Here is a 121,896-nt window from a genome sequence, read left to right as displayed (position 1 = left end):
TGGGATGAGCGCTGGGTGTTATACATAGGGAATCAATCACTGGAATCTACTCCTGAAATCATTCTTGCACTATATGATAACTAACTTGGATGTAATTTTTTTTTTAATTTTTTTTTCAACGTTTTTTATTTATTTTTGGGACAGAGAGAGACAGAGCATGAACGGGGGAGGGGCAGAGAGAGAGGGAGACACAGAATCGGAAATAGGCTCCAGGCTCCGAGCCATCAGCCCAGAGCCTGACGCGGGGCTCGAACTCACGGACCGCGAGATCGTGACCTGGCTGAAGTCGGACGCTTAACCGACTGCGCCACCCAGGCGCCCCAGATGTAAATTTAAAAATAAAAAATAAATTTAAAAAAGAAAGATATTAATACAGGCAAAAAAAAAAGAAAATACAGTCATCAATTCACTAAGTGCTACTTAAAGAAGACAGTTGCATTAATTCATGTAGATCACACACTGGGATATCGCTAATAAGGTATTCGAATGAATAATGGCCCTCTATCGGAAACCCAACACCCCTAGATTTGACTTGGCCTTTTTTTTCCTTTGCCCTCACTCCCGGGCTTTCGTCTGAACTGCAGAACTGAGATACGTGAGTAGGGAGATGAAAAAAATTAAACTTATTTTCTTCACATTTCACACCAGATTATGGAGAGGTAAAAGGCTTAATTCTTTTAGTATAGATTTTGAAAATATGTTTCATCATCATCCAAGGGGTCTTTGGGCCCGGACTCATCACTTCAAGTTGGAGAAAGTGATTTGATCGACAAGGGCAGAGAAGGCCCTGCACAGCCGCTCAGCTCCACAATACAGGTCCATGTTTACCGAAGATTGCGGGCCTGAAATCAACAAACAGGAGAGTCCTTCAGAGAAAGCACTTACAGGTTCCTAAGCTGATCGTGCCAAAGTTCTAGCACGGAGAAGAAATAGAAACCATCGCTCCCCCGTCCCTGTTGACAATGCCCTTTCTCTAGGCTATCTGGAAAATAAGATGGCTGTTATTTGCCATGATCGATTACTAATACAACTTGGTCTTGGGTTCTTAAAGGACATTCCCATGACTCTGAGCAATAATCTGAGGAGCCAGAAATCCCACTGTAGAGCAAAGGTTTTCAAACTCTGGTGTATATCAGAATCACCTGGACAGTGTAAAAACAGGTTTCTAGGTCCTCCCCTAAGAGTTCTGATTTGGTACATGTGATGGTTAATTTTATGCCTCAACTTGACTGGCTACTGGTGCTCAGATATTTGGTCAAACATTGTTCTGGGTGTGCTGTAGGAGTGTTTCTGGATGACATTAACATTTGAATCTGCAGACTAACCGCAGCAGATTGCCTTCCCTAATGTGGATGGACCTCATTCAATCAATTGAAGGCCTGAATTAAGCAAAAAGGCTAAGTAGGAGAAGTCTTTCGGCCTGCCTCGCAGCTGGAACATGAGTTTTCTTCTGCCTTCGGGTTCCAGTTGAAAGATCACCGTTTCCTAAGTCTCCAGCCTGCCAGCTTTTGCACTAGAACCACACCCGCTGGTTCTTCTAGGTCTCCAATTTGCTGACAGTCGATCTTGGGACTTGCCAGCCTCCATAATCACATGAGCCAATTTCTTAAAAATAAGTCTCTTTCTATATTACACCCTTTTGGTTCTGTTTCTCTGGAGCTCCCTGGCTAATAGAGTATATCAGGGATGGGGCCCAAGAATTTGCATTGCTAACATGGTCATAGGTGAGTCTGATGCCGTTGGTCTAGGGACCATGCTGTGAGAACCTCTGCTGTTTGGCTACTGATGAATAGTTTGAGCAGTGCCCTATGAAAAAAAAAAGCAAAAGCAAGAACAATATAACTTAAGTTGAGAAAGGAAAGACATACAACCATACAGAGAAAAATTTCCTGTTCCTGCACTGTAAGGTAAATTCCTTTGCTGCAAGCTTGAGCAAATCGTTTGCTACTGATTTTCAACCCAGCATTTGGAATTTAAGGAGGTTTCGGGAACCTCTTCTACATGCTTTCTATTAAACTCTCATAGTCTCTTGAAATTCTGTTATCCTATCGTGATAATGAATGACTCTATTCAGTTAATGTGCACAACTGCCTAATTGACCATTAGGCTTATTGCGTTAGTCTTATCTTTTAAGTAATTTAAAGTTCATCTTAATTTCCAAACTGTGTTGACCCCTTAGCGCAGCTCCCATCTAAAAGAATAGTCAGCGACAGTGAGGCAGGGAAACGGAAGAGACCCTGTGAAAGAAAAAGCTGTGTTTTTCTTTTCCCCCTTCACTTCTTTTCCCGCTTCTATTCTTGCTAGGACCTGCACCCCCCACCCTACACATGCCTTAATGTGTGTCCTCCTTGTAAGGGACAAAGAGATAATGATGTCTTTGGGGTCTTCCAGCATAATAGATGGTATCTAAGGAATGACAGGACAGAGCCATCATGTGCCTTTTCCAGACCACTGGCGCTAGATTATCTATCTTGATGCCAAGACTCCCTGGCTTCAGGGAATAAGTGCCTTACAATGGACACCTGCACTCTGTCCTTGTTCTGACCAGTTCCTGTGTGCCCGAGAGGACACGTGCACTGACTACAATTGCCAATAAAACCCCAGACCGAACCAAAGATGAGACTCCCTCTCTTCCTTTCCAAGTCTCTCAGACTCTCCATCTGTACCTCGTTCTTTATATCTTCAATAAATTCTGCTTTCACCTCCTGCTGGCTTGCATTTGATTTCCATCCTGTGTGAAGCCACGGACTCTCTTGGCAGGTCCTCAGGACCCGCTCTGGGTCCTCGGACCCAGCCTGCCTACATCACTAGGATGATCACAACACTGGGTAAATACGTTGGTTGACACTGAGTAAACCTTAGCTTGTTACAAACAATGGGACTTCCTAATTTTCCAGAGAATTCTCAAATTAAAAAAAAAAACTGGGACAGTAAGATGATCAAAAACTTCCTGCTGTTATTTGATGCATCTGTGACAGAGAAATAAAACAAAGGTAGCCAACACCCTAATTTAGTTTGTTGGCCTTTCCACACCTTCATCAGTGTGGTTATCACACCTCTGGCCCTGTTATGCCCTTTTGGTGTAATTTTGGCAAGCATGCAGAGATTATGCATAAATGACGGAGTGTACTTTTATAACCCATATCACCAATGGCTAAGAAGAATTTGCAAACAAGATCATATTCAAAACCAGATTGAATAAAGATATAAACTTAGAAATATTTGAGTGAGGAGTGACAAGGTTTAGGAAATGCAAATAGCCGTGAAGATTAACATAGATCCTCTGTTTGAAAGCATTAAGGAAACAGAGCTGCTCGAAAAGAAATAAGACTGTAAATTTAAATCTTGTCAATTAGCATTTGTGGGATCATCCTGAAGTATACACTACCATAATAACAAAAAGGGAAAATGCGTGCTCTCTTGCTAACATCCTAAGCACTTTTGTATACCTCCAGTAGAAACATCCTAATGATTCTCCTTAAATTAATTTTTTGAGACATACTTTTTTTTTTTGGTATATTCTACAAGATTGGACAATGCTAACTGCACCTCTACACATTATTGCATCATCTAAATGTAGAAATAAGCTTTACCCTTTCATGATTTTCCTTTTAATGATATAATCATGTGTGTATACGTATGTATGTATGATTTTTATATATAGACTTTGATAAAGGAAATTAAAATATGCACGCATCTTTTAGTTTTAGGTATCAAACTGCACACGTGTTGGGATAATGTCTTCCCAATGTGTGTACTAGACCTAGCTTATTAGTGATCTGGAACGTGCAACACAGCCTGCTCCATTTGCAAGGGCTATGAGGAATCAACAGCCCTAATAAGTTCAGTTGGAGAAACAAAACAAAAAATAAAAATGAGATGAAGATATCAAAGACTGGAAGATTTTTCTAGAATAAAAGCCAAATTTTTACATGAAATTTTCCTGAAACCTTCAAGTGGATGTTGACTTTGCTTTGAGTACTCGTCATGACCCCAATGAAGTTAAAGTGGAAACACAGTGGGTGGAATCTTGTGCCGGCCTCAGAATCAAGCACAAGGAGTTCTCATCCTGTCTTTATCTCAGGCAGTCTGAGCATGCTTTGGGCATCTTGGTAATCGTGTTCTCTAATGCAAGGATTATAACTCCAACTCTTCTCACACTGGAGATTTTCAGAATCACCAAATAATTACTTTATTGACTTGTTTCTACCAACTTCAGTATACGACCGACATTATGATGTACTGATTTTCCAGCTCACCGACTGTTACGGGTTAGATTGTGTCTCTTCCCAAATTCATATGTGGGTGTCCTAACCCCAGGACCTCAGGGTGTGAATATATTGGGAAACAGCTTCTTTAAAGAGTTAATTAAATTAAAATGAAGTTATACGGGCAGATCCTAATCCAATAGGAGTAGTGTCTTTATAGAAAGAGCAAATTTGGGTAGGGATGCCCACAGAGGGATACCTTGATCTCAGACTTCAGCCTTCAGGCCTGTGAGAAAATTAATTTGTGATGTTTGAGCTACCCACTCTGTGGTAGGTGCTTTGTTATGGCAGCTCTAAAAAACTCACACGCCAATTCGGAAATATTTTGAGAAGCCCTCCTCACACATCTCTAGATGGTCACTCAAGCACAAAAGATTTTAGGCTTTCAAAAAGGACATGGATATAGATATAGGGATAATATTAAGGCAACAAAACACTATAAATAAGATGCTACCAGGCCAAAACAGAAGAAATAACTATAGTAAAGAGCCTTTTAAATTTTAAAATTAAAATTTTAAGCTAAATTTTAACTTAATTTTCAAAAAGATTTTTATTTTTTCTCATTTTTTTCAAGATTTTTTAAAAAGAGCCTTCAGAATTTAGCAAGGAGTCATAGCTTATGAAGAAGATGATGATGATAATGATGATAAATTCTACTACTTACATTGTAGAAACTTAAATCAATTGTCTTCTGGAAGAACATCATTATTATCCCCACTTATTTATGTATTTATTTAATTTTTTTCCAATATATGTAGTTTATTGTCAAATTGGTTTCCATACAACACCCAGTGCTCATCCCAAAAGGTGCCCTCCTCAATACCCATCACCCACCCTCTCCTCCCTCCCACCCCCCATCAACCCTCAGTTTGTTCTCAGTTTTTAAGAGTCTCTTATGCTTCATTATTACCCCCATTTTTAAACGGTAATGTCAGGCTGCCCAATTATATTTGTGGCAGTACTATTGATAATAATAAGAGCAATAACAAAATTATCTATTTTTTGTTATTTACTTCTCTTCTATAATTTAATACTTTATAATGGAAATGCTTTCTAATTTAAATTTCACGTAAAAACTTGGCTTCTCTTCTAGGAGAGTCTTTTGGTCTTTGACATCTTCATATCGTTTTTATTTTTTGCTTTTGTTTCTCTAGTTTAGCTATGAAAGCTGCTTATTTCTAAAATGTTTGTAGCTATTTACTATTATGGAATGCTAGGATTGTGCCAGACGCTATAGTAAAATCTCTTACGGTCTATCACCTTTAGTGCTCACAAAAACCTTGTAAATTGGGCAACTCTAGACCTCAAGTTCAGAGATGCTACTGATGTCCAAACGATTCACAACTCTCACTCTTACTCACTAGATGAATTGTAGCTGTTGGGATAATGTTATAAAACAAAAGGCAGCCTGAGGGCGCCTGGGTGGCTCAGTCGGTTAAGTGTCCTACTTCGGCTCAGGTCATGATCTCACGGTTCGTGGGCTCAAGCCCCATGTCGGGTTCTGGGCTGACAGCTCGGAGCCTGGAGCCTGCTTCGGATTCTGTGTCTCCCTCTCTCTGACCCTCCCCTGTTCATGCTCTATCTCCCTCTGTCTCAAAAATAAATAAACATTACAAGAATTTTTTTTAAAAAAAGGCAGCCTGAATCCTTGGCCGTTAACTTTTTCCAATGATTGTGAAAATCTTACCTGCTGGCACTTCTAGAGTGAAGGCATCTGTAAGTTTTGACAACAGTTCTTGCAGTTCCTTTTCCTCTAGCTCATCCTTTCCCTCCTGGATGTTAGGCATCTCTTTTCTGTCTGCAGTTGCCAGAGCATGACTGCTCATTTCAGGAACCATATGGGGGGTGTCCTGCAGCGATCCTTCCTGAGAACCGGGTAAGGAGCTAAAGATTTCCTTTGAGGTCTTTGGTGCTTGGCTTTGTGCCTTGCTGTTTTGTGTTGACTTCAGCGGCAAAAGGGCCTCTGGGGATTCTGAATTTGGTACAGCACGCTCTGCATTTGCTTGACTTTGGTGACTTTTGTCAGTCATGGTTGGGTAACCGAGAGGTTCCCATTCTGAACAGGCTTCAGTGGCATTTGTGACCTGGGAAGAATCTCCTCCCCTCCAAAACCTTCCATCCTTTCCGTGGTCACCCTTGGAAATCGTATTTTGACGGGAAGAAGATGAAGGGTGGAGTGGCTGCAACATTGCCTGGGTAAAGAAAACTTCATGAAGAAATCAACCTTTATCGTACCCTTTTCATAAATACATTACGTTTTAATAATCTAATCGGAAATTTTAATGCAAGATTTTTTTTTCTCCTTTGTAAATCATTTATTATTGATTTTATTTTATGCTGTTAATTCAATGTCCCTCTAAAACCAGCTACAAAAAGGACAGCAGTTCAGATACTAAAATATCACAAGAACTTGGGAAAATTCTAGGTCCTAAATGTTCAGGTTCTAAAACTATCATAAGGAATTTCTGAGAACATCAGGATACCTTGAATTGTAGCTAAAATGTATTACAATAAAACACGTTCATAATGATCCATCTAGCTAGGTATGTTGGGGGGCTTATAATAAGCCATGGGTATAGAATCTAGGGGGTGTGCACCCTATAAAGCACAATTCCCAAAGTGTGGTCCACAGATTCTCGGAAATCCCTAAGACCTTCTTAGAGGTCTGTGAGGTCAAAATTATTTGCCCGATGATTCTTAGATATTATTTGCCTGTTCACTGTGTTGACATTTGCCCCGAGGGTACAGAGTCAAAAGTAAGGCTAAAGTAAGTAAGGCTAACACCGTCGGTGCCTTGGTACAAATCAAGGCAGCATCAAAGAGTGCTACTAGTCAGTAGCGTTCTTCACAATTATGCTCTCGCAGCTAAAATAAATAAATAAATAAATAAATAGAAAATAAAAATATCCTTGGTGGTATAACAAACATTTTCAGTTTTCTTAGTTATGACATGTATTTTTTAGGATGAAAAATGTACATGATGACATGTATTTTGTAGAATACATGTATGACATGTATTGTGTAGGATGAAATGGGAAGTGTCCAAAATACTTCTAATGTTACTGAAACACAAAAGTTGCCTCTTGGGTGAAAGGATGGACTTGCAGACTGTTATGCAGACTTGGAAGTCTGGCAAACGTTTTCCAAAAATAGGTGAAGTGAGATTGTCACAGTAAGGAAGCAATTCACAGTATGTGTTGTCAATTTTAACAGGTGAGGCTTGTAGCAGAAACCAGATTTTAGAAAACTCGGATCTACCACCACGTGCATGATACCTTTCCAACCCGGAAAGACTTTCCTGATGAGCTTAATGGTGGTATTAATGAATGTGATTTGGCGGGGGGGAGGGAGGGGGGGGAGGCGGGGGCGGAGGAGGAAGGGTGGGTATTGTCTAATGGGAGGCAAGAAGTTTGGCTTAGCTCAGCGAACTTCCAAATTACCAGTGTATCGTGCTCCAATATCATGCATGGGTAGAAGCTTCATTCGAAGAGCACAACACAACATTGTATTTTAATGAAACAAGAGTGTGAGAGAGCGATGGCTTCAGATTCAAGGTTGCAACTCTCCTTTAAGAAACAATCACTTGTGTTTCGGTGCACTTCCAACGAAAAAGATCTCTAATGATTTGAAAAGACTTTATTCAAACATTTTTCTCTTTTTCAACTGCAAATCTCTATAAGACCAGATTTCTTCATATACTTCAATAAAACATCTTGAATGAAGCAGTGAAGTCATGTCTTCTATTTATTTATTAACTTACTTATTTAATTAAAAAAATTTAATGTTTATTTACATTTTTTAATGTTTACTTTTGACACAGAGAGAGAGAGAGAGTGAGAGAGAGAGAACGAGAGAAACAGAGTGTGAGACGGTGAGGGGCAGAGAGAGAGACAGAGGGAGACACAGAATAGAATCTGAAGCAGGCTCCTGGCTCTGCAGTATCAGCACAGAGCCCGACACAGGGCTTGAACCCGTGAACCATGAGATCATGCCCTGAGCTGATGTCAGACGCTTAACGACCTGACCCACCCAGATGCCCCATGTCATGTCTTTTATTAAGCCAGATATTAAAGAAATTTGTTTAAAAATGTGAAACAATGCCACTATTCTAAGGTTTTTTTTTAAATATATAGTTACTATTTAAAATTGTTCCCTATGTAATGGGTTTACTACATTTTTAAATTCAGTAATAAACTTTTAAGCCACCTCTCGCTTTTATTTTTGATCATGGTAAAGAGCAATAGATATAACCCACAAAAGCTCCTTGAGATCCTCAAATTTTTTTTAAGAATGTAAAAAGGATGCAGAGACCAAAAGGCTAATCAGTGCTGTAAAGGACCACTTTTCTCTAGATCTATAGTTTCTAAATGGCACTGATAACCACACCAGCCACCAATTCTCCTAATGGCATTGCCTTCAGGAAGCGGAAGGACACAGTCTGGAGAGGATAAGAGTGGGAGGAGTGAGGGAATGGAAAGAGGAGTCAGGGAAGAGAAGAGGCCGATCAGAGTGAGGTGAGAAGCTTCAGGCAGAAGTCCCTCCACTGGCCAGAGGATTTGAGGTCAGATTTCTGGACGGTCCAGATGGCATCTCCCACACTGCCTACCTGTAGATGCTGCCCCATCTGCTGTAGCTGGGTCCACAGACTATCCTGGTTGGCCGTGAGTTGGTGAATCTTTGTTTCAAATCGGCAACTTTTTTCTTTCTGGGCGGCATATATGGCTTGCAACTTGTCTTTGTATCGGTTTAACTGTTTTTTAAGGACTCTGCAAAGAGGACAGGTTTGCATGAGTAGGAAGGGCTAGAGGCCAGCACGCTCACCAGAGCCCTAGCAAGATGTACCGTGAGTCCTCTCTGTGGGAAGATACTGGAGGAGCCTGTGCCTTGACTATTACTTAACCTTGATCAATGCTGTTTTATACTGTTTGACAATATGGTCACCATATACCACTGCCTTTTACGTCTCTTATATATACACACAATTCTATTAAGAATTTCATTGGCATTAGAGGTGTTTTAGAAAACTCATCATGGGGGCGCCTGGGTGGCGCAGTCGGTTAAGCGTCTGACTTCAGCCAGGTCACGATCTCGCGGTCCGTGAGTTCGAGCCCCGCGTCAGGCTCTGGGCTGATGGCTCGGAGCCTGGAGCCTGTTTCCGATTCTGTGTCTCCCTCTCTCTCTGCCCCTCCCCCGTTCATGCTCTGTCTCTCTCTGTCCCAAAAATAAATAAAAAACGTTGAAAAAAAATTAAAAAAAAAAAAGAAAACTCATCATGCATGTTATGGGTTGCTTTTGACAGCATACCTTCACTAGCTAGTTGCATTTGAAATTTGACCTTATTCATTATCATTTTGTCTGGAATCACTCCATTTAGAAAGACAGTATACATGTCATGGCTAAACACGTAGCAGGGCAGGGAGGGACCAGGACAGGGAGGGAACAACGAGGCAGGCAATTCATGAATTGTGGGTCTGTTTTGGTTCCTCTTCCTAAATGCAGTTGTTTATGGGTTTAAGAAAGAACCAGGCAGTCAGGGCAATTCTTTTAAAACACAGACTAGATCATGTCAGTCCTCTGCTCAAAATCCTCCAAGGGTCCCCTTCCCTGTTTAGAATAAGCCAAAGTCCTTCAGAGGCAGACAAGGCCCAGCAGTTGGCCAAGAGCCCCCTTTCCTCTTTGGCCTCCCTCTGCTTCCCCTCTGGCTCACTCACTGCCAGCCACACAGAGCTCTTGGCTACTCTCAACACACCAGTCTGCCCTTTTGGTCCTTCTGCCTGGAACCCTCCTTCCTCTCCTCACCCTCTCACAGTCATTGCTCAACATTGCATTTTCAGTGAGGTGATCCCTGACTGCCTTACTTGATGAAATGTTCTGAATCTCTCTGTTAAGTCCATCAGGTCCAGTGTGTCATTCAAAGCTATTGTTTCTTTGTTGATTTTCTGCTTAGATGATGTATCCATTAGTGTAAGAGGAGCGTTAAAGTCCCCTATCAATGAGTTTCTTTATGTTTGTGATTAATTGATTTAGATATTTGGGTTCATTAAGTTGGGGGCATAAACATTTACAATTGTTAGATCTTCTTGGTGGACCTCTAAATTATGATATAATGCCCTTCTTCATCTCTTGTTACAGGGTTTGTTTTAAAATCTAGTTTGATATAAGCATTGCTACTTTGGCTTTCTTTTGATGTCCATTAGCGTGATAGATGGTTCTCTATCCCCTTACTTTCAGTCTGCAGGTGTCTTTACTGAAATGAGTCTCTCGTAGGCAGCATATAGATGAATCTTATTTTTTAATCCATTCTGATATCCTATGTCTTTTGACTGGAGCCTTTAGTCCATTTACATTCATGGTGATTATTGAAACATGAATTTAGTGTCTTTGTGTTATGTGTTGATGTTTCTGGTGATGATCTCTGGTCCTTTCTAGTCTTTGTTGCTTTTGGTCTTTTTTTTTCTCCACTCAAAGAGTGCCCCTTAAAATTTCTTGTAGGACTGGTTTAGTGGTCACAAACGCCTTTCATTTTTATTTGTCTGGGAAACTCTCTATTTCTCCTTCTATTTTGAATGACAGCCTTGCTGGATAAAGAATTCTTGGCTGCACATTTTTTCTGATTCAGCATGTTTAATATATCTTGCTACTCTTTTCTGGTCTGCCGAGTTTCTGTGGACAGATCTGCTGTGAACTGACCTGATCTGTCTTCCCTTGTAGGTTAGGGACTTTTTTTTCCCCTGCTGCTTTCTTTCCTTGTCTGTGTATTTTGTGAATTTGACTATGATATATCTTGGTGATGGCTGGCTTTTTTTGAGTTTAATGGGAGTTCTCTGTGCTTCTTGGATTTTAATGTCTGTGGCTTTCCCCAGATTAGGGAAGTTTTCAGTTATAACTTGCTCACATAAATCTTCTGCCCCTTTTTTCTCTCTTCATCTTCTGGGACACCTGTGATTTGAATGTTAGTACATTTTAATAAATTGCTGAGTTCCTTAAGGCTGCCTTCATGATCCCTGACCTTTGTTTTCCCCTTCTTTTCAGCTTCATTATTTCCCATAATTTTACTTCTATACCACAAATTCACTCCTCTGCTTCATCCATCCTCATTTTTATGGCCTCTGTGTGGGTTTGCATCTCAGTTATAGAATTTTTAATTTTGGCCTGACTAGATTTTAGTTCTTTTATCTCTGCAGAAAGGGATTCTCTGGTGATTTCTATGCTTTTTTCAATCACAGGTGGTATCCTTATAACTGTTGTTTTAAACTCTAGTTCGATATCTTACTTATGTCTGCATTGATTAAATCCTTGGCTGTCATTTCTTCCTGTTCTTTCTTTAGAAGTAAATTCCTCCATCTTGTCATTTTGGGGGGGGAAACATAATAATAATAATAATAATAATAGAATAAAATAAAATAAAATAAAAATTGAAAACCTGAAAACATAAAATAAGGGAAGCTAGCTCCTAGGTGTGTTTTGGTCTGCTTGTTAAGAGAAGCTTGATAGAAAAAAGAGAACAGAAGAGAGAAAAAAAATTAAAAAATAAAAAATAAAACAATTTTGCTCTTTCTGTATCCAAGAAATAAAAGAAAAACAATAGAAAAAACGAAACAAAACAGAAGCAGCGGCAACAACAAAAAACAAACAAAACACCCAAATGAAGCTAGATCCAGTTTCCCCTAGAGCTGAAACTTTGCAGGAGTCTATGGTCAGTAGACTGAACTCGTGGAAGGGATCTAGGCTGGTCTTCTAAGGGAGGGGCCTGCCTCTACGGTTCTCAGTTCTCAAGCCCACTTGCTTAGCCGAGAGGAGCCTGGAGGTCACAGCCGGGCAGGGCTTGGTGTAATGGCTCCATTCTCCACTTGGTGGCGCTGTATAGCCCACTGGGGTCAATCACTGTTGGTGGGCTAATAGCGAAAACGCCTTCACCATTCTCTCTAGTCTCCAGAGCAGGAAGTTCACACTCTCACAGGTGTGCGATCAGTCACCCCTCCTGTGTCCCCACTTCCGCCAGCTCCCCATCTGCCCCCTGTCTATGTCCAAGCTGTTTGCCTACCAGGCAGTGCCTCTCTCCAAAATTTTTATCTCAGGCCTGGCTGTGTTTCAAAATCCCACCATTTAGAGACTCCAGCTGGTCAGACCTGCAGTGATCTTCTGGGGGAGGATCTCCTCACGTTGTGGCTGGTGCCGCTTGTCCCAAGAAATAGTCACGTTACTGTACGGTGGCAACAGATCAGATTTATGGTAAATCACAACACCTGGCCGGGGCTAGGGTTTGCTGCCCTCAGCCGGCGTCTTTGTTCCTATACTGGTGACCTTGGCTAGATCGGAGGGAAGATGGCGGCATAGGAGGACGCTGGGCTCACTGTGTCCTGCTGATCACTTAGATTCCACCTACACCTGCCTAAATAACCCAGAAAACTGCCAGAAGACAAGCAGAACGGAGTCTCCAGAGCCAAGCGCAGACGAGAGGCCCATGGAAGAGGGTAGGAAGGGCGGCGAGGTGGTGTGCCTACACGGACTGGTAGGAGGGAGCCGGGGTGGAGGGGCGGCCCACTGGCCAAGCAGAGCCCACGAGTCTGGCTTGCAAAAGTGGAGGGGCCAGGCGGAGTGTGTTCTGACAGCAAGTGGGACTTAACATCTGGAAGGTTATAAGTTAACAGCTCTGCTCAGAGAGTGGGAAGGCTGGAGGACAATGGGAGGGAGAGTTGCTGAGCCCTGGACGACAGAGTGCAGCTTGGCAGGGAACAAAGGCGTTCGCCAGTGCCAATTCCCTCACCCATCCCCCAGCCAAAATCCCAAAGGGAACCAGTTCCTGCCAGGGAACTTGCTTGCACCGTGCAAACACCCAACTCTGTGCTTCTGCGGACCCACACCTCCGGCGGCAGGCCTGACTCCCTCCAGGTGCCAAAGGGCCCCTCCCGAAGCTGATCTCTGAAGGATAAGTGAGCTGAGCTTGCCCCTCCCGCCCCTGTGCACCTTGCCCATCCACCCCAGCTAATATGCCAGATCCCCAGCACCACAGCCTGGCAGTGTGCAAGTAGCCCAGACGGGCCACACCACCCCACAGTGAATCCCGCCCCTAGGAGAGGGGAAGAGAAGGTACACACCAGTCTGATGGTGGCCCCAGCGGTAGGCTGGAGGCAGACATCAGGTCTGACTGCGGCCCCGCCCACCAACACGAGTTATTCAAGACAGCACAGGGGAAGTGCCCCGCAGTCCCGCACCACTCCAGGGACTATGCAAAATGACGAAACGGAAGAATTCCCCTCAAAAGAATCTCCAGGAAATAACAACAGCTAACGAACTGATCAAAAAGGATTTAAACAATATAACAGAAAGTGAATTTAGAATAATAGTCATAAAATTAATCGCTGGGCTTGAAAACAGTATAGAGGAGAGCAGAGAATCTATTGCTACAGAGATCATGGGACTAAGGAACAGTCAGGAGGAGCTAAAAAATGCTATAAACGAGCTGCAAAATAAAATGGAAACGACCACAGCTTGGATTGAAGAGGCAGAGGAGAGAATAGGTGAACTAGAAGATAAAGTTATGGAAAAAGAGGAAGCTGAGAAAAAGAGAGTTAAAAAAATCCAGGAGTATGAGGGGAAAATTAGAGAACTAAGTGATGCACTAAAGAGAAATAATCTACACATAATTGGTATTCCAGAGGAGGAAGAGAGAGGGAAAGGTGCTGAAGGTGTACTTGAAGAAATAGCTGAGAACTTCCCTGATCTGGGGAAGGAAAAAGGCATTGAAATCCAAGAGGCACAGAGAACTCCCTTCAGACGTAACTTGAATTGATCTTCTGCACAACATATCATAGTGAAATTGGCAAAATACAAGGATAAAGAGAAAATTCTGAAACCAACTAGGGATAAACACGCTCTAACATATAAAGGGAGACCTATAAGACTCGTGACCGATCTCTCTACTGAAACTTGGCAGGCCAGAAAGGAATGGCAGGAGATCTTCAATGTGATGAACAGAAAAAAAATATGCAGCCGAGAATCCTTTATCCAGCAAGTCTGTCATTTAGAATAGAAGGAGAGATAAAGGTCTTCCCAAACTAACAAAAACTGAAGGAATTCGTCACCACTAAGCCAGCCCTACAAGAGATCCTAAGGGGGATCCTGTGAGACAAAGTACCAGAGACATCGCTACAAGCATGAAACCTACAGACATCACAATGACTCTAAACCCATATCTTTCTATAATAACATTGAATGTAAATAGATTAAATGTGCCAACCAAAAGACATAGGGTATCAGAATGGATAAAAAAACAAGACCCATCTATTTGCTGTCTACAAGAGACTCATTTTAGACCTGAGGACACCTTCAGATTGAGAGCGAGGGGATGGAGAACTATTTATCATGCTACTGGAAGTCAAAAGAAAGCTGGAGTAGCCATACTTATATAATACAAACTAGACTTTAAATTAAAGGTTGTAACAAGAGATGAAGAAGGGCATTATATAATAATTACAGGGTCTATCCATCAGGAAGAGCTAACAATTATAAATGTCTATGCGCCGAATACGGGAGCCCCAAATATATAAAACAATTACTCACAAACACAAGCAACCTTATTGGTAAGAATGTGGTAATTGCAGGGGACTTTAACATGCCACTTACAGAAATAGATAGATCATCTAGACACATGGTCAATAAAGAAACAAGGGCCCTGAATGATACATTGGATCAGATGGACTTGACAGATATATTTAGAACTCTGCATACCAAAGCAACAGAATATACTTTCTTCTCGAGTGCACATGGAACATTCTCCAAGATAGATCACATACTGGGTCACAAAACAGTCCTTCATAAGTATACAAGAACTGAGATCATACCATGCATACTTTCAGACCACAATGCTATGAAGCTTGAAATCAACCACAGGAAAAAGTCTGGAAAACCTCCAAAAGCATGGAGGTTAAAGAACACCCTACTAACGAATGAGTGGGTCAACCAGGCAATTAGAGAAGAAATTAAAAAATATATGGAAACAAACGAAAATGAAAATACAACAATCCAAACGCTTTGGGACGCAGCGAAGGCAGTCCTGAGAGGAAAATACATTGCAATCCGGGCCTATCTCAAGAAACAAGAAAAATCCCAAATACAAAATCTAACAGCACACCTAAAGGAAATAGAAGCAGAACAGCAAAGACAGCCTAAACCCAGCAGAAGAAGAGAAATCATAAAGATCAGAGCAGAAATAAACAATATAGAATCTAAAAAAACTGTAGAGCAGATTGACGAAACCAAGAGCTGGTTTTTTGAAAACATAAACAAAATTGACAAAACTCTAGCCAGGCTTCTCAAAAAGAAAAGGGAGATGACCCAGATAGATAAAATCATGAATGAAAATGGAATTATTACAACCTATACTGGTGACCTTGGTGGCTCGATGGCACCTGTGGGATCTTTTGCCCACAGAGAGGCTGTAGCACCTCTACCAAATGCACGGGGAACCGCTGCTACCTGTGCGACCCAGGGGATCCTCAGACCGCACTACAGCTGACCTCTGAAGTTTCAAACTCTGTACTCTGCCGTTTATAAAAAACTGACGGTACTGAATCCGTCTCCTTCCTCCCCACTCCCGTCAGTGGTTTGGGCGAACAGGTTTCTTGCGCAGTCCTCTGTGCCTGTTTTCACTTTCTCTCTAGCCGCTTTCCGGGGCTTGGGGGTGGAGTGCTTTCCTGTGCAAACCCGAAGCACTGCTCTCTTTCCCTCTTTCTCCTTTCTTGGAAAATGGCTTCCACTGCTTTTCTCCCCTAGGTCGCCTCTCCGCACCACTACCTGCCCGTGTTCTCTCCCTCAAATTATGCGGATTGTTCTGTTTATCATCGGATCTCTTTCCTATGTGTTCAAAATGGTTTGATGTTGATCTAGCTGTGATTGAGGGATGACACAAACCCAGGGTGCCTTTACTACTCTGCCACCTTAACTTCTCCTAGTGGCTCCTGGACTGCCCTACTTGAAATTGCAAAAACCCGACCTCCAGCACCTCACATCCCCTTCCCTACTTATTTGTCTTCTTAGCTTTCTGCATGTCTCATTGCTACGGAGCTTGATAAAGCCTTAGATTTTAGACTTAGTCTCCAGCCTTCAAACCTCCAGACACTCACATTATATGACATACGATATATTTTACTTGTTATTTTACGTATACCTTACTTATTCTATTACTTAATAATGTCTTACTGTCTCTTTATTCTGGCAAATTTTTTTTCTTCTGGTTTGCTTGTTGCCATATTCCCAGGCCCCGGCCTAAAATAGTCCCGGTGACGGAGTATGTGTACAATTAAAACTGGCAGAATGAAGTATAATCTTCTTCTTTAATCAGCACGGTTGGCATATGGGTGGAATTTGTAGGAATCAAATTGTCAGTGGCAAACGCAACAAGATTTCTCAGTGTTAGAACCTCTGAAATTCCTAATTACCATAGGTCTTGGAGAGGCCTTGGGGTCTGGTTTGGGCTCCCGCCTAAAGTGGGCATCTCTGAAGGAGAGCCCTCACACGTATCGGCAATCACACTCAGATGAAAAGGGAGTCTGACTCTAATATCCTTGATTATAATTGGAGTTTCAAATGTATCTTTATGATGGGTTTTTCAGAAAGGAGTCAGTCCAGGGACTTGAAGCACACAACAAAGATATATCCTCAGAAGTCACTCTGGACAGTTTTCTAGACACTATTGTGCTTATTACAGCCATTAGTGGCATCAGTTTCTCTTTTTTTTCCTATGCTGGTCACTGTCCCCATCTCCCAAGCTTAATGGAACCAGCCCGATGATTTCTGTTCTGCTTAACTCAAATAGAACCAAAGTCTCCTTTTACCTTCGTATTGGGCTTAGTATTTTTCTGTTTAAGGGATTTCTTCTTAATAATAATTAAAAAAAACATGGCGATATATTTGTAGAAATTTTTCCACTCCCTGTGGAGTGCATTAACGGATTCGTGAGTTCTCCACAGTTCATTCCTGATGCTGACCACAGTCTAGAGGAGCAAGAAATACAGAATGTGAGTGTTTGTCTTTTGGTTTGAATTTAACCCACATTCCTTGCAATTCATCATAGGAACATGATAATGAGATATGTACGTATTCTAATGTATGTAATGTATATCATACATATATGAAATACAGTCTATTTCAAGAAGTGAGTGGTGTTTGGGTTTAGGTTCATATACAAGGATGCAGATGTTCATATGCTCACAGGGCAACTTCACCATCTCATTTTTACATGATGCTTTTCTTTAAAAGGATTTCACCATGAACAAGATTTTTAGGTTTTAAAAATAAGTTACAACAGTCCTTTGCCTGAGCTAGGCTGCTGCCCAGAAAACCTCCTTCCCCAAAGGCATCTATGAAAAGCAGTTGGGCCACTGACTTCCCCTTGGGAAGGAATCTTGGCTCAAGGAATCTTTCCCCTCGGTCTGTCACTTTCTACTTAAACTTTCCTACCTTTCCACCCCTTTCCACATGGATGTGTACTGAGAGTCGTCGCTTCTCTTTGGATTCACCGAGGCTCTTTGAATTAATAGTGATCAGCTCAGCTCTCATTTAGGATTTTCCCACCAAACTTTGCCTCTCATATCACATTCTGCTCCCTGAACGGCACCCAGGTATAAGTCCTGACTTGACCCAGACTGGCCCAGCCTCCTGGGGCACCGTGTACCAGCCCTTGGCTCCTGCACGTCTGGATGGGAGATTGGATTTTATTACTCTACACTTATAAGCAGCTGTGGCAATACTCTGTGGCCTTATCTCCTTCCTGCAAACCCGCTGAAGAGGAGCTGGCCACCTTGGGAACATTTGTCTACAGGAACAGCCTGAAAGAGGAAGAGGGAAGGGCAGGAAGAAGGAACTGAACTACAGACTTAGAGTCACGCTCTCTGGTTGGTGTGTACTCTGTGGCCCCTCCGAGTGACCTGGGCCTGTCTGTCTCTTCACTCAAATGTTCAAACAGCTTCCGCATGCCTCGCATAGATAGCCTTTGAATCCGCGAACGTTATATTATTAACATCAATGTTATCACGTGGTACATGTTGTTCTGCAGTTGAGAAGCGTTTCGGGTTGGCACATATGGGCTTACCACGGTTCAGCCATAGAGAAGGTACTACGGTTTATTTAGTCATTCTCACTTGGAGGGCATCAAGCTGTTTCCAGTTTTTCGAAAGTGTAAGCAATGTTGCAGTGCACAAAGCTGTAATGTCTCCTTGAGCATATATGTGTGCAGGGTTCTCAGGTTTTACGTTTAATAGATAGTAGCCATTTGCCCACTTTGGGCACACACGTGCACACATACGCACGCACACGTGAACACGCATGTATGCATATTTGGAAATGCATAGATATACCGCAAATAAATGCGAAGATCTAGCCTAAACAGATTACCTCTGGGGAACTGGGAACCTGACCTGGGATGGGAATTATGGTTGAAAAAGACCTTGCCTTTCTCTGCAATATTTTAACTTTTTCTAAGGCAAACAGATTCATCTTATTTGTATAATTAAAAATGTTTTTTTTTTCATCTAAGAAAGAAATGTACTACATGAGTAAGATAGGCTGTAGCAACTATAAAAATGAAAAAGAGGTGAGGTGGAATAAAAGGAGAGTGAAGTAAAGGATAGAAAACCCGAACAGCAAAACCTCTTTGAAATTTCCTCCTTTGGAACAAAGAAATGTCAAAGTGGAAGAAAGGCTCAGTTGTGGAAATGGCTTTTCTTCCTCTTTTATTCGAAGCAGGAGACGGCGAGGCTGCTTAATGTGTCCCCACACGGGTAACTGCAGCCTTCTGCATTGCTACGCCTGCAGGGCGGGGTCTATGGGGGCTGATGGTTACCATGCACACGGGCTGCCTGTCACTGGGCGGTCGCAGGACCCAGCCTCCGCTCACACTTCTTCCCAGCACCGCTGCAGAATGGGAACTTTAATTTTTCCTGGGTGATTGAAAAACATTACAGATAATGTTCTGAAGACCTTCCTTAGGATCAGACTGTACTGATTACACTGATTGAGGTGAACACCTACCAGTGGAGTCACACTTGGGAGAGCAAATAAACAACTGATTGAAAACAGGAGAAAGTACTTGCAGACCGTACGCGCGCGCGCGCGCGCGCGCGCGCACACACACACACACACACACACACAACCAAGGTGGCATTTCTAATTCCTTTGATGAAGAATTACGTTGGATTTTTTTTTGTTTACGTTTCTCTTTCATTTTATTTCTTTTACCTCTCTTTGCCTCTCATCTCTTCCCTTCTAAATTTCCTGGCATTTTCCTTATGCCTGGATGTACTGGTTTTCCTTCCCCTCCCCCCTGCTTTTGAATAGCATCACATTGTGTGATACTGAGTTGCCATGTTGAGGCCCCTATGGGCAGAAGAAATCTTTATCTGTAAGTTATACCAGCAAGTTTGGGGGCAGAAACTTCATATCTGTGGACACTGGACATCAAAATTTAAAGACATCAAAGTTGAATGCAGCTTACTTTTAGGATGTAGACTTAGCAACAGTCCCTTCAAAGCTGAACTTTGTCCACTAAGTGGCCAGTCCAGTTCCCTGGCTGCATATGCTGTTGTGGTGAGCGTTGCCCTCTTTTGGGGGAGCAAAAGGTAAGAGAAAATTCATGTTGCTCAGCTACATGTAAATGAGGATAGGTTTGTTGTCTTCTTAAGGATACTAATACCGAATCTTCTAACACATGCCACAAAGAACAATGTAGACTATATTATAATTAATTGTGTGTACCACTGTAGCCAGTGTGTAGCCATTCATTCATAGTTTTTAGCTGGGAAGAATGTTTCAAATAAACAGCACACTTGGAAACATCAGATTAACCTGATACATTTCTACTCTTCGGGAAAGACTACGCAATTGATCATATTAAAGAGGCCAAAGACTGACCAGTAGTTATCTAATTTGGGAATATATGTTTAAAATTTTGTTTTAAATGTTTATTTATTTTTGAGAGAGAGAGAGAGAGAAAGATAGAGAGAGCATGAGAGGGGAAGGGACAGAGAGAGAGAGGGAGACACAGAATCAGAAGCAGGCTCCAGGCTCTGAGCCATCAGCACAGAGCCTGACGTGAGGCTCAAACTCACTAAACGCGAGATCATGATCTGGACTGAAGTCAGATATTTAACCGACCGAGCCAACCAGCTGCCCCATAAATGTTGCAATTCTAAATAAAAAATAGGCAAATCAAATTTAAGTTAAATCAAAGAACAATTCACCACAAACAGATATAGCTTTTAGTTTCAGTGATGCCAGGAATGTTTACTCTCAGAGACTATTAATGCAGTTCTCCCAATAAAGGAAAACATGAGATAATGTCAAATGAGGCTTTAAAAGAGATTTAAAATAAATAGATTCAAAATCATTTCTGATTGCATCTCCTCTCCCCGCCCCGCCAAAAACGTAAAAGGAATAAGAAAAGAAAATTACTTCCTTCACATTAAAAGGAATTTCAATCCAACAACGAACACCATCAGAGTTAATGGAGAAGCATGAGAGAAATGCCCCATTAAATCTCATTCCATTTTTAGTGAGATAAGCTGTCCCACCACCTCTTGCATTATTCAGTCCTGTTCTGGAAGATTTGGCTTCTCTCAGGAAGACATGCAGAGAAATGAGAGGTTTAAATATTGTAAAGAGAGACCAAAATATCCTTTTTTCCCCAAACTGTATGATTGTTTACTTAAAAGCAAAAGATTCACACTAAACCAGTATTTGAAATTATTAGGAGAGTTCAGAAAGCTTTCTCTTTATAAGAGAACTCTTCAAAAATCCATAACTTTCCAATATGCCATCATCAATAATTAAGAAAAAAGGTACAATGGGAAAGGCCTTTATTCAAAACAAGTACAACAAACGTAAAAGACCCAGGGTGTTCTCAGTGGGAAACGGAGAATGGTAAGAAGTAAGCTACATACAACCCTTACTGACAGATATGTGCACCTCAGAATAGAGGTTTAATGCAAATCGAACCAAAATATGAACGACTAATTTTAAACTAATTTTAAAACGAATGGTTTTAAAGTTTTTCTAGAAGAATAATTGTTTAATAACAGCTAACATTTTAAAAAATAAAAATAACAATGATGTCAGCAAGACAGCAGAGGAGGCGCTGGACCCTCCTATCTACCACCTGGCCCCAGACGCTGATTACACATCATGACAGTTCCGCCTCTGCTGGGGGGAGTTAGGAAAGGGGCGGGTCTTATATCCACGTTCTGATTTTACTGGCAGTTGCTGGGAGAATTGCCTATTTAAGTAAAAAAGTAAGAATAGGAGAATACCCTCACCTTCTAACATGCATCGAAATAAAACCCAGGTAGACTTAAACCTTACTTAACTGCCGAAAAAAAGCCAAGCCATATTATGCCAAAAAAAAAAACAAAAAACAAAAAACAAAAAACAAAAAGAAAACAACCCAAAAAACAAAAAATCAAGCCCCGTTAAAGCAAATACAGCTGAAGGGTCATTTGATTTTTTAACGCAGTAAATCTTCCAAGCATAAAACCGTGTAGGAAGTCAGAAAAGGAACGATTAACAATGTTTCCATAGAACTTAAAACTGTCTATATAGCAAGTCACATTACAAATAAGACTAAAAGGAAATAACTATGAAGAAGGGTTGCCCATGGCTAAAATCTTAAAAGTTCAAATACATTAATGAAACAAACTGATGCATCAGGAAAACTGGTCAGAAGACACCGACAGAAGAGAAAATACAATTGCCTTCTACGTTAAGAAGAGATGGACATTAAAGCAAATAAAAAAAAATATTCTGCTCATAACATTAACAAAATTTAAAATTAAGTAACAGTACTAGCAAGGATCAAGCCAGATGGCTACCTGAATTCGCTAGGAGTATAGTTTGGTGCATAGCTTCTAAATAGTAATTTCATAGCGAGTATGAAGAGTCTTGACGACATTCCCACCTCTCATTCTAGTGATTTCACCTGAAGAACATACCCCCCTGAAACATTTAGGGAACCACGTACAAAGAATAAAGTACCAGGATTTCAATAGTAAACTATTAAAGTATGCAAAAATTGGAAATAACTCAAATATCCAATGACAGAAGAAGGGTTAAATAAATAATGCCACACCCACTTGAATAAACATTGCACGACAATGTGTCTGAAGTGTTGTAATGGCAATGGGAAATGCTCACAACATAACCTACACTGATATGGAACTATATAATCAATATGCTTTGCAGTATGATGTAAACTGTATTACAAGTATTTGCAGGGAAAGCAGTGCACCAAAATATTAACACATTACTATTAAAATAATATTAGGAAAGGGTACACTTATCACGAGGAGCACTGAGTCATGTATAGAATTGTTGAATCACTGTATTGTACACCTGAAACTAATATAACTCCGTATCTCACTATACTGGAATTAAAATAAAAAAACTTAATAAAAAAATTAAAATATTACAATAGTGGCTCCATTGTGATTTGACTGCAGTTACAATTTTGTTCGTTGCTGGCTGTTCCAGGTTTTCTATAGTAAATACGTAGCACTTTGTGATTGGGGATAAAAAGTGATTTCAAAAAATATTTTCTTTATCACATTCACATCTGAATAGAAATCCTGCTCTAAAGCAGAGATTTATAAGAGGTGTTAATAATATTTAATTATCAGCTACGGCATCGAGGAGAGCCTTTTTAGAAAATGCGTAATCAGATATTAAATTTAATATTCAAAAGAGCATTAAAGTAGCGTCACTTTTTTTTTTCCTGGTGCTTTTCTTTCCCCCAAGCAACTACCTAGGTGATGGAGAGGAATTAGCCAATCATGGAAGTGGGGATTTTATTTCCCACCCTCCTTCTTGACAATCTAGAAAGGAGAATGCAAGGAAATTTAGCGATGGCTGCATCGAACCCCCAGGTCATCCTGTGCAGGTCAGATACTAGGGGTTCTAAGCACCGGTGTGTTTACCGTGTCTATCAGAAAGAACATAAAATAGAGCCAATTAGTTTAAGGTCAGGCATATTCCATTTTATACAGTTCCACTTAGTTTAATTCTTTTATTCAAAAGTTATTTGTAAAGCGTCTCACCATCTCGAGTTATTGCAGATAAGACAATTAAAAATAAAAGCAGGGAACTCCCTGCTCACAGATACTTCACATTTAATGAACAGATGAATATACAATCATTATTGACATTAACGCGATTATTTCTACAGGATGTGATGAGAGCACAGGGAATGAAGTGATTATTCTGTGCTACGCTTGATTATGTCTTTAAGCAATGGGAGATTTGGGGAGAACCCGTAACTTCTTTGTCACATATGCTTGAGTAACGCACTCTCTTCCTACCCCGTCTGAGATAATTTTGATACCTTTGGGTTGCTCCACACCATTTTCAGTTCTCATACAAACATCAAATATATATTGGATTTATTTTGGGAAGAAAAATGACATCATTTTATACACATTATTCTGCCACTTGCCCTTTGGCTAATGTAGGATGATGAATGCCCTCTAGTATAATAGACATGTGCTTAAATTTGTTCATTTAAGAGGATTTATTATGTTCTGTTGGATGTCTGTTTCATGTGTGTTCCACCGGTTTTCTACTGGTGGACCCTTGGGTTGTTTCCGGTTTACTGCCCCACCCTCCAGTGCTACAATGTGTGTCCTTATTTACTAGGTAGTGGTACTTTTATTCCCATAAGATCATTCCCTTCAGTACTCAAACATGCTGTTATTTTTTCCATCATAACAAAACATTCTCTGCACTTCAGGCACACAGACTCTTTGCTCCCTCTACTGTCAGAGATCCTGGAAAGAATTTTCTTTGGTATCTTCAATTCCTCAGGCCCCATTCTCTCCTAAACTGCCTCTAGTCTGATTTTTGCTACTACCACTGTCCTACACTGCTCTTTTTGAGGTCAGTGATTCTCTCATTGCAAAATCTAAAGGCCAATTCTTGCTTGCCCTAGCAGCAGCATTGGACAGAGGAGACCACGCCTTCCTCCTTGAAACACTTTACCTACCTTCCAGGATGCCTCATTTTCTTCGTTTTCCTCCTAGATCATTCATCTTTCTCGTCTCCCCTGCTGGCTTTTCTTCTGCTCTCCAACTTTGTAATGTGGACTGCCGCAGGGCTCAATCCGCTATCCACCTTTTTTCTGTCTATACTCTCCTCGGCGATCTCATAGAATGTCATGGCTTGAAGAGCCATCTGTGTTGGCAACTCCTAAATCTGCACCTCCAGGAGGCTTGCCCCCAAATTCCAGACCATGAATGGGCAACTGCCTAGTCGACATCTCCGCATGGGTGTCTGAGATATCTCAGTCTTAACCTATCCCAAACTGAACTCCTGACCATCCTCCCCCAAAACCTGCTCCAAAAACAGCCTCCCTATTTCAGATGATAGCTACTTTCTCCTGTTACTTACTACAGCATCACCATGACCATACAGTTTAGTATGACCCATAAGATCTGAGGATGAGAATATAAATTCTCTTAACTGATCCAAGCATATAAGGAAATTGAATATGTAGCAAAGTTGGCAATGTAATTAAGTGGGGGGAAAGAGAGCAAAATTGGCACGCATCTGAAAGAAAGCAAAGTCAGACCCTTGCTAAAAGAAATTCCAAATGGACTCAAATGTAAACTCAAAGTTGAAAAGAGGAACACCGGAAGAACATTTAGGAAATTATGATACGACCTTGCTTCTGCTTTTGCCCCAACCCTTGCATCCCCTTGGTCTATTTTCAGCGTGTCCTCCTTTGCCGAGTTCTGCCAAACTGGCCTCTTTGCTGTTCTTTGGACCTGCCAAGCACACTTCCACTTCTGGCTGCTTGTCTGTTCAATTTGCAGGGCTTTTCTTAGATGCCTGTAGGATTCACTCCCTCACCTCCTTCAAGGCATTGTTCAAATGTGACTTTTCACAGACGTCCACTATAACCGCCCTATTTAAATGTGCTACCAATTCCTCCTCTAAGTCTTGGCATCTCTCACCTGCTTCTTTTTTTTCTTTTATTTTAGTATTTATAACTTCTCATATACTATACAATTCACCTATATGCCTATTTTTCATTGTCTAGTCTCCCCACTAGAATGAAAGCTCTCTGAAAGCAGAGACAGCTCTTTGTCCCTCTTGTTCACTGATGTATCCTAAGTGCCTAGAAGAGTGTTAGCTACAGGTTAATGGAATGAACAAACAAATGGAGATTTTTCAGCTTATTTTCTGAAAAGTCTGCAGCTACTTGTGTTCCTACTAAATTTCAGAGCGCCTATTCTCTTCCATATTCGCCAGCACTGGGTGTGGTTATTCACTCACGCTTTGCTGTTCTGTTAGATACGATGATGGTAGCTAGTTGTTCCTTTAATTTGTAATTTAGCCACTAGTGACATTGAGAATATTTTGGGGTGTTTAATAGCCATTTGCAATACGTCTTCTGTGGTTGCCTATTTATATATTTGGTGTATTTTTCTCCTCATTCTCTTCCTCTTCCTCATTTTCTTCTTCCTCATTTCCCCTTCTCCTTCCTTCTCCTTCTTTTGGGTTTTTCTTATTAATTTGCAAGGGCTTTTCTGTCATATGGTTTGTCTTATTAGTGAAAATATTTTTCTAAGTTTATCTTTTGATTTTCTTTATATCATCCACCACAGGATAATATTTAAGTGTGCATGTTATCATGGATATCTGTGTATTATTATTTTTTAAGTTTATTCGTTTATTTTGAGGGAGAAAGAGAGTGAGCAGGGGTGGGGGGAGAGAGAGAATCCAAGCAGCCTCCACACTCAGCACAGAGCCCAATGTGGGGCTTGATCTCATGACTGTGAGATCATGACCTGAGCTGAAATCAAGAGTCGGATGCTTAACCAACTGAGTCACCCAGGTGCCCCTATATCTGCGTATTATTACTTCACAATGCTTTGTTTTTCTGTCTTTCTTAGGATGATCTCTTCCAACGCTAGGTTTAGTATTTTTATTTTAAGTTAAAATTGTTTTTACATTTATATATTAAAAAAATTTGAATATTAATTTATTTTTGAGAGGGAGAGAGAGACAGAGTGCGAGCAAGGGAGGGGCACAGAGAGAGGGCAACACAGAATCTGAAGCAGGCTCTGGACTCTGAGCTGTCAATACAGAGCCCAATGCGGGTTTCCGACCCATGAGATCATGACCTTAATCGACTGAGCCACCAGGTGCCCTTTTTTTATTACACATTTTTTTAATGTTTATTGATTTTTGAGAGACAGAGAGAGACAGAGCGTAAGAGGGGGAGGGGCAGAGAGTGGGAGACACAGAGAGTTGTTTTTACATTTAAATTTTAAACAATTTAGAATTTATTTTAGTTTATAGGATGAAATAAGGGCCAGTTTGCTTTCTTTCAGATGGATAGCCAACTACGCATCCTTTTTGGGGGAATCAAAACATCATCTTTATCATATATTAGGTTCCCATTTATGCTTGAATCAATAATTAAATTGTATATCTTATCCTCATATCTACATGTTCATTCTTTTTTTATACATAGTGGTTCTATAGTAAGTTTTAATATCTGTTGAAAAACATCCCTTCCCACTATTCTTCAATTTTATAATTTAAAATATTCTGGTACAATTTATTATTTCAAAATGCCTTCAAAATCATTTTATCGTATTTTAAAAAACATTGTGATTCTACTTGGAAATGGATTTAATTTAAATACAGTCAGGTCTCATTAATGATGGCCATTCTGTTTTACACAGTCACTGTGAACCTGACTTAATGCAGACTGACCCATTGCTCCAAGGGGAAATACAGGGTTAGAGGTTCTTGCTGGTCTCTGGGCAGATCATTTCCGTCATTCACTCAATATATAACTTTGTTTTATGTGTGTCTCTGTTTTTTTTTTATTTTTTTTGTAATGTTTATTTATTTTAGAGACGGAGAGACAGAGCACCAACGGGAGAGGGGCACAGAGCCGGAGACAGAATCTGAAGCAAGCTCCAGGCTCTGAGCTGTCAGCACAGAGCCCGACGCAGGGCTCAAACTCACGGACCGTGAGATTGTGACCTGAGCCGAAGTCGGACACCCAACCGACTGAGCCACCCGGGTGCCCCTGTGTGTCTCTGTTTATGGACACCTTATTCAATACATGTTGTTGATTTGTTTACATTGAACTTATGGTCAATAGCACTATAATGTATGCCCGCACAAAGGTTAAAGCACATTTTCTTGTTAAGGCACATATGTCATAGCCTTCTTGCCCTTAGGAACAGCAGACAACATTGCAGCACAATGCCGGCACTTTGCAACAGGGAAACCACCAAAAAAAAAACGCACAAAAAATGTGAAAAGGATGTGTTTACGGTATAAAAACTGAAACAAAAAGGCAGAGTGACTCTCAGTTTGACCTCAGCCGTGCATTAGGCAACTCAAATTTTTTGCCACTCTGTGCATGTCTGCAAATGACCAGGAAAACGTTGCAAGTATTGATTTTAGGGTTATAAATAAATTTTCATGAGTGCATTCAAAAATTTCATAACTACAAATAATGAGGATCAACTATATTAATTTTCAGAGCATGTACAATTCTCATGCTAGAGTCTTCTCCTTCATGAATTTGGTATGTTTCCCCCCTTTTCAGGTCTTATTTTCTGCACTCTGAAATATTATAGGTTTTTTAACGTGGCTTTTGTATCTTTTTTGCTAAGCTTTTCCCCCCTAGTTTCTCTTTAAAATAATTTTTACAGGTACTGTAAATGGGATTTTAACAAAATTTCTAGCTGGCTATTGTTATCATAGTACAGAGCTATTAATTTGTGCATATATATTTTATTTCCCACCACTCAAAGCCTATTAATTCTAATAGTTTTTGCTAGAGTTACTTAAGATTTCTTGGAGATTTACAATCATATTCGCTGCAAATTTTTGTCTGTTTCACTGTTTTAATTTTTTTATTATATAAGTAAGAACTTCCCAAAATATTTAATAACAGTGGTGATATTTGGCACCTGGCTTTCGGTTATGTTTTTTGTAAGTGAAAATAATCTCAATGTAAACCATTATATTTAAAGTGAGTGAATTCACATTAAAAGGGAAGAGGCTCATTACCTTGCAGAATATTTGCTGAACCAATGAATGAATTTTTAGTACTATCACTTGGCAAAATCATTAATCTCTTAGATAATGATCAGTACTAATATGTCAACAGGTATCAACGATGTGTTTCTGTCTATTGTCACATTGTTAAATAATAATATTCCTCATCATTTCTCCTAGATCAGCCACTGATCAGAACTTCTGAACTCATTAATATCTAAGCTAAACTGAAAATTATTACACAAGATTTTTACTTTGGGGAACACTTCACTGTACTCGGGTAGACAGAGTAGAACACATTGACATTTAAAAAACTTTTAGCTTTGCATAGCGCTTGCAATTTCTGTCCCTCCTTTTATCTCCACTGATACTACTCGGAGTAGGAAGGACAGGTTATTTTTATTATAGGACAGGTTATTTTTATTATCAAGTGAAGAAACTGAGTCATAGAAACATGAAGTGATTTCCCCAAAGCCACACAGTTGACTGAGGACAAAGCTCAATCACTTCACTACCTTCTCCCAACACTGTGTAATTACTCTTGTGAGACTTTCTCAAGCTCCATTCTTTTTTTTTTTTTATGTTTATTTATTTTTGAGAGAGAGAAAGACAGAGCACTAGCAGGGAAGGAGCATAGGAAGGGGGAGACATAGAATCCAAAACAGCTCCAGGCTCTGAGCTGTCAGCACAGAGCCCGATACAGGACTTGAACCCACAAACCACGAGATTATGACCTGAGCCGATGTTGGACACTCAACTGACTGAGCCACCCAGGTGCTCCTCTCATGCTCCCTTCTAAAAGAGTTCATGACCTATCTTATTACCCCCATCAATTCCTTCATCAAACATCCATCGTTGTATTATTCAGTCCATCAGCCAATCATTCAACAGACATTTATTGAGCATTTATCAAATGCAGACACTGTTCCAAATTCTGGAAATACAGCTGGAAACAATAAAAGGTTCTCCACCCCCACCCCTGAGCTCACATTATAGCAAACAAACAAAAAATAAAAGCAAAATATATAGGAAGTCAGGTGCTGATGAAATGCTCTGAAATAAAATAAAGCAAGAGAGGCAGATTGGAATGACAGTGACAGGGACGACGGGGTTGAAATGGTAAGTGATCAAGAATGGCCTCATGGTTGAGATGACATATGAGCAAAGACTTCTATGGGTCTTTAGGAGTGAGGGGTACCAACTCCTTAAGGCAAAGGTTTAAGTCTTCAGAGGGTGGGTACCTGGCTTAGTCTTGTGGGGAACATGAAGATATGAGACAATGTAGGGCAGGGGGAAGATGAAGCTGGAGAGGTGCTCAGGGGGCCCAAAATATGCAGAAATTTTCCAAATCATTACAGTTTTTAAGGGTAATACTTTTTTTTAAATGTTCATTTATTTTTGAGACAGAGAGAGAGTGTGAGCAGGGGAGGGACAGAGAAAGGGAGACCCAGAAACCAAAGCAGGCTCCAGGCTCTGAGCTGCCAGCACAGAGCCTGACGCGGAGCTCGAACTTGAGAACTGCGAGAACACGACCTGAGCTGATACTTAACCGAGTGAGCCACCCAGGTGGTTATTACAACTTTTAGTTTTTAGCTTAAAATCAATGGGAGGATACTGGAGGGATGTCAGACGTGGGAGTTTAGGGGATACGGGCACATGAAGAATGCCGTCAAATTTGTGCTTTTAAAACATCAGTCTGGCTTTAGCAGCCAAAAGAAATAGAATTAAGAGTATGGATCTTTGTGTTCTAACTACGAGAACGTAGGAATTTAGACAAGATCTCAAGTGTATAATAAATCCAGATGACTAACCAACACATTGTATTGTTTCTTTGCCTGGGAAAAGTGAAATCTGTCTTGAAGAAGACAGATGAATTGGCACCTGATATCTTTGTGCTTATTTTAAAATTCTTTGTACTATATTAAAGATATACATCCAGATACTCAAATTCTCTAACTTTAAAGATATATTGATGCAGCCTGTTAGGTAAGTGTGACACAGGCATAATAAATGGCATCCAATTGCACTGTCAACATGTCGTTTTTCCTTTAAAGGAAAGAACTATAAAACATATTTAGATTGGAAAGTGACAAAATGACCCTAGAAATAGGGTCTGGCATTGAGATAGAAATATGCTGGTGGGTGTCTGAGAAAACATTTGAAGATTACAAAAAAAAGTTAATAAATGAATACCAGTCTGATTTAAGTTGATCTCCTCTACTCTCTGTAGGTAAAATTAATAATTCTGGGTTTTTTTCTCCCAAAATTTTGACGATCATAAGCCCATGGAAACAGTATCTCTTTTGCTTTCTACAATTTTACATTTTGAGATGGTTACTTCCAAAATTAACATCACGACTTTTAAAAAAATTTTGTTGTTTTTTTTTTTTTTTTTTTAATTTTTTTTTCAACGTTTTTTATTTATTTTTGGGACAGAGAGAGACAGAGCATGAACGGGGGAGGGGCAGAGAGAGAGGGAGACACAGAATCAGAAACAGGCTCCAGGCTCCGAGCCATCAGCCCAGAGCCCGACGCGGGGCTCGAACTCACGGACCGCGAGATCGTGACCTGGCTGAAGTCAGACGCTTAACCGACTGCGCCACCCAGGCGCCCCTAAAAATTTTGTTTTTAACAATATATCCAACATGGGGCTCAAATTCACATCCTCCAAGATCAAGAGTTACATGCTCCACCAGCCGAGCCAGCCAAGTGCCCCCATCACAAAGACTTTAAAAAAAAATTTTTTTTAATGTTTATTTATTTTTGAGAGACAGAGACAGAGCATGAGTGGGGGAGGGGCAGAGAGAGAGGGAGACAGAATCCGAAGCAGGCTCCAGGCTCTGAGCTGTCAGCACAGAGCCCTGCATGGGGCTCGAACCCATTAACCGTGAGATCATGACCTGAGCCCGGGTTGAACGCTTAACCGACTGAGTCACACACGTGCCCCCACAAAGACTTTTTAAAGTCATCTTTAAGCTGGTGACCTTTAGGTAAGTGATAGGTGACCTCATATATTAGTAGTGCTGGGCAAGCTTTGAGATAACTCTCTGGAGCACAATTTGGTACTCTGAATTTTAAGGGTTAACAAAATTCAGAACTTTTGATCCAATGATTTTATTTGAGCAAATTTATCGTAATAGAATATTTAAACTATAGGCAGATGCATGTATAAGGATGTTGACTACAGAATTTTGATGGGGCAAATTTTGAAAATAACCAAAATGTTTAATGATAATCAGGTTGTTTATGAATTATGATACTTCCTTATAAGGAGGAAAGTGAGGCCATTAAAAATAATATTTTGGAAACTAATGACAGGGGAAATACTCTCCATTTAATGTAGATGAAAAGAAGAATCAAAAATCGTATCTACAGGGACACCCAGATAGCTCAGTTGGTTCAGTGTCCAACTCTTGATTTCAGCTCAGGTCATGATTTCACAGTTCATGGGATCGAGCCGAGCATCGGGCTCTGCGATGACAGCATGGAGCCTGCTTGGGATTCTCTCTTTCCCTCTCTCTGCTTCTTCCCTACATGCTCTCTCTTAATTAATTAAACTTAAAAAAGTCGTATCCACAGCATAATTCCTGTTTTGGTAATACTAAAATGTGACTGGTACTCATCTGTGCGAGATGGGATTCTGAGTGTTTTTCTTTCCCTTTTTTAATAAAAATAAAGTATTAATTCTAAATTAGGCTTTTGAAAGCAAACCAACAAAACTAGGGTTAAAAAAGCAAAGTTGTTAAAAGGCTCCTGGGTTTGATGCCTTTAAAATGTCAGGATGGGCCATTTAGAAGTACTTTTGCCTCTTGTTCTTCTTCAAAATTAAAGATCATTTTTGGAGGGGAAACACATCTTAAGCACACTCTCACCCCCAGGTCGTGCCTTCTTTACAGCCAGCATTATGAAAGCAGCTGTGTGTGTGTGTGTGTGTGTGTGTGTGTGTGTGCTGTGCTATGCTGTGTCGGCTGCATAACTCAGTCCCCAGGCTCCTGGGGGGGCTGCCCTACAGGACCATCACTCATGGACACTCACCTGGCCTCTGCGTGGTCAGCCATGTTCTTTGGGGTCACCTGGTCCAGGAGCCACCGCCTTCTTAAAGCTTCTTTTCTCCCACAGCGCCCTTGGAGCAGGTTGTTTCTGAGGGTCCTGAGGAGGAATTTTGTATTCTCCTTTGCTGACATCTGCTGGAATAGCCAACATTAAAAAGGGGTCCTGTCAGTCTAAATGTGGTCTTTTTTCCTTACTTGAGTGGACTGGCCACCATGAAAGTTTTTGGAATTATTTCATTCACTTTTATGTCCTTAGAAAAATCATGTTACTTCCTTACTACATGAATTTCTTTGCGTTCTGTCTACTTGTCCACGCAGTGTAAGTTTCTAAATTAAAGATCAATCAACTTACACAAATAGCCTCTCTTCCTTAGAGCAATCCAGTAACCTGGAAGGCAGAATCTAGAAGGTGTATGAAACAGGGCTAGGTCCAGGGCTGCTAACATTTGGGGTGTGGATTCCTTTACACACTGGATGGTCACTCGTGGATTTATCTACAGAAAAGTGGCTCATACAATTAATTCTATACAAAATATCAGTGGATTCCACCTGAAGTCCACCCATCAACCCCACGTTAAGAATTTCTGCCAAAAGGAACAAAGGAATGAGGGATTTTATTCAAAGATTTTCAGCTCTTGAAATCTGAAGTGTAATAACAAAGTGACCACATGGTGTCAGTCTAACATCAAGAAGCCCTGTATCTCCCCAGGCCAACAAGTAACCCAGCATCTGGGTTATTTAAGTTTCATAAAACAATACCCACTGGAATTCTTTGGCAAGATCCAAACACTTGACTTTTGTGGACCATTCATGTTAAAGAGAGAACAAGAGAAAGCTGTCCTCCGTAAGGCTAGCTAATCAACATCTCTCACCATTGCCGTGTGACAAAATCTATATGGTGAAATGGATTTGTAGGAACTTAGCGATGAGAAGAAAGTGTTCTTTCTGGGAAAATGAAAATGCTCCTTGCTTAAAATTAACTATCCTCTTTCTCTCATCTCTTCAAAAGACCTGAATTCTCTTGCTGAGTAGATTTTCTTAAAAAACAAAACAAAACAAAACATTTGAAAGGCAGCTGTGAAGTCTCAGTTTAATATTCTTTCAGTCAAAACCGAGATGGCAATTTTTCTCTTTCATTTTTCCTACAGCAAAAATACTGGAAGTTTAGGGCTCAGGATAAGACATGCTAAAAGGAGTTTTCCCCAGAGGCACTAGTAACTAGAAGCCTAGTTTTGTCATTTTTACCGAATCAAAGCCTTTTCTTTGAGTCCACTCCCAATGCTGTTCCCCTCTTATTCCTCAGATATTGTCTGCAATATAGTGTGTTATCAGTGGCTTCGTACTGAGTGTTGTTTGGCCTTTTCTTGTCCCTAATAGGTTTTAATAAAATCTATGATGTAAAAAAAACTTTGTAGATTTATATTGAGAGATATTTAAGGTTGAGTTTGCCATTTCCCTAGACTTTTGTTTTTTCAGTTTATTTATTTATTTTGAGAAAGAAACAGCGCAAGTGGGGGAGGGGGCAGAGAGACAGAGAGAGAGGAGAGAGAATCCTAAGCAGGCTCTGCACCGTCAACACAGAGCCGGATGGGGGGGCTCGAACTCACCAAAAACCGAAAGATCATGATCTGAGCCGAAATTAAGAATCTGACACTTAACTGACTGACCCACCCAGGCATCCCACCCCTTCCTTACTCTTAAACATTATCGTGAACGAAAGGAGCAGAATCTGTGGTTTTACTGGAGGCAAAGTTTGTGAACTGCTGTCGCCGGTACCGATTCATGAATGGTTGGTATCTTGCACTAGATGTTACCTGGACACAATGCTCAAACACAGGAGGGGCCTTCTGGTGGGACCTGCTGTGAAGACCAGATAAGAAACACGCCTGGCAGATGTCAAAGTCGAGACACTTCAGACAGCGGTATCTGTCAATTAAAATGGAAGTAAGGCTAACGTGGCAACTCGCTCATGAGCTCAGAAAATAACGTTCAGGTGGAGAATGGGTACCCCAGAACATACAGGAGATATCACGGCTATCAAGTAAGCGTAAAATTTCTCCCAAACTTTGTAGGGACGTTAAGTGACTCTGACATGTTATTTTTAATCGAAGAAATCTTCTTTTGATAGGATTTTTTTATAATACAGCATTACACTAACATCGTTTTATCCAACAAACTATAGTAGAGAAGTCTGATTCATGCCCCCGCAGATATACCGAACACTTTCTACAGGCAGGCTACTGTGTACTACGACCCTTAAGACAGAGCCCTAAGTCTGAAGCCACATTTTGTATGGTGGCATTCAAATCTTTTGAATTTAGTCGCCAAGTTACAAAAAACAAAACAAAACAAAACAAAACAAAACCAAAAACCAAACACCGGGAGATTTCAGTACATTCTGACTTTTGACTTCTCTTGAGGAATTTCAAGACAGGATAATACTGGACCTGTGTTCCTGCATGGTATTGGGGAAAATAAAGCCGTAGATAAAGAATTGAAAAGCAACTTTTGTGATTTTTCTAGAACTCTGTCTGTAGGAAAGAAACACAGTGGACGAGGGTCATTCCTTCAGCTGGAGTGTGGGGGAGCGACCACCACACCCAAGCTTCTTAACACATCAACACTGCAGTCCTTCTTTTATGAACAGTGACACCCTTAAATCTCCCATGGTCAGCAGGAGAGGAGGGTATCTTGAGACCCATGGGACGGAGGGGTGTTTCATAATATGGTGATATCAGGGAGGGCTGGTAAGGCCTCATAGTTACGATTTAGTGACATTTGATGATATGTGAGTGGAATCATACTGTTTGTCAAAGATTGGGGATCTACACTTTTTTTTTTCTGATATTTTAATTCTCTTCTCCAAACACAGTGTAGGTGGCACAAAAGCTCTGTCTTCTTCATCAGTGACAATAATAGGTAAGGGCAAAGTGACAGCTACTCCTTCTAGACTGGAGATAACACCCTCCAGCTCACCACAGTCCCTACCTGGCCAACTTCTCACATGTAGACTACGTGCCTAGCTCCTGTAAACATTTGAGTTTTCAACCCCTCCCTTGCAAGTTACAGAAAAAGAAATATGACCAGACCCCTGTGCTCTTCAAATTTCATGTCTTGCTGCAGAGAGATGATAGGGAAGCTTGTGGTCCTAACTGGAAAAGTTAAGCAATATGTGATTATGCACCAAATGTGAGGCATAGAAGGCAAGTGCTGTAGGAGGGAGAGAGGGGGAGACCCCTGTGGGCTGCGAGGTCAGAAAAGTTTTCACGGAGGAAGTGTGCCATTGGGCTCCAGATCAACGAGGATGAAGTTCCAGATAGAAAGGAGTGGGGTAAGGAGGCCGGAGCCAAGAAGGAGGGCTTAGAGCACATCGAATCTATCAGACCCGCTGGTTATTCTGAAGAACAGAGGAATCAAAACTTGGAGTGCCCCTGAGGCCAGATGGCAGAAGGTCTTCTGACCACAGTCCTTGGAAGGCAGAGCAGAAGAATGTAAGCTGGGTGAGACCGACCGTCAGCTGCCCTTGTTCACTGCCTAACCCTGACACCTCGTTCCATGATACAGGATTCATAAACAGCATCGAATGGCTAGAATAGTAGCCAAGGTAGCCAAAATAGTTCCAATGTTTTGGAACACTTACTAAGGGCAGGCACGTATACATGTGCATATGTGTATGCAATACATTTACATGTATTGACAGTTAATCCCCATGAAAGTTCTTTGAGGTAAGGCATTCTTATTATTCTCATTTTTTCAGATAAAGAAACTGAAGCAATCAGAATTTAAGCAACTTGCACACAGTTACACCACATCTTGGTCAGAGGGGGAACTAGGCTTTGAGCCCAGGGATACCGCCTGAATGGACAGCCAGCTGTTTTTACCCCTGGAACAGACCGCTGGTACAGGAGGCTTGAATTTGGACACACACCCCACCATTACCAGTGACCTTGAAGTGGGAACTTAAGGTCAGATGCTTTGGAGGATACCTGGTGCACTGAACGTTTTCAGTGAACATGAGACGAAAGAAGTTAAGTGAATGACTTAGTTTCTTCACGAGAAGAATGGGACTGGTAAGCCCTGCCTTCTTGGCCTGGCAAGGTTTTTACAAAGCTTTGAAAATGATTCAACATGCAGAATTGGGAAGATAACTGCTGTTTGCGTGAAACGTATAACATGATATTTTATGTAAAGATTATTTGATGAGCCACCTGTACTGGCTACTTTATCAGCATTACATATGGCTGCAGTCGACTCATCGAGGACAATACACTGACCCTAACCTTGCATTAGTCCCTTTATGCTCAGAAGCTACCTACAGGTACATGAGAAAAGGCGTAGTTTTCTACACCTTTGTAGAAGGTGTAGATCCATCCATCCCTGATGAGATGGATCTGTTGGTGCCTTTACCAAGAGAGAACCAAGTCTGCGTTTTCCCCCAATCTCATCCCAACCTTACATGGCTATTACAGAGCATAAATACGATACATCCTGCTAAAATGTAACACTGGCTTATGAACAATCTCTGATCTTTTTACCTCCTCTTGATAAGGTTGAGCTTTTGCCTCTCCCTGTTACCTCCAGATCTGCCAACACTTCTGCTTTAAAATGACCTTCCTCATCTCACTAAAACTTAAAGCCGTGAGGCTGTTGCTGGAGTTTATGAGAGCCAAAAACACAAGCTGAAGGCTGGGACTGTAATACATGCAATTTCTAATAGACTCAGAAGGTTATAGATAAAGTGAGTCTAGTACTCCGTTGGCTCCAGCTTTCCTTCTTGTACTTCTAAAGAAACCGAGGTCCAGAGGGGTTAATGGCCTTGGGCAAGTTGCTCGGCCATCCCCATATATGAGAACTGTACATTGCCTCGGATGTCTAGAAAGAAAGATGGGTTGCACGGAGGCATTTCTAAGAGGAAGCTTAATTTCATTCTCAGTAGAAAGTGACGCAGTCTCAACTTTAGCGTATGGCCCTTTTTGCTTTCCGCCTTCGTATGACCTGAGCCACTCAAACTCTTTGAGACTCCTTTGTAAAACAGGATTAATAATATCTGCATTGTGTTACACACAATAATTTAAAAAACATTTCTGTGTAAAAGTTGTGTTTTATATAACTGCAAAGTGAATTCTGCCCCTGGGGGGAGTGCAGGACATGTGTTAACCACTTAATCAATACTTATTTATTGGTTGCATATCACATGGTACATCATATTCATGTTCCTCCACTGTCCAATATAAAAGGAGTTTGTTTTTCACTGCAATGTGGAGATTTCTTTGGTTTGGTTTCCAACAGTCCTTCCCATTTATAGGTTTTATTGTTTAAAGTACAGTTAATCATGAATGAAATTTCACCATGTACTCGGAATTCTCTGCAAACCCAATTCATTTCGTTGGCAAAACTAAAACCTGATTTCCAGATTGGCCGGAGACCCAGCAGATGTAATTTATACCCACAGGGAGCATGCTTACTGTCTGGGCTAGTAAAGATCTGCAAGTATAGGATGAGAAGAGGAACAGAGTCCCCAAGTCCTCACTCCTGCCCCTCTGGACACCCCTTTCTTTGACTTGTTTTTAGCAACTGGGTTTTCTCAGCAATTCAGTCCTACCCCCGCCCCTTCAGCACCTACCTGTGTTCATTCACCACGATAATGGCATCCCTGTGCTTGGCCTAGACCTGCTGCTTTCCTTCTTTCCTCCCCAAGTTTTCAACCACTTTAACTTCACTTCTTCATTGTTTTATTTACGGGAGACCAACAGCACCCTTTGCCCTAAGGTGGGGTTCTGACTTTCATCCTCAAAGCTTTGGAAAGATCTGAATGTCCAAACCTAGCTTCCAAATCTGCCCTTTCCTCCAGGCAGAGTGAAGACTTGGTGTGAGCTGCCGCCACAAAACCTGATTTTATTCCTTTGGATCCTGAGCCCTTGTTCCCAGCTTTCTGCACTGGGAGGCAGTATAGCATCATAGTCGCAAGGCAGAGACTCTGGCTTCAGTCCGCCAGCATCTGCTACTTGCTAAGCATGTGCAAGTAAGTCATTTATCTTCTCTGCGAATTGGGGATAATAATGCCACCTTGGATAGAGGTTCTAACAAGTCCTTAAACGAAATGGTCCACGTGAACCACTCAGCCTAACACTCAACAGTTCATAAACTATTATTATTGCTGTAATTCTTATAAATAGCTCCCAAATACTTAAATATTTAAGCTAAATATTTAAATTAAATTTAAATATCTCTTTTGTAACAAAAGAAAACACATTTTCCCCCTAAAGAAATACAAATGTCTATTGATCAGACTGTGTTAGTGGAAGAATTTAATACTCCATTAATTACAGAAGATAAAATATAATTTATTGTCAACCAAGATCCCTCATGCAGAAAATTACTGACTAATTTTCAAAATATTAACTGAGTTCCAGATCTGTGAGAAGGACCTCAAAAGGAATCTGGAGAGACACAGCTCTACTCCGAGACCCATTTGGAGAATGACCGTCTGCGAAACACTGATGAGTACCTCAGTCCAGTGATTGGGAAGTTCCTGCAGATTCTACACCGAACAGGGTGAGTGACCATTTCAGTGGCAGATAACCGATAGCAGGTTGGGAGCCACAGGAGGATGGGAGGCTCAGACTGTAACCAAGAGAGGAATTTTTCTTCTTTGATTGTTGGGCTTAACACCTGAAAAACAATGGCTCACTTAGATGTGTTTCCAGCTTGACTTTGGTCTCTAGTATAGATGCAAATGTATTTTCATTTTCTTTTCTGGCTGTTTCTGTCAGCTCTGCCCAAGACGTTTATCACATGAAAAGTCAGAGGCAAGTTTATACCTTTTTTTTTTTAATGTTTATTTTACTTATGTTGAGAAAGAGAGAGAGGCGGAGAGAGAGGGGGAGAGAGAGAGAATCCCAAGCAGGTTCCTCACTGTCAGCACAGAGTCTGAGGTGGGGCTTAATCTCCCAAACCGTGAGATCAGGACCTGAGCCGAGATCAAGAGTCCGCCGCTTAACGAACTGAGCCCCCCAGACGCTCCGAGGCAAGGTTATATCTTGAATTAGGTTGTCTCGGATGCTGTGTGGAGTAGCAATTCTGTAATTTGAACTGGGCAGCAAACTTGTCTGCCCCCAACTCCCGGGGATCTGCCCCCAAGTCCCAGGGACAGTTGCATCATACTCACCCCTTGGAAACAGCTGTGGGTGGCACTTTCCACAGAGCACAGAGCACGACTCTCCCCTACAACAGTTGGGATCTACAAGAGGCAAGAAATCCCCATGTCACTTGTGAGAAAATAGAGAAGTAGGTGACCACTGGAATCAGCACTTCTGAGTAGAGGTGCTTACAGCCACGGGGTCACAAGTATTTAGGGTCTGAGACTGGATGAACTGCCTCAGTCCAAGCAGATGAGAAATCTGTGGGTTTTGTGCAATGTCTGAATGAGGACAGCAAATGAACAAGTGGGAAAAAGTGGGGCTGAGAGGAAGGAGGAGGGCGAGAAGACAGTCTAGCAATTGGGGCAATCCAAGCACGGCTGTCGCTGTTTCACTTCTTATGATCCCAATCCAATTATTTTCACCTTTCTTTGCCCTCATTTACTTGTGAATCGCATATAACAATGATACTGTATTAATATTCAGAGCGGTTTTAAGGAAAACCTTTTAAAACACTTTCATGGCATTTCAACAAACACCAGTTTCTGGGGTAGAGCAGTAATCATCATTCTTGTTTAAAGCAAGGGGCGATTGAGATTTACTGTTTTGCTCAGGGTGAAAAAAAAGGTGATTTAGCTGCAGAACTGAGATCTCGCTTCAAGACTCCTTACTCTGTTGAGGGGTGCTCACAAAGCTTTGTCCTTCTGACTTCTGTTGTAGGTGTTCCAAGGGCTCTGTCTGCACTGCCTCACTCAATGGTTTCCACCTTTCAATCATGATCACCAAGGGAGTTTAACTAAGGGACTAAGAACCCCTTGTGACTGCCAAGATGGCCAGGGACTTGGTTCTGACATTATCTATATGCACAAATACATGTACCTGTCACCTCCATTTATGCCCATTTGGTCACAAGTCCTAATTTCGCATCTGATGTCTTATACAGCACTGGCTGTCAGGAGGCATCGCCTGCAAGCTCAAAAGTAATTTCAAAGACCCCCCTGCTGAGTCCATCAACTCGAATAAACATTCTTCTAATCAGGAAAGTGGCACTTAGAACCTCTTTGCTGACAATTAGCCAGGCAGGAGTCAACAAACATTTTCGTAACAGCGACAAGATGGCTGTACTTTAAATTGATAATAACCCCGTCACCAGCTGAACATAAGTAACTGCTCCCTACGTCATTTGGCCTTTGTCTGAAAAACTGACTCATTGGCCATACTTTGGCCTATAAGTGCTGATGAACTAACTGGAAAATTAGTTGGAGGGTGTTCTTGAGCCCTGAGAAAGGGGGTCGACCTCATGTAAATCAAGGGAAGGAGATCAGATGGAGCCGGCTTGCCAGCTCTGTGATTCTGCCATCGGCCAAAAGAAAACTCACTTCGGTAGGAGGCTTTCACCTCCACATTTTGGCTTTAAGTGTGTGTGTGAAAATTGTCTGGATTCATTGTCCGTTTGACTAATTTCTTGCAGGTGTGCTATGGAAGATTCCATGTGGCTAGATGGAACACTAGCAGAGGCAGAATGCCACTTGAAATGATAATTAGGATCCTTAGGGGAGGGGTTTGAATCACACAACAGGGCCTGGAATTTTCCATGGGAATCCATCTCTGAGTTCTTAATGGAAGTCAATGGGATGATAATTTGCTATGCAAATTTCCATCTTCCAAAGACTTCTCTCAGGAGCCTACTAAGGCACCGGTGGCAGACAGAGCATTGCTCGAGCTGCCATTTCAGCAGTTCATTGACCTCAGTTGAGCCTGGAACAAGGACAGAGCTTTAGGGTTTGTTGGATACGGTGCTAGCCTGGGGCAAGCTACAGTAGCTAGAAAGTGAACACAAGGATTTCTACGGGAGAAGGAAAATGCCCCTCAGTCCACCTACTTTCGTGACATCCACCTAAGCCCTCCAGTCTTACAAGTCTGCCTGCAGAAATGGATGGACAGACTCTTCCAATCTCCCCGGCTCCCGTTAGCTCGAGCCCTGAGATGTGAGGGGTGTTGGGCTAGGTGCCTCTGCTATGGCAGATATGCCTAAGGGTCAGTGGGATCCGTGTGCCACAATCACCAATAGCTCTGCCTGAAGTTTAACCTTCTAAATTAAAAACAAAATCATTACTCCATTTAAAAAATATGAACCTATTGACTATTACTTGGAATTTCCAGAATAAACTAAATATTATCATGATCAATATGAACCTAAGATATTAAGGCCAAATCAAATCACAGGTAATTTTGGATAGGTTGTTCTGAACCATACTCCCTGTCCTAGAGTTCTAATAATCTTCCTCTTTACCCACCCCCTTCATGACCTTCCCCAGTTCAGAATTCTTGGTCCTGAAGAGTACCAGAATATGCCACCCCAAAATGTGCCTCTTTGGCATATGGATTATTTTGAGCTAAAGGCCATTGAAAACCAGCAGATGCAGGAAAAGCTCTAAAAGCAGGGCACAAGTTTTCCTTTTGTAAAGAAAATGTACATTTATTTATAAAGGAAATTTTCGTCTGCCAAGGGTGTCTCTCTTTCCTTACCAGAAAGAGGAGGGGTCTTAACAACTCTGATCAATGGACAAGGTACTGACTTAAATCCGCACAACAAACCTTACTAAACAATCAGAGTTTTCCTGGTCACCTTCTCATAACTTTCCTTCTCCACCAGGAAGCCCCAAACCCTTTCCCTTTGTTTAGCTTGAGATTATATGTAAGCCTGAATTCTAGTCCTCCCTTTGAGTTACTCAGCACTGGGTACTCCCATGTGTGTGCACCGTATACATGTCAATACATTTCTGTCTGTTCTCCTCTTGTTAATCTGTCTTTTGTCAGTCTAATTTACAGGGCCCCAGCCAGAGAACCTTACAATGGGGAGAAGAAAAGATTATTTTTTTTCCTCCCTTACAGGGAGGAAGGGGACCCAGGAGGGAGACCCAGGAGAAAAATGATAGAAAGCCATTTAATGGCATCGTAGCGCAGAAAGCCTAGTGTGGGGATTTTACAGGGGCTGGAAAAAAAGTAGAGACATTCTCGAAATGGGTAAAAGTTACGCTGGGAGAGCAACCACTTCCACAGAAGACAATCTGGAGTCTGCTTAATCCATTCGTAGAAGTTCTTGCTCAGACACATCATTTATTATCAGTTTAACATTTAAGTAACATACTTACTTTAAGGAGGTTCAATTCCCTTACCTGGCAAGGCTAAAAACAGCAGTACATTCGTACATTCTTTAAGCACAGGAAATGATGCAAATTTTAACTATTTGAGTATTCAGGACTGAATTTCATTTATACTTTCATTAAACATTTGTCGAAGGCCTTACTACCAGGCACTTTTTAAGCCATCAGAGACGTGAACACGAATGCAATAGAATCCTTCCCCTGGAGAAGCAGCCTAGTGTGGAAGCCACATATCTGGCAATAAATGCAACAAAATTTGACAGCAAAGTTATGCACAGGGAGTTAAAGAGCTTTTAGTGAGGAGGTGACTAATAATCTAAATGACTTGAGACATGAACAGTATTCGCCAAGGGAAAAGAGACGCAGGCTGTTGGAGATAGAAGGAACCACACCAGTCAGGAACCAAGTCAGGCATGGAGAACTTGGTACATGTTGGGCAGGGTAAGGATTTTGATACAAAGGAGTGAAATCAGTGCACAAAAGGTAAGAAAAAAATTAAACACTATGGAACAAACAGAAGAAACCACTGGATATCTTTTCAATGGTGATTCTGGAACCTACAGAGACATGCATCATTACATATCATGTGACTAGGTTATTTTACAACTCTGTAGAAAATTAAAGTTAACTTGTAGTAGAAACCAGATTGAAATACAAATAATTCTCATCTATAGACATGCAAATAAATTCCATCCTGATTGATGACCAACCTCCCCCTCGTCCCCCAAAAGTCAATCTTTCATCCACTTGCAAATTCATTTTAATATTCCTTATCTATCATTTTGTTTGTTCTTGGGCTATTTCTTTTAACTACTTGTAACATCTTGCTGATGCTTTCTTTCAATTAACAAGTTAAATACATTTTTTGGACACATGTTCATTTTGTATTCCTATAAAAATCATGATTTTATCTCTTTTTGAAAAGAGAAGGATTGGGTCAAATCATGAAAGCTTTTCTTTTTCTATTTCATTTCATTTCATTTCGTTTTGTTTTATTTTATTTTAAGAGAAAGAGAGGGGAAAGGGGCAGACGGTGGCGGGGGGTGGGGGGAGAGGGAGAGAAAGAGAAAATCTCAAGCAGACTCCATACTCAGCAAGGAGCCTGACATCAAGAGTCGAAATCAAGAGTCAGACACTCAACCAACTGAGCCACCAAGTTGCCCCAGGAAAGCTGTTCATATGATGCTAAGGAATTTAGGCTTTGTTCAATAGACATGAATGGCCAAGGAGGAATTTTAGGCACGCGGGTGACATTTGCATTTTGGAAAGTCACTGACAGCAGGGTGGAGGCAGAGTTGGAGGGAGGAGAAGCTTGAGTTGGGGAAACTAGTTAGGAAGTGATTGTAAAAGATGAGGCCTATGCTCAGATAAGAGCAGTGGCTATAGAGGGGAGGGATTGCATGGAGAACTACATTAACATAGAATTGACACAGTAGAAAACCATATTCCTTAATAACAAAGGTGGCTAATATAACTGGAACACATTTAGAATTCTTAAGTATTGGAGATTTACCTGCTGTAGATCTGTTAGTAGGTTTCTCAAAACCCTTCGAGTCATGCGTGCCCCAGAATCATAACCTCCCCTGTTATTTTCTGCATAGAGCTGAAAAAGAGCTAGACATACAAGGAGAGAAAGAAATCTTTAAATTGAATACTTGCGATACATCTTCGAAGAATATGTGCCTTGAATTCTAAACAGTTTATTTGTAGGTGTGAAGGGAAACGGAAAGGAAAGGTATATTTCTTGATTATTTGCTTGCTGTTTTGAAGGTTTCCCAAATTAGATAATACGATGACTAATGAGAAGCAATTCACATTTCAACCTCTTGATAATTCAGCACATCAGTGATGAAGACCAGGAGGCTGGAAAATGGCCATGCGAGGAGAATCCCAGTCTTTAAACGAATAATAACCACTTGTGTCTGGATAATTCCCACACGAATAAGGAGCAAGAATAACAAAGTTATGAATAATGAGAACATACAGATGGACATTTTGAAAACTTGCACCGCGCTGAGGACGTATCAAACAAGAGCCACATGGCAGAGAATAGGAATGAGTGAAGGAGACAGTGTGTTGGAGATTCGGAGGTCACTGCACTCCATACACGCAAATTCTTATGTATGTTACCTCTGTATTTCGTAAGAGGGCTATCCCCGCAGAGAGCAATCAGGGCAGCAGCCACAGGTGCCAGCTTGAGCAAGCCCGTTCCCGTGCTGCAGGGCAACAAAACACAGAGCCCAAGATGGGAAAGGCAGGGTGTTTCTGGGTGACGTGGGTTATAAAAACAATCACTATGAACGGACGCTTCTGACCTTGTGTTCCAAGTTCACATTTTTCATGGTCTGTTTTCCGCTATCTAGATTTTTGACAGAGTAAAACTTGACTTAAAATATTTCATTATTCGTTCATTCATTCATTCATTCATTCATGTGCCCAACAATTATTTATTGGGTGCTTCCTCTGTGCTAAGCACTGTACTAGGCACCAGGGAAACAGGGATACCCCCTGTCTTCACAGAGCGGGCCGGGTCAAGTCCTTAGGATACACATGTCTGGAAACTAAAGATACAAGCACAAAAGGAAGACAAAAGGAGCAAGCATTTATATACAAAATCCACCAGTTCATGGGCCCTCACGTAGAGCCTAACTGTTCTTGGCTCACTGGCTTCACAGTTTCAAACCCGCAGAACAATGTCTCACGGGTAGGAGGATTTCTAGAGGCAGGCGTTGATATTAGAAACGATAGTCGAAAGCATAATGTTTAAGGAATCTGAAATAATGAAAAAAATAGCTTGAAAACATGTTGCTATATTATTTATGCAATAAAAAAATAAATAACAAACTGGAAAAGGAAACACTGTTTCCTTTTGTTTAACCATTTTCCAGATGGTTAAACTGTGGTTGCCTCAGAAGGCGGGATTCAGGGTGACTTTTCTTCTTCTGTACTCTTTTCTGTACTTTCCAAATGTTTAATATTTACTATGATTTTTAGAAGTCCATTCTACAGGATGAGGTCAAGACCAAATAAGGTAAACAAAATGAAGTGGGACAGAAGAACGGTGGACCCCAGAGCCAGGGAAGCACACACATACCTACACACACACACACAGACATACACACAGACACACACCATTTACTTGATGGCATGAGCAATAAAGCCTTTGACATGGTCTAAATTGGCTTACAGGTGCAATGGACTGAATGTTTGGGTCCCCCCAAAACCTGTATTTCAAAATTCTCACTTCCAATGTGATGAAATTTGGAGGTGGGACTTTGGGGGGTGATTAGTTCATGAGAGTAGAGCTCTCATGAACTGGATTAGTGCTCTTACAAAAGAGAATTCAGAGAACTCCCTCACTCTTTTCACCACATAAGGACACAGTGAGCAGGTAGTCCTCTGTGAATTAGGAAGCTAGTCCTCACTAAACACTGAACTGGCCGGCGCCTTGGCTTTGGACTTCCCAGCTTCCAGAACCATGAGAAACGTTTGTTGTTTAAGCCACCGGTCTACAGTACGTTTGTGTAGCATCCCAAACAGACTAAGACAATAGGTTAGCCACCCACACACAGGTTATTCAACCTTAATGCACCTGAGAAACAAAACAAAACAAAAACTGATCATTGCTTACAAGGAAATGAGCAAACAAATAAGCTACCAGGAACTCAAGACAAAAGTGTGATTTTTTTTCCATGTATAGGCATACAATCACCCTGGCAAAAGGTGTGTGTGTGTCTAGAGTGGAAACGAGTTTGTGTGAAGCAAAAGTAATGTGGATTTGTTTTTTTTCCCTTTTTGCTACCCCTGGGTCTTTTGTATTAGTGAAACTGATAAACGTGTGCTTCTTCGTTCCTCTGCTGAATGAATAATACATTTGCCGACAACAAAGAAGCCTTCTCATGTATCAAACCTTAAGCAAACCTTAGACAACACCAAATGGTCACTGACCAGTGGTGACTAAACACTGCCCTTGAGGTCACAGTGTGACCTTCACATGCTCACCTGTCATACATCGCTGTGAGAAGGCTCAGAGTGAGTTCTGAAGCTCTGGGATGCACCTGTCCTGGATTTTCCGCCCTGACTCTCTGAAACAGCTCCTGAAGAGCCTTAAAGAGTTGCTGCACAGAGAGGGGGCTCTCTCTTGCTTCCCAGAAACTGTGACGTAGGAGGATGTGCTGAATCAGAGAGCTGTCCATCAAGTCCACTGTAGGAAGCAAACGAAAAGTTGTCTTATTTTCCAATGGGAACAAAACCTTCATATAAAGACTTCAAATAAAGCAAATGTCATCTAGCATTTAATTAAGACTTTTTTAATCGCAGCTCTTTTCTTTTTTTTTTTTTAACTTTTATTTATTTTTGAGGCAGAGAGAGACAGAGCATGAACGGGGGAGGGTCAGAGAGAGGGAGACACAGAATCTGAAACAGGCTCCAGGCTCTGAGCTGTCAGCACAGAGCCCGACGCCGGGCTCGAACTCACAGACCCCGAGATCATGACCTGAGCTGAAGTCGGCCGCTTAACCAACGGAGCCACCCAGGTGCCCTGGCAGCTCTTTTCTTTAAAAGGAATTAGAGGGGCGCCTGGGTGGCGCAGTCGGTTAAGCGTCCGACTTCAGCCAGGTCACGATCTCGCGGTCCGTGAGTTCGAGCCCCGCGTCGGGCTCTGGGCTGACGGCTCGGAGCCTGGAGCCTGTTTCCGATTCTGTGTCTCCCTCTCTCTGCCCCTCCCCCGTTCATGCTATGTCTCTCTCTGTCCCAAAAAAAAAAAAATAAAAATAAAAAAAAATAAAAATAAAAGGAATTAGATACGACCACTATTTGGATGCATATCTCTTGTGTAGAATTCAGGCCCTATTCTTCTGATAGTAGATTTGATTTTGGAAAAGCGTATCTGTTAGTACAGCATTGTTACCAGATTGTTGCCAGCATAACCTCTAGGATGTTGCTTTAAAAATTTTTTTTTCAACGTTTTTTATTTATTTTTGGGACAGAGAAAGACAGAGCATGAACGGGGGAGGGGCAGAGAGAGAGGGAGACACAGAATCGGAAACAGGCTCCAGGCTCCGAGCCATCAGCCCAGAGCCTGACGCGGGGCTCGAACTCACGGACCGCGAGATGGTGACCTGGCTGAAGTCGAACGCTCAACCGACTGCGCCACCCAGGCGCCCCTAGGATGTTGCTTTATAGAATGAAGTTGAAAGGGGAAAATGTGAGAAATTTGAAAAACAGCCTTCCAAGAAAGTTAGGGCACTGTGCTGAAAAGTGGCAAAAACATTTTTATACTCTTTATTAAATGAATTGAGTAAATTTACCTTTTGTGTTCAAATATAGTTTTCCATGTCTGCACCTTTGCTGCAGAAGGAATATTGTGTTAAAATGCAATTGCCTAAGGTAAAAAAAAACAAACAAACAAACCCGTGATCTTTATAATAAAGAGCAGTTGCTGAATTATGAGACTCTTTAAGTCGCTTCCTTGCCTCAGTAATATTTCTTTTTGTTGATCTCCCTTCCATCGGTATTATTATCTAGGGAAGGCACTTAATAAAGTTGCTTACAAAAAATAATGGTTTATTTCTTATGTTTTTTTTTTTTTTTACCACCTCCTAAAAATTTTACAAGGCAATGAATTCAAGGAAGAATGGAATAGAGCTAACCCTACGGTTTCTTGCCGACAGAGGATAACAGACAAAATTAATAAACACCCACTTGCACCATCTGACAGATGATGTCAGTGGCACCCAGAGCTGCTGGCATTGAAAATGCTCCAGTGTGTGAAATAAGACCCTGCGCTTTTCTCTACCTCGTAAATCAGCCTCGCAGATAAGGAATCTAGCAAGTATAATAAAAGTTTTTATTTGTTCTCTGATACTGCTTTCAAAGAGAGTCTGCAGAAGGGAGGAGTAGGTTTTAGGATGTGGCTTTAATAAAACCCTGGCTGCAGGTGGTGGAGGACGCAAACCGTTTTATCGTTGCTCAATCGCAAGACGCATCCCCTTGGCCTGGCATGCGGTAAGCAAGGCGTTCTTGTCCCCTGCCACGAGTTCGGTATCACAGCAAAACAGATAACGGTGGAGCGCGTTTGTTCGTCTCAGCACAAGATTTATGCGCGATGCTCTGGGATCCCGCCGTCTGCAGCTCACCGTGTGCTTTATCTCTGGTTTGGGGACTTTTTTGTTTCAGATTATTGTTTGGATATCGCTTCTAGGCAGAACTTTGAAATACTGGTTTTGTGTATTGTTCATATTCCCAGGAGTATTATTTATTCTTGGTTTCTAACGCCAGGGGTAATAAAAAGTTCAAAAAGGTACATCCTCAAATTGTGCCGTTTGTACGTACTCAGGCGTTGATGATGGGGGCTTACACAGACATTCCCTGCTAACTTTCTTTAATGGAGAAGTTCCCCAAGAAAATAGCATAATTGAGCATAAACCTTCAGTGAGCATATTTTGCCTTTTGTTGATTCCTGGAAGAGTCAATAATACTTACAAGTGAGTTTGTCTGCCTTGCTAAGTAAAAAAAAAATAATAATAATAATAAATCTTTTTAAAAAGCCGAGAATCTTTCTTCAAAGGACCCTTTTACAGAATGTAGTAGAGAAAATAGAGAAAACGAGTTGTATCGGTTGAAGAGATGATCTTTTACATTTCCCTCACTTGCCTGTACTTTCCTTTCCCACGTCCTTTCCTGCTGTGTTCAATAGCATCCATGTGCACTTTGTGAAAGCATAATTTGAAAACCACTGGTCTCTAGAACTTGTAAGGCAGAAGGTAAACTATGAAAAAGTTTCTTTTTTTACTTATTAAATTAAAAAAAAAACATTTATTTGTTTCTGAGACACAGAAAGAGACAGAGTGTGAGCAGGGGAGGGGCAGAGAGAGAGAGGGAGACACAGAATCCGAAGCAGGCTCCGGGCTCTGAGCTGTCAGCACAGAGCCCGGCGTGGGGCTCGAACTCACGGACCGCGAGATCGTGACCCGAGCCGATGTCAGTTGCTTAACCCACTGAGCCACCCAGGCAACCCCTAAAAAAATTTCAGCCTTCAGGAGAAATGTCATATGTGTAACACAACTTCATTTAGTATGAGGAGATTTTATAATGCAAAATACAGAACTTATTAGAGATGTTGAATCCCTGTTATTTTTCACAGCGAGAGCCCAGTCTATTTCATTTTGGAGAATTTTTAATAAATAAACATCTTTACCACATTTTACCTTAGTTTGCCTATGATGACAGTATAAGAAAAGAAAATCATAGCAATTAAGCAGATACAAATTTAATGCAGAAAAAAAAAGCAGTTCTCAGAGAACTCTTGAGATAGTTTTAAAATTTGTGGCCCAAGGATTATTCATCTGAATATACTTTTGCACGTTCAGGGAGAGAGGTACAATTTCAAATGCAAATCTTATGTGGTAGAAGGAATTTAAAATTGTCATGCTTATATCTACAAGCGGAGATTCCAAACTAACTTATTTTGTAATTTTATTTTGTGTCACTATTGTTATCCTGAAAAGGAAACAAGCAAAAACATGTCCAGAAACCAAGTTAAAAAAATTAAGATAAAATCCTCATCCACGAATTATCGTCTCCTGTCGGTGAAGCTACGCGCGTGTGGAACACGCAAGGTGTGTCCCCCCCCCCGACCCCTCCCCACTCCACCTTCTCTGTTACTAATGTGGTGAATGCACAGATCACACCTTCCGGACCCAGCAGTCGCTCACATGGGGGAGTACTTGTTTTCTCTTGGAATTTCACATCACACATCAGGATCAGATGATTTCGAGTTTTTAACGAGAGCCTGTACTTACATTGGCACAGAGTTTGCACTGATCGTAATTTGAAGGCTGTTCTGTAAATGGAATTCTCAATACTGTTAAGAGCATCTGTAAAGAAAGGATGAAATATCATAAATAAAAAGACCATCTCGTTAGATAAGCCCCACATCCAAGAGGGGGATCTGAGAGATCACGTAGCTCACTGTTGCAGGTGAGGAAACAGTCTTAGAGCTCTTTTTCCTACCTGCGAACAACAACAACAACAACAAAAATGTCCTAGGCTGCAAGTGACCTTAGAGGGTACCCTCTGAGTCCACTAAACATTTTATTTTTTTTCAACGTTTTTTTATTTATTTTATTTATTTTTGGGACAGAGAGAGACAGAGCATGAACGGGGGAGGGGCAGAGAGAGAGGGAGACACAGAATCGGAAACAGGCTCCAGGCTCCGAGCCATCAGCCCAGAGCCTGACGCGGGGCTCGAACTCACGGACCGCGAGATCGTGACCTGGCTGAAGTCAGACGCTTAACCGACTGCGCCACCCAGGCGCCCCTAAGTAAATGAAACATTTTAAATAAAAAGGAAACAGCTTGTGAAACAAATAGGATAAAAGACTCTGTGTAGAATATAAACTCAACTTTGTTAATATATTGTAGTCAGATGTACACACATATATTTATAAATGAAGACAGCACAGAACTCTCCATCCATTCATTTGTTCAGCAAATGTTTATTGCACTCTTACTGTATGGCCCCAGCACGATTCCAGGCCTCTGAACTATGGCAATTAACAAAACAGATACAAATCCTTGTCCCGTGGAGCTTAATTTCTAGGAGCGTTTGCCAAATTGTTCATAGAGGATATCTCTGGTTTCTTGAATTCTTAGTACTTACGGTTCTCTTTTTCCCGAAGGGGGCGAGAGGCTCATTCCTGTACAAGAAATTCTGAATACTTTGGATGGGATGTTCAGCATAAGAAGCTTAGAAGTTTTTGTCTGTCTTTAAGGCATGGCTCCTTCCCAAACTTAACTGGATCTGAACTACCTACCAAGCCACAATGCCCTGGTTTTGGTTGAGAAGATAATGTTTCGTGCCCTGGAGGGTTGTGGGGGGAAAGTTCTAGCTGTTGCACATATGGATACGGAGTGCCAGCCACTATGCTAAACCACTGAGGGGCTTATGGTGCTGAACGAGGTCAGATCCACCCTTTGGGGGTTAGAGCCACCAAAAGCCTCTCCTGGAACGTACACGAATTCAGTGATCGATACACGATCATGAGCGGAAGCCATTTACCTCAGGTAAATGTGCCTTAAAACGTCATTACACAAGCAATCCTATGAACTCGCCACATCTCCCTCCGCCCGCCCCTTTTTTGAACAGATGCAACGATATCAAAGAAGCTACAATTTGTGCTAAATCTTTTGTTATTTAATATTTCCCTATGTTTGGAAAATGTTTTCCAGTTTTCAGATGAGTCCAGTGTTGGAGTATGGAGAAGTCAGAAACCCCTCTGCCCTATAATCTGGAGAAGGAAAACAAATTGAGAGCAGCCATCACGGTGTGGAAATAGTTTTACAAAAATGTAATGCCCAACATTGTCTTTCCTTCTGGAAACTGGCCAGTTTTTGTGCCCTGGCTCCACTCCGATGCAACAAGGGAATATCGAAAATCAGCAAACTAGGGGCTCTGCGGGTTCCCAGATGCTGTCATGGGTGCAAGAGCGATTCTATAGCTGCCCTACCATCTGGCCCAGTGCACTCCTGTCAGATTGCGTTTTGCAGCGTCCTCTGATGAAGTTATGCAGCATAGCGCGGCAAGCTGTGACAGAGTACAGCCTGGCAAATGAATGAGTATCCCAGGTGATTCACTACCAGCTCTGCTTCCTAAAGGCTTTTTTTTTTTTTTTTTTTTGCTTTCCTGCTGGTGGGAGAAAACTCAAGAAAGGAAGAAATCGCTTGACGTCTCAGGCTCAAAGCTATGAAGAGAGTAGTTTCAGATGCTTAAAGAAATAATAATACAAGCTACATATGGTCTTGTTCATGGAAGCAATTTGGGAAACACGTGTTGCTTTAAACGATTCTTATTTTTGCTTAGCCAGATCAATACGTGTCAGCACATCAATATGTCTACTGAGACAGAATGCAATAACCTATCTTTCAGCTGTGTATCATCTCTAGTGCGATGATCCAGAAAGAGAGATTTTTGGCCGGTGGTCCTCAGGGCTTCCAGCAAGCAGCTTCCGCCTGGGAGCCTGTTAGACACGAGTGTTCTCAGACCCCAGCCCAGACCTACTGAGTCACAAACTCTGGGGGTGGGGCGTGGCACTTTAACAAAGGCTCCAGGTGATTCTGGTGACACTAAACTCGGGAGGCATCCCTTTAGGGAGAGAACGTCGGGCTTTGAACGGGTTATCTACCTCTTCGTATGAAGCTTATTACAATGAGGGCTTCAATTTGGGAAGCCCAAAGATGATTTGACTCATCCATATGTCGTTTCAGATAAATCACTTGAGATATGACCGAAGTTTACGTAAAGCAAGTGAACACTCTAGATTTCAGGTAGCAGAATAGGGCTGAAACTCGATTCAGCAATAAAAATGTCACGAGCCAGTCCTGGGCCTACCTTGGCATTCAGAAATATTGGTAGAAAGGGGCACTGGTGTCCCCATACCCATTTATCAAATATTTATATAGTGACAGCTGTGAGACCTTTCCCCCAACTTTGGGCCCCCATAATACTGTGAACTTACCCTTGACATTAAAATAGGTACAAGGATGTCATTTTAACAGTAAACAAGAAAATATACAAAAATAAGACAAGCTATATGTGAATAGCAATTTAAAGTGTAATTATATTGAGAACAAATCTTTTGTTAAATTACTCTTGGTGCTTTGGGGACAATAGACTAAACTCTCTTCCATACGTTATGAATTTCTGTTTAAAAAAAAAAAAAAGAAAGAATATCTTTTCAATCACCCACTGGTTTCTTTTTCAGCCAGATGCCAAACGTCTACTGTTCTGTAACTCAGAGGTATGAAAATACAGCATCTGTGCCTAATTTTTTTTGTTTACAGACTGTGCTCAGAAACTTGACAGTAGTACTCACCTTGTTTATCTGGATCCATTTCAGGAATTTCTTAGAATGGCAGTTGGTAAGAGGGCCCCTGGAACTGGAAATAAATCCATATTTTAAGCAGAAAGGTTTTGCAGTGGAAGGGGAAAGGGGGGAAAACAAAAAGACCGCTAAGCAAAGCCATTTCCCCTGTGAAGCAATGAGGAAAAGGTGTTCAGAGAGCCTGTGTACTCTCCTTGGAGAATAAAAATAAGGACTATAGGGGTAGAGGCTTCTTATACTGGCCATGCCTGTAGGGATTCGGAGCTGTACCTCAGAAATTGAGAACAGCTTCTGAGACTAATATGTGAATACTTAGAACTTTTGAGGCATTATAATTTTAGCAGGAGATTAGATTCTCATTTCAAGAAAATGCAAATTTACTTGAATTTTTAAGGGCAAAATTTGAAGCTCTCAACGTTTAAGCTTCTAGCAGTACTATACTAAATAATCGATGTATTAAATTCCTGACAAATACTATCCATTTGAACACCTTATCACAAATATGCATATATGAGTATTGAACACAGAATTCAATTGATGTTTTATTTTAAAGAGAGTAGTCAATTAGCTACCTGCTGTTTCATGTTGCAACTATTGTTCAGACTACATATAAATATAAATAAATAAATACATATATATATCTTTGAACTTATATCAAAAAGAATAAGTTAATGGATTATGCTATAAGAAACCTTACACAGTTCTAAGAAAAAAACCCCATTTTTTAACATAAGCAGTTGAGAACTGTTTTTTAAAGTTACATGACAATTGGGGTGCCTGGGTGGCTCAGTTGGTTGAGCATCCCACTTTGGCTCAGGTCATGATCTCCTGGTTCGTGGGTTTGAGCCCCGCGTTGGGTCTGTGCTGATGGCTCAGAGCCTGGACCCTGGAGCCTGCTTTGGATTCTGTGTCTCCCTCTCTCTCTCTGCCCCTCCCCCACTTACATACGCTCTGTCTCTGTGTCAAAAATAAATAAACATAAAAAAGAATTTAAAGTTGCATGACAATTAAATTTAAATAGCACTTTCCTCCTCTTCTAATGAATGAACTATTTAATGGCACAGTTTTGCAAACAAAAATTGATTACATAAGTTATTTAAAAATGAGAGCGATAGTGATCATCCCTGACTTGCCCCAAACTAGGAAAGTTCCAAATATATTCAATAAGATTTGTTTTGAAAAGTTCTAGCAAGGGCAATCAGATTAGAACTCCTTGGGGGCATACAACTGCTCCCTTGAGCTCTTCCTAAAGCCCCCAGGTAGGTGAGAGGGGTTCAGCCTCCTGTACCATCAACAGTACAGCTGGAGATGAAATTGATCCACCTTCCCGTCAACTCCTTACCTTTCGGACTTTATGGAAGAAGCAGTTTAGCAAACAGTCCGTATAGGTTACTCGGCAGTTTTGAAAGAGGGAAAAGCTGAGTCATAACAGATTTCCAGACGTGGCATTCCTATGGAGAGCTGATGTCTTGTTCTGACTGCGCAGCAATTGCCTGTAAAACAATGACATTGAAGTTGCACCCTTTTTAAGGCCTCACAAAAGTGCATTCATTAGTAATAAAGATCTTGAATAATTTAAGGCTACTCCTACATCTCTGTTTCAATGGCTATTTCTGCATTACTTTCATGTGTAGGAGAGGCAAGTAAAGCGTCTTCTGGGTGCTATGGAGAGCAGGGGTTGCCGTAGAGATTATGACCGGTAAAAAAGCCTCCACATCCCAGCTAATGGCCACCTTACTGGCCATCCCAGATAAGAGTGACCTGGGAATGAAATCTAATTCATTTGATTAACTCTTTTATAAATTCAGAGGTATCGCTACACAGTTTAAAAGTCACCAAATATAAAGCAGGTCTTCAAAATGGGAATGATTTGTCACAAGTACACATTTCCTCTGAAGTTTTGAGTAGCACCTGAAAATGTCTTTACTTTTTAAGAAATTCAGATGAAGAATAAACCTGTTGGAATCCTAATACGGTTTTATAAATTTTTAAAAAGTGACGTCTCAGGAACCAAATATATTAGAACTTTACTAATGTTTTCAGACTGCCGGGGAAGTAAAGAGCTGATTTTAACATGCCTTTCAAAAGGGTTAGAACCCAAAGCGTGGGTATATTATTTAATGAGTATATTACTTCTCTGCCCTGAAGAGCCAGAATGTCTGGGAGTCCATGGTCCCAACTGAGGCACTTAAAACAATTATGACAAGTGGTCATGAATCCACTCCAGAATATCTCATCGTAAAAATCAGTTTTCAAAAGTGTGATATCCAAGGATAGTCAATGTATTCCTGTCTTTTTGAGAAGTATTAGTGTCACACTATTGGTTTCTTAAACTCAAACTTGGGACTTTTTAAAGAATGAAAAATGGGGGTACCTGGGTGGCTCAGTTGGTTAAGCCTCCAACTTTGGCTCAGGTCATGATCTCACGATTTGGTTCAGGAGTATGAGCCCCGCCTCGGGCTCTGCACTGTCAGAGATTCTCTGTCTCCCTCTCTCTCTACCCCTCCCTCACTCATGCTCTCTCCCTCCCTCTCTCTCTCTCTCCCTCAAAAATAAATGAACATTAAAAAAAAGAATAAAATTGACTCTGTGTTTAAAAAATAAAGAATGAAAAACTGATTAACAATGGGGCTCACGTGGATCAAGAGGAGGGGAAAAAACAACCCGCCATTTGCCTTTTCATAGATAAATTACATTGATTTTTCTGGGAACAGATAAGACAATGTGGGAAGAGAGTAAGTTTCTCTCATGTGAAATCTCTGTCTTTTGCGTGTTGTAGACTCAAAGCTGAAATCGTACTTATGAGGTTCATGTTCCACCATATCTGGATCGAGGAATATAGTATCAGAGGCATTGGTGATAGAGGGATGTTTTACTAAACGCTGCACTGTTGAGATCTGAGCAGCCCTCTGGTGTTGATTAATTATGTAGCTCAAGAATCGTAGCGCCACCAACAAAAACAAATGTCCAAAGTTCCAGTCAAAATGACATCATTGAACAGACAAGTATTTAAGTACATACAAATGAACCATGGTTTGTCGGAAAGTAACGTAAGCACAGGAGCATGAACAACTGATAGTCTGAGCTGCAAGTCTGGCTGGTTTGGGAGAGGCTGAGGGCTCCCAGGACTGTTTTGGTTTCACTTACTTCTGGAAAGGTTTAGTTAACTGTTGCACCTCCCGGTTCAGGCTCAGGTAGGCTTGGTCACAGTAAGATTTTTTTTCTTTTTCATAGGATGATTTGGGTTATAAATCAAAGCCAGTTACTGCGATTGTACTACACCATAGATCCTCAGTGAGGGGGCATTTTTCGCTGGCATATGACAGTAGGTCCCGTAAGTCGTAATGTATAATTGATATTCTTTGCCTCCTGAAACAGAGCAGCCCCACCTTGAGGAAGCAGGGAGGCAGAGGGTTCAAACTTCCCACACAATCCCAGCATGCCCTGGTTTGGACATAGGAGGCTGCACACCAACCAGAGACTCGGTGACCATTGCTTATTGCGCACGGGGACTGATTTTTGAGGCAGCCAGTGTTCTGTTCACCCTCTATCTGACAGCTTTTTGCACATACATGCGAAGACTCTAACTCCCAAGAGAGAAAGAAGGGGTTTGACACTTTGCACCCTAACATGTGTACGTAGTCCCTTATGTAAATCACAGGATGGCTTTGTACACATATTTACATACGCATGAACAACTTCAAGGAAAAATTGTTACGAAAATCGACTCAGGTTAGAATGGAGAAAAGGGAACACTTTGTGTGCCGTTGGTAGGAACGTAAATTGGTATTGCCATTACGGAAAACAATACGGAGATCTCTCAAAAACATTAAAAATAGATCTGCCATATGATCCGGCAATCCTACTTCTGGGTATATACCCAGAGGAAATAAAATCAGTATCTCAAAGAGATATCTGCACTCATATGTTCATTGCAGCATTACTCACAGTCACCAAGATACAGAAACAACCTAAGTGTTGATTAGCGGATGAATGAGTAAAGACTTTGTGGTATGCATATACAATAGAGTTTTATTTAGCCTTCAAAAAGAAGGAAATCTTGCCCTTTGCTACGAGAAGGATGAACTTGGAGGATATTATGCTAAGTGAGGTAAGCCAGGCACAAAGACAAATACCACCCAATCTCACTTACATGTGGGCTTTTTTGAAAAACAAGAAGTTGACCTCATAGTTACAGAGAGTAGAATGGTGTTTTCCAGAGATGGGTGGGGGTGGGTAGAAGGGGAGACACTGATCACAGGCTGCAAACTCATCCTTTAGGCTTCGCTGAGGTCTTTCACGACCCCCCCCCCCCCATCTCAACTGGCTTCAATACATCACTCTACTTGATTCATAGCTTATAAGCAAGCACAAACTGTGGTCTTCTTGGTTTTTTATATTAACTGGTTGACTGGCTTATTATTTTTCTTCTCTAATAGAAAGCAAGCTCCTCAAAGGCGGGAACAAGAGCCCTTTTCTCTTGTCTGTCCCTGTGTGACATTATGATTTATAATAAGTAATATGTATGTGGTCTTTGTCTTTCTGGCATATAGAGCTGTTAAAACCCTTGAGATTTCCTAAGGGATGAGAGGGTTAACATACCTTTTGTTATGCAAATAAGGCAATTATTGGCCCCTTCTAAAAGAGGGGACTGGTTGCCAGGGGAACCAAATTTTAACTCTTTACCCCTGGTTTGGCTGGGGGGGGGGGGAGGGGGAGGAGCTAGAGATGGAATTATTCACCAATGGCCAGTGATTTAATCACTCATTCCTATGCAACGAAGCCTCCAGAAAATCCCAACATGGTGAGGTTCGGAGAGCTCATGGATTGGTGAACACGTGGAGATCTGGGATGAGTGGTGCACTGGACAGAGTGCAGAAGCTTGGTGCCCTTTCCCCATACCCTGCCCTATGTACCCCTTCCATCTGTCTCCTGAGTTACATATCCTTTTGTAATAAACTGGTAATCTGGTAGGTAAAATGTTTCTCTGAATTCTGTGAGCCCCTCTAGCAAATTAATTGAACCCAGGGACAGGGTTGTTGTGACCTCTGATCTGTAAGCTGGTTGATCAGAAGCACAGGTGACAACTTGATTGGTACCTAAGTGGGGTGGTGGGGGGGGGGCAGTCTTGTAAGACAGCTCTTTACCTGTGAGATCTGATCTTATCTCCAGGTAGATAGTGTCAGAATTGAGCTAAATTGTAGAACACCCAGCTGGAGTAGGAGTCTTGCTTTGTGCTGAGGAAACCCTGCAGCTCAGAACTGGGAGCAGAATTATGCTTTGTGTCCTCAGTGCTTGCTTCCTGCACTGAATGACCTATCATAAGCACTCAAGAAAAAATAAATCAAGAGAGACTGGCACCAAGCAGAAAGAGGGCACCCTGCCCATCTCAACCAGTCTGTATCGTATATGGCTTTCTTATGGAGATGAAAGTTAGAGTTTCAGGCCATCCGATTTCCAAAACATCTGAATCCTTTTCCTTGTTCTGACTAAGCCTTCGGATTGTTACCTTGCCTCCATCTAGCTTGCACAGGAAGCGAACTCACTGTCAGAGCTACGGACATCTGGTATCCTTGGTAGTTCTATTTTGACTCTAAGATTTATAAAGTGGCATTCTTGTCCCATCATCAGTCTTGTTCTCGCTTATGTGAAGGTCACTACTGGTGACTGCAAACTATACCTCTAACCCTGCAAAGATGAAGCATAGGCTTTGGTGGTGGATTCTACCGAGGCAATGTCACCCTTGTAGTAAGTAACCTTCCCACCTCCTTGGACACTCACTGGTTTTCCTTTTCTTTCATACTTCAAAAATTAATAACGAATATTGTCAGAATTTAGAAGACAGGGTTCAAAAAAATTCTGGGGGGCGGGGAGGGAAGGGAAAAAAACCATCCAAAAGGTATCCTCCAACAACACAGCATCAGCAGGTAAGACTACAGGGGTTTCTCCATAGATCATGCATTCAATATGACAATATCCACTTCACAGTGTAAACAGGTGCTAAAATTGTATTCAATTTACAATTCCAGTAGGAAAGGCACAATGTGGCAAAAAAAATTTGGGGGGGGGATCGTAAGAAAGTGCAATAACGAAGACAAACTTTTGATAACAGTCTTGATCTACTTTTCCACATAGGAGACTTCTCCATTCAGAAATTAAGGTCTTTCTTTCTTCTCTCTTGTTCATCCACTAGAGCAATGTGTCCTCATTTGATGCATATTACATATACGCAAAGGGGGGAGTTTAAAACAAAGACCCGTAAAGATATCTTAAATGTCCAGTCACTCCCACTGCACCAACTCAGGTTGAAGACAAGGCGTCAGAACACTTGAGCGGTCATAAAATAGGAAAATAGAAATGATGGCTACAAAAATAAAAATAAATGAGGCAGACCAATGAAAGCTTTCACACCCATGACTTACCTGTTCCAACTTCGTAGCCTTCATGAAATACTCAAAACCATCTTCATAATTACTTGGCTTAAGTCGTACCAAGGACATTTTCGTACAAATTAGTCTGTGGACCTATGAGAAACATGCCTTCCCATGAGTTTCTTCAAGAATGAAAACCCAGTTTTTCATCAGGGTAGGCACATGTGAACCAAATTAAGTCAGCTGAGGGTCCTCTCCTGGTGGCTCAGGAAGGAGGCATCTGGAAAGCATAGGAAGTATGTTTGGGGCTCCAACTGAACTGTATTTCGATAAAGCAGCAACACACACTGACTCCCTAAGGACTAAAATCAGTCCAGGGGCATTTGAGTGGCTCAGTCGGTGAAGCATCTGACTCTTGGTTTCAGCTCAGGTCATGATCTCATGGTTTGTGAGTTCAAGCCCCACATCGGGCTCCATGCTGACAGTGCAGAGCCTGCTTGGGATTCTCTCTCTCTCCCTCTCTCTCTGCCCACTCACTCTCTCTATCTCTCTCTCAAAAATAAATAAACTTAGAAAAATTTTAAATCAGTCCATTTGAGGGCATCCTATTTAAGGTTCCAAGGTTGAAGGAATTTTGAAATTCTACCACCTTAGTTAAAAAAGAAAAAAAGATGGGTGCAGCGTTGGGGGTTATACAAAAAAAAGACTCTAAAGATGACTGATCTTGTCCATGGATGCACATATAGTCAGTTACCAGGGAAGTATATAGTACCCACCCCCATCCCCAGCCCCCAATTAGGCTAACAGTTGTCTTTTCCGTTGCAGGTCAGTAAGTTCCAACTTGAAATAAGGGACCAGTCTTTGGAAACAGTTACTCCAAGTTGTACAAAGGTTTTTATGCATACAGTTTGTTAAAAGTAACAAAGCTACTTTGCAAGACCTGCTTCTTTCCAAAAAAAAAAAAAAAAAATCTAGTCTGTTTTTGTTGTGGTTTGTATTTTTCATTTTGGGGTGTAATTTTTTTGTATGTTTTTCAATATTTTTCCAATTTTTTTTATTTTTTCAATTTTTTCAATTTTATTTTATTTTATTTTTATTTTTTTGCCAAGCAACATAACATTTGATTTTAAGCCTTGCCTGAGGCTGTGATCGCAACTGTAAAAACATCATTTGCACATCAGTAAGAAAACACACAGGAAGGGATGGGTTCTTTTAAAAAGGAAATATAAAAAGGGAAAGGAAGTACAGTTCTAGCCGGGTCATTCTCCTGGCCCTTCTGCTTCACAAGGGTTCTTCTAGAGCATAGAGGCCTGCAATCCTGTTTTCTTCCGAAAGTGAGGGAACTGGGGTTTGGGAAGGCTGTCCGCAGCGTCCGGGCTTTCCACTTGGTCGCTGATAGCCGACTGGGAGCCACCCATCGTGGAGACAGCGGTGTTGTCCCCAAGGCAGCAAGCCCCATTGTGGGCCAGGATGCCACCACTCCGGATTACAGAGATTTCATTGGTCGTCACGGCCAGACCTCCCCCGAGCACGGTGCTGTACTGGCTCCAGACGACAGGGCCCACGTTCCATGCAGGGGCCAGGGTTTCCTTGGGAAACCTCTCGGGGACTCTCTTCTCATCAGTTCCTAACAGAGGCCGGGTGTCCTGGATGGCCAGCCTCCTTCCCCCCCCGGGCGTGCCGAGCTGCTGTTGGCCCCATGCGTCCTATGTGCACCTTCAGGTTGCCTTTGATGGTACAAGATCGCCCGCGAATGTTCCACACGAAAGGCTTCTCCCCGGTGTGCGTCCGCTCGTGAACCTGAAGAGCGCTCGCAGAGAAGGTCTTCCCGCGCTGTGCGCGGCCTGTCACCAGGGCCTGCCCGGCTAACGAAGGTGTGATGCATGGGGACGCGGTCGCGGGTCCAACACGGGCACCAGGAACTTCAACTGTGACCGAGTTGGCTGGGCTCGGGTAAACGTGGAGGCGGACTGCCCCGACACTTGTGCCTGCAGAGGACGGGCCAGTCTTTGGGTTGGACCTCCGCCGGGGACACGTTCGGTGGCTTCCCCTTCCCTTTCTTGGACGGGGCCCACACCACAGTGGAGAAAGGGCTCTGGAAGAGCGCAGAGCCCGGGGCCCCGCCCCAACATATTTGGGACTTGATAGTTTCTTTGCCGATTAGCCGTTTGACTGGAAATATTAAGCAGCATAGATGAACCTGAGGTTTGGAAGCAATGACACCCTGCTGATACAGTCTTGGGAATTACTTACATATAGATGGCTTGTAAAGTCATGGGACTGGTTAGGATCACTAATAGATGAGTGTAGGTAGAGAAGACAACCGAGGGCAGGTCCTCAGAGTCTCTCCAACCTTGTGAAGGGATAAGAGGAAGAGTCAGCAAAGGATACTGAGGAAAAAGTGAGGCGCTTCATGGAGATTACATAGGAAGAAAGCCAAGAGAGAGTCATGCCCTGAAGGCAAGTGAAAGGTACCAGAGAGAGGTAAATTATGGGTAGTTGTAGGGCACCGAGGATGAAAACTTGCCTGGTAGCATTACTTGAGTGTGACCATTGCATGTTGTTATTGAGCAAGACACATTCCAGTTTGTGGCCACTGTCCCGGGGATAGGTAGCACACCTGTGAGAAGGGAGGAGACTGCGTGCATTCTGCAAAAACCTTGCTTATGGACCCTTTGTATAGAAATCACTCTTCTTTGTACCAGTGAAGAGAGAAAGTGGTGGTCAGATGTGTCCATGGGCTCATAGTTTCTGCCCGGAGGAAATTAATGTGAAGGATGCAGCAAGCACTTACTCCTGGGAGGGTTACTGGTTTAGCTTCCAGTAGCTCAGCCATAAGCCTGAATAACGTTTCTGTGTCCTCTGCAGAATAAGTGAACGTTCGGCTCTGGGCCAAGGCAATTTTAGAGTTAAAAATGTTTGTGTTAAGGCCAGCAAAGGAGCAAATGACAGTTACATGGGATGTTATCCCCCGCTTGTACCTGGTAGGGAGTACAGAGGGAGGAAAAAGGCTCTTTAACCTCTTTCTAGGTGTTGAAGTCCCACAATTTTTTTCTCTCTGAGATAAAAAGAAACAAAGAAGGATTTGGTCAAGAGAGGGAAGGCCACCCACTGTGTGAGACCCAAAGAGGCTTCAATGAGGTCAGGTTTGGGGACACTCCAGGCAGGGCAAATGGTATAAGTAAAAGCAGGCAGGGCACAAACCTAAGGCTCACAGGATTGTGGCGGACCAGTTTGGATAGCATCAAGGAGACCTAAAACAATTTACTGGTGAGTATGGAGAGGAATCCTGTGGTTAGAAAATGAAATTCAGACTCAACTGTCTGGGGTGTAGGTGTGAGTGGAGGGAACTGGGGATATGGCTGACTTAGGATGTGACTGCCTGTAGGCTAGGCAGTATCCGTCCAAGTGTGCTTCCCCAGATCAGCAGCCTCACCTGAGAATTTGCCAAAAATGCAAATTCTTAGGCTCTACCTGAGACCTACTGAATCAGAGACTCTGGAGGTAAAGCCCAGCAATCTGTTTAAAAAGATGATTATGATACATGCTAATGTTGGAAAACACAGGTCTAGGACCAAACGAGGCATTTACTAACTGGAATTAGGAAGAATATTACAAATACAGGAGTCAATAAAGGTTTTGAGCTTGGCTGAGTGAAAGAAGTCAGTTGTTGAAATTATATAAATCCATTTCTTATTTGTTCCTCTGAGACAAATAGTAAATTGAAAGATATTTCTCTATCAGGTTACATAGCTGTTGGCTGTAAGTGTATATGGTCATATATATATGTATATATTCATTGGCTAACAACTAACAGAGGCCTAAGCCATAAAGTTGTTCATTGTTCATTTGACAGAAATTCTGAAGTTGGCCCAGAGTTGGTTCAGAGGCTCTTTTAATTCATCAAGGTCTCAGTCCCAGGTGCCAGGCTTTTTCTCTTTCCACACAACGACCTTCCTGGTGGCACCATACTGGTGATGTGTCTCCTCATGGCCACAAAATGGCTGCCCTAGCTGCAAGCATTCTATCCTGGTAGAAGAGCAAATTTTTAAGCAGGAAGGAAGTAGGTGGAAGCCTAAGTGCTTTCTTTCCATATGCCATTTATTCATCTCGAACCCTGTCTGCCTCCCACACACCTCCAGAAGACTTCTTATGTGTCAATGCACAAAACTGGATCCCATGCCTGCCCCCGGACCAATCACCAGGACGTGAGAGTAGATGACATCTAGCAAGATGCATCCCTAGGGTTGGGCCTTTGTACATCCCAATTAAATTGGAGTTCTGTCAGTCAAGGTAATGGGGACAGGGCTGTACGGGGAGCAAGTAACAGTGCTTGCTGTAGTTATAAGAACATATACACTTAACCTATATTTCTGGGACCAATAATTACTTTATTCACATGATGCCTCTGTTCGAGTAATATTCTAAATTTTCTACTGAATATTTCTCCCGCATGACTTTATCATGACAGTTGTAATAACATAGAGAAATCATTTTTATAACCTCCTATTCAAGTTACTTCTAATGGGAAAACCAGACTTGAGATTTCCCAAGTTGGTCGACCATACCTATCAGGCTACTGTGACAGCTAGTGCCTTAGCTGAAACAAAACAAAACTCTCTGAGAGATGTTTTCGGAATGGTCCCGGCATTATTGTCAAACAAATAGCAAACGCTAATATTTTCCTTCCGGTGTAATTCCGTATCTTCTATCAATCTGGGACAAATGTGTGATACTATGTGTAATGATTAATATCACTTTGGTCTGTGCTCCGATGGGAGCCTATCCTAGAATATCCTGGTCATCCTATAGTGTTTCAAACATATAATAGCTTATGTTCATGCTAGAAAGAATAGCCTGCTGGGGATGGGACTGGATGTGTCCTACAGCATCTCTAAAAAGGAGAAACTCTGCCCTGTCTCTCTATAGCCCCTTGTAGATGTCCACCAATCTGAATGATGTTCACAATGATGTTCACCATATCTGAATGGTCAGGGCTTTACCCACTGGAAAGCCTATCACTAAGGGGCAGGACCACTGCCTTGAAAGGTGATGGATCTTCATGGTTATATTCTCTATTCCAGGTTTTCTGGCTGGTTCCTGTTGATAAGTGACTAGCATACCTGATTCAAGGAGAATGGAATAGGAAGCCTTACTTAGGTTTCTTGGTCTGAGCCACATTTTCCAATCGAGTGTGGTTTTCCCATAAAGAAGCCCTGTATATTGAGGAATAGCTGCCACATACTGGCCTCGTGATGCGTAGAGCACCACGTGACTTCCCATCCAGTTATTGTTCTTTGTGGTCACACTGCTTCGGTTGAGAATAGCACAAGGAGAAGCAGGGGAAATGGTAGGATCAGGGAACGACACCTCACCCAATGTCAACATTGACAGACATTAAGTTTTCTTTACAATAACATCAAATGAGGTGCTGACTTTGGAAACAAGCTGACGTTGGTCACAGGCTTGAATCATAAGGGTGTAGAAGCAATGAAGAAGTATCCAAAATTTCCCTGAATTTTCAGAAAGTAATTTGTACTGTAAGATCTATTGAAACTACATGGAAAGCACAGATATCAGCAGTTTCTAACATGACTCCTGGGCTTTCAAAAGCTCCTAATTGGCATTTGTAAAGGGTTCTATTAGCTTGAAAATATATGAGCATATTGGTTTGACTACTACTGCTTTAATAAAGACTGTAATTTTTACTTAAACCATGCAATTATATGGTAAAAATATTAGGCTTTCCTTTCAACATTCTATTTATTTTCAGTGTCAAGAAACAGAAACCCATTCAATCTAAGCTAAAGTAAAAGTGCAATTTATTGTAAATATAATTATCCCAAGCAAACCCAAGGAGAAAGGATACACAGCCAGACCTTATGAAGGTGGTGAACCTGACTAGCTCTGAAGACCTCACAGCAGAAATGTGTGGCCTTCTCTAGTTTCTTGTCATTACCATCATCCAGACACCAAGTTACTTATCCATTTTTCTCAGTGCAAATTTTTGGACACAGAGAGAAAAAACCTAGTTGGTTCTCTCTGAGTAAAGTATGTTTATTCTGGTACAATCAGATGAAGCCAAAGGTGGTGAGACCAGCTGAGCAAACATGGCTGCTTATGTCCATGCCTTAGGTATGGCCTGTGGGAGGAAGCAGATTCTCCTAGAAGGATATATGGGCAAGGATGCAATGACTGACAACTGTATTTTAATGTGGTTTACAAAATAGCAATTGACACCGAACTGTATGAGAAAATGGGACAGTAAGGAAACCTATGGGTGGATTCGGGTAACACAAAATGACCGGGCTCACTTTTTCGTGGGTGTGTGCTGTCACTATCGTTGTCTAGCATAACATCGTCTAAGATGAAAGCCAATCTTTTCAAATTATTCTTCCCTAAATACAGACATTCATGGGTCTTTCCGTGTTTATTACATTACTAAAGAACTTTATAGTTGGTCTAATATGCTCTATTGCTCTTCCATAGTTTTGCCTTCAGAATCTGTAAAAGGAAGAGGATAAAAGGTATAACTATTTAAAAATCTATTAATAACCTATATTTGTATTAGCTTTTGTTGCTCTCCTCTTTCTTCTGTTCCCTGGATTCCTGTATTCCATCTGATTCAATTGAGGGAGCATGTGTGTGTGTGTGAGAGGGATTCTATCTATGAGGGACATTGAACCACGAGACCATTGCTAGGTATTTTTATACAGCAAAACTAAATTCTGGCCTCCCTCCTCACCTTAATCTATTTCTATGTGCAGTGTCCCTTGGCTCCTTTGCTTTCCATTCTCGATTTTGTTTGCAGCTATGTTGTCAGTTCCATTTATTCTCTTGGCCCTGCTTCTCATCTATGCACCAATTCCAATTCCCTGTGGTGAGCCCCACTTCAAAGCCCATCATACTGTACATTTTCAGAATGGAAGGTACAATTGATTCGTTCATTTTGTTGGACATTTAAATAAAAGTGTGGAGGCGTGGGTGAATATCCTGACTGGTCAACCACAAAGAAGTCTGCATCAGCCTTGTTTTCATACAATACCGTGACAACTAGGTTATAGACTTTGAAAATCTGGACTCACAGATCTATCTGTGTCCATTTCCTTACATATTCATTCTAAGGGAATGATTCAGTTGTCATTGACACAGCCCTGGTTATAAATGTAGGAAGGTAGGTTCCAGAAGCATCAGTGAGCAAAGTTGAGGACCTGGGGATGTGGGATGGGGAAAGGGTTTGAAAAGAACTGTATCTGGGGGAAATTTGATCTCTTCTACCCAGTTCTACTTATAGAATAACAAACAGACTAGTTAATGTTTTGTTTCCCACCTACCATTTATGGGTGCTTGACTGTATGGGTTTTCAGAGATGGTTAGAGGAGTCACATCTGAAAAACCCACCATAGTAAATAGAGAATGAAAAGAACAGAGATTTTAGTATCTAAAACACATTGATTTTTGCAGATCTTCTCATTTTCTCCTATGTTGTTTCTTCCATTCCAAGTTTCTCTGAAAGCCTTGCTCTTTAGGAGCTGCCAGATGCCAGATCACTTTCATATGGCATCTCAAGAGCTGGACTATGTTCTTCTGACTGCAACGTTATTGTCTAAGACTGGACAACGTGAATCATGACCATTAGCACAACAGAGATTGTTTCTTACTCGACTGACCTACTGTCTGGCATAACTAGATCTTTTTCCTCATCTTGGATTAGATCAGAATGCATTCTACCTTTGTATTCTGAAACCAAAATTTAATAAAACATATTGGCTGTAGACTATAACAACCTCTGAAATGTTCTAGGTCAGTGTTTTTCCATCTTTGTTGACCAGGACTTACAGTTAAAAATGTATTTTACATTATAGTCCAGTACGTGCACTTGTGTGCATATAATAAAACAAAAAAGTTACAGGAAGCAGTACTTACCCCTTTCTAATCTTTACCACTCATCTTTGTTTTTCTATTCTATTCAAGTGCACTGGGAAGAAAATTCTGGTCTTCTCACTGTTCTTTTCTTATCAATTTTATTCCAGTTCAGGGAAAAAATGCCAGTGGTTATACTGATTTTGTCACCCACAAAATTTTTTGACAACTCACCGAACTCACACTGGAAAGCTCTATCGAGTGATATTTGATTCTTGATGCTCATTCAACAGCTAGCCCCGAAACAACCTGAGATCAACCCCATTTTCTTTGTTATCACCACTAACATTCTTCAGTTTACGTAAGATTATGATTTAGTAGAGGGTCTAAGAATCTACCATTAAGACATTTTTTTAGTTTGTTTATTTTTTGAGAGAGAGAGAGAGAGAGCAAGCGCAGGGGAGGGGCAGCAAGAGAAGGAGAGAAAGAATCCCAAGAAGGCTCCTCACTGCCAGTGCAGACCCCAATTCAGGGCTCAAACTCATGAACTTGAGATCATGACCCAAGCTGAAATCAAGAGTTGGATGCTTGGTTAACTGACTGAACCCCCCAGGTGCCCCCTAAGAATCTACCATTTTAATTAACCACTTAGATTGTTCTGATGTCAAAACTCAGGAGTAGATCCTCTACAATTTGGCTTTTCTCCATCTGTTCTGGAAAGCTGCCAGTCACCTTCATCATGACAGGTCTTCCAGTTTTTCTCATTTCCCTCACAAGGGCCTTGGAGCCCTCACTCCTTTCCTGAGTACTGCTTAGCACCAGCAGGCTCATTGTAACAATAGTGCTGACACTCTGATCCCTGCAGATACTGTCTCCCTGGGCCTCTTAAAGTACCTATTCTGTCTGGGACTGAGCTCAGCACAATCCTGCAGACATTGACTTGGGCTGCGTGATCATCCTCTAGGGGCCGATGATAAAGCCACATTAGTTCTCTAAGCCTGACCCACCCATTCCGTGATTTGTCTGGCCATCCACCGGCTGTTTTGCTGAGCTCTCAGCCAACCATTCAGCCAAACTGGAGATGTCCTCCATCCACCGTTTCCAGTTCCATTCATCCTCTTGGGACCCTCTGCTCTAGCCCAGCTACTCTATTTAATGTCTTCTGAATACAGTTCCACACTGCCTCAGGTTCACACTTCTGGTCATGCCTTGGTCACCTGACATGTCTCCTTGGCTCATGTGTCTCCTTCTGGTGGTGCACCTCCCACAGCCTCTTCTACTCTTCCTCTTAGCATGCTTTTCACTACATGACGTGAGTAATTCCTACTCATCCTTCTAGACTCCACTCCCATTTTGTTTCTTCTTGAAAGCCTTTGCTAACACTCCTGTCTATGTCAGGAGACCCCCAATGTGGTTCCATTATGCCTGGGCCTCTCTCTGCATACCACTGCCTTCTCAGTTGGGTAGTTTTTTTTTTTTAATTTTTAAAAAATTTTTATTTATTTTTGAGAGAGAGAGAGCGAGCAGGGGAGGGGCAGAGAGAGAGGGAGACACAGAATCCCAAGCAGGCTCCAGGCTCTGAGCTGTCAGCACAGAGCCCGACGTGGGGCTCGAACTCACGAGCTATATGGATCATGACCTGAGCAGAAGGTGGACGCTTAACCAACTGAGCCACCCAGGTGCCCCTCAATTGGGTAGTTTTAAGTCAGCTTTGCTGTTTCCCACGCTAGATGGTGAGCACTTTGAGAGCAAGAACAACATTTGATTTATGTTCATGTCTCTAGAACCTAGCATTTCTTTCTTTCTTTTTTTTATTATGCTAAAAACATGTAACGTGAAATCTACCTTTTTAACATGTTTTTCAGTGTACACGAGCATATCAACCAGGTACACATTGTTGTACAATAATCTCTAGAATATTTTCATCATGTGTGACAGAACTAGCACAGTTTCTAACTAAATATATGACCATTTGGTTATTTTTAGCTACTGTAAGTCCCAACTAAATTTGAAGATATGACTAAACTTCCTCCATATATTACAAGGACCTCCTTGTTTCCTTGTGAGTTTCCAGATTAGTTATTATGTACTCTCTTTACTTTTGACCTGTCTTGCTTTGCTTTATTGAGCTTTTTAATTCATTGTGCATCTTTGCATTTACTTTTTAATATTCTTATGGCTCCTTTCCCAAGACGTGTTTGTGTGGCCATAACTCTGTTATTGTGTCCCCCAGTGTCTCTCACAGTGGCCAGCATACAGAAGGTGCTCAATGAATTGCTGGTAATTTCCTTCACAGGTTTTAGTAGATTTTAAATATGATCTGATTTTTGAATATAGGATAAGGGTGATGAAAGGCTTACCTCCCCTTCATGGTTAATTGATGATCATATTCCTTTCTTCAAAATTTAGTGTTAAACCTTGGATAAAAAGGACATTTTTTTTTTCAATTGATATACCTACCATCTGAGACTTTGATTTTCCTGGTTGGTGTATGTGGTTGGTAAGGTGGTCTTTTCATCTCTTTCGTCTAAGTCAGTTTCTAAAAGTCAAGAAATTATGTATTAAATTAATGGAAAAGAATAAACAAACCTCATACACGAATCATCTCATTGATATGTTAATAAGCAGAGATCTTCAAACAGCAAAATTCTGATTATTTTTAATGCTCTGATCTTGGAATCTCTGGAACAGTGTTTTGGTCAAGGTCACCTTTAGGTGACAGAGTCAAGATCAATCAAATATATATATATATATATATATATATATATATATATATATACACACACACACATATATGTACACATATATATATGTATACACACACACATATATGCTTTGACCTTTGTTAATGAAAATAGCATAAAATCAGGTTGTTCTTTTTTCATAAAACCCTCTATAATGCAAGTATTATGGAAAATTTAGGACTAACTACCAGTCAAAGGAGTCAAATTTAGAATGATTGCTTTATACCCCATTCTCAGAAAAGGAATTTGTAGCTCTACCCTGCAAAAGCAGGAAACCTCACAGAGGGCCTCAAAAATCTGGGAATAAAAGAGTTCCAGTGAAAATCGACTGCTCTTTGGACTTCTGAGTCCATACCCTTGGATTCCATGCTGTCTTTGGGCTTCATTGACTTTGGCCCATTCCTGGTGACTTGACTACCAGGCAGAACCAGGTCTGAATTCCCAAAACCCACCTTTCTGCCCAGAATCTCTTTTCCTTGAGGTCTAGTCTCTCTGCCCTTCCCCTATGGCAATGCTTTGACCTCACTAAAACTTCTCTAGTCTGGACCAAGGAAGTCCTCTGTCCACTGCCCAGTTCTTTTTACCAGTTAATTCATTCTAAGAGGCAGATTGGGTGAAATCTGTGCCACACTGATTGTTAAATATTTTCAATATTTAGAGATTAAAGAAAGATGATAACATTTCCTTGTCAGTTTAGGACTCGAGAAACTGCCCATGAGAAAAATAAGCTTACTAAAAAAAAATTTTTTTTAAGTGATCTAAAAGTGAATGGGATGTTGTGGGTTGGATTGTGTTCCCAAAAAGACATGCTGAAGTCCCAATCTCTGATACTTGTGAATGTGACCTTATTTGGAAATAAGGTTTAGCAGATCTAATCAAGTTCACAGGGGGTCATACTGGATTGCAATGACTGGTGTCCATTTGAGAAGAAACACAGACACACGCACAGAGAAGACTGACATGTGAAGACAGAGCCAGAGTGATGTGGCTATAGCCCAGACCGCCAAACACTGCCACCAGGAGCTCGAAGAGGCAGGAAAGGGTGCTTTCCTAGAGCCTTCAAAGGGGCCATGACCCTGTCAACACTTTGCTGTAGGTCTTCTAGTCTCATTTATTCACTAAGGAGTAAGTTTCCCTTGTATAAGCCCCCCAGTTTGTGGTAATTTGTTATGGCAGCCCTGGGAAATGAATACTTATGATATATGCATTTATAAGGTCATAGTGCTTTTTTTTTTAAGCTTTTTAAAAATGTTTATTTTTGAGAGAGAGCCTGAGTGGAGGCAGGGAAGAGAGAGAGGGAGACAGAGAATCTGAAGCAGGCTCTGCGCTGTCAGCGCAAAGTCCCAATGTGGGGCTCAAACCCATGAACTGTGAGATCATGACCTGAGCTGATGTCAGATGCTCAACCAACTGAGCCACCCAGGTGCCCCAAGGTCATAGTGTTTTTAAGAGGTAATTTCTTTAGCATTCTTATGAGATATTTTATTTCAAAGGACACACTGAACTTGGTAGTTTATTTTGTCAATAATTTCATTTAAATGTGATAAAATGTAGATTATAGTTACCAATCTCAAATAGTGATTCAGTTTCAACAAATATTTTATTTTTTTCATGGATGATTATAGTGATCTTATTTTTTTTTTAATTTAAATTTTAGTTAGTTAACATACAGTGCAATATTGGTTTCAGAAGTAGAATTCAGTGATTCACCACTTACATACAACACCCAGTGCTCATCACAAGTGCCCTTCTTAATACTCATCGCCCATCTAGCCCGTGTCCCACCCACCTCCCTCCATCAACCCATAGTTTGTTGTCTGTCATTAAGAGTGTCTTGTGGAGCACCTGGGTGGCTCAGTCAGTTGAGCATCTGACTCTTGGTTTTGGCTCAGGTCATGATCTCATGGTTCGTGGCTTCAAGACCCATGTCAGGCTCTGTGCTGACAGCGAGAAACCTGCCTGGGATTCTTTCTCTTTCTCTCTCTAAGCCCCTCCCCTGCTCGCATGTGCATGCTCTCTCTCTCTTAAGTAAATACACTTAAAATAAACAAAAAGATTCTCTGTGGTTTCTCTCTCTTCTCTTTTCTTTTTTCCCCCATCTTCCCATATGTTCATCTGTTTTGTTTCTTAAATTCCACATGAGTGAAATCATGTGGTATTTGTATTTCTCTGGTTGATTTGTTTAGCATAATACATTCTAGCTCCATCCACATCATTGCAAATGGTAAGATTCTATTCTTTTTGATGGCTGAGTAATATTTCATTTCTACAACTATTTTAGTAGTCTTTTAATAACAGCTCAATAAAATGTCACATCTAAAAGATTACCTGACTCATAGGGCTGGAAGCTGATCAAATCTCCAAGTGCAACAAGTTTCTCCTGTTGAAAAATTTTATAATCAGAGAAGTAAATGACCACAATTGCTAACTTAATCATTCTTCAATAGAAAAGCACTTTGAATCTTGATTTTTAGGTAACCAACAAACATTTAAAAAAAAATTTTTTTTAACGTTTATTTTTGAGACAGAGAGAGACACAGCATGAACAGGGGAGGGTCAGAAAGAGAGGGAGACACAGAATCTGAAACAGGCTCCAGGCCCTAAGCTGTCAGCACAGAGCCCGACGCGGGGCTTGAACTCACGGACCGCGAGATCAGGACCTGAGCCGAAGTCGGATGCTTAACCGACTGAGCCACCCAGGCGTCCCGGTAACCAACAAATACTTTTAACATGCCAGAAATCATATAACCTAATGAGTAGTGTTCTTCTGTTGATTTCTTCAAACTCTTATCGCCTTCTTATTGTTTTTAGGGATAAGATGCACAGAAGATCAGCATTTGCCTTGGCCCAGAGAAAATCAGTTTATAGTCAGTATCAGTCAGCGCTCCTGTATTTATTTGGACATTACCTGAGTTAGATCACTTGTCATTCTGGTCATCATTTGATTACTGATTTCAATATCTTTGAGATCCGTAAGAACCACCCAAGTTCCATTCTCAAATTTTACAGGCATAGAAAAGACGATCCCTTCAGGAATACCAAACTGGCCTGCAGTGAGCAAACACAAAGCAAAGCAAAACAAAGTGCTCAGAACAATAAACCCTTCACATTAAGCACCGTAGACAAGGACAGAAATCGTATATGGTTTTTAATGATAATGGCGGAACTATATTTCTGGCAATTCCTCTCCTGGGAAGATTGAAACATTTACTCCAGAAGTATTGCCTGAGCACCTCTCCAAGTTCTGACAACTCTCTCCTCTGTGTTTCTCTCCGAAAGAAGAACTACTGTTCCTCTTGTTGTGCCTTCTGTTGCCTCTGGCTTGGTTCAAACCCCCTGCCTCTGCTTCGGGGGCCAATGCAGTCTTTCTCCTCCATTTTTTCTGGATTCCTTTTGTCTGCTCCTTGTGGCCTTTCCTTGACACCTCAGTAGCCCAAGACTCCAAGGCATCTGTCCACCTGGCCTTGCTCTGCTAGCCTGAATGTGGCTGGTCCGTAGCTCTGGTGTGAGGGCCAGGGTTGGGGGGGGGGGGGGGGGATGGATGGGAAAGTGGATGACTTCTCCACCGTTCCCAGGGCTCACTTTGGATGTGTTCCAAATAAAAAGATCAACAATACTTACCACTAACTGAACAACATACAGATAAAACTTCCCCCTTTTTTTGTGAGTCAATCAAATGAGAAAGTTATTCTTGCCATCTGGTCATCAAAAATGTTGTCAGTAGAACAAAAATGGGAGGATAGTCAAGAAACTGGGATCTAAAAGGCCTTTCCTTAGAGAGCATCCCAGGTTCTCTGTTCAGTCTCTTTTTTATCTGTAAAAAGCCAGCCTTACAGGTGGACAACATATGAGAGTTTACCTATATATTTCAGGGAGATAATGATTATGTGCTCCTCACCTCCAATATTGATCCCATTGCTTACTGGTGAATTCCTACATAGCTTAATCAAACTGTTTACAAATAAAGACAAGGTTTTAAATGCCTGTTACACTAAAAAGGTCACATGCTGGGGGCACCTGGGTGGCTCAGTTGGGCATCAGACTTCGGCTCAGATCATGATCTCGTGGTTTGTGAGTTTGAGCCCCACATCGGGCTCTGCGCTGACGGCTCAGAGCCTTGGAGCCTGCTTAGGATTCTGTGTCTCCCCCTCTCTCTGCCCCTCCCATGCTCATGCTCTGTCTCTCTCTGTGTCTCAAAAATAAACATTGAAAAAAAAAAAGAACTATAAAAAAAAAAAAAGGTCACATGCTGATTTGAATTCACCTCATTCAGTAAAAGGGTGCTTCTCACCTTAACTGCAACCGAAACAAGATCCACTGAGTGTCTAACCGTGAAGCAGCAAGGAGACCCAGCCACAGCCCTGCCCTCAGGGTATATGCCCCCTAATGGTGGGGACGTATGTAATCAACCATGCCACCAGTGAGGGCAGGCTGGAATATGCTGTCTGACAGAGGAACAACATGCTATGTGTGTACAGAAGACAGACAGATTGATTCTGACTTGGGGGGCTTGGGGGGATTACCTTGAGCTGCACTATAGCCACTGGAATAACAGGGAAGATGGTGGTTCCTGATAACATAAGGAATAGAAGAGGTAGATCACATGGGAGAGGAAGACAGTTCAGTTTGGTGTAGTTTGGTTTGAAGCGACATCTAGGTGGCAATGTTTTCATAGGCTGCAGCTCAGCAGAGAGTGAAGCCTGAAGCTTTAGGCGTGAATGAGTTTGCACAGGGAGAAAATAAAACACAAAGGAAAGAGGTGCTTTCGATAGAAGAACCCACAGAACACAGAACACCAGCTGTTCGCTCTTTCTACTTTGCAAAAATGGTAGCAGTCCTCTGAAATGGTTTTTAGCAGATGAAAGCAGTGAGGCTGTAAAAATGCATGTCTGGTATTTGTGGCTGGAGAGCAGGCTTTCCACATTTCCACTGGCACCTGAGATCTGTGTCCTGCTGTGCTCTCTGGATCCTGCCCCTGTGCCTTTGCTCCTGTGGCATCTGCAAGATGTTCTTCCCACACTTGTCTGCCACAGCAACACTACTCAAGCTTGAAGGCTTCCTGGAGTGTCACCTCCTTATTGAAGTCTGTCCTGATTCTTCCTGCCATCTGCCTAAAATCAACCTTTCTTTCCCTTCCTCAGCGGGGATGCAGTGAGAAAAACTTAATGGAATGGTTTAGTTGCTGTTAGCTGGCTCTTCTTACTCTGTTCGAGATCTCCTGAAGGCAGAGGTCAGGTCTGATCCCTGTGTGCTCCCTGTGCATTCGCACAAACACTCCTGGATCTCTGAATGGATAACTGAATGAATGCATGGTGAATAAATGGCAATAGAACTCTGGACGTCTGGACAGTTTATAGATCATGTCAGGCAGGAGGTGGGGAAACGGAAGTAGGAGCACAGAGCATACCTGGAAGTTTGAAAATAATACAAGGTTTAAAAACAAAACAAAACAGATTTACCTTCACTTAGTACTCCTAAAGATACGATCTCCCCAGGAGGTGAGCCCTGGTACCAGTATTTCAACGTAGTGGCTATACTGTGTGCAGCTAAGATGCTTCCAAATTGTTTTCCTGTCTCAGTCAGCTTTTTGAGAGTTGCCACAAACTGTCCGTTTACCCACTCCCTATAAGGAGACAAAGAAACAATTTTACAATGGAGGGAGGAATGCAAGTGAAAAAGAATGTTCCTTGGGTCAAGGATCTAAGTATTCAAGCTTCTTCAATCTCATAAAAAATCAGTGGAAAAGTAACGAACCGTAGCAGAAAGGAATCCCAAAGCGTCAAATGAAAAACATGATAACAAATATGAAATACACAAACATGGTCAAAGGCTGCAAGAACGATTACTTCCATTACAAAGAATTTCTTCTATATGTAGATGTTATCTTTGGAACCAGTGGTCTCTTTCATCCTAAATAAAATGATATCATAAGACTTTGAGCTATTCACATTGAGACCGGGGAAATAACTAAGTCGTTAGAATCTGTAACGTTTCAATTCAGGGAGTAGTTCAGCTAGACTAGAACAAAGCCTTGAATGGCTGTCCCCGCTAAGCCAGCTGGAGATAGCTCCATGAGACACTGCTCCTACCCAGAGGAAGCATGCTGCAGGAGAGTGGGCTCAGGGCACATAATTTCTGGGCACGGGTGAAGTGCCTCTGATCTGAGGAAGGGGCAATGGGAAGGAAATGCTGCAACTGGAAAAGGGCTGCAAAGCTTAGAAAAAAAACACTTCAGAGTCACTCCTCCTCCTCTCCCCTTCCCCACCCCATCGTATTGGGGGTGCTGACTGGGGCAGGCTTGGGTCTAAGTGCTTTGCCTGTGCTGATCCCTTTCATCTTCCCAACAGCCCTAAAGGCTCTTATTATGTGACCATTTCCACTTTGTAGACGAAAAGACTGAGGCCTAGAGTGGTTAAGGAACTTCTCTGAAGTCACACAGCTAATAGGTGGCTGCTTGAGAATTCCAATCCAAGTGGCTTGGTTCTTGAGACCATGCTCTTCACCACTTCTGGGTTCTGCCTCTCCTGGGACAGAGCACCCAGCACGGGCCTGGGCCCGCTCACCACCTTAATTCCTTATTCTTGAAAATGTTCCCACCGATTTCAATTTGATACATGTCTCTGTCTCTGTGTTAAATGAAGACTCACTTTCTGTATGCTTGCTTTAGAGACAAATTTAAAGGAGTATGTGGGCTACTTGAAGGATAGTCTAACACAAAAATTCATAATTGCAAAATCAGATAAGTTGGGCATGGGGATTGACTGATTGATATTCTGTGGAATTTTCTATGTTTCTTCAATAGAGCACATAAACAAAGGTGGGTGTGAATAATGTCAAGTTATTTTTGTACAATGATTTCTAAGATGATTTAAAGGATTATAACAACGATTATACATTTACCCAACACTGTTAGTATACTTGACTTAAAAATATACCATACCTATCAAAAATCAAGCTCAAAACAGGACGTGAATAGTTAGGAGGTCCCCAAATAGCACTCTCATATCTGTAAACTCTGGCTTTTCTCAGATCAATGTAGTTATTTCCACTAATATTGCCCCAAACTATCACATTTTTGATGCCTGTGAAGAAAAAAAAAATGTTTAACATAATAATGAGCATTAATATAAAAAAGTTGCCTGCAGTCTATTTTTTGACTGTGCGTTTGTCTTAGGATTGATCGATCTTTTTGCTGGAAGATGAGCTTAGTTTATGGTCCCCCAAAATGTGAAAATGGCGTGGATAAGTTCCTTAATCATCGGGGTTTGGCAATGCCTAATCGTGCTCTGTGTAGGGCACGGGCATATCATTGAATTCAAGAAATACTGAAATGCTCCCTCAAAGAACTACTGCTGAAAATCGTACCACCGGTGTGATCCTTTTACCACTCTGCTTGCCATTAAGAGAACTTTTTCTCTGCTTTGGTTCTGACAGAATCCTTGATTCTACACTGGAATAGACATTTTGGCAAATCACTTAGCCCCTGAGTTGGTTTCCTTTCCAGCAGAATGAGGGTGTTATAATCGGAGGACCCCAGGAACGTCCTAATCAACAAATAATTGAATTGGCTTCTATGTGTGAGGTGCTTTTAGGTGGTACATTTGGAAGAAAACAAGTGAGCCCAAATCCTTGCAACATTCTGGGGGTGGAGGGGAGCGGGTGACAAAACTACTATACAAAGTGATGTGTACTATGAAGGAAAATAAGAGGATAGGGGTCAGAGATAAAGAGTGATTACGATTTAATATGATTCTAAAACTGGGGATCTTTTAAGGATATTGTATCCAAAGTGAAAAATAAGTAATTTGATTGGTTGATTGATTCACTTATTTATCTGCTTAAAGACTTCATTCTAAGTTCACACTACTTCCTATTGTGGAAATTACATTATTTACTGTTCTGCACGAGGGAAGATTGCCGTTTGGTTTCATGTAACAGAATATCCTTGTGACTTGGCTTAACTAGAAGGAATTCGCTTTCTTCTACAATAACAGGCTGAGGTAGGCAGTGACACGGGGGTTTGCTCCGCGGCTCAGAAGATGCTACTCTCTTGGCCTGCCCCACGTGGTCCTAAAACAGCTGCATCAGCTCCAAGTATCACACCCTCACACAGTTGTGTGCAAAGGCGGGCAGTAGGAAGAAGAATCCTGCTTATCAGATTTAAGGCTCTTCATAGCTCTGTTAGAGAAAATCATAGTGGACATCTGCTGTTTTTTCTCCTAACATTTCTTCCTAATGTTTTTCTTTAACAGCATCCTGGTTTTCCTATAAATAACTACCCTTTCTCAATTTCAGTCCATATGGTTTGGGTGGGGCTGTCCTCACCCCTCAGGTCTATCAATAGGCACGAGACCCAGATTCCAGATTTCTGGCCACAACAATTGTTTTGGAGATGGGCAAATGGTCCAAGCCTGGCCAATGAGATATTATCCTGCTACTTATGCACACTTGAGAAAGCAAACCCTCTTTATACTGGGGTGGCTAAGCTATGAATGTATGAGTCTGGAGACACCCGTGGCCGCTTTGCCACTTTTTACAAAGAGCCTGCCTGAGAATCAAACCAACGCTGAGGAAAGCAGGGCTGAGGGATAGGTCAAGAGAGAGAACCAGCTAGATCTGACATGACCATTTAAGCCCCAGCATCCATCTTTGCCTGAAAAAAAAAAAAAACCCACAAAAAATGATCTGACTTCAGTTGCTTTGAGTGGACTTTCTATCACCTGCAACAGAAAGAGTTCCAACTAAGCCAATGCACATGGTCTGAGAAACAGGGTTATGTGTGAACTGAACTCAAGGGATATCCTGAAAAGGTCTGCTACCCCCTTGGCATCTGGAATCTTCCCCCAAATGATTCTCCTTGATGGTTTTCAGATTTCAGGTCCCTCTGCTTCAATGTCTTTGTTGGTGCTGAGTTTCTTGTTGCTACTCCGCTGACAATTCCAATCGACTGCCGTCCCTCTCATGTCTCTCTTTCCTTTACCCAATAGCTGAAATTTGTCAAATATAATAAACATTTTTAAATACAGCACCCCGCTTTTAAATACACCAATCCGGGGCACCTAGGTGGCTCAGTCAGTTAAGCGGCTGACTTCAGCTCAGGTCATGATCTCATAGTTTGTGAGTTTGAGACCCGCGTCGGGCTCTGTGCTGACAGCTCGGATTGGATTCTGTCTCCCTCTCTCTCTGCCCCTCCCCCCACTCGCGCTCTGTCTCTCTCTGCCTTCAAAAATGAATAAATGTTAAAAAAAAATAAAAAAAATACACCAATCCATTTTCTGAACTGGTCTCATCCTTGCAGGATTCTGATGCCTGCCATTCCAAAGACCAACAGAATCACAAACAGCTCAGATATAATCCCGTGGATAAGTGAAATACCCTCGCAAATGTCTACCACATGCTGGCCACTCTTCCAAGCACTTCGGAAACATTATTTTTTGAATCCTCACATCAGTTCCAGGAGGTAAGTGCTGTTAACATCCTCATGTTACAGATGAGGAAACTGAGGCAAGGTTAAGTGATTGCCCAAGGTCACAGAGGTGGGAAGTGAGGTAGAGCCACTTAAATACACCCCTGATTATTTTTTTAAAAAAACACTGATTACCTTAGTTGACTATTATAATGGAAAATTGGAACATTAGGTTTCAAATTATAGCTTGAAAAATATGTCTTATACGAAACGTTTGTTTACTAATTTTTATTTTAAAAAACTTAGTCTTTATTTATTTTTGAGAGATAAAGAGACAGAGCATGAGCAGGTGAGCAGGGGAGGGTAAGAGAGAGAACGAGACACAGAATCCGAAGCAGGCTCCAGGCTCCGAGCTGTCAGCACAGAGCCAGACGTGGGGCTCGAACTCACGAACTGTGAGATCATGACCTGAGCCTAAGTTGGACGCTTAACCGACTGAGCCACCCGAGTGCCCCTGTTTACTAATTTTTACAATGATGGACAAAGTCAGCCAGTCGTTAAAAACAGTAAAAAACCAAAAACCAAAAACCAAAAACCAGTTTGCACAATAGTCAGATCACACAATAAGTTTACCCAGAAAAATCCTAACGGGTATGGTGTTCTTCCTAGCTGCTTTGAGATCACCCTGTTTAAAACCAGAAACAGAAACGGAAGCTCACTCACTGGAGGGGGCTGTTTTCAGTTTTCTGGCCAGCATGGCTTTGGCTTGGCCTTCCACCCCCAGCGCCACAGCGATGATATTATGTGCCACGTTTGGGGCGTATCTCATAAGCAAAACTGTTTTCAGATTCACGAAGGTTTTTCCTCCCACAATAACTCTGACGGAATCGTGAGCATTTTTCTCAATCAGCTGTCCAAACAGCCTACACAGAGGAAGCCTGCTTCGGATGCAGCCTTCTAGAGTGTACACCTCCCGGTCGGCGCTGTCGTCCAGGATGATGATCACGTGGGCCTGGCGGAAGGCCTCCTCCACTCTGGTACAGACGGAGACGCTCCGGAGCAAGGGTGCCACCAGGTTCCGAGTCTCAGTCATGAGAAGGTGGAGGTCTTCTTCCGCCTGCTCCTTGTCAAATAGATTTATGCTCATCTCCGTATGCATTCCGAACACCTCGCCACTTACCAAAATGGGAATTAGGCTGTAGCAGGCAGGGACAGATGCACTAATAAAAATGCAAAGCCAGATTATGAATAGTTAAATCTTTTGCCCCTGTTAAGCCTTTATTCTTAATAGATATTTCAGCATGTGCAGTAATCAGGTGATCTAATAGCTTAAATCAGCGTCCACAGCTGCATAGACTTTTTAAGACTAGAAACCAAAAGTTGAACAAAAAAATGCTCACTACTAATCCCTTACTCTGGCCCTCTGAAAACAATCCCCAAATAAGAAATTTACCTGTTTCAAAAGTTTCAAATACAATAGATTATGCAGAAAGCAGAATTTAAAAGAATGGTGTCATATCACTCTGATTACATGTTTACATTTTGTCTTAAAAAGGTAAAGAAATAACAAGTTTTATTTAACCATAGCTCTTTTCTACTTTATATTCTTTTCTACAAAGTAACGACATTTTGGAGGAAAGGGCTATCTTTTCTAAATCCTTGCAAAGAAGGCTAGGATCAGCATAGGCTAGGCATCATGGGTTGGTGTCCACAATTCAGCAAGTATCTGGGTAGCTGACCATCTGGGCCACTAGTTTTTTCTCTTTCCAAGCTTTAAATTTCCACTCTTAGGTTTTAAATTTGGCAATCCAGAGTGAGTCCACAAAACCCCAGGCCCCCCACTCTCAGCCTCAAGAAAAGCAGAGCCCCAGGCCCACGCATGCTTACATGTTCTCTCTCTCTCTTTCTGTAACAGTGACATCACCGTGTGGCTCAAGGTGTGCCATGTAAGTTCCAGGAGGTATAAGCAACAAACCCCTTTGTCCAAAGTTTCCTGACGGTTATTGCTAAGGGTGCCTTGCAGTCACGGTAAGAACCACGGGCTGGTCCAGCCACAACACTGGTTAGTGAGGCAGGCACACAACGGGAGGTGACAGAGGAAGAGCCAAGGAAGAGTCAATGTCAGCTCTAGCAAGTGGGGAAGAGGGGAAGGCAGCGGGCAATGAGATGGGAGTGGGGGAGGAGACAGAAAGTGAGGGAAAGGGCAGGAAGGACAGCAAGGCAAAGAGCAAGAATGAGAGCAGCAGAGGGCCTGAGAGACACAGACTGAGGGGACAAGAGCTGGAGATGGGGTTATCAAAGTACTTATCTTTGCTATACCCTTGCTCTTCGATTGCATGTGTGTGTGTGCATACACACACCTATATTGTAAAGCTTAAATATGGAGGCACGTGGGTGGCTCCGTTGGTTGAGCATCCAACTCTTGATCTCAACTCAGGTCACAATCTTGCTGTTGGTGGGATCGAGCCCCATATCAGGCTCCACACTGTCAGTGCAGAGCCTCCTTGGGATTCTCTCTCTCCCTCTCTCTGCCCGCCCCCCCGGCCCATGCACATGTACCCTCTCTCCCTCTCAAAATAAATAAATCAAAAATCTTAAAAAATAAAACAAATATGAAGCTATATTGAGGGATATATATGCATATATCTATCTATCTATCTATCTATCTATCTATCTATCTATCTATCCATACAAATCTCAAATTTGACATTCAGATGTTCTTCCATCATGGACTTAATCCCACACTATTGTCCTTTCTAAATATAAACACCCAATCTCACGAATCCTGGAGTTTGACTGTGCTACCTGGTGATCCAGACCTGCAAGGGATTGACAAGATCTTTCCTGACTTCTTCCTGCAGTTCTTTTTCTATATGTGCTTCCAGGTTCTCTTGAGCAATTATCTTCATCAGCTCAGGAGTCATGCTAGAGGTGACACCGTAGTAAAGCTAAATATTAGGAAAGAAAAAGTCAACACCGAGAATACATAATTAGCTGACAGTAATTATAATGGGAAGTTCTTATTTAAAGCCAGAAGAGCGTAAAAAGAGAGCCGAGGGAATACTTTGGAAAGCAAGACATTTGAAGAACAGCGTGAGAGAAGGATAATGTTTTGAGCAAATAAACCAACTTAATTCGCATACCTGGGCGTACTCCAGGAACTCGTTATAGCCTCCTAAAAGCAACCCCTCTCCTCCACGATCCAACAGCTCTCTCCAGATGATGGGGGAGTTTCTGTGACTCCACTTATTCTTTTCACACAAATCTTCTAGCCACTCCTATTGAATGATATTCCAAGACACGTCATCCATTGAATCGGTGTCAGAATTTAGTTCAATACTTCAGAATTCAAACACAAACTAGCTTGTTTTTTTACTACCACTGAGTATACATAATAAAATTTAGACATCTTTACACTGTAAAAGATGTATGCAGAAAATAGTAGTGAGTTAAGTAACAAATTGATCAAATCAGAAAGATGATTCTTCAAATTTGCTGACCTAATGAGAGTTGCTCTCTTTGCTGAGGAGACCGTGAATGAAAGTGGAGAGCTTAAAAGAAAAGCCAAGTGTCCCAACTCCTCTGATATCCAAAAAATTCAACTGGTTCTTCCCTTGCTTTTCTCTATGAGATATTTTCAGTCTTAGGGCCACGTAAACTTGACCCTGATTTCCAAATATGTGGGTATAGTTTATGTCATTCAGACTGCATTAATGAGCTAAAAATCATCTATGGATGTTAATAATATTCATTAGGAAAAGTCTAAATCGTAATTATCTGGTTTGTGTAGACCAGGCTTTCCAATGACAAGAGCTGAGTAGAGCTAGAGAGCAATTTTCTTGTGAGTAAAGTACATGATAGCATTCTTGCCATTGGAGGCATGTGTAATGAGACTACCTTACACATGAAATCTTAGAAACTAATTTATCTTGATTATGCTGAAGATCTCTGTGCCTTTATCACCCCTTAAAGCAAATAATGCTGCTGTGAGGATTCTACCATGGTTCCCCTAGTCATTATAAAGCCTGACCAGTGAATGTATAGGTCTGGACCCTGAGGGTGCAGAATCAAGAATGGAACATACAGTCGGATAGGGGAGAATTTATCAATATGAATCACTCTTCTACAACTCAATGCTATATATCCTGGCAAGAACCTCAGAAGACAGTGGTAACACGTTTCTAGAATGGCTCTCTGAAGCTTGGAGAAAGTGATGGTTCACAAGAAATGAAATGGAAATGCCAGAACGTCCATGGAAGACAATAGCAGAAGGAATCAAAAAGCTCAGAAAAGTGGGCATGCTGGTATGGATATGCTACTATGGAAGCATGGAATCTACTAGTCAGTTACGTTCTCCGGAAGGGCCTGGGGGACACTACTTTCATCAAAATGATAAGAACTGTGCTGGTGATATGTTTTCAGCATCACTGAGAAGCCTGGTATGGATGTCCATTACTGGCCAGGGCTATTAAAGGACATGCTGTTCTAGAGCTGGACTCCCTGGGGATTGGGATGATAGAATCCTGAAATAAAAGAGGCTGGGGACAGTGCCCACCAGAGAACATCTATATTGTGATAAAAGCATGAGACAACCAGCAGATAAGGTGACTTAGCTGAAGGCACAGTGGGCTCACAAAAGAGACAGAGGTTATGCTACGGCCCTAGAGAATGAGCCACCACTCACTAAAGCTGATCTAGCCATTGTTGCTGCTGAATGTCCACTGTGATGGTAATACAGACCAACACTGACCCAGTGATAATGACACTATCCCTCAAAGACATTAGCCAGCTTCTTGGTGGCAAGGTGATTACATTTCACCCCTTTCAGCCTAGAAAGGGCAGTGATTCATCCTGACTGGAATCAACAATCTGGTTTGTGTAGACCAGGCTTTGCAATGACAATCACAATCAATATTCTGGGTAAAGAACTGCGTTTCCTGCTTGTGGGGCTTTGGCCAGCACCCTGCCCACGAGCTTACAAAGTATTCAACCTAGCAACATGGGATCCTGTGTAACGTCACTCTGAACCAATTTGGATTAAAGCATGTGTAGAACTGGGCATGTAACCATGGGATGCACTGGCCCTATCATAAATCACATCACATGGCAGCCTGATAGAGGGATAGAACAGCCCACTGGAGGTGCTTAGAGGTTGCCACCTTGTAGGGATAAAGCACTGTCTTTCAGGATGCAATATATACCATGAACCAATATAGTGCTTTTTCCCTAATAGGTGACATATATGGATCCAGGAACCAAGAGATGGAATTAAGAGTGATCCTGCTTACCATCACTCCCAGTGACCCACCTGGAGAATTTGTGCTTCCCCTAACCTACTTACTCTAGATTCTATGGGTCTGGAGGTTCTAAGTTCCAGAGGTGCAAGGGTGGTTCTATCAGGAAGAGTTCCATTAAACTTTAAGTTATGGCTTCTGGTTGGTCACTTGGAGCTCCTGTGCCAAGGGACAACAGTCAAGGGAGGGAGTTACCATCCTGGAAGGAGTAAATGCCACTGCTGATCTGGGGCATGTGGGCAGAAAAGAATATTTGGCATCTAGGTGATCCATTGGGGAATCCTTGGTACTGCTTTGCTCAGTTTTGACAGCAAATGTGCATGTGCTAGAAACTAGGACTCAGACCCCTAAGGATAAAGGTCTAGTTCATTATGCCTCATAAGTCACCTAGACCAGTAGAGCAGGAGGGGGATCGATATTGGGCTGTAGACAGAAAGGTGACGAGCGTCAGTTACAGCCCTAAAATGATATGCAGTGGAGACTATGGTTCTTTTGACTAACCATCTTCTTGTAAAGTTTCCTCAGGGAAAGACGCCAACCAGAACCTCAGAAAAGCTGTTCCCAGACGGTATGAAATTATTATTTGGAGAATGTGGATCCACAAGGCACAGCTGGTGAACTGTAGCAGATCCTGTCATATGTCTTTCAGCTTTCCTCTTCATGACCAAGACACGCACTGCCTGGGCCACCAGGTGCACTGGCTGCTGATGGCTCAGTGCTGAGTCTCTCTACAGGAACCGACCTCAGAGAGGTTCCCTTGCTTAGAGTTAAGTCCCTTCCCCAAGGGCAGCCTGCATCCAAGGACTGTTAGTTGTGCCAGTACAAAAGCCCAGCCCCCTCGCCTGTATTTAGAGTATCTCTGAAGGGCCACTCAGCTTCAGAGTTCAGGGCTGGCTGAGCCCTCTGACGCAGCAGTATGGTAGTGTCTCGTGTCATTAGAAATCAGATGAAGAACAATGAAAAGTTAAAAAGGATAATATAAGTTACCTGGATTCTAGGAGAAAAAATAGCGAAATTTATTCTACTGATTGGTTAGGGCCTCATTTGTTCTACTAGCTACTGGGGAAAAAAATACATAATGTTTTGAGACTGGTAAGTAGAAATTTATTTTATTAGTGTTAAAATAGCAGTAGTACATGAACGTTTATTATTGGAAGCCTATCTGATACACTGGCTAATATTTCATTTAAATTAGAACACATTTTGTGAGTGTGTGAGTTTAACACACTAGAAAGGCTTCTTACCTCCCAAACATGAGGATGTTGTGTAATTTTATGTATCCGAAAATTAGGAAGATTCTTTTGTAAATAATCTGCCAGAAGTTCTGCTTTAGCATAATATGGGCAATCTGCTCTACCTAAAAGAGTTCAAAATAGCAACATTTTCTTACATCACACAGAAATTATCATGTAGTTATAAGTATTTGCCATATAATTACAGAAATAATGATATAGTTATGATATATTCTATTACACAGAATTATTGTATAACTGCCACCATGTAAACTTTTGATTTTTATAACAGCAGTAAACATAAAATTATTTCATAGAAGGTCAGGATCTTAAGTAATAAAATGTGGAAAGAAAATAAAGACTGTTGGATATTTACTCTCTTCCAGCATTAGCTAGATCTCACTCTCTCTAAAGGGCTGCTGTGCTACTAACTAAGCATGAATTACTAGTAATGAACTACTCATTAGTATCCACTAAAAGGCCAAGTATGAAGTGAGGAGTGGTGGTGAAATCACATGGTGCTGAAGGGAGGAGAAGCCGAAGGGAGAGAGACGAGTCTGGGATAACTTCTATTTTCTGGCCTGGGCAGATGATCCTGCACTTACTAGAGAGAAACCACAGGTAAGAAGTTTAATTATAGACAAGTGCATTGGAGGTATGTGCAGTATATCTAATTGAATATGACCAGCAGGTAGCTGCACATGTTAAGTCTCAAGTACAGGACCCATGTGAGGGATTAAGATACAGATTTTGTAGCCATCAACACACAGGAAGTTAAAGCCACCAGAGTAGATGGGATTAGGTGTCTGAGGGAGTAGGAGGAGAGGGGCAGGAGCCAAGGGCAGAACCCCCTCTGCAACAATCTTCCCCAGTTACTCCCAATCATGAGTTCTTCAACTTCAGGGTGACTTCTCAATCATCAAACTTCCCACCCACTCGTTTTCTGTTAGCCTCCCTGTTTAGTTCAAATCCATGGTTCATGAATTCAACCACTCTCTGGCTCATGTTGTAAATTATCTTGCCCTACTATGCTTCTGGCAAATCAGCCCGGTAAAAGCGTACCTGCCTTTCCTGTTTCTGGGTTCCATTTGCTAGGCACCCCTGGAGAAACATGGTAGAACCAAACAGAGAGGCGCCATTATAAATTCATGGTCACTAGCCTCAACTGGCCTTCAACTCTGCCTGGAACTCCTTCTGTTTTCTTTATCATCACTTTTTTCTGTTCTTCACAATTACCCTTCTAAACTTGGCCCACTTCTTGCAAACCTCTTGTCTCCATTTTCCCACTACTATTGGAAGGTGACAGAAAACCTTGACTTTCTACTTTACAAAAACAAACCCAAATCATACAAAAAGGCATCAGCTGGTAAGTCCTCCAACCTCCTACCATCATTCCTATAAGCCTGTCTGCATTTGGACTCATCCTTTCCTTCTTCCTCCTATTCAGTGGAAGGTGGCTCCTACCTCCTTTCCAGGTCTAATCTCACCACTTATGCTCTGAATACCACCCTCTTCTGCTTTCAGAATTGCCTCTCTTTCGGCATTTTATCTCTGTTCTTAATGTTCCTTTTCCATCGTATTTAAATATAGTACGGTTATATTTAAGTTTTTCCTGTCCTAAAAAAACCAAAAAGCCTATGTCCCTCTTGAGCTAACGCATCCTACCTGCCCTTTTCTATGCAAATTTCTTGAAAGAGTCCTCTACATTTGCCATCTCCAGTTTTTCACTTCCATTTATTTCTTACCCCATTTCAATCTGGCTTTAACCATGACTCTCTGGAGGGACATCAGGGAACCTCCATGTCATTACATCCAATGGATACTTTTTGATCCTTCTCTCACTGACATTTTCTTGTTGGCATTTGCCCTCTTCTATCCTTCTGAAACACCCACTACGGTCAGGTCACTCTTCGGGTTTTCATCCTACTTCTCTGGCCATTCTCTCCATACTTTGTAGGTTCTTATTCCTTTATCAATCCCCTAAAAGGAGCATTCTTCACTGCCTCTTATCTTCATACTCTATGCATTCTTTCTGGCTAATCTTCTCCACTCTCTTGGTTTCAGGTAGAAATCTGTACATCCAGTTCAGAACTATCCAAGATGTTTATACCTTCCTGTAGTTTTCCATCTCCCTCTGAATGTCTCATAGGCACTCAGCATGTCTAGGGCAGATTTTTCCCAAACTCCCCCACTGAATCTGCTCCTTCTCTTATGTTCTTTATGTTGACTACATAGTTATTTAAGAGAATTAAGAGTATCCAGGGTATTAAGCCTACTTTTCCAATTTTTGTTTTCAGCGACTCCTTATCTACCCATTTTTCCAAACCATTGGTTGGAAATAATTTTAACTATTTCTTCTCCCTTACTTCTCTTCCTCGACCTAATTAGACATCTAGTGCTGTGAATTATGTCTCTGTAATATCCCTCCAGTCCATTCACTTCCTTCCATTTCCATTGCCCACCATCCCAGACCAGGCCGGCCACTATCTCCTTCTTGGACTATTGCACCTAACTGGGGTCTTGGCATCTAATCTTTCTCTTCCAATGGAGAATAACATTCAGGTAAAATGAAAACTTGATTATGTTCTCTCCTTCCAAAGTCTTCCATGTACTTTGGATAATGTTTAAAATACTAAACATGGCTCACAAGAATCTATATTAACTAATTCTGGCCTCAGCCTACGATACTCTCTCCTTTGTACCCTTTACTCCAATCCTACTAAATCTATTTCCATCTTCTGCTTATTGTACACTCTCAATCATCACCAAACTAGCTTTCCTCATTCCAACCCCACTCCTATGCTTAATCCCTCTCTTCTTCCCTACCTCCTTTCTGCTAGGTAACTGCCCATCTTTCAGATCTCTGCTTAAAAAACCACTTCCTCTGGGAGGTCTTTGACTCCACTAAATGAGGTCTCCTGCCACACTGCTCCTACAGAACCTGCTCCGTCACTGACACACAAGCACCGTTCTCTGTAAGTTTCTGTATCACTGCCTTCTCAGCAAATAGTCAGTCAGTGATCAAAAATGTTCTTCTGAATGAATAAAGAAGCAAGCAAAATCGGTTTCCAGGCAGATGGGAGATGCCAATTGTGTTAATGCATCAGAAACTTCAAATAAGGACTGGACAGCTTCTGTAAAAGTCATTGGTGACTTTGGTGAGGGCCATATCTGAAAGGAGGTAGAAGCAGAAGCCAGATTGAATGGAAGGACCTGAAGACAAGAAAGCAGTCTGCTCTTTCAAGAAACTTGCCGAGAAAAGGGAAGGAGGCAGGTACAATAGCCTGCTGCTTTTCCTGAGACCCTTTAGTGGTTTTTCTGGACGCCAGTGGACGTTTTCAATCCTCCCCCTCCATCGCTACACAGCAATGGGCTTCCTAAAATGCAAACACATACTCTCCTGCTTAAAAAAAAAAAAATTAAGACTCCTCATTGCTTTCAAGATACAGTTCAAACACCTTTGTTTGGTGTACTTTATGTGCAAGGATCTGACTGCTGCTCCCATTCTAGCCCCAGGTCCAGACTGTTCCTCCATTAGGCCATGAGACTTCTAGCCTCTTCTAGCTTTTATCTGGAATGGCCTCCCTATCGCAAATATTCACAAATCAGCTCCTGGAACGCCTCCCAGAGTCCTGTGCACATCTCCCTTATTTCATTAATTCCAGTGGATCTAAATTTCTTGTTTACATGCTACTGTACTCCGTGAGACCGAAAGCTCTTGGAAGGCCCGGGTGTTATGTTTTCCCCCACTGTATCTCCAGTGGGCGGGAGTGCTTTGCACAGGGCGCTGCCCAATAAACATCTTTGAATGAATGCATAAGAAGCTCGAGGTGGTCCATATAGATGCTGGAGTCGCTAGAACAAAAGTTAAGAATATCACTGCTAATTGACCAAAGGAGGTGAGAGTTTGGGTGTTTTGAGAGACCTACAGGGGGCACTTGGGGATCACTCACCCGCAAGCACGAATTTGGCCATGTTAAAGCCGCGACCTAGGACCAGGAACTGCGGGTCAGCGGTTCCCTAGCAACCACGGCGTGGCGCAGGCGCACTTTGAGGCTGAGGCCCTGTCGCAGACGTGAGGTGTTGGGGTACACGATCACACATTGTATTTAAAAGCCTTATGCTCTCCCCTGTCCCCATCCCTAAGCCCAAGAAAACTAGTCATTCTCTTAGGTAGGCTTTCTTCTCAGGAAGTTAACCTCGCCAACTACCGCGAACGGAAGCTTTTTGACCTATGAGGGATCCGTAAAACCTCGCGATACGCGCAGCTCGCGGGGAAGCTGTCATGGCTGCGCCTGTATAGAACCACGGGGTTCTGACCTCAGGTGAGTGGGCGACGAGCATAGGCGGGAACAGTTGGCAGCCCTGTACCATAGACTTCTTGCTTTTTGGAGAAAAGTCTCAGGAGTTGCTCGGGCATTAAGTTTAGGGAGGTGGGTTAATATTGGGTGGCTCAGCACTGGCTCCTAACATTTTCTGAGATCTGGTGATACTGGCTCATGTATTTATCTCCTAAGCGCAGGCCGCATGCAAGCGTCACTTTGGTTTATTGCTTCCTTTCCTCAGCGGTTCTACTTGTCCCAGTCCCTATTCTTACAAGTCCGGGTTTGGCAGTTGCTAAATCTTCATGTTGAAAAGTATCCGTCATGGGGGGTAGGAGGGAGGGGAAAGTGGGTGATGGGCATTGAGGAGGGCACCAGTTGGGATGAGCACTGGGTGTTGTATGGAAACCAATTTGACAATAAATTTCATTAAAAAAAAAAAAAGTATCCGCCAACGTTAAAACTTTCTCATTGAAGATCTCTCCAGGCAACGGTAACATAAAATTCCTTTCTTAAAAGGAAACTTTGTGGGAACACTTTCCACCAGAAACCCCACTCTACTTATTTATTTTTAAAACTCATTTATACGATGACTACTTCCAAAGTAACCTGGCTTCTCTGAGACAGTGTACACATTGGTGGATGTGGAGGAAGCCCATGTTGGTAAAGCACTTTTACCGTTTTAATCTTTAATGTCTACATAGGTTCTCACTTTAGTCTCTGTTAAATTCATTTCGTTTCTTTAAGTAAAAGTTTTGCTTTGATTTGTATTCCTTTTATAACCCTTTCCCCCACAGGAAAACAACGGCGTGTCTTCTCTTTCACTCATAGAAGTGGCATTTGTGTTACATAGACTACTTTAAAGCGAGTTGAAAGTGTTTGAGTGGATAGCAAAATGATGAACAGAGCAAGTTCCTTTTTATGGAACCTCAGACAATTCAGTACTTTCGTTCCAACAAGCAGAACTATGAGGCAGTATCCTTTGGGATTTTCCAGACCCAGAATTGTTTTTTCATACAATTCAAATCTAAGAAACCTTCTCTTAAGTGACTTTGGCAATAGAGTGCAGTCATCTATTAGGTACCTTTTTCAGGATGCCTTAATTTTTAAATCAAGAGACGACTTTCAAACAAAGGGCGTAAGCACTGAAACAGTCCTTACAGTTAGCAGAGTGCTTTGTCCTAGAAGACTCTCCTTTGATTCAAAACACTCTCTTTTCTCTGACGAGGGACTGAAGATAAATTTTCATCACGAGGCCTCCAATGAAGATGTTCTCACCAAGGAAACAAAACCAACCCCTGTCAACTATAGAAAACTGTCTCGGGAGTGTAGTTCTCTGAGTGATGTGTTAGATACATTTTCAGAAGCATCTACTTTCCCCAGTAGTAACTATATTTCAGCAATGTGGACCATTGCCAAAAGGATGTCTGATGACCAGAAACGCATTGAGAAACAACTGATGTTTAACCACCCTGCATTTAGCCAACTGTGTGAACAAGTGATGAGAGAAGCCAAGATCATGCACTGTGACCACCTGCTGTTCAGTCTTCATGCTGTAGTGAAGCTGGGAATTCCTCAGAACAGTCTGCTGGTACAGACTTTGCTGAGAGTGGTCCAGGTAAAATCAAAAGGCGACTTAAATATCGTTTTTCTCGACATGGCATACTTTGAAAGACTGAGGGGAAATAGAGAAGTATCCTCCTTGGAAGAGATTATCAGTGGAATGGTAGTTTATATTTGTTTTTGCATATATGTGATTTAGAAACCTTAAGTTGACTGGGCCTTTCCTTCCTTTTGCTATGGACATTTATGAAAGCTTGTGCCGTTTTTTCTTCTCCAGAGTTAACCAATAGTGAGGACTAAAATGAGGAGAGATACAAAACATACAAGGAAATGTTGGTTAGTGGAAGGCAGGAGAGAAGGGAAGAGGGGAGAACTAATATTTGTTGAGTACCTGCACTTTTTCCTAGTTTAATTAATCCTCTCAATAGCCCTGCAAGGTCGATGTTTACCTCAGTTTTGCAGATGAAAAAACAGAGTTGATGATGTTAAACAACTTGGCTAAAGTCAGCCAGCTAGTGGATTCATTTATTCATACAATTAACATTTATTTCGTATCAATAGTGTATCAGTTACTGCAGTTGCTACTAGAGAGAGAGATTTAGGAGACCTCATTCCTGTTTTCCCTATGGAAAGGGAAAGGGAAGGGAAGACAAATATTTTGTAGGCAATTATAAAAATAACCAACATTCGTTTAATAACTCGTACATTTACTAAATTATAGGCACTGTGCTGAGTGCAAGGGGATATAATTATGAACAAAATAACGGCCGCATGGAGCTTTAAGTGCAATGAAGGAAAACTATAGTCTTGTAAGAGTGTGTAACAGACTTAACAGCTTAGTCAGGAGATGGCTTTCATGATGGGAAGAAGAGACAGGGGAGGAGGATACAGGGTTAGTGTTTGAGGCAGAGACACACGTACAAATTTGAAAACAGAATTGTCTCATATAATCCTCAGTGTAGCCTTTAAAATATGTACTACTGGGGCGCCTGGGTGAGTCAGTGGGTTAAGCGCCAGACTTCGGCTCGGGTCACGATCTCACGATTCGTGGGTTCAAGCCCCACGTCAGGCTCTGTGCTGACGGCTCAGAGCCTGGCGCCTACTTTGGATTCTGTGTCTCCCTCTCTCTCTGCTCCTCCCCCACTCACGCTTTGTCTCTCAAAAATCAATAAACATTAAAATTTTTTTTTTAAATAGATGCTATCATCTTACTAATGATTAGTAAATTGAGGCTTAGAGAGGTTAAATAACCTGGCCGAAGTTACCTTTCTGTGAATGTCACTCTTTGTAGGTCTTGATTTGCTGAGTAAATTAGCAAATACCTAGTTCATAGTAGAACAAGGATTCAAGCCCAGTAGGAGATGATATCTAAGTTGAACGAGCAGCAGCTTGTGAGAGATTGATAGTGAAAGGGATGGTATTTGAAGCAGAGAAGATTGCCTATTCAGAAGAGAAGTTTGGCAGGTTTGGGGGAGCTGGAAGTAGTTCAGTGGTGCTGAAGTATAGAATATTGGGGTTGTGTGTTTGAGGTAGTACGGAGGAAATTGTGTAATTGTGGTCAAGGAGGAGGGGTTATGCGTATAGAGGCCAGACCGAGACTGGAAAGGGGGGCGGAGCTCAATCATGAAGAGCCTTTTATGTCTGGGTCCAGGAGTTTGGAGTTATCCTATAGGCAGTGGGGATCCATGAAGTATTTTAAGCAAAGTGTCAACATGTTCAAATTTATATTCTAGATCACTGTATGAGTGGAAACACCACCAGATGTGATGATGAAATGATAGCCCATTCAGCTAATTGTGTGCCTTTTAAGGGTGGACATCTCGTCTTTTAAACTCAATGATCAGGGTTAAATAATTTTTAAATTTCTTTTTTATTTAATTTTTTTAACGTTTATTTATTTTTGAGAGAGAGAGAGACAGAGACCGAGACAGAGCATGAGCAGGGGAGGGGCAGAGAGAGAGGGAGACACAGAATCCGAAGCAGGCTCCAGGCTCTGAGCTGTCAGCACAGAACCTGATGTGGAGCTCGAACCCACAGACTGTGAGATCATGACCTGAGCGGAAGTCAGACACTTAACCGACTGAGCCACTCAGGTGTCCCAATACTTTTTAAATTTCTTGAGGATGATCTCACGTGTAGTCCTTCCTATTATAGAGTTGAAGAATTAAGCTCATAGGCATATAACTGTATTTAACTTTAACTTTTTATGTTACTCTGATTTCCATCCATCCTTCATTAATAATGAATTTTGATTTGTGTGTGTGTGTGCTTAAACCACAGAATATGCCTTTATTCTGTTTATTTGGTAGACTGTGTTCTCTGCACAGGTATTTAAAAGTGATTCCAGTTAGTCACCACCTGGTTAGCAATGCTCTTACTGGATTTTGGGCAAGTATCCCCATCAGCTTAGCCTCTGCATTGGTGAGGTATGAGCAGTGGATATTTGGAGTCAGTATATCTTTTGGTACAGTTGCGTCTTGCTGACCTGTTGGAATGTTGTAAAGACAGTTTGGCTGGAGATGAAAGCTCAGTATGTCATTGCTGAATTTGTCCTTCAGTCACTTGGTCTTTCCTTTCACAGCGGATAATGATGGAATGTTGCAAATTGATATGGAAACCCTCCCATGGGAATGAGACCTTTCTTTTTCTTTCGGCCTTCTCCATTTCTTCTCATTACCTGGTTCTAACCTAAGACTTTGTGCCTTGTTGGTCATGCCATTTTAGCAGAAGAGCATACCTCTTGCAGCCCAAGTTTTCTCACATGTGTTCACAACTACTTTTGTGAGGTGTATGAACCGGTTGTGATTAAGTTGTAGAGTACTAGATACACTTTGTTGTCACTATTAACTTTCCGAATTATGCCCACCGCCATTTCTAGAATCTAGATTAGTACCCTAATCCAGGAGATCTGAGAGACGGAGCTGGGGGCCTGGAGCCCCCCTTGGGACCCAGTGGTAAAATGTGATAGCAGATGTGGACCAGAAGATTCACAACCGAAGCTACAATATGATAACTGGGAAAGGACAGAGAGAAATTGTAAGAGAACAGCTATCTGAGTTTCTTTGGGGATGGACATGTTACCGTGTATACCTCAGTAGCTCTTACGTTACCGCATTTGTTGTCTTCATGCTGAACTTGAGTCCTAAGAAGAAGTCAAAATAATGTTAGATAAAAGTTACTTCAGAAGCTTCTGAATATGATCAGTACCAAATGGATTTTCAGTGGTAATGATGAATGTAAAAAGTGTTGGTGCACAAAAGCGTGTGTTGGTTATTTGGGAAATTCACTACATAATACATTTCATTTCCCAAAGATGTTGTTTCTTGTGGGCTGGCTATGAATTATTGGTTTGATACTTAGTCATATAATTGAAAGCATCAGTTCAGCAGTTTTGCTTTGGTGAGATCGTCTGCTCTGGGCTTATCATCTGCAGTGTTCTTGTAATTATATTTCAATAGGAACGTATCAATGAGTGTGATGAGAAATGTCTTTCAGTTTTGTCAACTGTTTTAGAGGCAATGGAGCCATGCAAGAATGTGGATGTTCTTCGAGCAGGAGTGCGGTGAGTCCTGTCTTACGCTTTCTTCATGTGGCATTCTCTATCCCTTTTATATCTCCAATCCAAAACCAAGAGGAAAGCTGACCTGCCTTTTTTGGGTGGGGGGAGACTTTGTTGTAGTATAGTCTTCAGTACCTTAGTAAACTTCAAATCCTGACTCTGGATCAGGAAAAGCTAGAAATAATACTTCTTTTAGGGTCTACCATAAAAAAAAAGTGTGGGTAATAGTGAATTCTAAATTGATCTTAAAACACAGTACTGATGTGGGCTGGGGGAGAATTGACATGTGTTCCGCTCATCACGGTCATTTGGGCACCATGGGGAGGTTACGTGTCGCTGACTTGGCCTGAAAAGGGGCTTGAGTTTTATAACTTATAAAATTGCTGCAACTGATCTGTTGCCATAGGTCTGTGAGGATAGTAGTTAGTTTCCTTTTTCATTGACTGTGCATTGGGATGTCTTATTATAATCTCCTGATGTGATTTGTTTATTCATAATGGTAGCAGAATAATGTGAGAGGACAGTGCTGGGCTGGCCCTGCATCTTTAACTACTTACACTCCCCCATGGGAAGGCACATTATTTTTATGGGCTTCATCTTCCCTGCCTAGAATTAGGAGCAGGACCAAATGACTTCTAAGATAACTTTGGTTTTCAGATACTAGAATTGTGGTGTTTATTGTGTATAATTACAGGATACTAGCCGATCAGCAAGTCTGGAAAATTGAACGTGTCTTCACATTACAAGCTGTGATGAAATGTGTTGGAAAAGACGCACCAATTGCTCTTAAAAGGAAACTGGAGGTAAACACATTTTGGATTTCCTCTAGTGGCAGGATTTGAAAAAAAAAAAATTTCTTACGACCTGCTATCAGTTCCTGAAGTCAGTTTTTTAGGAGGACATTGTTGTGCTTTTGGGTTATAACTTTGCTAAAGTGAAATAATAGATGCAGATTTATATTTTTTGTATATACAAATATATGTGTTTAACCTGTGTATCTATTTGAGTCATTCTGCTCAAACTTTATCCTTTTTACTTAAAGATAAATTTACTTTACTTTGCCACAAGTTATAAATTAAAGTTTGTTTTCTTTAGATGAAAGCCTTGAGAGAATTAGACAGGTTTTCCGATTTGAATAGCCAGCACATGTTTGAGGCTTTAGCTGCCATGAATCACCGCTCTATTACACTTCTGAATGAATGCAGTAAGATGGTCATAGGTAAGAGGAATTTTTCTTTCATGATTCTTAGCATCTGACCTACTGTTGAGGACTGTATTTGTTTTGTTTGTCTTAAGATCTTTGCTGTTATACAGACACTATCTGATGATATGATTAGATCTGAATTTTATTTTTGCCTTTGTTTTTTACAAAGTACAGTGCTATTTTTTTTTTTTTCTAAAGAAACAAAAGTATCGAGTGTAGAGTATCTTGGATGTTACGTTCAAAGCCATGTGGTAATTTTTGTTTGTTTATTTAACTCATTCTTAAAGGTAATATCCATGGGTGTCCTTTTAAAGTATTGATCAACATACTGCAGGCTTGCAGAGACCTCCGATACCGTAATTTAGATCTTTTTAAGGGAATAGCAGATTATGTGGCTACAACTATTGACATCTGGAAGTTAAAACAAGTAAGTTTGTTAGCAGTTTAGAATAAGCCTCAGAAACTTGGGAGAAGCGTATCAATTCATTTCCCATTCTGAGTTTTTCTCTCTCAGCTTTATAGCAGTTAAAAGAGCAAAATATTCCAATGTTGGATTTACTTTTGAAAAATCAGCTCCTTATCATTTATGTCTAGGAGTTACCTGTTAATATACTATTCAATCTTTTGACTATCTTTCTGAAATAAAAATTATATTGTCCAAAGTTTGCTCTTCTATTTGTTTTTCAAAAAAAACCAGTTGTGTGGTACTCTGGATAATTAGGATTATTTCTGTTTCTGCTTTTACTTTTTTAGATTTAGAATAATAAAAATGGGTAATGTGACAGGCTTATGCATTTGGAAGAATAAAATGCCATAACTTAATGATCATGCCTATTTTCTATTTATGGAAAGTTGTCTTGTTTCCTCCAGAGTAAGAACCTTTAAATTTGGGGGCTGTGTTAGCAATATAAATATCTAGAAGCAGCTGGTAAAAATTTCTTTTTGTGACGAAGCAGTGGTAATTGCGTTAGATCACTAGATTCACTTTACCTTGAGGGTAAAGTATATATTGAGATTGCCATGGAAATTGTCTTTGGAAAGAGAAGCACTAATTGTGAGAAGTTCCAAGAGGGAAATGAGAAGTGGACTGGAAATTTTAATTTAATCATAGTATTTCATCTCTGTTCTCATTTGTACAGCTCAATGTGGAATAGAGAAATTTTTGAGTTCTCTCTTACATGTTCTCTTCCTTTTGGATGTAGGAAGTGTCTGGGTTTGGAAGAGGGAATAGTTCAAAATGATTCGGTCATTTTGAAAAACCTCAGAAAAGGTGTATTTAAAGTAGTTTTCGTATCTGTTGTATGAAAAACCTATAGGAAATGATTTAGAAATATGGAAACCATTGTATGCTCTGGTTCTCAGCTTATAAAAAGATAGTATTAATATCTGATTCAAGAATTACTGGAACAGATTTCGTGAGGAAGAGAGAACTGTTTCTTTGTGGAGAATATTCTCTTCAGACAGTTCTATTGCTGTTTAAATTTTTTGAGATCTAAAACAATTACTGGTAGCATACTATAATTATTAAAAGTTTTTCCTCAATTCACTCTTTTAAAGGTTCTCTTTCTCCTCATTTTACTTGAAGACCTTGGCTTCCGACATACTGATTTGATGGACTTGTTCATGAAAAAAGTGATAGATGATCCTGCTTCTCTAAACATGAAAAGCATTATCTCTATTCTTCACGTGTATTCTTCTCTCAATCACTTCTACAAATGCCAGACCCAAGAGTATGTACTTGTTTTTTTTTTTTTTTAATTTGTTTATTGCTGCATAACATACTTCAAGAGAAGATTACATATTATCATAATCTTAATGGATTGTTACAAGTGAACAGATCCATGGTCATTATCTATATCAACAAATAAAACATTAGTATACTTTATTTGAGAAGTTAAACAGAACTTTATTTTATTTTATTTTTGCTGTTCTTTTTTCTTTTTTGCCTTGCTTGTTTCTTTGTTCATTATGACATATTTGTTAATTCAGCATAGGAGTCTTCATTTCAAACTCTCCCAGCTTATTGCCTCAGCTCCTGAGTTCATAGTTCAATTTTCACTCTGACTATTCAATTGGTCCCAGACTACTGCTTTCTATAATTTTCATTTTTAACCACAACCATGCACTTCTGTTAAATACAGCAGCTCCTCAGACGTGCTGGGCTCTTTCATACCTCTGCTTTCCACCCAGAACATCTTTTCTCCCTTTCTAGATCAGATCGGATTCACTGAAACCCAAAATGCATATAAAATGTCACTTGCTAGAAGAGTGATTAAAAGCCCAGACTCCGGAGTCTGCTTAGGTTTGAATCTCAGCTCTGCCATTTGTTAGCTACTTAACTGTCAGCAAGTTACTTGTCTGTGCCTCAGTTTCATCATCTATTAAAATGGGGATCAGAAGTAAGAATTATTTCTAATCACATTGGGTTGTTATGAGGATTAAATGAGTTAACCTGTGTTAGGTTCTTAAAGCAGTGCCCGGCACATAGTAATTGTTAGATTACAAAAAAAACTTACAGCGTAGGTCACAGGCTGGCAGGAATAAACTAGGGCAGTTCTGAGGGTCTCAGTGGCAAGAGTCACAGGCCATCACTTTGCCATCAGGTAACTTACTTGACTGCAGCTGCTTTCTGTCCCTGTGGTTTTCCCTCAGGATTCAAATTTCTAAAACAGCAAGTGTGGTTGACTGGGTTTGGGTCACATGCCCGTCGCTTTGGAGCACGTAACCCAAGAATCCTTGGCCCACTGAAAAGCAGCTGCCCACTATACCCTCCATCGTACTGAAAAACTCAGTCTGTGCTGCATTTCCCATGCCTTCCCTACTTGTCCCCATCAGAGCCCTTGTGCTTGTCATATCTATGAATCTCCGGTGGAGCCCTGACACAGAGTTGTAATCACTTATCAATAAGCCTGTCTCTGCTTCTCAGTTGGAAAGCTCTCTAGAGTGAGGCCCAGGTTCTTGTTATTCTGAACTGAGCACAAGACCTGGCACTGAATAGGCATCTAATAAAGGTTTAAAAGTACCCCCAAATTTGGTCTTTCTCTACTCCCACGCTTGTCTTTGAGGCTGGCTCCCATGTACCTCCTGCACTTTCTTGACAAATACCGTCAAGCAGTGATAATTAAAACTCCAGAAACAGCTGCACAGATTCCATGGTATTAGGAGAAAAAGCACTGGGTGGTTAGGGAGTTTTTCAGCCTATTGTAAGCATTGCAAGAGACAACTTGGTCGAAATTGTTACATTGTGTTCCCTGTTCTTCTACCCCGCTTAAGGAGACAGGGCTGGATATCCAGAGGAAGGCAGTAAATGGTAGGTACCAAATGAACACTCTCCGGAAGAGAGAGAAAGGATGCTGGGGTCTTAGGCTGTAGTGGCAAGATTTTAAAAGCAGGCCAGCTCAGAGCATTTGGGAAATAAGTTGACTGGAAGAGAGCGGTAGAAGATTTGGCTGAGTGTATTGTATATCCACATGTTGTACGTTAATCATTTTGTTTATGTGATGGCCTCTGGGAGACAGGGTGTGTTAAATCCAGAATATGTTCCTGGGTTTGAAACCCAAGGAAGAAAACATTGTAACGGTTAAGCTGTCCTTTCAGTCCTTTAGTTTCTTCTTGATCTGTACTTACCACCCTGTAAATAATCCCAGATTTGCATCTCTGGTCCTTAGTGTGCCTCTGGACTCCAGGACTTCTGTGGTTTGCATGTGGTCACCATGTATCTTCTTCCTCTTCTTTTTCTTTCTTTTCTTCCTCCTCTTCTCCCCCCTTCCTCTTCCTCCTCCAGCAGTTATTTACTGTTTACTAAATACTATGTGAAGTGATGTTTTAAACCACTTTATTGAGGTCTGATTAACACGTGAAAAACTACATGTTTAATGCACCCAACAGGGTGAGTTTTTAACTCATTATTCTTGATTCTTTTCTGCTAACCTTCTCTTCCTCATGTCTTCCTCATCTAAATTTGTTTATTTAGTCAGAAAACGTATACTGAGCACGTGGCTACTTAGGACAAAGATGAATGAGACACATCCTTTTTTTTTTTTTTAAGATTTTATTTTTAAGTAATCTCTATATGCAACGTGGGACTTGAACTCATAACCATAAGATCAAGGGTCCCGTGCCCTTCCCACCGAGCCAGCCAGGCGCCCCAAGACACAATCCTTTTTTGCCAGGATTCTATGTAATGGGTAAGGTAGATTTTGGCAATTGAATACAGCATAGAAATTGGAGTGAGAGAATTTTATGCAGGATAAATGGCAATAGAGGAAGACTGTGCCAGGACACTAGCCAGCCTGGTGACCTGGAAGTTCAGGATGAATGCCAAGCAGTGCTGCCTGGAGAGGTGGTTCCTAAGCAGATCTTAGAAGATGGAGCAGTAGGAGGTAACCATAGGAAGATAAGCAGGAAGGAAGATTCTGAGCAGAAAGGACTCCATATTCAGTCTGGGAGGAAAGAAACAGCAGAGCATGTGCAGGCAAGGACGCGTAGTTGGGTGCTGCTAAAACACGAGGAACGGCAGGAATGGGATGAGAAGATTCGAGAGGTGATCAGCACCCAGGCTCCAGAAGCGGTCATCTGCAGCCCGCCCTTTCTCGCCTCACTGCCTTCTCTGGGATCTTTCCCCTTCTTCCCATCCCATTGTAACTCCCACAGTCCTGCTCAGCCTGCCCTGGCCTCCACTGTCTCCCTCACCCCCTCCTGCTGCCCCTGGGACCTACCAGCTGATCTGAGACTTTTTCCTCTACAGGCTCACTGTGCAAAGGGCTCGTTCACGGGCGCGCTTGCCTTCGCTCTGCACCGTGGCCCCACCAGCTCCTTACAATAGCACAGATAGCACGCACTTTCAGGGCTCCATTTCTTTGCTCAGTTTCAAATGATCTTCCCTTCTCCTGTCTTTTCCACTTGTTGAAATTCTCTTTATCCCCAAAGCTCTATCTACTTACTTTGCTGTGTGCTATCTCAATACTTTGCATGTCCCATAATGATAGATAGCTGCTGTCTAAGATTCTGACTGACCTGGGTTCAGAACCTGCCTGTGCTGTTTATCACCAGTGTCACCCTGGGCAAGTGACCTCACCTACCGTGCTCTTTCCTCTCTTCATGCATGTTTAACTGCTTTGTTACACTGTATAACACTGGTTCTGGGTGGTAGGATTAGGCTTGCAGTTCTTTTACTTTTAACTCAGAATATTGATAGCTGGAGAATCTACAGTGGTGTTTCAGGCCTTACAGACATACTCATTATACAAATCCAGTATCATGGTTAAAAGGCTCTGGAGCCTGACAACTTGGGTTCCAACACTGTCTCTGCTACTTCCTGGCTGTTTTTTCTTGGACAAGTTCTTCAACCTCAATGAACCTTTTACTTGTCTTTTTTTAAGAGGATAATAAGAATACCTACCCCATAAAGCTTTAGTAGTGATTAAATGAGTTAAAGCCTATGAAGTATTTGCTCTGTATAAGACATATGACAGTAGTTCACTAGCATTTATTGAGAATCTATATTTATTATGAGGTAGCCACCTGACCTGAGGGACATGTGAATACTTCCTGCCAGTCTGATTTTCTTACTTCCTTTCTTTGGACTCCTTAAAGCCATCAGTTCTCTGGCACCTAACTCGCCTCACCATGACCTTGTGTTCTGTTCATGTTTGAAAGCTGACTTTTCTTTGTTCCCCTGAAGGTTCCAGGAAGCTATGGCTCGTTCTCTGACTGGTTACCTTCACCACATCTCTTCTGAAAACCTCTTGAAAGCTGTGTCTTCATTTTGCTTGATGAACCATTTCCCCCTGGCTCTTATTAATCAGCTTCTCCAAAAGGACATCATCAATGAGCTGCTGACATCAGGTATGGCGTCGGTGTACAATGGTGACTAAAATAAGGCAATACCCTGGCTGCCTTGTGATTCCGAACGGGGTCATAGGTGGAGCAGATGCTACTGAGGACAGCACCACAAATGATGAAGTTGAAGGCCGATGCTTTAAACCAGCAAACCAGCCTCCTTTAATGACAGATCCCAGATACAGAAGGCAAGGATAAGAAACATGTCATCATTGTTCCTTTTTTTAAAAAATTTTTTCTTAATGTTTTTTTAAATTTTTTAATTTTTTAATTTATTTTTGAGACAGAGAGAGACAGAGCATGAGCAGGGAAGGGGCAGAGAGACAGGGAGACACAGAATCGGAAGCAGGCTCCAGGCTCTGAGCCATCAGCCCCAGAGCCCGACGCGGGGCTCGAACTCACGGACCGCGAGATCGTGACCTGAGCTGAAGTCGGACGCTCAACCGACTGAGCCACCCAGGCGCCCCCGTTGTTCCTTTTATTTACACTGTCTGCACCTGTACAAAGGCCGAGTGTTCAAGGTGTTCTCTATGCCTTGATCAGAGATGTTTGTAATTCCTAATCCTTACGTGTCACCTTTGAAGCCAAGTTCAGTCAGCTTCTGCAGCTCTAAACACTTTGTCACTTGTGGCCTACAATGAGGATACACCCCCTAGGTCAAGCAATCAAATAGTTCCCAAAGTAGTGAATTTATTTACTCTTGAAACGAAATTAATTGTTGACTTTTGGTCTTTTATATTAAGCAAAGAAAAGCAATATCTGGCCGGATGTACAAAATTTGATCATGTGTCTGACAACAGAGAAGTTTAAATTCTTTGAAAAAACAATGTTAGGAAATTCTGAAGTTGAATTGTGAAGGAGGAATGCCACGTGCTGATTTTTTTTAAGCGGTTACTGTGGGGGAAGCAGCCTTGAACCCAGGAAACCTGGATTCTAGTCCCGACTTTGCCTTTGGGTAATCATGAGGCACTTGAACATTCCTGGGCATTCCCTCATCACTCAGTGAAGAGTTTAGACTAAATCACCTTGAGAGAGATTTTAAACTGTAAGAGGTCATCAAATACTGATCTAGACACTGGGAACTGATCTAGACTGAACTGATATGGGCACTGATCTAGACTCTGGGAACTAGGGAGACACGAAGACTCCTCTCGATAGGAAACAAATAATCAGAAACATACGTACGTGAATAGAATGTCTTAACTGTGGCACTAGTGTTTTTTGGTAACTAAATATTTTTTCTTAACTCTAGATTTTCTTTCTCTTTTTTTTAGGTGACATAGAGAGGAATGTTCACAAGCTTCGTATTTTGGCCGCTTGCCTAAAACTTGACACTTCTTGTCCCAAGGCCGTAGACTTAGCGCTGCCACCGCTGCCTTCCACACCGCTATCTCCAAACGCGAAGGTGGCAGACGCACTAAGTAGCCTCCTGGGAGAAGGATACTTCTTAAGAAATGTACAGTTGCCACATAATTACCATATCGGTATGGGGCTTTATGACATTTTCCTCTATCGTATTTTATTTATTTTCCTTTATTTTGGACAAAGATGGGTTTTCCACAGCAGGTTAGTGCGGCATTGGCCCCAGACTGGGCTGCCTGATTTGGGCTCTTGCTCTGTGAGTACTCGTGCTGCGTTTTCGGGCCCTCCCCAGCCCCCGGCCCCTTGTCCGTGAAGCGGCAGTAAACGTGGTGCCCACCTCCTAGGGTTCCTGTGGTGAATAAATGAGATTATACGTGTGAAATCCAGACTAGAGTCTGGCACGTGGTAAGCTCGACATAGTTTTTGTCTGATGCTGTTATCGTTATTAGTAGTGGTAGCATACATTTTGAAACAGAAAATCACTTTGAGCAATGTTTGAAAAATTAATTCTTTTCTTTCAGATTTTGAAGTCAGAATGGATATTAACAGGAGTCAAGTGCTTCCATTTTCCCATATGGATGCGGTAACTTCTGCAGATATTCAAAGGTTGCTTGCATATGTTCATTTAAATCTTAATTCTCAAAGACTTCATAATAAGTAGCAGTAACAATACTAAGACCTTATATTTGTGTAGAACTTATAATGTACCAAGAGACTTCTCATCCATTAATCTCCTTAGGTGTAAATGTGGACATTGATTAAAGACAGTGGACTGGAGTTGAGCTGTTAAATAGGCAGTGTGTGTGTTTTTTTTTTTAATAGGAAGTCTTTAAAAATCAGGTTTTAAAGCTGAATACTACAATAAAACAATGTCAACATAATTGAAACTATCAGTGCAGTATAAACTTTTGACAAGATAGTGTAATAGTCATCATAAAAAATGAAGGCATCTACGAAAATTAAATACCCAGTAAATATTTTGTTCTACCACCAGGATCTTTCCAAAGGTAGAGAAACTTTAGCTTTTTAATGAAGTTGTATTGTGTATGGGTCAGACCGTATTGAAGTTAATCATAAGCCGTTTCCTTGACTCGCATACTACAAACCGTGTGTCTGGAGAATTGTGATACTGTGCCCCAGAGGATGTCCTGCCGAGCCAGTGAAGCAGGTGCTTCCGGTCATGTTGCGACACCCCGTGTTCGGTCAGCCTTCGTACAAAGGCTCTGCTAGGCCCTGCGGGGTGCGCGAAGTAGAGGCAGATGTGGATCCCGACCCCAAGGAACCTGTCTCTCGATTGCTTTATAGGACATGCACGTAGGGAGAGGTATAGAAACAGATCTGTAGGCGTTCAAACTCTTAACCTGCTCATCCCTCTCCATTCTCATACGACTCTTTAACTTTACCCTTTTCTGCATCCATCTAGCTTGTTCCTTGTCCATCTGTTTCACTGTGATCTTCCCTGTACTGTCACCCATCTCCCCTGAAGGAATAGCTTTCTCTGTGACCTCTGTGAAAGCTAATTGTTCTTTTTCAGGTACTCCATTTTTCTGGCCTAATAAATGTACAAGCTTTCAGCCTAAAGTCCTGAGGAGAAGTAAGGAATGTGAGCATTCCTTTAAAAGATAAAATTTCTCTTATGTTATCTCAGATAACAGCCAAAGTATAACAGAAGAGAGAAAGGATACAAATGTCTTATTTTCCCCCCAGCCAACTTAATCTTTCCAAAAGGCCAAGAACAATGAAAAAACAAATTATGCCTTCCATATTTTGTTACACATACAGATTTTATCTTTTTAACAGTTTGGCCTTTCTCTTAGCGTTTCCTGTTTTGTATTTGGTCTCTCTGGTTTTCAGATGCTGCTCTCTCTGGACCATGTGTATACAAGGAGATCATTTGCCATTTCGTTTTTCTACATCAGTACTTCTAGTAGCATAAATAATTATATTCGGGTCAGAGATTGAACACTGCACAGGAAAGCCTTGAAATGCTTTCCTATCTGGATATTTTCCTCATCAAGAATGTAGCCATCCTTGAAGGTGGTTGAGGGATAGCTGTGTAAAGCATTATTGCAAGCTTTTGGTTTCTAAAGCAGCCTTCATGTACTGGAGTGTTTGTAAAGGCCGAGTAACAAGGAGGTGGAGGGCGGGAGGGGCAGTGGGGAATGGTGAGGCCTATGGTTGGCAGAGAGCTCAGCCATGAAATCTGCAAAGAACAGGAGCACAGCAGATTGTACGTGCAGTCTCATTAATAACGGGTCTCCTTTTGTGCATTTTTGTTTTCAGAGTAGCTGTGCTGTGTGTTCCTAGATCTACTTACTGTTTGGATTTAACCCACCCCAGAGGATTCCTTGCTATGAAAATGCGGCATTTGAAAGTAATGGGTTTTCATGTAATCTTGGTAAGAAGAAAATGCACACGAGATACTCTTCAGTGACTGATGTCTGTTCTGCTGGGGATGTTGTGGTTGAGGGTGGTCACAAGGACTCTAGGGGAATCGTCAGCAGTATTGCAGTAATTCTTTGGAAAAGAACATTTCTGTACGTGATTTGGTTTTTACTCAGCTGATAGCTGTCATTTACTAGGAGTTTTATAAATGCTACATTTGGTCAACTTTAATCCTTTTTGGTAAGAGGAAGAATTTCTTATTTAAGACCCATGATATCATATTCATTTCCCAGAGTTCCGTAAGGGAAGGAAAGATGAGAATTTAAGCTTTGTTTTCATGGGCTGGTGTGAGGCTACTGTAGGAAGTATGTCTCCAGGAAAAGCTAGGTGCTTGTAAGAGGGGAGCTCACATCTCATCTTGATTCCAACTCCACAGCTTTGCGTGACCAGCCTTTCCAGATGTCTCTGTATGGAGCAAGAACCTTGTGAATGAGTTTATATATATGTTAGCGTTGGGATCTGTCTAATTGCCACTCATCTGGTCCTGCATATTATGTGAAATGTAAACATTCACATTTACATTATGATACTTTCCTATCCAAAAATGGATTACATGTATATTACTGAGGTTAAGATGCCACATTTCTCTTAATGGGCTACTGTTTAAGCTTTTTCCCCATAAGGGATATTGTATGTATTCTAAGGAAGATTATCCCAAGAAAGGGATTTTTCCACCCTTTAGAGGACCTTAGTTTTTTAAATGTTTATTTAGTTTTGAGAGGGGGGTGCAGAGAGAGAGGGAGACCGACAATCCCAAGCAGGGCCCCCGACATGGGGCTCTACCCCACAAACCATGAGATCATGACTTGAGCCTAAATCCAGAGTTGGATGCTTAACCATTTGGGCCACCCACGTGCCCCAGAGACCTTTAAACTTTTTAGAATTTTCACTGATAGAGGTTTCTTCAACCCTACCTAGCACATTCTCTTACTAACCCTTTAAAATATGAGTAATCATAAGATAGCACTTGCTTTAAAATTTTTTCTTGTTAATGTTTTTATTTATTTTTATTTATTTTTGGGACAGAGAGAGACAGAGCATGAACGGGGGAGGGGCAGAGAGAGAGGGAGACACAGAATCGGAAACAGGCTCCAGGCTCCGAGCCATCAGCCCAGAGCCTGACGCGGGGCTCGAACTCACGGACCGCGAGATCGTGACCTGGCTGAAGTCGGACGCTTAACCGACTGCGCCACCCAGGCGCCCTGTTTTTATTTATTTTTGAGAGAGACAGAGACAGAATGCGAGTGGGTTAGGGGCAGAGAGAGAGGGAGACACAGAATCCGAAGCAGGCTCCAGGCTCTGAGCTGTCAGCACAGTGCCTGACACGGGGCTTGAACTCACGAGCTGTGAGATCATGACCTGAGCCGAAGTTGGACTCTCAATGGACCGAGCCACCCAGGCGCCCCAGCACTTGCTTTTGAAGAGCAGTTGGCTTGATATTATGTTGATATGCTTGGATCTCGAAACTAGCTTTTATTTTGCCTGTTGTCTTCTTGCAAACTGATCATTTTCTCCTTTCTTTGGTAAGGTCCATAACTGGGAGATAGAAAGACTGCAGATGAAGGATGTAGTCACGTTTTTGAAGACTGAACTCTATTCAGCTGAAGCCTTTCCTACTGCTGATGTAAATCTGCAAAGCACGTGTTAAAATGGAAGCTGCCTTTTCATATTGGGAGACGTAAATTTGTAAAATAACTTTAATAAAGACTGCAATTCAGTTGTCAGTGGAATCTACCTGACTAGTCACTATAACAAAAAGTATCACTTCAGTTCACTGTTAAAATTAATTTGAAGAGTGGGAGAAATGTTGTTATTGGCATCTTAGAAGGTGCTAAGAAAACTCCAGGGGGATCACTTTTCCAACCCAACCTGTTTCCTCCAGTGCACAGATATGTGACAGATTCATGAGGTTTTATTTTGGCTCGTGAGCTTTGATGCATTGAACACTGGCTTCTTAGTTGTGAAGGGCAGCAGCTAAGGTGGCACGGGCAGTCCTTGCGTTCGAGACCTGCATGTTTGCACTCTTACTGTATACGCTGTTCTAGAATTCAGGCACGGACTGCGTTTTTAATCGTTGGCCACGTGGCCATTGGACCCAGTGCTCAAATCACAGAATTTAAGAAATGATGTGACAGATGCCTGCAGGCCAGGCGTCTGCTTTTGTAACAGGCATTCTAGGTGGAAGTGGCTCGTGAGCCACACTAAGAACTGCACAGCGAAGACAGTACAGACATGGCAACGAGTCCAAATTTATTAAAACTGCTAGGCTGTGGGTTGCTGACATGTAACTGTTGTTGCCATTATTGAGGTCGTTCCTTTTCCCTTTCTTCCCCTCTCCCCACCATTTCAGGAAGTCTTTTAAATTAAATATATAGCTGAGCTATGTTGTGAGTCCGAGCTGAGGGCTATTTTTCAGTTATGTTTGTTCCTTTTATTTTTTTTTTTTCCCCTCGGAGAGAGAGTGTGAGCCGGAGAGGGACAGAGAGGAAGAGAGAGAATCCCAAGCAGGCTGCACACCCAGCATGAAGCCCAACGGGCTCAGTCTCACAACTGTGAGAACATGACCTGAGCTGAAATCAAGAGTTGGATGCTTAACCGGCTGAGCCACCTGGAGGTGCACTCCCCCCCATATTTTTCTTGTTTATTCCTTCATTGAAACATTTGTTCAAGGGGCGCCTGGGTGGCTCAGTCAGTTAAGTGTCCAACTTTGGCTCGAGTCATGATCTCACAGTTCTAGAATTCAAGCCCCTCATCGGGCTCTGTGCTGACAGCTTAAAGGCCTGCTTCAGATTCTGTGTGTGTCTCTCTGCCCCACCCCTGCTTGTGCTCTGTCTCTTTCTCAAAAATGAATAAATGTTAAAAAAAAAAAAAAACAAAAAACGAACAACATTTGTTCAAATTTGCAGTATAGCTGTCTACCTAGTGTTTGACTCACTGTGGATATAGTGAATTTCATTTATGAAACCCGAGTGCCATGTAATTTGATAAGTATTTTATCCCAATGCAAAAGACTGGATGTTTCTGTCATCCCTCCTAATTCTTACGTCGAAACCTAACCCAAGCATGATGGTGTTTGAGGTAGAGCATTGGGAGGTGATTAATCCATGATGGTGGAGCCCTCATGAGTGGTGTTGGTCCTCCTAAAGAGACCCCAGAGAGCTCCCTTGGTGCTTCTGCCATTTGAGGACACAGAAGATGACCATCTGTGAGCCAGGAAGAGGGCCTCCACCAGACACAGTCTGCCAGAGCCTTGATCTCAAGACTTCTCAGCCTCCAGATCTGTTGAGAATTTTTGTTGTTTATAAACCACGCAAGTAATGGCATTCTGTTAATATCAGCCCGGATGGACTAAGATACCCCAAATACACAGACATGCAATTATTGGACATCTTATTCTCTGCCAGACCCGGCCAAGTATTCAGATGTATTCTTTCCCAGTATGGTGACTCTCTTTATGATCCTCCTGGGGCCCCTGTTTCCTTATCTCTAAAACGAAGATAGATTATTTGCCACGGCGATGCAGATCATAGGGCAGGGCTGGAGTGTGAGCCTGAGGTGACATGGGCTTAAGAGTCAAGGAACCCTGGAGTGGCAATAAAGTTCCAGCACAGGACTGCAACTCTTGAGGTTTTACCCGCTTATCCAGCATTTAGAAAAGGTTCGGGGTGAAAGGAAGTTTAGCAATCATTTAACTCACCTCATTTTATGCATGAGGAGGTTAAAGCTCCAGGAACTTGATTTTCCTGGAGTCTAAGCCCCATCATTGATTGCTGCTGCTTCATTTCATCCTCTACTGCCCTTTAGCTTGGGTCTCAGCAGATCTGGATTCTGGCTTCAGATTGCACGGCACTTAGCTTTGTGGCCTCGGCCAAATGATTTTTTTTATTTATTTTTAAAAAAAAAAATTTTTTTTTTCAACGTTTTTTATTTATTTTTGGGACAGAGAGAGACAGAGCATGAACGGGGGAGGGGCAGAGAGAGAGGGAGACACAGAATCGGAAACAGGCTCCAGGCTCCGAGCCATCAGCCCAGAGCCCGACGCGGGGCTCGAACTCACGGACTGGGAGATCATGACCTGGCCGAAGTCGGACGCTCAACTGACTGCGCCATCCAGGCGCCCCTGATTTTAACCCTTATAAGCTTCAGAGTGAAGTTTGAAAATCTTTGACTAAAGAAACTAAAATTCATTCTTTAAATGTTTTGTGTGTATCTGTTGCTTCTAGTGGCTTAATTATGGCTCATAGTCAAAGGATTGGACAATTTTTTTTTTTTTTTGAGAGAGAGGGGGACAGAGGATCCGAAGTGGGCTCTGTGCTGACAGCCGAGAGCCCAATGCGGAGCTTGAGCTCCCAAACCATGAGATCATGACCTGAGCCAAAGCTGGACGCTCAACTGACTTGAGTCACCCAGGTGCCCAGGATGGGACAGTTTTATGAATACTTGTAATTACCTTTTGGGGAAGTCGTTTTCTTGCATCTGTGCCAGTTTTTGTGGTACATAAAAAGGCATTTCTCTTTAAATAGGTATTACCAGTGTCGGCACTCTTCATTGGTTTTTGGTCTAAAAACAATCTTGTGAGACTCCAGGTATGGTGAAGGGGAAACGTTTAAGTAATAATATATAAGTCTTCTCAGGATAGAAACATTTACTTCCCATTCCAGGAGGATATTTACATATTCTCCTTTTCTGGTATTCAGTTGATCAAAACAAAACAAGCGAAAAAACCCAAACCACACACCCCCGGTTTGATTTCATGGACTCATTTCTCATACACTGAGAGGTTTCAATAAAAGGTGGGAGTTTATACATTCAAATTCTGACTGCTCTTGATCAAGTCACAAAACATTTTGTATCTTAGTACCACTAACTCCACTCTAGAAAGGATGAACCAACCTATTTTACTGTAACAACCAACCAAAGCATGAATGTGAAAGTTAGAAATTGACGTGTTTATATAGACGGCTTGCTTCTGATATAGTCTGTGGTAATCAGTCTTTCACCTCATGAAAGAAATTAGGTGATTAGAAAAGACTTCCATGGGGGCGCCTGGGTGGCGCAGTCGGTTAAGCGTCCGACTTCAGCCAGGTCACCATCTCGCGGTCCGTGAGTTCGAGCCCCGCGTCAGGCTCTGGGCTGATGGCTCGGAGCCTGGAGCCTGTTTCCGATTCTGTGTCTCCCTCTCTCTCTGCCCCTCCCCCGTTCATGCTCTGTCTCTCTCTGTCCCAAAAAAAATAAATAAAAAACGTTGAAAAAAAAATTAAAAAAAAAAAAAGAAAAGACTTCCATGTTCTTTATACCTGATTCCGTGTTCAGACTCTGAGCTTTGTGTGTATTTGGAGCAGTGTCAAGATGATTATTATGATGATTTTATTCTTGGGCTTCTTTAAAATGTCTACTTATATTACATTCCATCAAGTATACACAAAGGTGAACATCAAGCTTAGGGGGAAATATAGATGACATATTTTCGACAGATAGCTAAAGAAAGAGCTCCTGTCAGTTGGTAAGAAACACTAACATAACAAAAGAAAAATGAGCAAAGAGCTGATCAACATGAAAAAATTTTAGTCGACTACTAATCAGAGACATGCACATTCAAACAAATGAGGTATGTTTGCCTTTCAAATTAGCAGTGGTTTTTTTTTTTTCCCCTTTTAAGAATTACAATGCTGCCATAGGTGTAATGAGGCACGCACTTGTGTATACTGCTGGAGGAATGTAAATACCTTTGTGGAATGCATTTTGTGGCTTCCCTCCTGGATTTAAAAAAAGAAATAGCTTTATTGAAGCATAATTGATGATGAACTGCATATGTTTACAGTGTACAATTTGATCAGTTTTATCAGATTTTACATATAAAATATCACCACAATCAAGATCGTGAACATATCCACCACCCCTAAAAATTTCTTCCTTCTTTGCCTTTCCCTTTGTTCCCTGCAAACCACTGATCTGCTTTCTGTCTCTGTGGAATGTCCTTTGGGTGCATGCATCCAGAGTCTTAGAAATATTGATATGGATTGAAATTGACCAGCATTAGATTTTTAATGATCTTTGTGCCTATATGCATACAGAGTATATACGTGATAAATATTTGTATTACTCCTGCATTGTGTGTAAGGATTCTTATCGCTCCATTGATGTGATATTTCACCACATATGAGCCAGACATTGAAAATTATGTGTGTTCATCATTACTGGAATATATATACTTTCTAAGCTCTTGCTACTCAGTGTGGTCCATGGACCCAAGGTGTTGGCATCATCTGGAAGGTTGATAGAAAAGCAGAATCTTGGGACCCATCTCAAGACCTACTAACCAGAACCCATATTTTGACAATATCCCAGGTTAATGTATACTCATTAAAATTTGAGAAGCACTGTTCTAAGACATCACTTTAATAGTTGTAAAATATCTGGATGTGCTACAATTTACTTGACGGGGAAAGTTTACAATGATATTAAATGGAAAAGCAAACACCAACTCCATATTGGGATCCGAATACTATTTTTAAAACATGCAGCTGAGGGGTGCCTGGGTGGCTCAGTCAGTTCAGGGTCCAACTCTTGATTTCAGCCCAGATCATAATCTCACAGTTCATGAGTTCGAGCCCTTCATTGGGCTCTTCATTGACAGTCCAGAGCCTGCTTGGGATTCTCTCTCCTTCTCACTCTGCCTCTCTCTCTCTCAAAATAAATAAATAAAAAAAAATTTTCTTAGCAGCTTATATAATGCATAGTAGTACAGAAAAAGATAGGAAGGAAAGAGAGAAAGATGGAGAGAGTGATAGTTCTGAATTGAATTGTGATTATGGGGGCACCTAGGTGGCTCAGTAGGTTGATTGTCCTACTTCAGCTGGAGTCATGATCTCACAGTTTGTGGGTTGAAGCCCCACATCAGGCTCTCTGCTGTCAGTGCAGAGCCCATTTCCGATCCTGTCTCCCTCTCCAACGTGACACCCACGTTGTCTCTCTTTCTCTAGAAAATAAACATTTGGGGCACCTGGGTGGCTCAGTCAGTTGAGTGTCTGACTCTTGGCTTTGCCTCGGGTCATGATCTCATAGTTTTGTGGGTTCAAGCCCTGCGTCAGGCTCTGCGTTGACAGCACGGAGCCTGCTTGGGATTCTCTCTCTCCCTCCTTCTCTCTCTGCTCTTCCCCTACTCATGCTGCCTCTCTCTCCAAATAAATAATTAAACTTTAAAAATAAACATTAAAAAAATTTAAAAACAGAATTGTGATTTTTATTTTCTTCATACCTTATTTTTAATATTTGCAAGAATGAATATGTATTACACTTAAAATCAGAAAACAAATCATGAGTTCATCTCCATCCGTTCTTAATGTTTGATTCTCCAAACAGCATTTTAGCGATTCGTGATAACCACCAAGAGCTTGCTTAGTGTATACCTAGAATAATGGGGGGATATAAAGAAGTTAAGACGAGGATCCTCAGGGCGCCTGGGTGGCTCAGTCGGTTGAGCATCCGACTTCGGCTCAGGTCACAATCTCGCAGTCGGTGAGTTCGAGCCCCGCGTCGGGCTCTGTGCTGACCGCTCAGAGCCTGGAGCCTGTTTCAGATTCTGTGTCTCCCTCTCTCTCTGACCCTCTCCCGTTCATGCTCTGTCTCTCTGTGTCTCAAAAATAAATAAACGTTAAAAAAAAATTAAAAAAAAAAAAAAGATGGGGATTCTCTCAAGTTGCTTATGAGATAAGATGCCATTATTGTTTGTCAGGAGATAACCTGATGTGTGAAAAGGCCCAAAGAACAGGGAAGAGGAGGTCAGAGGGAAAGGGTCACCAAGTTGGGTTTTCAGAGCTGGCTGTACAGAGAAGAATGAACAAGATTGGGTAACATACAAAGAGAGACTATATATAATCTGAAAATTTCTTGCGGGTTTTTTATGAGATGGAACAATAGTGATGGTGGTGGTGCATGTAATACATTCTGCTAACTAAATTTTAAAAGGGAAAGGAGCCAAGAGCATGATCCTCTGCTTAGAATGTCAATGTGGCAAGTAAATAATTTTCTTAAATTTACTGTGAAATCTTGTAGAATGTGGCTCATTCTCTTCCATTCCAAGTCCTCCCTTTTTTACGTCGTGGTGCACATAGAAAATGATAGAGTTGGGCGCCTGGGTGGCTCTGTCTGTTAAGCGTCCTACTTTGGCTGAGGTCATGATTTCACAATTTGTGAGTTCGAGCCCTGTGTTGGGGTCTGTGCTGACAGCTCAGATCCCGGAACTTGCCTTGGATTCTGTGTGTGTCTCTCTCTCTGCCCTCCCCTACTCACACTCTGTCTCTCTCTCTCTCTCAAAAATAAATAAACATTAAAATATATTTAAAAAAGAATGAGATTTGGTAAACAAGAAACTTTTTTAAAAAAGAAATTGATAGTGTTTTCATAGCACAAAGCTAAAGATTATTTTGAGATTTTTATTTGGAGTTTAGTAGAACAAAATATTGTATTTTCTCCATACGCTATAAGAACTAAAATCAGTAAAATCCAAAGTATTTGAGAGGAATATTGATTTTGTGCAAAATTCCCAAATACATTTTTTAAAACGCCTTAATGAGAAACTTGATCTTGCTTTCCAGACTGTTAAATATCAAGTTGTATGCTTGAAATGGCTATATCCAATTCTTGATCAAGATATTTTAATGACGAGCTCTTCGAATTCTTGGCAATCACCATTGACGAGAAACTTGGTTTATGTAAGTAGCTGCTGAAACAATTTGAAACCATTTTTTAAAATCCATTCAAAAATTGAAAATTCTATTTAAAGCCTAATAGCTCTTCTCGTTCTGTCATTGACAAATGAGAAGTGGGTTTTTTTGTGTGTGTGTGCTAATACAAATGGGTTTGAATTGCAATTGAATTTTTTTCACACCAGGTATTTCCAAGTAATGATGAAGTTCTGAGCGCGTGTGTGTGATACACTTTTAACCCACTTGCGGCACATGGATGCGCTACGGCTCGCAGAGGGGCCCAGGGAACTGAAGTCTGTACATTTCCCAAGCACCCCCTTACGGCTTGAATTCCAGATGTGACCTGGTTTCCTCCAAGCAGATGTTCCTGTTTGAGATTAGGAAGCCCAGATGAGATGGAAACCATTATGTCTGCTCTCTCTGGCCACGACTGTGGAGCATTTGATTTTTCTGGATAGCAAATAGGGCATGCTCCAGCGGGATGTGGGGCAGCGTTCTGCCGGTAGGTTCTGTGGCCTTAGAACTAACAAGCAGGCGGCGGCACCGTGATTTTCCGATGTCCGTGCTGTCTGCAGGGCTAGGAGCTCTCTGGACAGCCAGTTCCGGGCTGGTGGTCCAAGAGTCACACCCGGAAGTCAGACTAAAGGCTGCTCTGTTAGCTCTCCCAATCATCTTGTAAGAAAGAGGAAGCAAGCTCTGTGGATGGCCAAAAGTTAACATCCAATCACATGGTGTTTAAGCTTAGATGGAGCTAGATGGAGTGCTTTCTGTTATCAGCTACTGAGTGTTGATGGATAAAGGTACTATAACATATCTATCTATCTATCTATCTATCTATCTATCTAATCTATCATCTATCTACCTATCTATCTTATCTATCTTATCTATCTATCTATCTAATCTATCTATCATCTATCTACCTATCTTATCTATCTATCTATCCATCTTATCTATCTATCTATCTATCATCTATCTACCTATCTTATCTATCTATCTATCTATCTATCCATCTTATCTATCTATCTATCTTATCTATCTATCTATCTATCTATCTATCTATCTAATGTATCTTATCTATCTTATCTATCTACCTATCCATCTTATCTATCTATCTATCTATCTATCTCTATCTTATCTAATCTATCTTATCTATCTATCTATCTATCTATCTATCTATCTATCTAATCTATCTATCCCAGAGCCAAAAATGGGATACCTTTTAAAAACACTTTCTGAATTTTGCTCTGAAGAATCTCACTCAAGGCTAGAGACATCCATTACATTACTAAGAGCCACCAGGGCCATCCATGGATGCTGCCAGCTGGTTTTACACGTCCCTCACCCTCAGGGGGTTCTTTTAGACAGCAATAAATTTTCCCTGGCAGTTGAAAGGTGAAACCAGCCCTCCTGCCTTTATGTTCTACTCGTGCACGCAGCTGTCACCATACTTCTCTGGTTTTCAACTCCGGAAGTCCACCAGTTCCATCTCAGGTGACCTCTGTACGCCAGGACCCACGTCACCCTGAAGAGGGAAAGAATGGCATCTAACTTTTGCCCACTTGTTTCAGGAAATCCATTCGTCTTTTTGTGAAAAGTGCCACAAATGGGGAAAGACATGGAATTTGATAAATATGTACTTTCATCTTAAAAGTCATGACTTTTAAGTTAAATTAGACAAAAAGCCAACACCATCATAGTCTGGGGACCTTTGAAGAGCTTCGATGTCACGTAGACTCATCAGAAAAGACCCCATCTATCTTATTAAAGGCTGGTCTCAAGGAAAATCACAGTTAACTGAAACGAGGCAATGCCCTCTTCACCAGCTTGTGGTGCAAATCAAGTTACATCCGCTCTGCCGCTGCGGGCTGCAGTCGAGAGGGGCTCACACAGTCCAGTCCTGGATGGGCTGTGCCTTTGATGCGCCTCCTCTTCACCCAGCTGCCCCTGGGCAGGACTCTGCACACGCTGCAATGTTGTAAGAGAGCGTACTCCCTCAATGTTCTCCGGGAGAGCCATGCTCCTCAGCCATTTCTCTCGAAGCCCCGCCTCAAGCCCGGGCAGTGAACTCAGAACAGGTTTTCCAGGCTCAGCCTCCCACCTTGCCCAGTAATATTTCTTGGGTGATCGTGGGTAACCATGTAGCTTTAAAGAAAAACAGAGGCGAGCAAGGCGGTGCTGGTCACAGTTTGGAGAATGTGGACGTAAAAGTACTTGTGAATTTACTTGCTCATTTAAAAAAAATAAATGTGCTCTATGCATTTCTAAGCCAGAGTGTCTCACATGGCACTCTTTTTTTTTTTTTTTTTTCACATGGCACTCTTGAAAGAAACACAAACCCAGCAAGACAATCTAGAAGCCACATTTCATTTTGATTTTGACACCCATGTGGTTTTTTTTAAATTTAAAAATATTCTTAATTGTGGTAGAATACACATATTTTGGAACCAATTTTTTTTAAGTTTATTTATTTTGAGAGAGAGAGAGAGGGAGAGTTAGCCAGAGACAGGGAGAGAGAGAGAGAGACAGTGAGAGAGAGAATCCCAAACAGGCTCTGCACCATCAGCACAGAGCCTGATGCAGGGCTCAAACTCATGAACCATGAGATCATGACCTGAGCTGAAGTTGGATGCTTAATGAACTGAGCCACCCAGGCGCCCCTGGAACTGTTTTTTTTTTTTAATTTATTTTTTTATAATTTAAAAAACAATTTTTAATTTACATCCAAATTAGTTAGCATCTAGTGCAACAATGATTTCAGGAGTAGATTCCTTAATGCCCCTTACCCATTTAGCCCATCCTCCCTCCCACAACCCCTCCAGTAACCTTCTGTTTGTTCTCCATATTTAAGAGTCTCTTATGTTTTGTCCCCCTCCCTGTTTTTATATTATTTTTGCTTCCCTTCCCTTATGTTCATCTGTTTTGTCTCTTAAAGTCCTCATATGAGTGAAGGAGATGATAATTTGTCATTCTCTGACTAATTTTGCTTAGCATAATACCCTCCAGTTCCATCCACATAGTTGCAAGTGGCAAGATTTCATTCTTTTTGATTGCTGAGTAATACTCCATTGCATATATACCACATCTTCTTTATCCATTCATCCATCGATGGACATTTGGGCTCTTTCCATACTTTGGCTATTGTTAATAGTGCTGCTATAAATATGGGGGTGCATGTGTCCCTTTGAAACAGCACACCCGTATCCCGTGGATAAATGCCTAGTAGTGCAATTGCTGGGTCGTAGGGTAGTTCTATTTTTAGTTTTTTGAGGAACCTCCATACTGTTTTCCAGAGTGGCTGCACCAGCGTGCATTCCCACCAACAGTGCAAAAGAGATCCTCTTTCTCCACATCCTCGCCAACATCTGTTGTTGCCTGAGTTGTTAGCCATTCTGACAAGTGTGAGGTGGTATCTCATTGTGGTTTTGATTTGTATTTCCCTGATGGTGAGTGAGGTTGAGCATTTTTTCATGTGTCGGTTGGCCATCTGGATGTCTTCTTTGGGAAGTGTCTATTCATGTCTTTTGCCCATTTCTTCACTGGATTATTTGTTTTTTGGGTGTTGAGTTTGATATGTGCTTTCTAGATTTTGGATACTAACCCTTTATCTGATATGTCATTTGTAAATATCTTCTCCCATTCTGTCAGTTGCCTTTTAGTTTTTCTGATTGTTTCCTTCGCTGTGCAGAAGCTTTTTATTTTGATGAGGTCCCAACAGTTCATTTTTGCTTTTGTTTCCCTTGCCTCCAGAGACGTGTTGAGTAAGAAGTTGCTGCGGGCAAGGCTGAAGAGGTTTTCACCTGCTTTCTCCTCGAGGATTTTGATGGCTTCCTGTCTTACATTGAGGTCTTTCATCCATTTTGAGTTTATTTTTGTGTCTGGTGTAAGAAAGTGGTCCAGGTTCATTTTGCATGTCGCTCTCCAGTTTTCCAGCACCACTTGCTGAAGAGACCGTCTTGATTCCATTGGATATTCTTTTCCTGCTTTGCCAAAGATTAGTTGGCCATATGTTTGTGGGTCCATTTCTGGGTTCTCTATTCTGTTCCATTGATCTGAGTGTCTGTTTTTGTGCCAACCCCTGGAACCATTTTTTAAATGCACCCACATGAGTGGAATCATACAGTATTTGTCCTTTTGTGTGATGGCTTATTTCATTCAGCATAGCATCCTTCACATTTATCTAAGCTGTAGCATAAGTCAGAATTTCCTTCCTGCTTAAGTCTGAATGGTATCCTATTGTATGTATGTACCACATTTTACTTACTCATTCATCCATCCGTGGACACTTGGGTTGCTTCCATCTCTTGTATAATGTGTGTGGGTTTTTTCTTTTTTTCCCAGAAACGTGTTATTCTCTTGAATGTCAAACTGTTTTAAATGTCGGTTTCTCATTTCCTAAGCATTTGCATACCCTAAAGATTACATATTTCTGTCCCTATCGATCTATTATCTTTCATCTTCTCTCCTATGAGTCTTTAGTTGTTAATTTTAGAATTAAGCACATGTTACTGTAGTATATTTTATGCGTCCAGATATCCTTTCACCATGGATTTAATATTTGGAAATATTTGTCACATAGAACAAATTTGATGACCGAGAGGATGCTTATGTTACAATAGCAATGACCATTTACAAAGTGCCTCCTATAAGCCATATGAGCACTTCACATCCATAATCTCATTCATTCCATACCACAACTCTGTTTGGTGGCTATTAATAAATATTAATATTATTTTATAGATGAGGAACTTGATACTTCAGGACTTTAATGACTTTCTTAGGGGTACACAACTAGAAAAAAGACTGACCTAGATCCACAACCCAAGTCCGTGTCACCCCAAAGTTCGTGCAGGTATCATTGCACTTGTATTTCTAAGACTTTCCTGAAGATGACATTTACTTCAATTCCTCATGAAAATACCAACTCCTGGACTATTTCCCACATGTACTGAATCAAAATCGTCAGAGGATGGGCCTGAAAAACGTACACTACTTGACATCAGGGAATCTCTGCCAGGTTTTCATTAAACATGTGACATCATATAACAGGAGATTGTGTTGTGCAACTCACAGCTCTGCAGGCAGTTTCCACAACAGACACTCAGAAGTGTTATGAGTGTTAGTCGTTAGAATGACGGTACAGGCTTCAAGGTGACTCCTTTGAAAGACAATAGTTATTTGAATGTTCTGCCTTATAATCATTAAAATGAGCAGCCTCACTGCCGTGTAGGCGCAACTCACGTTAAGATAAAGGGATAGCATTTTGTAGTGGAAAGAGTAAGGCAACCCTGGTTTCGGATCCTGGGGAAGTTTCTCAAAACTTCTCCAAGCCTTGATTTCTTCCTATGTAAAATGGGGATGCTAATGGCCAATTTGAAGGACTACTGTGTATATTAGAAATAAATATATATATATACCTTGTCATGTGGTAGGTGCTTGCTAATTGGTAGTTTATGTAATAATAAAGCCAATTTTCCTCGGTGATTATAAATGTGAACCACAACCCGTGGCAGTGATCATCGTGTAATAAATTAGTCCACCAGGGTTTCCACCTGACGTAAGTCTGGAGCTGAATCTAGAAAACTGTGTTCAGAGAAGCTCCTGTGCGTTTCTCATGCAGATAAGGAGGACTGTAACATTTTAAAAGGAATTGTATAGTGCAAATAGCAAGAAATGAATGGAAATGTCCCCTAGGTGGTGCTGCATCATCGTGAAAAGGAAAGCGGGAAACTTGGTATTTTTAGAGGTGACTTCCTTCTGGTTTGAATTTCAAATAAGAGCAGGACAGCTCCCTAGGAGGTCTGGGGAAAAATGACCAGGAAGAAAGAGTCTTTTTAGTAGCACTGAGTGTACAATACTCTTGCCCATCAGGTCTTGGGTTCTGTAGTTAGAAACAGGAAGCGCGGTCAGGCCAACTTTTATTCATTCCCTGTTGGAGCCGTGACTGATTTTGACAGATCGAAAACCATTTATAACACTGCTGTGGGAGATAGTTTAGCCTGGGATGTTAGCGCTGGCCCCTGCAGGGACTGAGTATGGGATTCGAGGGACGTGAAGACCCCTGGAATATTCAAATATATACGCTAATGAATTTTCAATGAGAGTAGCCCTTTATCGTTCTGTGCATATATATCACTGTGCATTTCTCAGCCGCACTTGTCCTTTCCAACCTCGATTTCTGGGCAACCTATTTTTTATTCGGCATCAGAAGCGATAGCATCTGGGAAGTGAATCTGATGAATTCTGTCTGGCAACCAACATCCTTCAGACTGCCAGATCCTGGGGGAGAAAACTGAGAGGCTGAGGAGTTGGTTCAGGGCCAGATATACCTGTCCTTGAGGTCCCGGTGATGGGGGAAGGAGGCTGGCCAAATGCGGAACTTCTGAAACTCCACTTCCTGAGTTCAT

The 121,896-nt window shown here is 41.6% G+C and overlaps 3 protein-coding genes across 5 annotated transcripts; 1 reads left to right on the top strand and 2 right to left on the bottom strand.

Moving 5' to 3' along the window:
• Positions 1-738: 738 nt before the first annotated feature.
• Positions 739-53,588, bottom strand: DYTN (dystrotelin). The gene is made up of 12 exons (XM_058696735.1): positions 53,570-53,588; positions 50,498-50,572; positions 46,698-46,899; positions 44,826-44,911; positions 44,209-44,309; positions 39,558-39,629; positions 38,898-39,061; positions 34,204-34,315; positions 32,373-32,521; positions 8,875-9,034; positions 5,956-6,460; positions 739-842 (listed from the first exon to the last, which is right to left on the bottom strand). The coding sequence occupies exons 1-12, from the start codon at positions 53,586-53,588 to the stop codon at positions 739-741; spliced, it is 1,749 nt and encodes a 582-aa protein (XP_058552718.1).
• A 12,161-nt stretch (positions 53,589-65,749) lies between these two features.
• Positions 65,750-90,553, bottom strand: MDH1B (malate dehydrogenase 1B). 2 transcript variants are annotated; one of them, XR_009255915.1, is made up of 12 exons: positions 90,442-90,553; positions 86,501-86,613; positions 83,106-83,240; positions 82,768-82,910; positions 80,686-81,182; positions 77,497-77,638; positions 76,016-76,179; positions 73,465-73,604; positions 72,885-72,936; positions 70,273-70,351; positions 66,264-66,453; positions 65,750-66,091 (listed from the first exon to the last, which is right to left on the bottom strand). XR_009255915.1 is itself a non-coding variant. In XM_058707522.1 (11 exons), coding segments are annotated over exons 1-11 (1,488 nt in total). In that variant the 5' UTR covers positions 90,464-90,553; the 3' UTR covers positions 65,750-66,452. The 2 variants fall into 2 exon arrangements, 1 of the variants encoding a protein (XP_058563505.1); XM_058707522.1 differs by having other exon boundaries at positions 65,750-66,453.
• A 125-nt stretch (positions 90,554-90,678) lies between these two features.
• Positions 90,679-108,508, top strand: FASTKD2 (FAST kinase domains 2). Of its 2 annotated transcripts, none has more exons than XR_009255889.1 (12): positions 90,679-90,813; positions 91,608-92,428; positions 95,832-95,935; positions 96,627-96,735; positions 97,028-97,151; positions 97,424-97,563; positions 98,694-98,866; positions 102,820-102,983; positions 104,252-104,461; positions 104,861-104,945; positions 105,763-105,873; positions 106,623-106,721. XR_009255889.1 is itself a non-coding variant. In XM_058707514.1 (12 exons), the coding sequence occupies exons 2-12, from the start codon at positions 91,706-91,708 to the stop codon at positions 108,430-108,432; spliced, it is 2,067 nt and encodes a 688-aa protein (XP_058563497.1). In that variant the 5' UTR covers positions 90,679-90,813; positions 91,608-91,705; the 3' UTR covers positions 108,433-108,508. The 2 variants fall into 2 exon arrangements, 1 of the variants encoding a protein (XP_058563497.1); XM_058707514.1 differs by lacking the exon at positions 105,763-105,873 and adding an exon at positions 108,313-108,508 and having other exon boundaries at positions 106,623-106,737.
• Positions 108,509-121,896: the final 13,388 nt, after the last annotated feature.

The sequence above is a fragment of the Neofelis nebulosa genome, chromosome 2 (genome assembly GCF_028018385.1).
Source record: "Neofelis nebulosa isolate mNeoNeb1 chromosome 2, mNeoNeb1.pri, whole genome shotgun sequence".
NCBI lineage: Eukaryota > Metazoa > Chordata > Mammalia > Carnivora > Felidae > Neofelis > Neofelis nebulosa.
The sequence above is the reverse complement of the archived record's forward strand: the minus strand, read 5'-3'. Positions and strand labels throughout refer to the sequence as shown.

Bases quoted from the DNA above. Each gene is read 5' to 3' on its own strand.
- DYTN (XM_058696735.1), bottom strand. The intron at 34,316-38,897 runs GTACTCATCAGT...TTTAATTGACAG, and splicing joins TTCCCAATCACTGGACTGAG to ATACCGCTGTCTGAAGTGTC. The intron at 9,035-32,372 runs GTGAGTGTCCAT...TCCTCTTTGCAG, and splicing joins GCTGACCACGCAGAGGCCAG to AGTCCTTAAAAAACAGTTAA.
- MDH1B (XM_058707522.1), bottom strand. From the start codon at position 90,463: ATGGCCAAATTCGTGCTTGCGG. The intron at 86,614-90,441 runs GTGAGTGATCCC...GAACTCTTTTAG, and splicing joins GGCCAAATTCGTGCTTGCGG to GTAGAGCAGATTGCCCATAT. The intron at 83,241-86,500 runs GTAAGAAGCCTT...ATCATTCAATAG, and splicing joins AACATCCTCATGTTTGGGAG to GAGTGGCTAGAAGATTTGTG.
- FASTKD2 (XM_058707514.1), top strand. From the start codon at position 91,706: ATGATGAACAGAGCAAGTTCCTTTTTATGGAACCTCAGACAATTCAGT. The intron at 104,462-104,860 runs GTATGGGGCTTT...CTTTTCTTTCAG, and splicing joins GCCACATAATTACCATATCG to ATTTTGAAGTCAGAATGGAT. The intron at 106,738-108,312 runs GTAAGAAGAAAA...TTCTTTGGTAAG, and splicing joins TGGGTTTTCATGTAATCTTG to GTCCATAACTGGGAGATAGA.